Here is a 144,179-nt window from a genome sequence, read left to right as displayed (position 1 = left end):
GAATCAACAAGATTGATAGACCACTAGCTAGACTAATGAAGAAAAAAAGAAAATATCCAAATAAACAGAATCAGAATGACAAAGGGGACATTACCACCAACCCCACAGAAATACAAAAAACCCTCAGAGCCTACTATGAACACCTCTATGCACACAAACTAGAAAACCTAGGAGAAATGGTTGATAAATTCCTGGAAACACACAAACTAGAAAATCCAGAAGAAAGGTTGATAAATTCCTGGAAACATATAACCTCCCAAGATTTAACCAGGAAGAAGTTGAATCCCTGAACAGACCACTATTGAGTTCCAAAATTGAACCAGTAATAAAAAGCCTACCAACCAGAAAAGGCCCAGGACCAGATGGATAAAGAACTGGTAACATTCCTACTGAAACTACTCCAAAAACTTGAGGAGGACTCATTCCTAATTCACTATATAAAGACAGCATCATCCTGATACCAAAACTTGGCAGAGACACAACAAAAGAAGAAAACTTCATGCCAATATCCTTGATGATCACAGATGCAAAAATTCTCAACGAAATTCTAGCAAACTGAATCCAACAGCACATCAAAAAGCTAACCCACCATGATCAAGTAGGCTTTATCCCTGGGATGCAAGGTTGGTTCAACATACACAAATTAATAAATGTGATACACTACATAAACAACTAAAAACCACACGATCATTTCAATAGATGCAGAAAAGGCTATTGATAAAATTCAACATTCATTCATGTTAAAAATCCTCCACAAACTAGGCACTGAAGGAACATACCTCCAAATAATAAGAGCTATCCATGGTAAACCCATAGCCAAAATCATACTGAATAGGCAAAAGCTAGAAGCATTTCCCTTGAGAACCACAGCAAGCCAAGGATGCCCACTCTCACCACCTCTATTCACGTAGTACTGAAAGTCCTAGGCAGAGCAATCAGGCAAGAGAAAGAAATAAAAGGCATCCAAATAGGAAGAGAAGAAGTCAAACTATCTCTGCAGACAATATGATCTATACCTAAAAAACCCCATAGTCTCTGCCCAAAAGCTCCTAGATCTGATAACTTCAGCAAAGTTTCAGGATACAAAATCAATGTACAAAAATCAGTAGACTTTCTATGCACCAACAACATCCAAGAAGAGAACCAAATCAAGAACGTAACACCATTCACAATAGCCACAAAAAGAATAAAATACATAGGAATATAGCTAACCAGGGTGATGAAAGAACTTTGCAATGAGAATTACAGAACACTGCTCAAAGAAATCAGAGATGACAAAAATAAAAAACATTCCATGCTCATGGATAGGAAGAATCAATATTGTTAAGATGGTCATACTGCTCAAAGCAATTTACAGATTGAATGTTATGTGTATCAAACTAGCAATAACACTCATCACAGTGAGGAAAAAACATTTAAAAATTCATATGGAACCAAAAAGGAGCCTGAATAGCCAAGGCAATCCTAAGCAAAAAGAAGAAACCTGAGAACCAGGTGTTGTGGTTCATACCTGTAATTCCAGCACTTTGGGAGGCCAAGGTAGGCAGATCATGTGAGCTCAGAAGTTTGAAACCAGTCTGGGCAATCTGGTGAAACTCCATCTCTACAGAAAATACAAAAATCAGCTGGGCATGGTGGCACACACCTGTAGTCTCACCTACTCAAGAGGCTGAGGTGGGTGGATTACTTGAACCTGGGAGGTGGAGGTTGCAGTGAGCTGAGACTGCGCTATTGCACCTTTGCCTGGGCAACAGAGTGAAACCTTGTCTCAAAAAAAAAAAAAAAAAAAAAAAAAAGACAAAGCTGGAGGCATCATGTTACCTGACTTAAAACTATACTACAAGGTTGGCCAGGCGTGGTGGCTCACGCCTGTAATTCCAGCATTTTGGGAGGCTGAGGCGGGTGGATCACCTGAAGTTGGGAGTTCGAGACCAGCCTGACCAACATGGAGAAACCCCGTATCTACTAAAAATACAAAAATTAGCCGGGTGTGGTGGCATATGCCTGTAATCCCAGCTACTTGGGAGGCTGAGGCAGGAGAATCGCTTGAACCCAGGAGGCGGAGGTTGCAATGAGTTGAGATTGTGCCACTGCACTCCAGCCTGGGCAACAAGAACAAAACTCTGTCTTTAAAAAAAAACAACAAAAACGATACTGCAAGCCTACAGTAACCAAAACAGCATGGTACTGGTATAAAAACAGACACATAGACCAATGGAACAGAATAGAGAACCCAGAAATAATGTCACACACAACCATCTAATCTTTGACAAACTTGACAAAAACACAATGGGGAGAGGACTCCCTATTCAATAAATGGTGCTGAGATAACTGGACAGCCCTATGCAGAATACTGAAACTGTAGCATTTCTTACACTATATACAAAAATAGACTCAAGATGGATTAACGACTTAAATGTAAAACCAAAAACTATAAAAGCCCTGAAAGATAACATAGGAAATAACATTCTGGGCACAGGACCTGACAAAGATTTCATGATGAAGACATCAAAATCAATTGCAACAAAAACAAACATTAACAAATGGGACCTAATTAAACTGAACAGCTTCTACACAGCAAAATAAACTATCAACAGAGTAAACAGACAACCTACAGCATGAGAGAAAATATTTGCAAGCTATGCATCTGACAAAAGTCTAATATCCAGAGTCTACACAATACTTAAATCTATAAGCAAAAACAGCCCCATTAAAAAGTGGGCAAAGAAGGCTGGGCATGGCAGCTCACACCTGTAATCCCAGCATTTTGGGAGGCCAAGGCTGGCAGATCATGAGGTCAAGAGATCAAGACCATCCTGTCCAACATGGTGAAACCCCATCTCTACTAAAAATACAAAAAATTAGCCGGGCATGGTGGCACACACCTGTAGTCCCAGCCACTCGGGAGGCTGAGGCAGGAGAATTGCTTGAACCCAGGAGGCGGAGGTTGCAGTGAGTTGAGATTGTGCCACTGCACTCCAACCTGGGCAATGGAGCAAGACTCCATAAAAAAAAAAAAAAACTGGGCAAAGGACATGAACAGACACTTTTCAAAAGAAGACATACATGTAGCCAAGAAGTATGTGAAAAAATGTTAATGACCTGTCATTAAATAAATGCAAATCAAAACCACAATGAGATACTATCTCATACCAGTCAGAATGGCTGTTATTAAAAAAGAAAAAATAATAGATGCTGGTGAGATTGCAGAGAAAAGGATATACTTATACACAGCTGGTGGGAATGTAAATTAGTTCAGCTATTGTGGCAAGCACTGCCATAATTCCTCAAAGAACTCAAAACAAAATTATCCCTAGCAATGCAATTATTGGGTATATACCTGATGAGGTTTGGCTGTGTCCCCACCCAAATCTCATCTTGAATTGTAGCTCCCATAATCCCCACCTGTCATGGGAGGGACCAAGTGGGAGGCAATTGAATCATGGGGGCAGGTTTTTCCCATGCTATTTTCCTGATAGTGAATAAGTCCCATGACATCTGATGGTTTTATAAAGGACAGTTCCCCTGCACATGCTCTCTTGCCTGCCACCATGTAAGATGTGCCTTTGCTCCTCCTTTGCCTTCTGCCACGAATGTGAGGCCTGTCCAGCCATGTGGAACTGTGAGTCCGTTAAACCTGTTTCTTTATAAATAACCCAGTCTCAGGTATGTCTTTATTAGCAGCATAATGGACTAATATGGTAAATTGATACTGGGAGTGGGGCGCTGCTGTAAAGATACCCAAAAATGTGGAAGCAACTTTGGAACTGGGTAACAGGCACAGGTTGGAACACCAAAGGCAAAAGAAAGCAGTAAAGAAGAAATAGAAAAATAAAAAAAAGATATGAGACATAGAAAACAAAAAGCAAAATGGCATATGTAATTCAATTATATAAATAACAACACTAAATGTAAATGAATAAAAAAATTAATAATTCTTCACAAAGTCTTCCAAAGTACAGAGGACAAGGAAATAGTTCCCAACAGGTCTTATAAGGCCAATATTACCCTGATACCAAAACCAGACAAAGACATCACAAGAAAAGAAAGGTACAGACCAATAATTCTTACAAAGATGGATGCAACAGCCTTCAAAAAATACAAGCAAACTGAATGCAGCAACATATAAAAAGAATTATAGACCATGACCTGGTAGGATTCATCCCAGGAAGGCAAGATTGGTTTAACATTTGAATGTCAATCGATGTAATATAACACATCAATGGAATAAAAAGGAAAAATCACATAATTATCTGAACAGATGCAGTGAAAACATCTGAGAAAACATCCAGCCTCCTTTCATGATGAAAATACTCAACAAACTAGAAATTGAAGAGAACATCTTCAACCTGATAAATGATATCCATAAAAACCCACAGATAACATCATACTTAATGGTAAAAAACTAGATGCTAGTTTTTTAGAGAATCCTAGGGAATCCACTAAAACCTCTTATAAACTATTTTTTTTTTTTTTTTTTTTTTGAGACGGAGTCTCGCTGTGTCGCCCAGGCTAGAGTGCAGTGGCCGGATCTCAGCTCACTGCAAGCTCCGCCTCCCGGGTTTACGCCATTCTCCTGCCTCAGCCTCCGAGTAGCTGGGACTACAGGCGCCCGCCACCTCGCCCGGCTAAGTTTTTGTATTTTTTAGTAGAGACGGGGTTTCACCGTGTCAGCCAGGATGGTCTCGATCTCCTGACCTCGTGATCCGCCCGTCTCGGCCTCCCAAAGTGCTGGGATTACAGGCTTGAGCCACCGCGCCCGGCCTCTTATAAACTATTAAACAAGTACAGCAAGGTTGCAGAATACAATATCAATATATAACTTTCAATTCTATTTCTAGATACTTGCAATAAACAACTCAAAAGTGAATATAAGAAAACAATTCCTTTTACAATAGCATAAGAAAGAATAAAATCCTTAGGAATAAATGTAACAAAAACTGCAAAACTTATACTCCAAAAACTGTAAGCCATTGTTGAAAGAAGTTGAAGAAGATCTAAACAACTGTAAAAACATCACATGTTCATGGATCAAAAGACTTACCATTGTTAAGATAGCAACACTCTCCAAACTGATCTACAGAGTCAAATCTCCATCAGCATCCCAGCTAACTTCTTTGCAAAACTGACAAGCTGTTTTTAAAATTGATAAGGCATTGCAAGGTGCCCAGAATAGCAAAAACAAACTTAGAAAAGAACAAAGTAGGAAGACCCACATTCCCTGATTTCAAAATTTACATAAAGCAACAGTATTCAAGACTGTGTGGTACTGGCTAGGACGGCTAGAATTAAAAAGAAGATAAATAAGGAACACTGGCAAGGGTGTGGAAAAACTGGAACTCTCATACACACCTGGTAGGGATATAGAATGGTGCAGTTATTTTGAAAAATAGTCTGGCAGTTTCCCAAGAAGTTAAACATAGAGTTACCCTATGATCCAGAAATTCTACTCGTAGGTTTCAATTCAAGAGAGAAATGAAAACACACATCATGCAAAAACTCATATACAAATGTTCACAGCAGCATGATTCATAATAGCAAAAAAGAGAAATCAACTCAAATGTTCATTATCTGATGAATGCATTTAAACAATATTTCTTAAACGTTTTTAAAAAGTAAACTGGACACAGTGGTGTGTGCCCATAATCCTAGCTCCTCAGGAGGCTGAGGTTGGAGGATTGCCTAAGCCCAGGTGTTCAAAACCAGCCTGGGGAAAGTAGCAAGACTCCCCACCTCAGAAAAATGGTCTCACTTGTTCTTTCAAAATTATTTTCATTTCTGTGATGGTTTTCCTTCTTTCTTTTATTTCCTCCTTCAGTCTGTCATTTAGTATTTCATTTCCTTCGATTATCTGACCATCTATATTGTATTCTTGCACTGTGTTCTTTCACAAAAGCAACAATTGCTTCATTGTCTATCGATTTCAGTTCACGGTAAATTATTTGGCAGCCCCAAACATTTGCATGGCCTGGGGCAAGAGTAAAACTGAAACCCCCAGCCGCTTGTCTAAATTTAAAAGGTATAAGTCAAGTTTTGGAACTACTGAATAAAATACATTCTGCTCTCTTATTTTGACCAAAATACCCTTTAAAACAACATAAAAATATGCAGAGATGATCTTTATATGATTGAAATGCAGTCAATATAAAAGAGAACTAAATTTAATTATTACTGCACATGTCTAGGTGTTCTGTTCATGGATAAGCAATATAAGAAACAAATAAATAAAAGAAACAAATATATTTTATAAATTACATTTATTCCATGAATTTTATTTTTTGTCTTCATTTTAGCACAATCACAGTATCAACAAATGTCATACTGTTTTCACATAATTTCTGTTCCATTGAAGGTAACAATCTAAAGGATTACAAAAGAAACATTTTATTCAAAGTATCCCAAATTTCCACAAAGGGGTACAAAATGTGTACACTTTAAACACAAAAGGAAGCAATAAAATCAGGGGGGTACTTAGTGGAAAACAATACTTTATTATGCAAAAATTTTTTGTTTTTGTGTTGAGAGGAAAAATATGACAGGTTAATTAATTTGTCATTTCTGTTTCCTGAAACTTCTGACACTCCAATCCTCGCAGATCCATGCAGCAGTGTCAGTAGCAATCAATCCACAAATCTGAACAACAGTTGGGCACAATTATCTATTGTTTTAAATATATTGGGCAAAGGATTTGGAGAAGCATTTCCCTGGAGTTATTCACAAAAAGTTTAGATTAGTTGTGCTGCGCTGACACTGAGCATCAAATCCAAAAGTGACAGAACTGCCTTTAATAAGTGTTCTTTAATAAGAGTGTTTTGTTTTTTTTTTTGTTTGTTTGTTTTTTTGAGACGGAGTCTTGCTTTGTCGCCCAGGCTGGAGTGCAGTGGTGCAGCTCGGCTCACTGCAAGCTCCGCCTCCTGGGTTCACGCCATTCCCCTGCCTCAGCCTCTCAGTAGCTGGGACTACAGGCGCGCACCGTCACGCCCGGCTAATTTTTTGTATTTTTAGTAGAGACGGGGTTTCACCGTGTTAGCCAGGATGGTCTCCATCTCCTGACCTCGTGCCGCCCGCCTCGGCCTCCCAAAGTGCTGGGATTACAGGCGTGAGCCACCGCGCCCGGCAAGAGTGTTCTTTAATAAATGTGTGTGCTTGTGATATATGGGTCCCTCTGAAGTGTGGAACTCAGAGCAGAGGCCCCTTTTTTTCTGAGTCGATGAGTGATACTGGTATTTGGTACTTTTCATCTTCTCTATACTATGTTTTTCTGGTTAGTTTTCTTCGTCTGATGCCATGTTTGACTGCTCTTTCTCACATTTTTTTCCCTCTAGTATCCTTATCTACCAGTGCAACGGCAAATACTACAGATCATATATCCTCGTTGGCTCTTTCCAGCAGCCGCTACAATCCCTCCCCAGCCCACTGTGCCAACAGCCCATTCACACTACCTGTTAACACGACTTAACTATTTTTACATTGAGGATCTTCATCTGGTATCCAGTTTTGCTGGGTGTTATGGGTTAAATCGTGGTCCCACGTAAGTAAAAAACATGTTGAAGTCCTAACTCCTAGTACCTCAGAATGTGACTTCATCTGGCAGAGACTGGAGTTATGCAACTGCAAACCAAAGCACACCAAAAATTGCCAGTCAGCCACCAAAAGCTGGGAAGAGGCAAGGAAGGACATTTCTGCAGTTTCCAGAGGAAGTGTAGCCCTGCTTATACCTTGATTTTGAACTTCTAGGTCCCAGAACTGAAGAGACAATGAATATCTATTGTTTTGTGGTACTTTGTTATGACCACACTAGGAAACTAATACACAGTGTGTTTTACCCATTTCTTGTTGCTCTGGTTCATTTCTAAAAGAAGATGAAACTTTGGATCTAAGATGTCATCAAGTTCATAGTGTCAGCAGTTCTCCACATTTGCAGAATTGTGAGACTAGAATTGTCTACATGATTGCCCTAAAAGAAATGGGTTTCTATTCCATCTACTAACCCACAAAAGATCCTTAATAAATAAATATACATGAGAAGTATTTTCATATATGGAGGCAACTAAACTTCTCCATAGCATAAGTTTGACTGTAATTTGGAAAATGTTTGAATTATTATGAGATCATTTGTGTCCTTCCAAAGTTTTTGCATTCTTAGAAACAGAGGCTCCCTGTAAGTAAACATAACCAAGTCATGGTAAAAGTCTCGGATGTCCTCCCAGTCCCATATGGGGACATAGGCTTATGACGTCAGAAAAACATGAAATTCTGTTTTCCACTGAGGACTCTGGAGGCCTCAACATAGTCACTATTCCATATATTTCTACACTCCCACTACTCTCCACAAGGAGTAGCTCACTGGAGAGTGAATATTTTGTAAAAATGTGTAGTTCTTGGGGTTTCAACTTTCTTTTTTTTTTTTTTTTTTTTTGATTCGGAGTCTCACTCTGTGGCCCAGGCTGGAGTGCAGTGGTGCGATCTCTGCTCACTGCAAGCTCCCCGTCCTGGGTTCACGCCATTCTCCTGCCTCAGCCTCCCAAGTAGCTGGGACCACAGGTGCCCATCACCATGCCTGGCTAATTTTTTGTATTTTTTAGTAGAGACAGGGTTTCATCATGTCAGCCAGGATGCTCTCAATCTCCTGACCTCGTGATACACCTGCCTCAGCCTCCCAAAGTGCTGGGATTACAGGCGTGAGCCACCATGCCAGGCCCGGGTTTCAACTTTCTATCAGGAAAGGCGAGAAGTGGAAGGTGGCCTTTCAAATGTGGTTTGACCATTCTGAATCTATCATCATGATGCTTGGCTTGTGCAAATCCCAAACATCCATTGATTAATAAGAACATTCTCTGACAGCTACTTTCCCATTTCTCTCCTCCTCTTTACCTGTTTATTATTTTTTAAAAATTAGATAGAGTCTTGCTATATTGCCCAGGCAGGACTTGAACTCCTAGGCTCAAGCAATCCTTCTGCCTCAGCCTCCTGAGTAGCATGGATTACAGGTGCATGTCACCATGCCCAGCTTCTCTGCTCTTCCTTAGAACAATACTCTTATTACTATTATTATTGTGGTTAAAAAACACAGTGTTGTATTTATCATCTTTGTATTAGGCCATTCTTGCGTTGCTATAAAGAAATACCTGAGACTGGGTAATTTATAAAGGAAAGAGGTTTATTTGGCTCACAGTTTGCAGGCTGTATAAGCATGGTGCTGACATCAGCTGGCTTCTGGGGAGGCCTCAGGGAACTTTTACTCGTGATGGAAGGCAAAGTGGGAGCTTGCATGTCCCACGGTGAAAGCAGGGGCAAGATTGTGGGGAGAGGTGCCACACACTTTTAAACGACCAGATCTTGTATGAACTCAGATCAAGAGCTCACTTATCACCAAGGGGATGGCCTAAGTCATTCATGAGGGATCTGCCCCCATGACACAAACACCTCCCACCAAGGTCACCTCGAACATTGGGGATTATATTTCGACATGAGATTTGAGTGGGGACAAATGTCCAAACTATATCATTCCATCTCTGCATCCCCCTTCTCATGTCCTCCTAACATTGCAAAATAAGATTATGCTTTCCCAATAGTCTCTCACAGTCTTAACTTGTTCCAGCTTTAACTCAAAAGTCCAAAATCTCAAATAAGACAAGCCAAGTCTTGTCCACCTATGAGCCAGCCTGTAAAATCAAACAAGTTATTTAGTTTCAAGATACAATAGAAGTACCAGCATTGGGTAATCATTCCCATCTCAAAAGGGAGAAATCGGTCAAAAGAAAGGGGCTACAAGCCCCATGCAAGTTAGAAACCCTGCATTAATTCTTAAAGCTTCAAAACATTCTCCTTTGGGCCGGGCGCGGTGGCTCAAGCCTGTAATCCCAGCACTTTGGGAGGCCGAGACGGGCGGATCACAAGGTCAGGAGATCGAGACCATCCTGGCTAACACGGTGAAACCCCGTCTCTACTAAAAATACAAAAAACTAGCCGGGCGAGGTGGCGGGCGCCTGTAGTCCCAGCTACTCGGGAGGCTGAGACAGGAGAATGGCGTAAACCCAGGAGGCGGAGCTTGCAGTGAGCTGAGATCTGGCCACTGCACTCCAGCCCGGGCGACACAGTGAGACTCCATTTCAAAAAAAAAAAAAAAAAACAACATTCTCCTTTGACTTCATGTCCCACATCCAGGGCACACTGATATGAGGGTTGGGCTCCCAAAGCCTTGAGCAGCCCTGCCCCTGTGGCTTTATGGGTTCTGTCCCACAGCTGATCTCACAGGTTGTTGAGTGCATGCAGTTTTTCCAGGCACAGGGTGCAAGCTGCCAGTGGATCTACCACTCTGGGTTCTTGAGGACAGTGGTCCCATCCACTAGGCAGTGCCCCAGTGGGAACTCTGTGTAGGCTCCAACTCCACATTTCCCCTCAGTACTGCCCTAGCAGAGGTTCTTTTTGAGGGCTCTGCCCCTGTAGCAGGCTTCTGCCTGGGCACCCAGGCTTTTTCATATATCCTCTGAAATACAGATGAAGGCTGGCACACCTCATTCACTCTTTCACCCTACAGTCTTAACACCATGTGGAAGGCACCAAGGCTTACAGTGGCTTTCACTCTCCAGAGCAGTGGCATGAGCAGTATCTGGGGTCTTTTGAGCCAAGGCTTGAGCCAGAGTGGCCAGAATGTAGGGAACAGTGTCCTGAGGCTGTGCAGGGCAATGGGGCCCTGGGCCTGCCCACGAAACCATTCTTCCCTCCTAGCCCTCTGGGCCTGTGATGGGGGTGCTGCCATGAAGGTCTCTGAAATGACTTTGAGGTCTTTTTCCCACTCTCTTTGATATCAGCACTTGGCTCCCTTTTAGTTATGCAAATATCTCTGGCAAAATGTTGCTCCACAGCCTGCTTGAATTTCTCTCTCGAAAAACCTTTTATTCTCTTTGCCACATGGCTAGGCTGCAAAATTTCCAAGTATTCTCTCATCTTTCTATCTTCTTCTCTGCCTTCCAAACTCTTCCAACCTCTGCCTGTTACCCAGTTCCAAAGTCAGTTCCACATTTTCAGGCGTCTTTATAGCAATGCCCTACTCCTCAGTACCAATTTTCTGTATTAGGCCATTCTTGCATTGCTATAAAGAAATATCCAAGACTGGGTAATTTATAAAGTGTAGGAAAAGAAAGAGAGCTCAGACTGTTACTGTGTCTATGTAGAAAAGGAAGACAAAAGAAACCATTTTGACCTGTACCCTGAACAATTGCTTTGCCCTGAGATGCTGTTAATCTGTAACTTTGCCCCAACCTTGAGCTCACAGAAACATGTGATGCATGGAATCAAGGTTTAAGGGATCTAGGGCTGTGCAGGATATGCCTTGTTAACCAAATGGTTACAGGCAGTATGCTTGGGAAAAGTCATCACCATTCTCTATTCTCGGCAAACCAGGGGCACAATGCACTGCAGAAAGCTGCAGGGACCTCTGCCCTGGAAAGCCAGGTATTATCCAAGGTTTCTCCCTATGTGATAGTCTGAAATATGGCCTTGTGGGAGGGGAAAGACCTGACTGTCCCCTGGCCCAACACCCGTGAAGGGTCTGTGCTGAGGAGGATTAGTAAATGAGGAAGGCCTCTTGCAGTTGAGATAAAAGGAAGGGCTCTGTCTCCTGCCTGCCCCTGGGAACTGAATGTCTCGGTATAAAACCCGATTGTATATTTGTTCAATTCTGATATAGGAGAAAAACTGCCCTGTGGTGGGAGGCGAGACATGTTGGCAGCAATGCTGCTTTGTTACTTTTTACTCCACTGAGATGTTTGGGTGGAGACAAGCATAAATCTGGCCTACGTGCACATCCAGGCATAGTACCTTCCCTTGAACTCACTTGTGACACATATTCCTTTGCTCACATGTTTTCTTGCTGACCTTCTCCCCACTATCGCCCTGCTTTCCTGCCGCATTCCCCTTGCTGAGATAGTGAAAATAGTAATCAATAAATACTGAGGGAACTCAGAGATCAGTGCCGGTGCGGGTCCTCCGTATGCTGAGCGCCGGTCCCCTGGGCCCACTTTTCTTTCTCTATACTTTGTCTCTGTGTCTTATTTCTTTTCTCGGTCTCTCGTCCCGCCTGATGAGAAATACCCATAGGTGTGGAGGGGCTGGCCCCCTTCAATAAAGAAAGGAGGTTTCACTGGCTCATGGTTGTGCAGGCCGTTCAAGCATGGCACCAACATTGCTCAGCTTGTGGGGAGGCCTCAGGGAGCTTTCACTCGTGGTAGAAGGTGAAGTGGGAGCTTGCACATCACATGGTGAAAACAAAAGTGAGAGAGAGAGAGAGAGAGAGAGAGAGGTGGAAGAGGTGACACATACTTTTAAATGACCAGATCTCATGCAAACTCAGAGGAAGAGCTCACTTATCACCAGGGGATGGCCCAAGTCATTCATAGGGGATCCACCTCATGATCCAAACACCTCCCACCAGACCCCACCTCCAACACTGGGGATTACATTTCAACATGAGATTTGGTTAGAGACAAATAACCAGACTATAGGCCAGGTGCAGTGGGTTATGCCTGCAATCCCAGCACTTTGGGTCAAGAGATTTGTAATTTCCTTTTCTGGTCAATGTTAGTGCATAAAAACACAAATTATTTTTATGTGTTGACTTTGTATTCTGCAATTTTTTTCAAAGTGTTTATTGTAATGTTTGTGGAATCTTTAGAATTTTCTAAATATGAGATCATATTGTTAGCAAATAGAGATAATTTTACTTCTTTTCCAATTTGGATGTCTTATATTTCTTTTTCTTGCCAAGTAGCTCTTGCCAGACTTCCCATATTAAATATTAGTGGTGACAGTGCAAATCCTTGCATTAATCTTAGAGGAAAAGCTTTCAGTCCTTCTCCATTGAATGTGATGCTGATAGGAAAGAACTCACTATTGCCAGATTGTTAATTGTTTTCTGTTTGTTGTGTAGCTTTTTGCCCCTCTTTCTTCCCTTGCTGTCTCCTTTTGTGTTTTGTTGATTTTTTTGTAGTGACATAGTTTGATTTCCTTCTCATTTCCCTTTGTGTATATTCTGTAGATATTTTCTTTGTGGTTACCATTGCAATTACATAAAACATCTTAACATTGTAACATTCTGTTTTATGCTGCTAATAACTTACCTTCATTCATGTGTAAAAACTCTGCTCCTTTAGATCCTGCCCCTCTTCATGTTATTAATAACACAAATTTTCTCTTTTTATAATTAGTATCCAGTAATATACATACATAATTACTTCTAATTTTTTTAAATTCAATTTTATTTTATTTCAAGACAGGGTCTCATATCATTCAGGCTGGAGTGCAGTGATGTGATCATGGCTCACTGCAGCCTCAACCTCTTGGGCTCAAGCAATCCTTTTGCCTCACTTACCCAAGTAGCTAGGACTACAGGCATGCACCACCATGCCTGGCTCCTTTTTTTTTTTTTTTTTTTTGGAGAGAGATGAGGTCTTGCTATGTTGCCCATGAAGGAAGAGCAAATATAAATTGATAAGAAAAAAAACAAAAACAAAACAACCACCCTATGAAAAAATGAGTAACAAACAGACACATGACTCAAAAAAGGAAATGCATATGGATTTTAAGCATATAAAAAGTTGCTAGGCCTGCCCAGCACTGCGCGCCCCATGTCAGAGTCCCAGCCCCCTTCGCCTGTGTCCATCATTCCATGCACAAGCACCACCAGCATGTCTGACAAACTGCCCGACACAGTCACTGACATCAGCCTGGACGCCTGGGGACACAAGGCCCTGGACATTGTGGAGGCTGATGTGGTGGGCCTGATGTACATGAGGAAGTTGTTCCTGGCTCCAAGCCACTGAAAGGCACTCACATCACTAGCTGCCTGAAAATGACAATGGAGACCATTGTCCTCACTGAAACCCTCATTACCTCAAGTGCTGAGATGCAGTGGTCCAGCTGCAACATCTTCTCCACCTAGAACCATGTGGCAGCTGCCATAGCCAAGGCTGGCATTCCAGTGTGCACCTGGAAGGGTGAAAGAGATGACAGTACCTGTGGTGCATCGAGCAGGTACTGTATTTCAAAGATAGGCCCCTCAACATGATTCTGGATGATGCTGGTGGCCTCAACCAACCTCATTTACACCAGGTACCCACAGCTTCTGTCAGTCAGCTGAGGCATCTTTGAGGAGACCATGACTGGGTCCACAGGATGATGGCCAGCGGGATCATGAGGATGCCCACCATCAATGTCAGTGACTCCATCAAGAAGAGCAGGTTTGAAAACCTCTATGTCTGCCAGCAGTCCCACATGGATAATATCAAGTGGGCCACAGATGTGATGATTGCTGGCAAGGTAGCTGCGGTGGTGGTCTGTGGTGATGTGGGCAATGGTTGTGTCCAGGCCCTGAAAGGTTTTGGGGCTTGCATAATCATCACCAAAATCAACCCACTCAACACACTGCAGGCTGCTACTGAGGGCTATGAGGTGACTACCATGGAGGAGGCCTGCCAGGATGGCAACATCTTTGACACGACCAGACTTTTTCAATATCATCCTTGGCCAGCACATTGAGCAGATGAAGGATGTTGCCAGTGAATAACATTGGACCCTTTGACATGGAGATCAATGTCAAGTAGCTCAACGAGAATGCTGTGGAGAAGGTGAACATCCAGCCCCAGCTGGATGAGGCAGTGACTGAAGCCCGCCTGTGCAAGCTGAACATGAAGCTGACCAAGCTGACCACGAAGCAGGCCCAGTACCTGGGCATGACCCATGATGGCCCTTCAAGCCTGATCACTACTACTGCTTAAAGGCAGGCCTGCCCTTCACCTTCCAGTTGCTGTCCTTACCCAGGCCCCAGCTTTCCTCCCCAAGAGCAAATGACACCAACCTTGAGATGTGTTTGGCAGTGTCCCCCATTGACTCCCTAAGGTTGATTCCTCAGTTTTTGACCTCTACTGCATCCCTCATATGGTTCCAAGTGTGACAGGGGAAGCTGAGAGGCACCTCCTCAAACCCTGGTCATGATGGGGGTATGAAGGAGACATCCATTGGGAACCAGCTCAGTGGTCTTGGAACTGCTAAGTTAGTCCTTCCTTAGCCTGAAGTTGGCAGTGGGGTCACAAAGCCAATGTACTTTACCATCCAGTGCTTCACTTGGCCTACAGACTTATGCCCGTGGTGCTTGGTTTATAGGTTCACTGGTTCTTCAGCCCATGACAGGTGAGAGAGAGCTATATATATTGAAGGGCAAGGAAGAACTGTTCCTGAGAGCCTGGCTTAGTGCTGGGCCTTCCCTTAAACCTCCTTACAATGAGGTTGGTACTTTTAGTCCCCATTTTACAGGGGTTAGAATAGTTAAGTGACAACCAAGAAAGGACAGGGAAGTGACAGCTTGAGGTTGAGAGAGGCCAGAAAAACATAAAAGCAGGCATAGACCTGCCACCATTTTGTAACAAGAATGGTTCTTATCACAACTCTCAGTCAAAAAGAGAGTAATTTGGTTTATAATGTCTATATAGTGTTTGTAATATTAAAATAAAGCAGGAGTTTGGTAAATAAAAATTTGGGTGCCTAAAAGGAAAAAAAGGATGCTTAATGACATTCATAATACAAGAAATGTGAATTAAACTGTAATCTGATGCTACTTTTGGTCTATTACATTGGCAAAAATCAAAAGGCTTGACAAAATCCTATGTTAGCAAGGATATAGAGAAACAGACACTTTCATACATTGCTGGTGGAAGAATGTTCAGTCTCCTCAAGATCATGTTGGCTATGTTGTTATCTGTCAAAACTACACACTTCCTCAGCCAATTCATTTCTAGGATTTTGTCCACTACAGTTTCACATGTGTAAAATGACACGCATAAGTTTCCGCTTCAGCATCATTTATTACAGGAAAACACTGGAAAAAACCTACATGCACTGAAGAGCAAACTGATTACATAAATTATGTCACACATATATACAATGAGATAATATGTAGTCATACACAAAATTAAGGAATTATATACAGATATAGTATGTTTGCAATATATATTTAAACATTAAAAAGCAAGGTACAGGGCTGGGTGCAGTGATTCATGTGTGTAATCCTAGCACTTTGGGAGGTCAAGGTAGGCGAATCACTTGAGCCCAGGAGTTTGAGACCCTCCTGGGAAACATGGTGAAACCCCATCTGTACAAAAAAATACAAAAATGAGCTGGTCGTGGTGCCCCATGCCTGTGGTCCCAGTTACTTGAGGCTGAGGCTGGGAGATCACTTGAGATGGGAAGCGGAGGTTGCAGTGAACCAAGATCGTGCCACTACACTCCAGCCTGCATGACAGAGCGAGGCCCTGTGTCAAAAACAAAACAAAACAGACAAAAAAATCCCACCAAAATTACTCAATTCTGATATTTGTACTCATCAGTACAAGTACTGATACAGGCTACCACAAGCATAAACCTTGAAAAAAGTATGCTAAGTCAAAGAAGTCAGTCACAAGAGACCACATATTGTACGATTCCATTCTTGTAAAATGCGCAAAATAGGGAAATTATTATAGAGACAGAAGATAGATTAGTGGTTGTCTAGGTCTGTGTGGGAGGAGTGTTAGAGGATAGGTGGGTAATAGCTAAAGGGTACATGGTTTTTCTTTTTTTTATTGTGGTAAAATATACAAAACATAAAATTTACCATCTTAACATATTGTACAATACCGCGGCATTAAATGCATTCATAATGTTGTGCATCCATCACGACCATCCATCTCCAGAACTCTTTTTATTTTGTAAAACTGAAACTCTACCCATTAAACAATAATTTTCAATTCTTCCCTCCCCATCCCCAGCACCTGGCAACCACCATTCTACTTCCTATGATTTCGACTACTCTAATTGAAATGGAATCATACAGTTATTTGTCTTTTTGAGACTGCCATTTCACTAAGCAGAATGTCCTCAAGATTATTCCATGTTGTAACATGTGTCAGATTTTCCTTCCTTTTTAAGGTTGGATAGTATTCCATTTGATTGTAGATGCTTTACCACATTTTGTGAACCCTTCATCCCTGGATGGACGCTTGGGTTTCTTCCACGTTTTGGCTATTGTGCCTAATGCTCTGAATATGGATGTACAAATATAAACATTCTTATTCACTCTATTGACATACATAGATTTTTAAAAATGTGACAGATTCATCTATGATCAAATCCTTTTGAAAATCTGGGGCATGATAAGTACACCAATGGTTCACTATGTTGAATCTCGGTTTACCACTTCACTAATTTCTCCTGTTATCTCTACAATTTTCTTTAATTTTTTAAAAATTTGCTATTCTTTTGATATCTTATTGCAGGAAATGCTTAAATCAGGGAATCAACAAACTTTTTTTGTAAAGGGCCAGATGATAAATATTTTAGGCTTTGTGGTGGTAAATATTTTAGGTTACTTACTCTGCTGTCAGAGTGTAAAAACACTCATAGAGAATAAACCTTTATTTTCAAAAATTAGCAGGGGGCTGGATTTGGCTTATGGGCCACATTCTGCTGATCCCTGGCTTACATTATTAGATCCCTCATAGATCTGTTTCCATTGTTCATTGTTTCTCTTGGCTTTTATCCATGTTTTGTCTTCTGGTAAATCTAATAATTTTTTATTGAGTGTCAGAATAGCATTTGAAGAACTATAGATAGTTTGAAACTCTGTATGATGTTAATCTTCTCCAGATAACTTACTTCTGCTTTTGGTAGGCAAGTAGAACAATGTCACTAGCAGTTCCTCTTAATTCCCATAAACCAACAAGGATTGAGACAATCTGAAGCTAAATGAGTCTTTTGGGGTTCCAAATGAAAACCTGAGGTGTACACCTTCTCTTAGCAGCCTTCATCTTCAATTTTTGTTCCTTCAGCACCATGCATCTGTTGAAACCCCTATTGAGCTTCTAGACCTCTTGGCCTCCTTCAGAATTGGCAGGAAGAGGTGGCCTCAAATACCAGACTCTTTGGGGTTCTCTCCTTTCCTAGATACTAACCCCACAATTCCTCATGCATTACTTGCTTTCTGAGGCTTCAGGCAGATATATTTTCTCCAGCTTTTCTGGTTGTCTTCAGTGAGAGAGGAAGCCTAAACCATCAATTTTACCATAGCTTGAAACAGAGCTCTCTTTGTGGCAACCATTCTGGGTCAATATTTCCTATTATAGTGCACCTTTTCAATGTATACATTTGAGCCTTCAGTTTGCAAAATTACATTTGGATTTTCTACTAAGAATTTTAATTGTGACTGTTAAATTTCCTTTGCCTACCTTCTTATATTTCTGTAACTCAATGGTGCTCAGCTTACTTTTTAAAAAAGGTTTAAGAACTACTGCTTTTTAAAAAGGGATTTAGGACGCTGAGGTGCGAGGATTACCTGAGGCCAGGAAATGGAAACCAGCCTGGTGAATGTAGTAAGACCCTCCACCTCAAAAACAAAAAATTGACTCACTTTTCTTTCAATACCGTTTTTAGGCCAGGCACGGTGGTTCACACCTGTAATCTAAGCACTTTGGGAGGCTGAGATGGTCAGATCACTTGAGGCCAGGAGTTTGAGACCACCCAGGCTAACATGGCAAAACCCCATCTCTACTAAAAATAGAAAAAAAAATTAGCCAGGCATAGTGGCACACCTGTAGTGAGCCAAGATGGCTCCACTGCACTCCAGCCTGGGTGATAGAGCGAGACTCCATCTCAAAAAAAAAAAAAAAAAAATTATTTTCATTTCTATGTTGGTTTTCCTTTTTTCTTTTATTTCCTCCCTCCATCTGTCATTTCTTATTTCATCTCCTTCAATTATCTGACCATATATGTTGTACTTTTGCATTGTGTTCTTTTACAACAGCAGTAGGTGTCTCATTGTCTACTGATTTCAATTCATAGTAAAAATGTTTGGCGGCCCCACTCTTTACATTTGCAGGGCCTGGGGCAAGAGTAAAAACGGAACCCCCAGCCACATGTCTAAATGTAAAGGTTATAAATCAAGCTTTGGAGCTATTAAATAAACCACATCCTGCTCTCTTACTTGGGCCAATATACCTTTATGAGATTAAAATATGCAGAGAGATGGTTTTTATATGATTGAAATGCAGTCAATATAAAAGAGAACTAAATTTAATTATTACTGCACATGTCTAGGTGTTCTGTTCATGGATAAGCAATGTTTGCATAAAAAATAAACACATGCATTTCATAAATTATATTTGTTATTTTTTTGCCTTCATTTTAGCACAATCACAATATATCACAACAAATGTTATACTGTTTTCACATAATTTCTGTTGCATTGGCAGAAATGATCTAGATGATTACAAAAGAAACATTTTATTCAAAGTGTACCAAATTTCCACAAAGGGGTAAAAAATATGTACACTTTGAACACAAAGAGAAGCAATAAAATCAGTAGGGCACTTAGTGGAAAACAATACTGTATTATGCAAAAATCTTTTGCATTTATGTTGAGGCAAAATATGACAGGTTGTCATTTCTGCTTCCTGAAACTTCTGACACTCCAGTCCTCGCTGATCTATGCAGCAGTGCCAGTAGCAGTCAATCCATAAACCCGAATAATAGTTGGGCAGAGTTACCCATTGTTTTAAAGATACTGGGCAAAGGATTTGGAGAAGCATTTCTCTGAGGACCCAATGGCATTGTTCACAAAAATTTAGAACTATTATTCATGCTGTGCTGACACTGAGCATCAAATCCAAAAGTACAGAGCTGCCTACATGTTCTTTAATAAATACATGTGCTTGTGATATATGGGTCCCTCTGAAGTGTGGAACCCAGAGCAGGGGCTCCTTTTTTCTGGGTAGACGGGTGATACTGGTATTTGGTACTTTCCATCTTCTCTATACCGTGTTTTTCTGGTTAATTTTGTCTGATGCCATGTTTGACTGCTCTTTTCACATTTTTTTTCCTCTAGTATCCTTATGTACCAGTGCAATGGCAATATCTCAGATCATATATCCTCATTTGTTCTTTCTAGGAGCTGCTACGATCCCTCCCCAGCCCACTATGCCAACAGTCCATTCACACCACCTGTCAACACTACTTAACTATTTTTACATTTGAGGATCTTCATCTGGTATCCAGTTTTGCTTGGTGTTATGGGTTGAATCGGGTTCCCATGTAAGTAAAAGATATGTTGAAGTTCTAACTCTTAGTACCTCAGAATGTGACCTCATCTGGAATTAGGGTCATTGCAGATGTAATTGGTTAATATGAGGTCATACTGGAATAGAGTAGGCTCCTGATCCAATCTTAATGGTATCCTTATAAGAAGACAGTCAAGGGAGATCAGAGACACACATGGAAAATGCCATGTTATGACTAAGGCAAAGACTGGACTTACGCAACTGCAAACAAGGCACACCAAAAATTGCCAGTAAACCACCAAAAGCTGGGAAGAGGTAAGGAAGGACTTCTCTGGAGTTTCCAGAGGAAGTATAGACCTGTTTACACCTTGATTTTGAACTTCTAGGTCCCAGAACTGAAGAGACAATGAGTATCTATTGTTTTGTGGTACTTTGTTATGACCGCACTAAGAAACTTATACAGTGTGTTTTACCTGTCTCTTGTTGCTTTGGTTCATTTCTACAAGATCAAACTTTGGATCCAAGATGTCATCAAGTTACTAGTGTCAATGATTCGCCACATTTGCAGCATTATGAGATTAGAATTGTCTACATGATTGCCCTAAAAGGAATGGGTTTCTATTCCATCTATTAACCCACAAAAATCCTGAATAAATATATATGAGAAGAGTTTTCATATATGGAGGCAACTAAACTTCTCCATAGCATATGACTGCAATATGGAAGGTGTTTGCACTATTGTGAGATCATTTGTGTCCTTGCAAAGTTTTTGCATTCTTAGAAACAGAGGCTACCTGTAAGTAAACATAACCAAGTTGTGCTAAAAGTCCATGATGCCCTCCCAGTCCCATATGGAGACAATGTTTTCCACTGAAGACTCTGGAGGCCTCAACGTATTCACTGTTCCATACCTTTCTTACACTCCCACTACTCCCCACAAGGAGTAGCTCATTGGAGATGACTATTTTGTAAAAATATGTACTTCCTGAGGCTTCAACTTTATATAAAGAAAGGCAAGAAGTGGAAGGTGGCCTTCCAAATGTGGCTTGACTGTTCTGAATCTATCATCACGACACTTGGCTTGTGCAAATTCCAAACACCCATTGCTTAATAATAACATTCCCTTCTAGTTACTTTCCCATTTCTCTTTTCAATTTTTAAAAATTAGAGATGAGGTCTTGCTATGTTGCCCAGGCTGGACTTGAACTCCTGGGCTCAAGAAACCCTTCCTCCTCAGCGTCCTGTGTAGCATGGACTACAAGTGCATGACTCCACGGCCAGATTCACAGCTCTTCTTTACAATACACTTATTACTATTATTATTGTAGTAAAAAAGAAAACACGTTACCTTTACTATCTTAATCATTTTTTACCTAAAATGATTAATTCTGATAGTGTTAAATATATTCAAATTATTGTGCAACAGATCTCTAGAATGTTTCATCTTGCAAAACCGAAACTCTATATCCACAAAACACTAAGCCCTCTTCCCCCACCCACAGCCCTTAAAAACCACCTTTCTACACTGTTTCTGTGATTTCTGACCACTCTAACTACTCTATATGAGTGGAATCATATAGTATTTGTCCTGTTATGAATGCCTTACTTCACTTGACATCATGTCCTTGAGGATAACTCATGTTGTAGCATATGACATAATTTCTTTTTAAGGGTACATAGTATTACATTGTATAAATATACCACACTTTCCTTATCCATTCATCTGTTAATGGACATTAGGGTTGCTTCCACTTCTTGGCTATTGTGAATAATGCCATAATAAACATGGGTGTGCAAGTATAATTTAGAGACCTTGCTTTCAATTATTTTGCATGTATACCCAGAGGTGAAATTACTAGATAATATGGTTTTTCTAATTTTTTGAGGAACCTCCATACTGTTTCCCACAGTGGCTGTACATTACCACCATCAATGCATAAGGGTTACAACTTCTCCACATCCTCTCCAACATATATTACTCCTGTTCTTTTGATAGTGGCCATAATGATATGTATGAGGTAATACCTCGTTGTGGTTTTGATTTCCATTTCTTTAATGATTTGTGATATTGAGCATCATTCTGTGCATTTATTGGCTATTTGCATATCACCTCTGGAGAAATGTCTGTTCAGGTCCTTTATCCATTTTTAACTTTTTTTTTTTTTTGGTCGCTGAGTTGTAAGTTCCTTATATATTCTGGATACTAACCCCTTATCGGGTACATGATTTGCAATTATTTTCTCCCATTCTATAGGTTGCCTTTCACTGTTTCCTTTAATGTGCTAAAGCATTTAAGTTTGATGTAGTTCCATTTATCAATTACTGCTTTTGTTGCCTGTTTTTGGTGTTGTATTCAAGAAATCATTGCCAAATCCAATGTTCTGAAGACTTCCTCCCATAATTTTCTAGTTTTATAGTTTCTAGGAGTTTTATATTTGCAAGTCCTAAGAGTTCAGTCTTTGATCCATCCTTTTAAATTTTTGTATGTGGTACAGGGTAAGGATCCAACATCACGCTTTTGCATCCAGTTTCCCCAACGCCATTTAGTGGAGATACTCCTTCCCTATTGTGGAAAAGTGTCATAGATACACTGTCAAAGTTCATGTGGCCATATGTACAAATACTTATCTGTGGGCTCTCTAACTTGTTCCATTGGTTTATATATTTATTTTTATGCCATCATCACATCATCTTTTTTTTTTTGAGACGGAGTCTCGCTCTGTCGCCCAGGCTGGAGTGCAGTGGCCGGATCTCAGCTCACAGCAAGCTCTGCCTCCCGGGTTCACGCCATTCTCCTGCCTCAGCCTCCCAAGTAGCTGGGACTATAGGCGCCCGCCATCACGCCCGGCTAAGTTTTTGTATTTTTAGTAGAGACGGGGTTTCACCGTGTTAGCCAGGATGGTCTCGATCTCCTGACCTCGTGATCCGCCCATCTCGGCCTCCCAAAGTGCTGGGATTACAGGCTTGAGCCACCGCGCCTGGCCCACATCATCTTAATTGCAGTTTTTGTGGTATGTTTTGAAATCATTTAAGTGTAGGCCTTCTACTCAGTCCTTGTTTAAGATTGTTTTGCCTATTTGAGGTCCCTTGAGGATCCATATACAATTTAGAACTTTTTCTATTTTCTGTAAAAAATGAATTGGAATGTTGATAGATATTGCATTGAATCTGTAGATTGCTTTAGGTAGTATGGATATTTTAACAATATTAAGTCTTCCAAGCCATGAGCATGGGCTCTTAATCCACGTATCTGAATCTTCTTTGATTTCTTTACAATGTTTTGTAGTTTTCAGTATACAAGTCTTTCATGTCCTAAGTATTTTATCCTTTTTCATGTTACAGTATATGGTATGTATTTTTAATTTCCTTTTCTGATTGGTCACTGTTAGTGCATAAAAACTCAAATGACTTTTATGTGTTGACTTTGTGTCTTGCAATTTTGCTGAAATTAGTTGTAATTTTGTGGTATCTTTAGAATTTTCTAAATATGAGAGCATACTGTCAGCAAACAGAGGTAGTTTTACCTCTTTTCCAATTTGGATGTCTTATATTTCTTTTTCTTGCCTAATAGCTCTTGCCAGACTTCTCACATTAAATATTGTGGGGAAAAGAAAGATAGATCAGACTGTTACTGTGTCTATATAGAAAGAAGTAGACATAAGAGACTCCATTTTGTTCTTATTTGAGACGCTGTTAATCTGTGACCCTACCCCCAACCTTGTCCTTGCAAGAGACACGTGCTATGGTGACTCAAGGTTTAAAGGATTTTGGGCTGTGCAGGGTGTGCTTTGTTAAATAAGTGCCTGAAGGCAGCTTGCTGGTTAAAAGTCATCACCATTCTCTTAATTTCAAGTACCCAGGGATATGCACACTGCCAAAAGTCGCAGGGACCTCTGCCTAGGAAAGCTAGGTATTGTCCAAGGCTTCTCCCCATGTGATGGTCTGAAATATGGCCTCGTGGGAAGGGAAAGATCTGAACGTCCCCCAGCCTGACACCCGTGAAGGGTCTGTGCTGAGGAGGACTAGTACAAGAGGAAAGAAGGCCTCTTGGCGGTTGTTGGCAGCTGAGATAGAGAAAAGCATCTGTCTCCTGCCCGTCCCTGGGCAATGGAACATCTCGGTATAAAACCCGATTGTATGTTCTGTTTACTGAGAAAGGAGAAATCCGCCTTAGGGCGAAAGGCGGGACTTGCTAGTGCAATGCTGCTCTTTATGCAGTAAAAAGGTTTATGGAGATGTTTGCATATGCATATCAAGGCACAGCACTTTTCCTTAAACTTATTCATGTCACAGAGAACTTTATTCATATGTCTTACTGCTGACTTTCTCCCTACAATGATCCTATTATCCTGCCATTTCCTTTTCTTTAAGATGGTAAAGATAATTATCAATAAATACTAAGGGAACTCAGAGACCAGTGCTGGTGTGGGTCCTCGGTATGCCAAGCGCCAGTCCCCTGGGCCCACTTTTTCTTTCTCTATACTTTGTCTCTGTGTCTCATTTCTTTTCTCAAGTCTCTCATTCCACCTAATGAGAAACACCCACAGGTGTGGAGGGGCAGGCCACCCCTTCATCTGGTGCCCAACGTGGGTGCTTTTCTCTAAGGTGAAGGTACGCTCGAGCGTGGTCATTGAGGACAAGTCGACGAGAGACTCCCGAGTACGTCTACAGTCAGCCTTGTGGTAAGCTTGTGCTCTAGGAAGAACCTAGGCTAATAATGGGGCAAACTAAAAGTAAATATGCCTCTTTATCGCAGCTTTATTAAAATTCTCTTAAAAAGAGGGGGAGTTAAAGTCTCCACCAAAAATCTAATTACGTTATTTCAAACAATAGAACAGTTTTGCCCATGGTTTCCAGAACAGGGAACTTTAGATCTAAAAGACTGGGAAAAAATTGGCAAAGAATTAAAACAAGCAAGTAGGGAAGCTAAAATCATCCCACTCACAGTATGGAATGATTGGGTCATTATTAAAGTAGCTTTAGAACCGTTTCAAACAGAAGAAGATAGCGTTTCAGTTTCTGATGTCCCTGAAAGCTGTGTAGTAGATTGTGAAAAAGAGGCAGGGATAGAATCCCAGAAAGGAACGGAAAGTTCACACTGTAAATGTGTAGCAGAGCCGGTAATGGCTCGGTCAACGCAAAATGTTGACGATAATCAATTACAGGAAGTGATATATCCTGAAACATTAAAATTAGAAGAGAGAGGTCCAGAATTAGCAGAGCCATCAGAGTCTAAACCACGATGGCCAACTCCTCTTACAGCAGCTCAGATGCCTGTAACTTTATAACCTCAAATGCAGGTTAAACAAGTACAAACTCCAAAAGAAGATCAAATAGAAAAAGATAGAGTCTCTGTCATGGCAATGCCAATCCAAATACAGTGTCCACAATATCAGCCGGAAGAAAATAAGACCCAGCCGCCAGTAGCCTATCAATACTGGCCGCCAGCCGAACTTCAGTATCGGCTGCCCCCAGAAAATCCGTATGGACAGCCAGGAACATTTCCAGCGCCACAGCACAGGGTGCCATATCCTCAGCCGCTCACCATGAGACTTAATCCTACAGCACCGCCTAGTACACAGGGTAGTGTAAGGCAAGAAAACAAGGAGATATTGAAGCATGGCAATTCCCAGTAATATTAGACTCAAGACCACCTGGAGAAGGGGCCCATGAGGGAGAGCCTCCCATAGCTGAAGCCAGATATGAGTCCTTTTCTATAAAAAAGCTAAAAGAAATGAAAGAGGGAGTAAAACAGTATGGACCCAGCTCTCCTTACATGAGAACATTATTAGATTCCATCGCTCATGGACATAGACTCATTCCTTATGATTGGGAGATTCTGGCAAAATCATCACTCTCACCCTCTCAATCTTTACAATTTAAGACTTGGTGGATTGATGAGGCACAAGAACAGGTCCGAAGAAATAGGACTGCCAATCCTGCAATTAACATAGACGCAGATCAACTATTAGGAATAGGTCAAAATTGGAGCACTGCTAGCCAACAAGTAATAATGCCAAATGAGGCCATTGAGTAAATTAGGGCTATCTGCCTTAGGGCCTGGGAGAAAATCCAAGACCCAGGAACCGCCTGCCCCTCCTTGAATACAATAAGACAAGGCTCTAAAGAGCCCTACCCGGATTTTGTAGCAAGACTTCAAGATGCTGCTCAAAAGTCAATTACCGATGAGAATGCCCGTAATGTCATAGTGGAGTTGATGGCATATGAAAACGCCAATCCTGATTGTCAGTCAGCCATTAAGCCATTAATAGGAAGGGTTCCATCTCAGAGTACGTTAAAGCCTGCGATGGAATTGGAGGAGATATGTATAAAGCTATGCTTATGGCTCAAGCAATCACAGGAGTTGCTTTAGGAGGACAAGTTAGAATATTTGGGGGAAAATGTTACAATTGTGGTCAAATTGGTCATCTAAAAAAGAATTGCCTAGTCTCAGATAAACAAAATGTAACTACTGAAGCTACTACAACAACAGATAAAGAGCCACCTGGCCTATGTCCAAGATGTAAAAAGGGAAAACATTGGGGTCATCAATGTCGTTCTAAATTTGATAAAAATGGGCAACCACTGTCGGGAAACGAGAGGAGAGGCCAGCCTCAGGCCCTGCAACCAACTGGGGCATTCCCAATTCAGCCTTTTGTTCCTCAGGGTTTTCAGGAACAACAACCCCCACTGTCACAAGTGTCTCAGGGAATAAGCCAGTTATCACAATACAGCAGTTATCCCCCGCCACAAGCGGCAGTGCAGCAGTAGATTTATGCACCATACAAGCAGTCTCTCTGCTTCCAGGGGAGCCTCCATGAAAAATCCCCACAGGGGTATACGGCCCATTGCCTGAGGGGACTGTAGGAGGAATCTTAGGAAGATCAAGTTTAAATCTAAAGGGAGTTCAAATTCATACTGGTGTGGTTGATTCAGACTATAAAGGCGAAATTCAATTGGTTATTAGTTCCTCAATTCCTTGGAGTGCCAGTCCAGGAGACAGGATTGCTCAATTATTACTCCTACTTTATATTAAAGTTGGAAACAGTGAGATAAAAAGAACAGGAGGGTTTGGAAGCACTGATCCGGCAGGAAAGGCTGCATATTGGGCAAGTCAGGTCTCTGAGAGCAGACCTGTGTGTAAGGCCATTATTCAAGGAAAAGAGTTTGAAGGGTTGGTAGACACTGGAGCAGATGTCTCTGTCATTGCTTTAAATCAGTGGCCAAAAAATTGGCCTGAACAAAAGGCTGTTACAAGACTTGTCGGTGTAGGCACAGCTTCAGAAGTGTATCAAAGTACAATGATTTTACATTGTTTAGGGCCAGATGATCAAGAAAGTACTGTTCAGCCAATGATTACTTCAATTCCTGTTAGTCTATGGGGTCGAGATTTGTTATAACAATGGGGTGCAGAAATCATATGCCCGCTCCATTATACAGCCCCACGAGTCAAAAAATCATGACTAAGATGGGATATATACCAGGAAAGGGATTAGGAAAAAATGAAAATGGCATTAAAGTCCCAATTGAGACTGAGAAAAATCAAGAAAGAAAAGGAATAGGGTATCCTTTTTAGGGGCGACCACTGTAGAGCCGCCTAAACCCATTCCATTAACTTGGAAAACAGAAAAACCAGTATGGGTAAATCAGTGGCCGCTACCGAAACAAAAACTGGAGGCTTTACATTTATTAGCAAAGGAACAATTAGAAAAGGGACACATTGAGCCTTCATTCTCGCCCTGAAATTCTCCTGCATTTGTAATTCAGAAAAAATCAGGCAAATGGCATATGTTAATGGACTTAAGAGCCGTAAATGCCGTAATTCAACCCACGGGGCCTCTTCAACCCGGACTGCCCTCTCCGGCCATGATCCCAAAAGACTGGCCTTTAATTATAATTGATCTGAAGGATTGCTTTTTTACCATTCCTCTGGCAGAGCAGGATTGTGAAAAATTTGCCTTTACTATACCAGCCATAAAAAATAAAGAACCAGCCACCAGGTTTCAGTGGAAAGTATTACCTCAGGGAATGCTTAATAGTCCAACTATTTGTCAAACTTTTGTAGGTCAAGTCCTTCAACCAGTTAGAGACAAATTGTTCAGATTGTTCTATCGTTCACTATATTCATGCTATTTTATGTGCTGCAGAAACAAGAGACAAATTAATTGACTGTTACACATTTCTGCAAGCAGAGGTTGCCAACGCAGGACTAACAATAGCATCTGATAAGATCCAAACCTCTACTCCTTTTCATTATTTAGGGATGCAGATAGAAAATAGAAAAATTAAGCCACAAAAAATAGAAATAAGAAAAGACACATTAAAAACATTAAATGACTTTCAGAAATTGTTAGGCGATATTAATTGGATTCGGCCAACTCTAGGCATTCCTACTTACGCCATGTCAAATTTGTTCTCTATCCTTAGAGGAGACCCAGACTTAAATAGTAAAAGAATATTAACCCCAGAGGCAACAAAAGAAATTAAATTAGTGGAAGAAAAAATTCAGTCAGCGCAAATAAGTAAAATAGATCCCTTAGCCCCACTCCAACTTTTGATTTTTGCTACTGCACATTCTCCAACAGGCATCATTGTTCAAAATACTGATCTTGTGGAGTGGTCATTCCTTCCTCACAGTACAATTAAGACTTTTACATTGTACTTGGATGAAATAGCTACATTAATTGGTCAGGCAAGATTATAAATAATAAAATTGTGTGGTAATGACCCAGACAAAATAGTTGTTCCCTTAACCAAGGAACAAGTTAGACAAGCCTTTATCAATTCTGGTGCATAGCAGATTGGTCTTGCTGATTTTGTGGGAATTATTGATAATCATTACCCAAAAACAAAAATCTTCCAGTTTTTAAAATTGACTACTTGGATTTTACCTAAAATTATCAGACATGAACCTCTAGAAAATGCTCTGACAGTATTTACTGATGGTTCCAGCAATGGAAAAGCAGCTTACACAGGGCCAAAAGAGCGAGTAATCAAAACTCAATATCAATCGGCTCAAAGGGCAGAGTTGGTTGCAGTCATTACAGTGTTACAAGATTTTAAGCAACCTGTTAATATTATATCAGATTCTGCATATGTAGTACAGGCTACAAGGGATGTTGAGACAGCTCTAATTAAATATAGCACGGATGATCAGTTAAACCAGCTGTTCAATTTACTACAACAAACTGTAAGAAAAAGGAATTTCCCATTTTATATTACTCATATTCGAGCACACACTAATTTACCAGGACCTTTAACTAAAGCAAATGAACAAGCTGACTTACTGGTATCCTCTGCATTCATAAAAGCACAAGAACTTCATGCTTTGACTCATGTAAATGCAGCAGGGTTAAAAAACAAATTTAATGTCACATGGAAACAGGCAAAAGATATAGTACAACATTGTACCCAGTGTCAAGTACTACACCTGCCCACTCAAGAGGCAGGAGTTAATCCCAGAGGTCTGTGTCCTAATGCATTATGGCAAATGGATGCTACACATGTACCTTCATTTGGAAAATTATCATATGTTCATGTAACAGTTGATACTTATTCACATTTCATATGGGCAGCCTGCCAGACAGGAGAAAGTACTTCCCATGTTAAAAAACACTTATTATCTTGCTTTGCTGTAATGAGGTTCCAGAAAAAATTAAAACTGACAATGGACCAAGATATTGTAGTAAAGCTTTCCAAAAATTCTTAAATCAGGGGAAAATTACACATACAACAGGAATTCCTTATAATTCCCAAGGACAGGCCATAGTTGAAAGAACTAATAGAACACTCAAAACTCAGTTAAACAAAAAGAAGGGGGAGACAGTAAGGAGTGTACCACTCCTCAGATGCAGCTTAATCTAGCACTCTATACTTTAAATTTTTTAAACATTTATAGAAATCAGACTACAACTTCTGCAGAACAACATCTTACTGGTAAAAAGAACAGTCCACATGAAGGAAAACTGATCTAGTGGAAAGACAACAAAAATAAGACATGGGAAATAGGGAAGGTGATAACCTGGGGAAGAGGTTTTGCTTGTGTTTCACCAGGAGAAAATCAGCTTCCTGTTTGGATACCCACTAGACATTTGAAGTTCTACAAAGAACCCATCGGAGATGCAAAGAAAAGTGCCTACACGGAGATGGTAGTGTGCCAGACTAGTCAAAGAATCCTGCATCAAAATCGAGAGAACGAACAAGCCTTCGTCGCCATGGCACATTTATATAGATGGAAAGGGAGAGAGGATGTTACGGGAAGTCAGGGACCTTGAACGGAGGGACTGGCTGAAGCCATGGCAGAAAAACATAAAATGTAAAGATTTCATGGACATTTATTAGTTCTCCCAAATTAATACATTTATAACCTCCTATGTCTGTCTTTACTTTAATCTCTTAATCCCATCATCTTTGTAAGCTGAAGAGGATATATGTCACCTCAGGACCCTGTGATGATGGCATTAACTACACAAATTGTTTGTAGAGCATGTGTGTTTGAACAATATGAAATCTGGGCATCTTGAAAAAAGAACAGGATAACAGCAATGTTCAGGGAACAAGGGGGGTAACCTTGAACTGGCCGCCGGTGAGCTGGGACGGAACAGAGCCATATTTCTCCTCTTTTTAAAAGCAAATAGGAGAAATATCGCTGAATTCTTTTTCTCAGCAAGGAATATCCCTGAGAAAGAAAATGAGCTCTGAGGGTAGGCCTATAAACGACCTCCTTGGAAGCGTGCCGCCTTTTACGGTTGAAGCCGAAGGGATGAAATAAGCCCCGGTCTCCTATAGTGCTCCCAGGCTTATTAGGACGAGGAAATTCCCACCTAATAAATTTTGGTCAGACAGGTTGTCTGCTCTCAAACCCTGTTTCCTGATAAGATGTTATCAATGACAATGCTTGCCCGAAATTTCATTAGCAATTTTAATTTTAATGCCATCCTGTGATCTCATCCTGCCTCCACTTGCTTTGTGATATTTTATTACTTGTGAAGTATGTGATCTCTGTGTTGGTACCAGAAACTGAGGCAATTGCAGGAGTTGCTGATGGCCTCGCAAATCTTAACTCTGTCACTTTGGTTAAGACCATCTAAAGTACTACTATTGTAAATTTCATATTAATCCTTGTGTGCCTATTCTGTCTGCTGTTAGTCGGCAGGTATACCCAACAGTTCCAGAGACAGCGACCATTGAGAACGAGCATGATGACAATGGTGGTTTTGTTGAAAAGGGGAAAATGTGGGGAAAAGAAAGATCAGACTGTTACTGTGTCTATATAGAAAGAAGTAGACATAAGAGACTCCATTTTGTTCTTATTTGAGACGCTGTTAATCTGTGACCCTACCCCCAACCTTGTCCTTGCAAGAGACACGTGCTATGGTTGACCCTACCCCCAACCTTGTCCTTGCAAGAGACACGTGCTATGGTGACTCAAGGTTTAAAGGATTTTGGGCTGTGCAGGGTGTGCTTTGTTAAACAAGTGCCTGAAGGCAGCTTGCTGGTTAAATGTCATCACCATTCTCTTAATCTCAAGTACCCAGGGATACGCACACTGCCAAAGGTCGCAGGGACCTCTGCCTAGGAAAGCTAGGTATTGTCCAAGGTTTCTCCCCATGTGATGGTCTGAAATATGGCCTTGTGGGAAGGGAAAGACCTGATCGTCCCCCAGCCTGACACCCGTGAAGAGTCTGTGCTGAGGAGGACTAGTACAAGAGGAAAGAAGGCCTCTTGGCGGTTGTTGGCAGCTGAGATAGAGAAAAGCATCTGTCTCCTGCCCGTCCCTGGGCAATGGAACATCTCGGTATAAAACCCGATTGTATGTTCTGTTTACTGAGAAAGGAGAAAACCGCCTTAGGGCGAAAGGTGGGACTTGCTAGTGCAATGCTGCTCTTTATGCAGTAAAAAGGTTTATGGAGATGTTTGCATATGCATATCAAGGCACAGCACTTTTCCTTAAACTTATTCATGTCACAGAGAACTTTATTCATATGTCTTACTGCTGACTTTCTCCCTACAATGATCCTATTATCCTGCCACTTCCTTTTCTTTAAGATGGTGAAGATAACTATCAATAAATACTAAGGGAACTCAGGGCCCACTTTTTCTTTCTCTATACTTTGTCTCTGTGTCTCATTTCTTTTCTCAAGTCTCTCGTTCCACCTAACGAGAAACACCCACAGGTGTGGAGGGGCAGGCCACCCCTTCAAAATATTAGCGGTATTAGTGGTGACAGTGGACAATCTTGCTTTATTCCTAATCTTAGAGAAAAAGCTTTCAATCTTTCTCCACTGAGTGTCATATATGACCTATATATACATATATATAAAGAGACAGGGTCTCGCTATGTTGCCCAGGCTGGGGCACTGTGGCTATTCACAGGTGTGATTCCACTACTGATCAGCACAGGAGTTTTGACCTGCTCCTTCTCCGACCTGGGCCAGTTCACCCCTCCTTAGGCAACCTGGTTGTCCCCCACTGTGCAAGGTCACCATATTGATGCCCAACTTAATACAGACACCTGATCAGCATAGCGCACCACAGCCCAGAACTTCTGGGCTCAAGTGATCCTCTTGCCTCAGCCTCTGAGTAGCCAGGAATACAGGCATGTGCCATCATGCCCAGGTGACCTTTATTCGATTGAGGTGAATTCCTTATCTACCTATTTTGTTGCTACTGTATTAATCCAAAATGTTGGTCCATAGTTTTCTTGTTGTATTTTTGTTTTCAGTATCAGGGTACTGCTATAAACCTCTCTCTCACTTCTACTTTCACTGCATTCCATAAGTGTGATATGTTGCCTTTTTCTTTTCATTTATTTCCAGATAGTTTCTAAATTCACTGGTGTTTTCTTCTCTGACCATTCATCAAGAGGGCACTGCTTAGTTTCCACAAATTCATGAACTTTGTTTTCCTTCTGCTATTGATTTATTGTTTTATTTCATTGTGATTGGAGAAGATACTTCGTATGATTTCAATCTCCTTAAATTTGTCAAGATTTGTTTTATGGCCTAACATGTGGTCTATCTTGGAGAATGCTCCACGAGTACTTAAGAATGTGTATTCTGCTGTTATTGAGTGGACATCAGTTAGAGACAACTGATCTATACTGTTGTTCATGTCTTCTGTTTCCTTGTCGATCTTCTGTATGGTTGTTCTGGCCATAAATGGAAGAGGAGTATTATGTCTCCTGCTATTACTGTGTTGCTGTTAATTTCTTCTTTCAGTCCTGTCAGTGCTTCACCTATGTGGGAGTTCTAACATTAGATGTGTATATATTTATAGTTGTTATACGTTCCTGATGAATGGACCCTTTATCATTACATAACATCCTTTCTTGTCCTCCTGACAGTTTCTATTTAAAGACTATCTTGTTTAATATTATATATGGCTACCCCTGCTCTCTTTTAGCTTCCTATTTACATGGAACTGTTTTCCACCCCTTCACATTTAGATTTTGTGTGTCCCTAAGTCTAAGGTAAGTCTCTTGTAAAGAGCATATAGTTGGACCTTGTTTTTTTTTTTTTTTTTTTAAATCCATTCAGCCAATCTATGTCTTTAATTAGTGTTCATCACATCTACCTTTAAAGTAATTGCTGATAGGAAATAACTCACTATTGCCATTTTGTTGTTTTCTGTATGTCATGTAGCTTTTTTGTCCCTACTTTCTTCCCTTGCTGTCTTTTTTGTTTTGTTGTGTTTTTTGTTTCTTTTGTAGTGACACACTTTGATTCCCTTCTCATTTCCCTTTGTGTATATTTTGTAGGTATTTTCTTTGAAGTTACCATTGCAATTACATAAAACACCTAAACATTGTAACATTCTATTTGAAACAGCTAACAACTTCATTCATGTATAAAAACTCTACTCCTTTACATCTCTGCCCCCCTTCACTTTGTAATTAATAACACAATTTCCTTTTTTTTTTTTTTTTTTATAATGAGTATCCATTAACTCAAATATATAATTACTTTTTACACTTTTGTTTTTTGTATTCAAAACCGGTACCTGGGCATGGTGGTGCACACTTGTAGCCCCAACTACTCAGAGGGTAAGGCAGGAGGACTGCTTGAGCCCAAAAATTCAAGACCAGCTTGGGCAACAAAGCTAGACCCCACCTTTAAAAATAATAAATGATAAATTCTATGCTAGAATTAAATGTAATTTACACACCTACATTACAATATTATAGGTCTGTATATATTTCTATGCATTTACCTTATCAGGAAGTTCTGTGCTTTGAATATATCATCCCATTCCCTTCTAGTCTGCAAGGTTTCTGCTGGGAAATCTGCTAATAATTAAAAGCCCTCTTGTACATGATGAGTGCTTTTCTCTTGCTGCTTTCTTGATTCTCTGTTTTTGATAGTTTATTATGACGTGTCTTGGTGTGGTCTCTTGAGATTTATCTTTGCTGGCATTTTCTTAGTTTCTTTTATATGTCGGTTTCTCTCATATCTAGGAAATTTTTTTGCTGTTATTTCTTTAAATAGGTCTGTGCCTTTTTCTCTATTTTCCTTCTGAAACTCCCATAATGTGGTTCTATTTGATGGCATCCCATAAGCCCTTTAGGCTCTCTTCATATGTTTTCATTCTCCTATGCCTCAGCAATTTTGAAAGTCCTGTCTTTGGCCGGGCGCGGTGGCTCAAGCCTGTAATCCCAGCACTTTGGGAGGCCGAGACGGGCGGATCACGAGGTCAGGAGATCGAGACCATCCTGGCTAACACAGTGAAACCCCGTCTCTACTAAAAAATACAAAAAACTAGCCGGGCGAGGTGGCGGGCGCCTGTAGTCCCAGCTACTTGGGAGGCAGAGGCAGGAGAATGGCGTGAACCTGGGAGGCGGAGCTTGCAGTGAGCTGAGATCCGGCCACTGCACTCCAGGCTGGGCGGCAGAGCGAGACTCCGTCTCAAAAAAAAAAAAAAAAAAAAAAAAAAAAAAAAAAAAAAAAAAAAGAAAGTCCTGTCTTTGAGTTCACTGATTTTTTCTTCTGCCTTTCCAAGTCTGTTCATTTCCTATAGAGATTTTTTTTCCATTCAGTTATTCTTCAGTTGCAGAATTTGTTTGGTACTTCTTTACAGTTTCTGTCTCTTTGATGATACTCTCAATCTGTTTATCCATTATTTTCTTGGTTTTGTTTAGCTATCTATGCTCTATTTTAATTAAGCATTTTTATAATGGTATTTCTTAATTCTCTGGCACCTCATTTACCTCCATTTATTTCAAGTTGGTTTGTGGAAATTTAATTGGTTTCTTAAATGTGCCATGTTTCCATTTCTTTGTTATGTCTCATTTTTGTTGGGATTTTAGTATTGAAGAATCAGCCATCTCACCCAGATTTTCTCATCTCGTTTTCTATATCAAAGACTTTCTCCATTCAGCCTGGCTAGAGATTCTAGAGGCTTCTTAAGCCTTTTCTGGGAATGCATCCTCTTTAGGCTTGTGTGTGAATTCTGCTTGAAGAGGTTTGCAGTTCTAATCAGAAGTTCCCCTGCAATACCGTGGCATCTTGGGTGCTATAGCAAGTCATGGAACTGGAGCTTCGCCTAGTGTCTGTCTGTGGTACTGCAGACTCCAGAGCAGTTGGCTCCCAGAGATTACAGCTGGTGCCCCGTTGCTGTTAGTGCTCAGATTCAGGCAAAAATACAGAAAGCAGTCCCTCAGCCAGGCCCCCAAAACTTAGAATGTTGGATATGTATGTTCTATATATATCTGTTCTATATATGTATGTTCTATATATACCTTTCCCTCTGCAGATAGAAGTTTGAAGGTTTCCTCCCAATTGCTCCATGCTGTGTAGGGGTTGGGGGGCTGGGAGGCTCTGGCAAGCGACAAGTCGCTGAATTTACCTACCTGGATTTGATGCCGTTGATTTTAGTCTCACCTGTGGTAAAGCAACCTGTAACTGGTGTCTGGACTTCTCACAGAGGAATCTGGTCTATTATTGTTAAATGCATTTATCCATGACAGAAGAAGGGTCTTGGGCTTCCTGTTCCATCACCTTGCTGACATGCTACAGTACTCTTTTAAAGACCATTTCTGGGATGGGCACAGTGGCTCACGCCTGTAATACTCACACTTTGGGAGGCCAAGGCAGGAGGATAACTTGAGTCCAGGAGTTCAAGACCAGCCTGGGCAACATAGTAAGACCTCATCTCTACAAAATTTTTAAAAATTGCCAGGCTTGGTGGTGAATACTTGTAGTCCCAGTCACTTGGGAGGCTGAGGTGGGAGGACTGCTTGAGCCCAGGAGGTTGAGGCTGCAATGAGCCATAATCACATCACTGCACTCCAGCCTGGGTGAAAGGACAAGACCCAATCTCCACAAACAAGCAAGCAAACAATAAAACTGTTTTCACTATCTCCCCTCTTATTCCCTCCTCAGTTCACTCAAATCATCCTTTTGTCCTCACCACTCCACTCAAACCATACTACTCAGCCACTAATGAACTTGTCAAATCAAATGGTCAATTCAGTCTTCATCTTAGTCAATCCTTCAGTAGTATGCCAGACACTTAATGTTTCTCCCTCTTTTATGAAACTTTGCTTCAAGGCCACCCAACTCCCCAACTTTAAATTTTTTTCTCTTTCTCTCAGCTCTCATACCTCACAGGTTGTCCCCTCAGTCTTCTTTATTGAGTCACTCTAATTTTCTCTATCTTAAATATAGAACCCCAGGGTTCAGCCTGCTGACCTTTTAACTATCATTCTTTCAGTGAGCTCATCTGGTCCCACTACTTTAAATACTATTTATACACCCATAGTTGCCACAATTTTTTTTTTTTTTTTTTTTTTTTTTTGAGACGAGTCTCACTCTGTCACCCAGTGGCACGATCTCGGCTCACTGCAACCTCCACCTCCTGGGTTCAAGTATTTCTCCTGCTTCAGCCTCCCGAGTAGGTGGGACTACAGGTGCCCGCCACCACACCTGGCTAATTTTTTTTTGTATTTTTAGTAGAGACGGGGTTTCACCGTGTTAGCCAGGATGGTCTTGATCTCCTGACCTCATGATCTGCCTGCTTTGGCCTCCCAAAGTGCTGGGATTACAGGCTTGGGCCACCACGCCTGGCCTTATACTTCCCACAGTTCTCTCTCTAGCCCTGACACTGACCTTGAATTCCCAATATGTATATTCAAAGGACTACCTGATGTGTCCACTTGGTGGTCTGTTTTCTCAAACTCAACATACCCAGCATGAAATTTTTGATACCTACCCCCTCAAAAGTTTCCACCCCATTCCCCAGTCTTCTTTCAGTATTAGATGACTTATTTTTTCCTTCATTTTCCTAGTCAAAAACTTTGGAGATCTTTTTTTCCTCATATTCACCTATACAGCAACAGATGAAGTTAGTTTTACCTTAAAAATAAACTCGGAATCTTTGTTTCCGCTGCTATTACCCTAATCTAAGAAACTATACTTTTCTCTCTTACCCATATTAAAGCCTTTGCTTTAATTCCAATTGGTCCACCTGCTTCTGGAATTGTTCCCTAACAGCTTATTCTTCAAATAGTAACCAGTGATAAAATATAGGATTATACCTTATCTGCTCATATGCTTCCAAATTTTGTCATTCCCATATAAAGCCCTACAAAATCATGTCCCCAAATATCTTCTTGAAACCATTTCTGGTCATTCTTCTTTTCCCTCATTCTATCAGCCTTTTGCTGCCTCAATTACACTTTAGGGCACTTGCACTATTACTTCTGCGAGAATGTTTTCTCTGGCTGGCCACCGTGGCTCACACCTGTAATCCCAGCACTTTGGAAGGCCAAGGTTGGTGGGTCACCTGAGGTCAAGAGTTCGAGACAAGCCTGGCCAACATGGTGAAACTCCATCTCTACTAAAAATACAAAAAAAATTAGCCAGCATGGTGCCGGCCACCTGTAATCCCAGCTACTCAGAAGGCTGAGGCAGGAGAACTGCTCGAACCCGGGAGGCAGAGGTTGCAGTAAGCCAAGGTCGCGCCATTGCACTCCAGCCTGGGCAACAAGAGTGAAACTCCATCTTAAAAAAAAAAAAGTGGTTTTCTCCCTGATAGCCACATGACTATCACTCCCTCTCTCTTTTCAGTTCTGTTCAAATCACACCTTATAAGGATCTCCCATGACAAACATATAGTAATACCTTGCTTCATATTGCTTAATAATTTTTAACACAAATCGATATATTTGATCACTGTCTGCCTTTCCTGACTATAAATAATCTTCAAAAGATGAGGGATGTTATGTTGTATTCACGGCTATGTTCATTTTGGCACCTGGATATGCGACCAGAATATTTGTTAAATGAATCCTACCTGAAGAGATACTAACTATATCTTATCTGATTCAGATCCCATGACCTCACATAAACTCTTCTTCCAAGACATAAGACATCCTGAATACTGCAGCACCACCTCTTTTTGGCTAACCCTGAAAAGTGCATATATGTGAAAGCCCAAAAAATGAAATTCCTGAGCTACATCTTTTCTAAGTTATTTCTTTTTTTTTTTTTTTTTTTTTTTTTTTTTTGAGACGGAGTCTCGCTCTGTCGCCCAGGCTGGAGTGCAGTGGCCAGATCTCAGCTCACTGCAAGCTCCGCCTCCCGAGTTCCCGCCATTCTCCTGCCTCAGCCTCCCGAGTAGCTGGGACCACAGGCGCCGCCACCTCGCCCGGCTAATTTTTTGTGTTTTTAGTAGAGACGGGGTTTCGCAGTGTTAGCCAGGATGGTCTCGATCTCCTGACCTTGTGATCCGCCCGTCTCGGCCTCCCAAAGTGCTGGGATTACAGGCTTGAGCCACCGTGCCCGGCCTCTTTTCTAAGTTATTTCTATAAGATTCAACAAGATCTCAGACATAGCATATTGGAAGCCCTACAGATTGAGCAAAATAGCTGGGTTCAGTGGCACGCACCTGTGGTCCCAGCTACTCAGGAGTCTGAGGCAGGAGGATCACTTGATCCTAGGAGTTCAAGTCTAGCCTGGGCAACATAGTGAGACCCTGTCTCTAAGAAGATTAAAATATTCACTGCTTCATGCAAATATTAGCTAATCTTGAAGTGGAGTTTTTAGTTTGACCCTAGCACAGTGCCTGACATCTAATGGGCAACTCAGTAATTCTGAATGAATGAATACACAGAACCCAACAGTACTTAAGGTTTCTCAAATGTTGGAAGACACTATTCATCATCACCAAAATCCTGGCTTCCCCAACACATCTTGGCAAGCTATGTCATGTAATGGTAGTTGCTTTCAACAATGTTAAGGTTTAATCTGTCCTAGAAAGACTATGGTTCTGGTAATCTCTACCTTGGCCAATTTCTCCAGGAAGCAGGCTCCAATTGAGGTCATCATTCTGAGATTTGAGAGCTGTTAGGACTCTAAAAAGTATTTGGAAAAACGAGATACCACACCACCACAAGGGCAGAAATGGTTTGGCACAGGTAGATTACCACCAGGTGCAAACATGTCAGGAAGATATACAGGCTTAGCAGAGTGGCCCCAAGTTGCATGGAATTCTACAGCTGTCTGCTTCATAAGGGAGGATGACTGTTAGGTCCCCATTCAGGTACATTAATTGTACTGATCACTATGTCCCAATCAAGACTACAAATAGAGAAATTTTTGTGTGGCATCAACTGTAAATCAAAGTTTCAAACTGTTTACCTTGTTGTGGACCTAGAGATACCATAATTGGTAACTGAAGTCCTCCCAACCCCCAGTCCAGTACTTGGGATGCTGGTGATCAGGCCCTTGGCTTTGTCCACCTGATGCTGTATGAAGACTAATTTTATGGCTATCTGGAGAGAAGTGGTGTTATATGCTCACTTCTGATAAATATAAGCCTTATACTCTCCTTTGATATTATTTGAAAGAAAATATATCAAAGCAGTAAGTTTCAAAATATGCTTTTGCAAACTACATGTTCCTCTCTCTCATGTTGAGATTCTCTGATAGAGCAGAAGACTGTTTATAACATTAACTATTTGTTACTTCCATGCGCTCACTGGACTATTATCTCCTACTTCAAGTAAAATGTACTAAAACAAAATTTCAGATAATATAAATAGAAAATTATTTAAAAGTAGTATTTGTCATGTTTTTGGAAAAATACCTAAGCATTATTTTAAATATTACTACCACCTTCTAGGTATGATGGTCAAACTCTAGAATTCAGCTAGACATACAATAGTAAGCATATTTCTATCATTTTATTGATTATAAAATACATCATACTTGTGTATTAAAATACATACTGTCCAAAGAGTAAAAAGGCTTGGGTGCCAGCCATTCTGGTTGGTTACGGCACATTAGATGCCCTGTGAGACCTCCTCCTTGATTACATCCCTGTACCCTCCTGCTCCTAGAAAACTATGCTGAATTTTATTAATGGTTTCTTACGTTGCTTTTCTAATATGTCTCTAAATGTTAGAATCTCTAACATAAATGGAATACTGTGTGAATTCGTCTGTGACTTGCTTATTCCAGTAAAGAAGGTTTTTTTTTTCTTTTTTCTGAGAGTTTTGCTCTGTTTCCCATGTTGCAGTGCAGTGGCGTGACCTCGGCTCACTGCAGCCTCTGCCTCTTGGATTCAAGCAATTCTCTGCCTCAGCCTCCTGAGTAGCTGCGATTACAGGGTGCCTGCCACCACATCCGGCTAATTTTTGTAATTTTAGTAGAGACGGGGTTTCATCATCTTGGCCAGGCTGGTCTTGAACTCCTGACTTCGTGATCCACCGCACTTGGCCAATGTTAAGATCTTTTTATGTTCATGTGTATAACTAGTTCTTACATTTTCAGGTTCCACACTATTTTATTGTATGAATGTCCTACTATTTATTCTATTGGTGGATATTTGAGGTGTTTCCAGTTTTCTGCTATTACAAATGGTGTTGCTATAAACATTCTTGTAAATGTCTCCTAGTGTAAAGATATGAGTTTCTCCTGGGGATATATGCACATTTACTTTACCAAGTAATGTTAAACTAGATTCCAAAATCGTCATATGAATTTATACCCCTTCCAGCAGTATTTTCCCTTGCACCATATACTAGCCAATAGATTACATTTTGAACATTTTTTTCCCAATATTGTAGGTAAAAAATGGCACCTGTGATTTTAATATGCACTTTCCAGAATAAAATTAAATTTTATTTCATGTATTTATAAACTTTCTTCTGTGAAATGTCAGTTCATGTCTGTTGTCCATTTAAAAAAAATTTTCTTTGGGGCAGATCTGTTTATTACTAACATGGTGCAGTATAGTTTTAGCAAATTTAATTGTTTGTTTCTCAGTGACAATAATAATACAGATGGTCAAAAACAGGCAACAAAATCTCTTTTCTAGTTCCTTTACCTGGCCACCATTTTAAAAACACAAATTCTTCATATATATATAGATATATTTATGTATTACTGTATGAAAACACATTTTAACAGACTTCACAGGTCATTTAAAGCTTCAGTTTAGAGTCATTCATGTGAAAAATCTCTCCATGGAATGTTCACTTAGAATTCCTCACTGGGATTCCAGTGTTCTGTTAGAAATGCAGAAGTCCTTCTTCAGTGCCGTGCTAGACGTTTTACCTTTGTTCATCACAACTTCCATTCAAGGGTTTCCTAACCTCACTTTTGTATCTTCATTTTTGTTTGCTTGACTAATTTCCTTTAGTATATTTTCAGGTAAGGTAGGTTGATACCTGTATAAATAATTGTATACACGAAGATGATAAACAAGGTATCCTAACTCATGCATAGTTGTAGAATCAACATAGTGAAAAGAAACTGCAAGATCAGAACAGCAACCAGGACTCTCTCGAGGAGGGTAATAGTTGTAATTCCAGTGCCAAAAGGTTCTGGGTAGATAACCTTTAATTAAATGTTCCGGCACAAAGGGATGAAAAGTTTCTTTTCCAGTGGTATCTCTGGAATCTCCTGCTTCTACATTTATAATTTCCATGCATCTCCCTGTGCTGTCTTCAATGGAGGAACACTTGTCTTGTTTTAAATGCATCAACAAATCTCTTCAAGGCTTCTTTGCTTAGTACATATTCTGCACCTCCACTCAATGTAGTCCTGCTTTACATAGGGTTTTAATTTTCTCCCAAAGTAAATGGGTCCTTCAGGGTCATATTTTGAAAGAAGCCATCTCAAAATTGTCTAGTATGACATACGTGTCATCATCTGCTTTCAAACACCAATCAGCATCTTCTAAATAATGTTCATGAACATACTGAAAAGCTTTGTTTTCCAGTATGGCTGATCTCTGCCTTCTTTGTTTTTCAATCTCACAGTAGTGAAGTCTTTATTTTCTTCTGAACTCATAACAACACTTTGTGACAATGCTAGGCCCACGTAACTTTGAGGCCTTTTTCTCTAGGTTTTAAGGGCTTGTCAAAACCCAGCGAAGAATTTTAACTTTCTGATAGAGGTTTTCAGCGATGTCGGTGTTCTCATCTTTATGTTGGCTAGAATCTGCATTGAAGTTCATTTGTCCTTCTAGATGATTGTGTCATTATCATCTGAATGCCTCGCATGAGAATCATTATGAAGCGTATTAGGCTGAGTGCCACCCTATTCTCCCAACAAAATACTAAATAGCTGAGAACATTAAAAAAACACAAAAAATCCTATTGCCGATCCACAGAGGAAGGCTAACAAATTCAGCTAGGATTTAGAGGCCATTTCCCGAAAGTCTGTTTCTCATATCAGCCGTGGCTCCCTCTCGCTCCTCCTGGGGGGCGGAAAGGAAGACGACTTGGGATCGGCGACCTTTGGTTCTCTGGGCAGCCGCAGAAGTGGCTTGCGGCCACGAGCCGAAACCGCCCGCTGCAGCCCAAATAATTCAGCAGCAGCGGCGGCAGCCCGAATTGCCCATTTTTCTATTGGGCTTCTATTGTTCTCATGTATGTATAGTTTATTACCTATTCTTGATAAAAGTCCTTTGTCAATTATCTGCGTTCCAGTATCTTCTCCCAGTCTGGGACTTTTCGTTTCACTCTTTTAATAATCAGTTCTTAATTTTATTCAAATTTATCAATCTTTCCCTTTATAATTTGTACTTTTATGTCGTTATTGTACTTTTACGTCTTACTTTTACGTGAACCCAGCATGATCACAAGGTCAGGAAATCGAGATCATCCTGACTAACACGGTGAAACCCCGTCTCTACTAAAAATACAAAAAATTAGCTGGGCGTGGTGGCGGCACCTGTAGTCCCAGCTACTCCGGAGGCTGTGGCAGGAGAACGGCGTGAACCCGGGAAGCGGAGCTTGCAGTGAGCTGAGTCTTAAGAACTCCTCCAATCCAAGGTCATACAACTATTTCCTATATTTTATTCTTAAAAGAGTCTGGTTTTGCCTCTTACATTAAGTCCACATTTAATCCACCTAAAGTTGACATTTACATATGAGATTCCCATTCTATCATAAATCTAGTTTTCATAATATGTGGTTTCTAGTCTCTGTATATTGTTCCATGGTCTATTCCTGCATCAAGTCTGTATTATCTTACTTACAATACAGCTTAGTATCTGGTAAGGCAAGTCTCACTCCATCTCCCTCTCGGTTATCATTTGCTTTGGAGCTTCCGTATACAATTTAGAACCAGACAGTCATATTCAGTAACAAAAACAAACTTCTTGGGATATTATTCTGATTTGCATTGATGCTATAGATTTGGGAGGAGCTGTCACATTTAATGATACTGATTCCTCCTGCCCAACAACAGAAATACTGATGTCAACAATGCCAGTCTATAGAACACACTTTCAGGAGCAGATGTCCATTGATTTGGGTCTATCTTAATGTCTCTCAGTAAAGGTTTAAAACTTTCTACAAAGAGAACTTTGCACACCTCTTATTAAACACTAGTTACATTATATCTGGCTTCCAAATTGACTTTATATTAGTTGATCTTGCTAAATTTTTAAGTCTATTAACATTATATGTAGATTCTTTCACAATGTATGTATCACCTCATATCTTCAAATAATGACCTCTAAGAATCAGTTCTACTGTCATATTCTCTGGGTTGGCTTTTCTGACTCCTAACGTGGATCAATGCTCTGCTACTGAATCTTACAAGATATCTTACCTCACCTGTAAACGAGGAACACCAATAGTACTGTTTTTAACACTTACATGAAACAACATATGGGAAAGTGACCAGCATATATTAGTCTCTTTAGTTCCTTTCTTCCAGACAGTCAATTGTTTTTTCTTTGTATGCTCAAGGTATTTTGCACATTGCAATCACTTTGAGTTACTCACTGAATGAAAATTATTTCATTTCCTGGCTCCTAAAAAAACAGAAGTAATATTCATTGGCTTTATATCTCCTTCCTGAATACCACACACATAGACATTCAAATGCTATATATAGCATTTATATATATATATAAAAAATATATTATATATATATAATATATATACAGCCTATATGTTTTGAGCTAGGGCTAAAAACAAAAAGCAGCATTACACAGCTAAATAAAATTAAGACCACTTTCTTACACCTACCACAAGAATTCTATTCAGAATGTTAAGATACTATAAATTTCCTCAAAAAAAAAAAAAAAAAAAGTTAAATGTATTCTCAGGCCAGGTGCAGTAGCTCATGCCTGCAAACCCAGCACTTTTGGGAGGCTGAGGAGGGTGCATCACTTGAGCCCAGGAATTTGAGACCAGCCTGGGCAACATGGCAAAATCTGCCTCTACAAAAAATACAAAAATCAGCTGGGTGTGGTGGTGCACACCTGTAGTCCCAGCTATGCGGAAGGCTTGAGCCCAGGAGGTTGAGGCTACGATGAGCCATGATCATGCCACTCTACTCCAGCCTGGGTGACAGAGTGAGACCCTACAAAAAAAATAACTATTATCTAAGGATTCTCTAAGGTGACAATCTAAATGCAAAATAACTTCTTTTTAAATGACTCTCATTGTGTGCACTAAGTAAACTTAGAAACATTTTCAGTATAAGAATGGAAATAAAAAGGGTTTGATTTGATTAGCTGACTCCACCATAATAGTCAAAATATTATTAGGTTAATTCTGGTTTGATAGATTAGAAAAGGATCTTTCAAATCTTTCTTGGTTCCTATATCAGATCTTCAGTTCCTGGGTCTGCCCTTTACTGGTTGTATTACTGAACTATTTCTTCAATTATTAAAATGGAATTACCAAATCATTATTTACTGATTCATTTTATATATATGCCTATCTCTAGATGGAAGCACACAACATTTAAAAATATTTCAGCCGCTGTAACAATCAAGAAATAGTTAAAAATAAGATACCCAATTTCCACCACTAAAATAGATTTTTTTTAAAGCACTAGTTATTGAAAAGAATGTGGAGAAATACACATTTTCACATACATTGAGGGTAAAAGTAAATCGGGGCAATTTACTGTGTCAAAAAACTCAAATATTCATACTCTGAATCAAGCATTCCAAGAAATTCATTATTGGAAAACAGGTATTTGCACTAAGATTTACCTATAAGGAAATTCATTGTAGCATCCTTTATAATACTCAAAAACCTAGTGAAATAACCCGAACACCCAGTGGCAAGAACTGGTTAAAATTATGTTACAAGTTGAAACAGCAGGTAGCCATTAAAAGTAGTTTAAAGGCACAATCTGTCAATCTTTGATGTGCATACAAATCACTGGGGATCTTGCTCAAATATAGGTTTTGATTTCACATGGTACATTTTGCACTTGTAATCAGTTCCCAGACCAGGTGATGCCAATGTTGCTACCCTGCAGACCATACTTTCAGGAGCAAACTTAAGAGCATTTAAGAAAATGTCAATACTCTAAAAGCCCTCAGTTGGCCCCACATAACCTAACTACATTCTCTCTATAAAACTGACTTAGTCACACAAAATACATCATATCCAAGAACTCATGCTACTAGTAATGTTTAGAGCCAGCTGTGTTTATTTCTAAACAATGTCAATGTAATTTTGTCGTGATTTCATCACAATATTATGTAAACCAATGAAACACTGAGTGCAAAAGAGAATTGGTTCGATGAAAACTAAGTTTACTCTGGCTTTTCTTTTTTTTTTGAGACAGAGTCTGGCTCTGAGGCTGGAGTGCAGTGGCCGGATCTCAGCTCACTGCAAGCTCCGCCTCCTGGTTTTACGCCATTCTCCTGCCTCATCCTCCCGAGTAGCTGGAGTTTTTTGTATTTTTTAGTGGAGACGGGGTTTCACCGTGCTAGCCAGGATGGTCTCGATCTCCTGACCTCGTGATCCGCCCGTCTCGGCCTCCCAAAGTGCTGGGATTACAGGATTGAGCCACCGCGCCCGGCCTGGCTTTTCTTTTTGACAGGGTCTCACTGTCGCCCAACCTGGGGTGCAGTGGGACAATCTTCACTTGCTGCAGCCTCGACCTACCAGGCTCAGGCGATCAATCCTGACACATCAGTCTCCTGAGTAGCTGGGACCACAAGCCTGTGCCACCACACCCAGCTATTTTTTGTATTTCTGTAGAGATGGGGTTTCACCATGTTACCCAGGGTAGAACTCCTGAGCTCAAGCGATCCACCTGCCTTGGCCTCCCAAAGTGCTGGGATTACAGACATGAGCCACTGTGCCTGGCAAGTACTTTGTGAAGTCTCAATAAAAATGAGCTGCTTTAAAAACTGCCATTGACAATGAAATAACCACTTGTCCCCATTAGGATGACTACTATCAGATAAAAAGAAAAGCACAAGTATTGTTAAGGATGTACAGAATCTACAATCCTCATGCACTGCTGGTGAGAACGTAAAATGGCATAGTGGCTGTGGGAAAGTTTCACGATTCCCCAAAAAGTTAAACATAGAATTACCATTACCCAGCAATTTCACTCCTATATACCCAGAACTGAAAACAGGGACTTAAAAGATAGTTGTACACCTATGTTCATAGTAGCATTATTCACAATGTTCAAAAGGTAGAAACAGGCTGTCCACTGACAGATGGATAAACATGTGGCATATATGTACATAAAATGGGATGATATTCAGCCACATATTGACACATGCTACAACATGAATGAATCTTAAAAACGTAAGTGAAATAGCCGGGCGCGGTGGCTCACGCCTGTAATTCCAGCACTTTGGGAGGCCGAGGTGGGCGGATCACGAGGTCAGGAAATCGAGATCATCCTGGCTAACATGGTGAAACCCCGTCTCTACTACAAATATAAAAAATTAGCTGGGCGTGGTGGCAGGCACCTGTAGTCCCAGCTACTCTGGAGGCTGTGGCAGGAGAATGGCGTGAACCCGGGAAGCAGAGCTTGCAGTGAGCTGAGATTGCACCATTGCACTCCAGTCTGGGCAACAGAGCGAGAGTCCATCTCAAAAAACCAAAAACATACTAAGTGAAATAAACTAGACCCGAAACACAAATATTGTATGATTCTATTTATATGATGTACCCAGAACAGGCAAATTCAGACACAGATGTACAATAGAGATGATCGGGGGCTGGGGATAGGGTGGGAATGGGGAGTTACTGTTTAATGGGTAGAGTTTGTTTGGGATGATGGAAAAGTTCTGGAAATGGATAGTGGTGATGGTTGCAAAACACTGTGAATGTTTTTAATGTCACTGAATTGTATGCTTAAAAATGGTTAGAATGCCAACTTCCATATGCTTTACAATTTTAAACATGCTGACACAGCTCTTACAATAGTTGCTAACAAGACAGTGAGGCAGAACTATAATTCAAAATCACTCATTCAAATATTAACATTTGCTTGCCCCACACTGATGCAGACACTTGGGATTTAACAGATATTACAATAAGATCCTTGCTTTCATGGGACTTTATATTTGAATGAACAAGCAAAATATATAGTTAGGTTGTAAATGCTTGTGAAGAGTAAAGAATAAAACAGAGTTAAGGGAGGTAGCAGTTTCCATTCAATAGAATGGTAAAAACAAACCTCACTGAGATTCTTCTCAGGCAGCTATCTCCAGCATTCCAGTCAGGGAAAATGGCCCACACAAAGGCTCAGACACAAGATGATACCTCGCCTGTTTGAAAAACAAAGGCCAGAGTGGCTAGAATGGAGTGAGCATGGGGAAAGGTACTGGCAGATCTAGTCAGAGGTAAGAGGAGCCAAACTGGTGCGGCAGCTCACGCCAGTAATCCCAGCACTTTGGGGGGCTGAAGCAGGAGGAGCCTGAGTTCAGGAGTTTTGAGTCCAGCCTTGGCAAGATGGCAAAAAGCCTATCTCTACAAAACACAAAAATTAGCCAGGCGTGGTGGTGCGCACCTCTAGCTACTCAGGAGGCTGGGGTGGGAGAATTGCTTGTGATAAGGAGATGGAGGTTGCAGTGAGCCTGAGATTATGCTACTACACTCCAACCAAGGTGAGAGACTCTATCTCAAAAAAAAAAAAAGGCGGGGGGGGATGGAGAGCAAATCATGAACTTTTGTCAGGACTGCAGCTTTACTCTGATAGAAATGAAGAGCGGGCTGGGTGAGGTGGCTCAAACCTGTAATCCTAGTGCTTGGGAAGTTGAGGTGTGAGGATTGTTTGAACCCAAGAGTTCAAGGTTGCTGTGAGCTACGGTCACACCATTGCAATCCAACCTGGGTGACAAGAGATCTTGTCTCTTAAATGAATGGGGAGCCACTGCAGGATTTTTAAGAAACAATATAGATTGAAAGCTATACTGACAACAGACTGTGCAGTGGCAAAGACAGAGAGCAACCCCAGCATTAGTAAGAGGTCCCAGGTATCTTTTGGTGGTAGAGACAAAGTATTTCCCTGTAGATGTAGAGTGTGAGGAGTCAAGAGTGATCTGTTTTGGGTCTACACAAATGAAATGATAGTATTTATATTCGCTGTTGGGTAAGACTGTGGGTTGAGCAGGTAGGTGGTACGGGAGAGGAGGGGCTGAAATATTAGCCCATCTGAATTGGAAATATAAATTTGGAAACTGACAGCATATAAATCCTACAGCCATGAGACTGGATAAGAGAACCAAGTGTAGAGACAAGTCCCCTGGAAGTGCCCTCAAAATTAAAAGGTTAGGGGAAACAGCAAAGGAAACTAAAAAGAATATAAATTTGACTCCCTGCTTTTAACCTTTTCTATTAACCGATCAAATAACTAGTCTTGGCCAAATCTAATTAGAGGGCACGTTCTGTCCGTGTGTGTGCAAGCAGAAGAAACAACTATTAGAAGATAAATTACTGTAGATAACTTACTGCCCAGGTACGCATAATAGAGGTAAGAGAAGTTGGGCCATTTGTCTTTTAGTGTTCATTCATAGATGTAGTAAGTCAAGGAAAACATAAAATGGACTGCTAGAGAAGTTTATAGGTAGGCAGTCTCTCACTGTACACAGACAAACATAGCATGTGTTTACAATGTGAAATATAAAAGGCTCAAGTTTACATACTTGGAGTAGAATGGGCTTCCAGTATCCTTGGATCAATTTCTGAGTTGTATAAAAATGACTTCATCAGAAAAGTGTTTACAATAGATAATCTAAGATACACCATTGTGAAAAGGCAGCCATCACTAAAATCCTTTAATAACTTAGTAGCTCCAGTTTTCACATTCTGCAAATCACTTTTGACTGTATTCTTAGGTTAGATGCCTAGGAAGATTCTTGCATTTTGTGTTAAGGTAATTTTTCCCCCTCACTTGAGGAAAGTTGAAGAGGTCATGATGTAAAAACAATAATCTATTTCAGGGGGAATAAAGAGCTGAAGTGGTACACATGGCTGGTTCCTATACTGTACTGGGGAGGGGTCCAATTTCTAGATCAGTGCCAACATTTCCCACACGTTATACCCACCTACCTCATATCTAATATGACAGCCATAGTAATTGTGTAGGTAGAACCTGTAGAAGTATTTACAGGAGACTACAAGATACCACACTAAAATGCTATGGCCTATCTTACACAAAAGTATCTAACACTGTATCTTGTAGAGTAGGTACTCAACATTGGTGCAAATGAACATTTTAAAGTCATGTGTTCCTAAATGGTTAGTTTGGGTATCAGTAAAGCTTAAAATCTTATGGTGGTGGCAGCTTAGTATCATGACATTCAGTAAATAACTGAAAAATCATTCTAACCTCTACTCACTATATTCTGCTAGTCATAACCTTTCAGAGCCCACTGCCTCCCTTTTAAGAGTAGAACACTGGCCAGGTGTGGTGACTCACGCCTGTAATCTCAAAAATTTGGGAGGCCAACGCAGGAAGATAGCTTGAGCCCAAGAGTTTGAGACCAGCGTGGGCAACAAGGCAAAACCCCATGCCTATCAAAACTGTAAAAAAAGCCAGGCATGGTGGCATGCACCTGTGATCCCAGCCACTCAGGAGGCAGAGGTAGGACTGCTGGAGCGTGGGGAAGGCTGCAGTGAGCCATGATCACACCACTGCGCTGCAGCCTGAGTGACAGCAAGATCTTGTCTCAAAAAAAGAAAAACAAAAAAAGAATACTGTCTTACAGGATAATTAAGAAACTAATGAAGCAATAGGTACAAAAACTATTTTTAAAAAACACTGATGGGTGACCAGGCACAGTGGCTCATGCCTGTAATCCCAGCACTTTGGGAGGCGAAGGATCACTTGAGCCCAGGAATTCAAGACCAGCTTGGCCAACATGATGAAAAGCCATCTCTACTAAAACTACAAAAAAAAATTGGCCAGGCGTGATGGCTCACACCTATAATCTCAGCTCCTCAGGATGCTGAGTCTTGAGAATCACTTGAACCTGGGAGGCAGAGGTTGCAGTGAGCCAAGATCACACCACTGCATTCCAGCTTGGGTGAGAGAGCAAGACTGTCTCAAAAAATAGTGTTCATGGCAATCCCTTAAAAACAACAGGACAGCATCAGTGTGTTCTTCAGCTGGGTTGACAACCGTTAAACTGAAAACTGAGGAAGACAATTACTGCCGTCTCCGTCCCATAGCTTGATCCATCTACCCTCTCCCAGGGGACGAATGTGTTACTAGGTGGATTGCCACCATAAAAATGGGTGCTGAATCTTAGATAGCAAATCCTGACAATCTCACAGATCAACACCGTTACTTCTAAACTAAGCCATGCCCACACCACAATGCCCTCAATTTCCATTTCAAAGAAAACATAAGTCACTAAATATGACATCTTAAAATTTCTACCACGCACCTACAGCCCACAAACTTCTATTTTTATCTACCCTTATCTTCTCTCCTGACAGGAAGGGGTGTTTCTCTTTTATCTGTTCTTTTACCAATTTAATCTGCAGCCAAGAAGCTTTTTGAAATGCTGATTGTGACACTTCACACAATTCAGTGATTCCACATGACTCTTAGGACAATCTTTAATATGACCTACAAGCTCTGGAGAGCCTAGCCTTGCCAACTGCTCGAGCTCCACACATAAGGCTATGTTCCTCACTCCCTGCTTCAGCCAAACTGGCATTCTTTCAGTTCCTACTAGAATGCTCCTCTTGCCAAAAGCCCTTTTTGCAAGTCTGTGCTTAAAAGGTACTTCCCTCTCCCATTCACCAAGTAAAGTCATTTTTTTCCCTACAGATCTCAGCATTACATTAAAGCAGTAAATTTTTAAAAAGTTTTTCTATAAAATGAATACAGATTTTTGACAGGTAAAGTATATATCATTTATCTGAAACTGACAATAGCTTATCAGAACTGATATACCATACGAAAATCCAAGAACTATTAATGAACTATGAACGACCAAGAACAGCACTGGAAATCACTTCTAATAATTATTATTTCATGGTAATGACTCTGAAACAAAACTAGGAAGACTGGGAAAAATCTGTCCACAAATCTTTTGTAAAAAAAGCATCTCTCTTTCACTAAATCAGGTCTTGAACTGAGTCTTACGTACTGTGGCATCTGGCCAAAAAATATTCCTAATGATCTTCTCTTAAAGTTAAATGCCCTCACAGGGCAGAGACGAGAGTCTCAACTAATTCAACACAAATGGGGATTGATCAATGGAAAGATGTAACAAACAGTAATAGGAAATCTAACAAAAACCTGAACCATAATTTTAGTGGAGGCATGGAAAGGGATCCCAGTGATGGTAATATTATTTCTCATGTTCATATTCACTTGTTTATAAGTTACCTTTAACATACTCTGAAGCTTGCAGGTTGAAATCTGAGACCTGATATTAACAGCTGAAACAGAAATATCTATTGAAATCACAAGTCTGTTACTGTTTCAAAAGTACCCCATAATGTTTCCAAGCTAACTAGTAAAATATTTTTGCTGCAAACATTTCTACTTGATTAAACTCTAGTGAGGTTAATGATCCTCTAAAACTAGACAAATTCTTTCTGAATCTTTGATTTAAAAACAATATAACAGCCTGGAAATCTGTCAGGCCTCTTAATCCTAATTTTAGCCCAATTATCAGTTGCTTTAAAGAGCACCAAAATGTCAATACGCAAGAAAACAACCACTATCTAGGAGGCTGGCTTAAAGACAAAATACAGACAACAGTCCAATTTCTGTTATACTGCATACTGCCAATAAATATTAACTATTTAAACCATACACAATGGTTACCAAATCACAAATCAAACAAAAAGGACAAACTGCAAAGTCTTATCAAAAGTTTATTTTATTTTCAATACAAGATAACACCATGCTTGTTACCAGTGCAGTTTAAGGCCGACAATGGCCATATATCAAACTGCCGAACAGTCACCTAAATGCTAAAGAAAGGAAAGACAAAGTAAACATTAAACACAAAATTGCAATTACAAACATTTTAATAAAATGGAATGAGCTTTTTAATAGAAGCTAATATGAAGTCTAATTCTCATGGACAGCAAAAAAAAAAAAAAAAAAAAAAAAAAAAGAAAGTCTATTTGATCAATTATCACCTTACCTTTTTGCACAGAAATCTTATTGTGAAGTCACCATAGAGTCAATAGCTAAAATTTTAAGACTTTCTTTGGCCTTCTGATATTAAACAAATTATTTACAAACTGTAATCAGTAATTCACGGATATTGGTAATATGATACAATTTTTTTTTTGTTAAGGGCTTTCCATTAAAAATTGTAAAACAACTTTGTAAGGCTGTACAGGGCTGTAAACTACTTTGCTAATATACCATGGGATGCAGAGGAAGGAATAATAGACCTTTTTTTAAGGCTAAAGTTATCAATATTATAGATGCATTCCTTAAAATACATTATGATTTATACCCAAAGGATCCTTTCCCATTAAATACCACCTGAGTACAATTTTCAAAGTAAAAAAATAAACATGAATTCACCATAGTATTTTAAAATAATTTAAATTACAGAATGTTGAGAAGTGTTACGCAGTAACAGTGCGACAAAAAGAACACACTTTCAAAATAAAATGTTTTTGCTAAATGCAGGGTCTGTCCAATTATGAAATTACTGTAAAACATTTACACCCATGGCAGAATTTTAGGATACTCCCACATGAATAAAACTCTTGGTAGTATTTACTATGCACAGTTACCACTTCAAGGTGTGTGTGACTTCAATTAAATTCAACCTAGTATTTAAGACTCCCATTACAATATGTTAACTAATATAGCAGGAAGTCTTTAAAGACATTAAAATGTATATAATCAAGTATACGTCCCATACAAAAACCATAGTAGCTGCATACTCAGTGAATGCCAACAACCTGAAATTCTAAAAAAAGAACATTGGTTAAGACAAACCTAAATCAATCTGAACAGTGTTGCCTGAATATTTAGAATATTCACAAAAATTCCTATTGCTTCTTTCTAATGCCAAGAAAGAAGAGTGTAAGAACTTTCTCCCAGAAGCCTAGACATTTCAATACATTTTCTATTTCAACTTACAATGAAACTTTAATCCTGAATCTTGATTTCTCTAAATCAAAAATCTCACATTACGAACACAAGGAATGCCATATGTAAGGCCACATCTTAATAAATTTATAATTTTTGGTTGAATATTTATTGAAAAAAAATCAGTCTAAGGCTTCTAAGAGTCAAGTTGCTTAAAAAGAAAATAAATACACCAGTGTTTAAACTGAAGGTTAAGGTTAAAAAAAACACGTGCGAGCGCGCGCGCACACACACACACACACACACACTGTAAGAACAGAAAAATAGAATGCTTTGCTACAAAAATCCCACTTAATATATTTTAGCACAAAAATGTCTACTATACACAGTGGGTAAGCGTGCATTTACGTACATACAACATTTACAGAGGGCTATGGGATGCAAATGAACTTAATGAGTAAAATTTAAAAACCAGTTATCTGTAAAACAGCGAGAATCTCAATACTGTATTCTCAGTCAAGAATTAGAACATAAACTTCCTCTTAAGCTGAAGCTTAAAACACAAAATTGGAGCCATTGTAGAAAATACAGAAAATGCAATGATCATTCAGGTATGAAAACCAAAATGTCGAGAGCACTCCAACAGAAAAGTCTTGTAATGCATCTCATTGTATAAAACAGTATGTATTTAGATTGGCACAGTTAAATACAAAGGGAAAGAGAAAGTCTTTACCCTTTCAACAATTTTCCTTCACTATAAAATATTATACAACATTCATTAAAACCTCCACGTTTATTTTAATAACTGACCTGAACTAGTAAAAAATAAAGCAATATTCTCCACAGGAGAATTAAATGAAAATAGTATCTTAAGCTACAAGTTATCTGTATATTCCAAATTGTCATTAACTGCTTAAGAACATTCTAGGTAAAAGGACCATTAAACGGGCTAAACTATGATCAAAAGCCACTGCAACTTACTCCAAATCTTATGAAAATTGACAAAATAAAATGCACATCTGCAAATTTACACTGGAATATGCTTTCCACAACATAGTTCCTTTAACCAAAAGCAGCACTTTCAATCCAAAGTGCTGTCTGAGAAGCAGTACCATTCAGATACCGTATCACTCATCTGTTTACTACTGGCTGAAAGGAATGTGACTGTATAGCACTAATAAATGCTATGTTTTAAAATTCAACTCGTTTGTTTTCATATCCACTACAGTTATTAACTAAGGAAAAAATGAAAAGGTCTCTGAGACACTGTTTTTGGTGTCTATGCAAGGATTTATCTCTTTGGATTGTTTTTACACATAAAAAAACGGAAGAGTTTTCAAATAACATCAACCCATAAACAACTGAAGGGGGTATGAAGAATGAAACAAGGCTTGCAATTTTCACCTTTACTGCTATACATTCATGTGTTATCAGGTAGAGAAGGACTTTGCAAAATTACTTGGTCAAACCAAGAAGTTATTTCCTTCTGACAACACTTAAAATAACAGATTAGCAGCAAACAAATCTAGTACACTCACACTGTCTGCAACAAAGTCACGTAATGAGATCAGCCAAGCAGGGAGAAGAGTAATATAGAAGGAGCAATTAAAAGGTTCCACTGATAAAAAATGAAAAGGTAAAGGATTTAATTAGTATAAAATTTCCAGTTTCATTTCAAGTGCAGTTAGATTTTTGTGATTACATTTTCAAATTGTTCAAAGAAATTTTATTTTCATGGACATTTTACTTACCTTTTAACCTTACTATTAACTAATTTCTCTTGTAATATTTATATGTCCATACTTCTTCACATTAGGGTATTGTAGTCAAAATATTAAAAAGCCAAGAAATGACAAAAACTAACAATATACAGAAAACAGGAAAGTTTTGATACAACTGTAAAATAATGTTAAAAAAGCAACTGCATTTTCAACAAAGTGCTTAAAAAATCATTTCTGAAAGGGAACAGTTTTGATAAATATCAATGACCCCATGCAGATACTTCAAACACAAAATATTTTAAAATAAAACTGGCAGTGATATGGGTAATTCAAAACAGCTAATTTTGTCAGAAGTGGTTTGATAGCAGACAAGATGAAAGTGAAGAAAAGCAGTGGAAATTTCTGGAGGGTTTCTACAGTTGCACATAACATAGTATCTAGGGTATTTTAACACTTTAAGCATTGTCCTAGAATTTGGGTATACTTTAACAACCAATGTGTATCAACATAAGATCTCTCAAAGATAATCAGATCTTAAAAATATATTAACGTGCTCAAGAATTTTAACTCAAATTTCTCAAGTAGTGATTTCAAATTACATTCCCATAAAAACACCTAATCAAGTTGACACCCTGCCTCTGCCAATTTTGCAATCAAGAACACATGCTAGCCAGGTGCTTTTAAAGTGGGCCTGTATGTAAGGCAGGTTTGAGAAAAATCTTTGATTACATAACTATAGCATGAATCAATACACTGCATGAATACACATAGTATTCCTTAAACTATGCAGACACGGTTTATCTGTAATTTCCCATTACAAATACTGGGGAATACAACCGAATGTTAATGAACATCACATCCTTCAAAAATTTATACCAATTGGAAAATAAAACTAAGGCTCTCTTTACTCACATTTATCTGCTGCAGGGCTGTATTTACACTGCCTATGGCTTAAGAAATAAACCATAAGATCAATAAAAACAGCAAGTAATTGCAGCATCAAATCAGAATTGTCAAATTTTCTTCAATGTTAGCAGTTCACAATTAAGTGTTTCAGTACATCTGTATTGTAATTAACCTGCATTACACATCAAATATGTATGGGTTTTTACTTATGTATTAAAACCTCTGCTTTTTTGACCCCTTTACACATTGACTGGATTGCTATGTCTGTCAAATTTCAATTTTTACAAGTTTACATACCATTCAGCAAAGTCACAAGCTAACTAGGTAAAAACAGCTAGAAAAGCAGAATATAGAAATATTAAATATCCATGTAATCGCCTATTCTAATACCAAAATCAAGGGCAAAAGACACTTAATTACTATGTTTAATTCGCTGAACGCAAGATTAGATTGATGCATATCCAAAAACGCTATTGCAATGCTTTAAAGGACAGTAAAAATGTTGTCATAGTAACATTATCTTAAGATATTGCTGAACACAAGACTTTCCCTGAGGTGTAAACATCAAATAACTTGAACAGCTTTACACATCAGCCCCATTAAACAGTTTATTACAACACTACATCTATTGTAATCAAAGTGATGCTGTTTACAGACATTATCATATAAACATTTTTAACAAGAACAAACTACTACAAAAACAAGCATTTACTTGACTTTTTTTCCAATTGCTTGCACATTATAATGGCCAAATGTATATAACCAGTAATAAAGTTGCAAAAGCTATAACTTTTTAAATCACACAGGTTTCCTTCAAATAAAACAGTTAAGCAACATAAAAAATAAAAGTAGAGCTACTGGTTACCATTTATGCAGATTTGCTTTATTCAGATCTATTCCTGTTCATTTTATCCATGAATCCTTACAGGTTCAGTTCAATCACAAGAAGCAAACTGCTGGACAAGCGTCATTTTTCCCCCATGAAGACTGTTTTGTCTTGGAAGGTGATCCTCTTCCTTCAGCTGTAATGTGTCAAAATTTGTGATGTAGATTTTGCTATTCCCCAAAATACACAGAAAAACGCTGGCTTAACTATACATACACAAGTCGTGCATCTACTTCACTGTTACGTATTCTAACACAAAGTAAGAATTAACGGAAACAGTAGCTGCCTTTGTGGCGGTGAAATGTTCCAATTTACCTGATGATTAAACTGAGACATTCTGATTTCATTCTTCTTAGATATTATTGCCTTATAAATTTAATGACTGAAGCAGTAATGAAAACATAGCAGCTACTGTTTCTGTGATGATGGAAACATTCATAAGTCATTTTCTAAAATATGCAAGCTACAAAAATAAATGGAAAATGCTTGGATGATTTTAATGTAAATATTTTTCATTCACCCACATTATCAAGTCTATAAACTCATTTAACAATTAAATGCTGAACTAAATATAAAATTCAAAATTATTTTACAAATTAATTTATTTAACAGCATACAGGAACTTCTGCAAGTATTATAAATCAAATGGTGTTCCATGTTACAAAATTTATAAATAAGATTTATAAATAGAGTATGGACATTTAAATTAATGACATCCACGTACAAATCTTTAGACATAATACAAATTTAAAACATTTACTTTACTTTTACTCTATTCCACCTATATAGAAATATCTAATGTAGTATTATAAACTAACCAAAACAAGCTAAATGGGAATCTACAATGATAAAGTTCATTTAAAACTCACATAAAATTAAAAAAATAGAATAAAGTTGATAAATTAAAATTTCAAGAATACATATATATGCAAACTTCAGGTAGAGGTTCACAAGAAACATTCAATTAACTTGGATATAAGTAACCATTGAAACATTAGGTAATTAAAGTATAAATGACAAGAAACCACTTCAATAATAAAGTGATTTAAGAGTCAAGAGGGCAGAAGGTTTTTCAAAAAAACTTTTTTCAATTTGAACATGTTCATAGGGCACAGTTTAGTGATATTTTGCCATAAAAATAACTGAAAAATACTTTCTTCTCTACAATTAAGAGTTATTTCTGCCACTGTTATAAATTTTTCTTTTATGTCCTTTCCTCCCCAACTAGGTTGTAAGTATCTTAAGAACATCAGTACATAGATGAATGCATACTGCCTAGCAGTAATAACATAAAATTTTAAAACTGCAAAAGAAAAAAAATAGATGGTACAATCCAGGACTTTCTATTTTATATATAATAGTTTCTATATACCCATATTTTTCAGGTAACTTCAGCCATTGCTATTGTTATCTTTTATTGCATCTTCATCTTATATTGATGAAGCTATTTAGCAAAATTATTTAGTGGGAAAAAAATCTAAAATGGCAGCTTTCAAATGTTTTATTTTTATTATGTGCAATATGCTTTTAAAAAACTGGTTTATGTATTAAAGAAAGAAAAGGCATATGTTCTTTTTTTTTTTTTTTGAGACGGAGTCTTGCTCTGTCGCCCAGGCTGGAGTGCAGTGGCCGGATCTCAGCTCACTGCAAGCTCCGCCTCCCGGGTTCACGCCATTCTCCTGCCTCAGTCTCCCGAGTAGCTGGGACTACAGGCGCCCGCCACCTCGCCCGGCTAGTTTTTTGTATTTTTTAGTAGAGATGGGGTTTCACCGTGTTAGCCAGGATGGTCTCGATCTCCTGACCTCGTGATCCGCCCGTCTCGGCCTCCCAAAGTGCTGGGATTACAGGCTTGAGCCACCGCGCCCGGCCGACAAGGCATATGTTCTAATCTTAAATAATAATTACTGGGAAATTAATAAATTTAACTGCAAAAGAATGCTATCTCCCTAAATTTTCTGTTGCGCTGGAAGGGATAAAAAGAGATCAGGTCATTAAGAGGGAAAACTTATTTAAAGTCATAGCAAAACAAAAATATTCCATTCTTCCATAAAACATATCACATACACTGCATCTTTGTATCATTATCACTCCAGTGGAGAATACTATTTTTATATAGAGAATCCTGTTTGTAAAATTGCAACACACATCTTTTTCCAGGACTAATGCACTCATTTGTTTGATTATACTTTATAGATAGATCTTTTCTATTAATAAATCTAATTTTCACCATACAGACATAAAATATGGGGGAGAGTCTAGCCATTTTTATTTCTATTTCTAAACACTTTACATTTATGCACTTGGAAATACAAATTTTACAGTCTTAAATGAAAGTGACTTTGAAGGCAATACAACCCATTTCCAATAATCCAATTCCATATTATACTCTCAAATGTCTAAGTACTACATCAACAAAGATAGCAAAAACCAGCTTAAAAGTGACAAATACATTCAATGCCCATGTTTTCAACGTATCATTTGGTAAAATCTGTAATGTCAAAGCCACACAATTACTTGCTTTAGGTATTAATTATAAAATAAAGGCCTATGTAAACAGATGTTAAAACAACTAAAAGATAAATGGAATCTACACCTTTTTAATAAAGTCTGTAAACTAAAGTGAACACTAAGTAAAATTTCAACACACAGAGAAATACCTGTATTTTAATATATCAAGCCATTATTAACAACTCAAATTATAATTGTTTCTGTTAGAAATTTACGTACATTTACTAGAATTAGTATTTTAAATTAATGGTAAATTCATCTTCTAAGATTCAAATAAATACTTGATAGGGCACTTTTATAGATTTTCACATTAATATAGTGAATTAAAAGGATTCTCATATAATTTTAGAGATGCACTATTAACTCAATATAATTCACTTTTCTCTATCTGAAAACTTCTTAAGAGGAATGGAAATGAGGTGGGCAAGAGAAATAATTATCTACACACGAGTTAACTCTAAAATTAAAATTCCTTCTGGTGTTGACTAGAACATATTACATAAAAACAATTCTAGTTATTGTAGATATTTACAAGTTCTCGCTACCCAAACATTCATATTTTCATCTTTCTACCTCTGTACATAGTACTTACCTCATTTTAACTAAAGCATTTTATTACTCTATAAAACACATACATAATTGTTGCTCTTACAACCCAGTAAAATAGTAGAAATAAACTTAATCACATTCAAAGAAAAATGAGCTTTGTTCCCAAAATATTTACAAAATGAACATCCCAAAATAACCTGTTATTTATAATTCATGAAGAGTTAAAACATGCTACCACAAAAGAAAAATTCTTAAAATTTGGATAGCATAAATGGCACCCTTACCCCTTTTTGGTTATTAGGTTTCTTTAAACAACGTTAACTAAATATTCATTCAAGACAAAATTTATTCAAAACAATCTATTTTACAAACTAAAACAATGGTAGTAAATTTAACACTGAGATGAAGGTGAGAGAGCAAGATGACTCACACTGGCATTGAATTTTTTTTTCAACAGGGAACATTAATCATTTGTAAACAAAACTATATTCTTAAACCACAGTGAGCAAAACACACTATACATCCATTCAAGGGATCACTTCCTACTCCCTCTTGTAACTTCAATTAAGTCAGCTGTGCAGTGAGACAGGTTTTGTAATACTCAAAGCAAGAAAAATCAGAGCTAAAGCAATGAAAGCTAGCATACATATCCAGATGAAGCAGAGTAGTTAGGCTATATTAGAAAACATATGGAAACAGGGCTGGGAGCTATAAGGCAGACCTCACATAACCTAAGAGCTGCAGAAACAATTTTAACATCTTATTACAACCAGTATCATTCACCAGGTAATTAAGATAATTTAGTTTTCACATAAGCCTAAAAGCAACACTAAGAAGAAAATGGAACATCTTCAACATGTAAGAATTTTTTTATTCTTTTGACGTTTTTTGGTTGTTTTCAAATTAACACAAAGTTAAGCTGAACACACAATGCAAAGCATCCTAAATATTGGGCAATAACAAAATCTACGATCCTAAGATCATATTTAAGGTAGTAGAAAGATAATCAGACGAGGCTGGCCGTGGTGGCTCATGCCCGTAATCAATCCCAGCACTTTGGGAGGCCGAGGTGGGCGGATCACCCAAGGTCGGGAGTTCGAGACCAGCCTGACCAACATGGAGAAACCCTGTCTCTACTAAAATTACAAAATTTGCCAGGCATGGTGGCACATTCCTGTAATCCTAGCCACTCGGGAGGCTAAGGCAGGAGATTTGCTTGAACCCAGGAGGCGGATGTTGCGGTGAGCTGAGATCGCACCATTGCACTCCAGCCTGGGCAACGAGAGTGAGACTCCCTCTCAAAAAAAAAAAAAATGTAATCGGACAGCAAAGGCAAGTTATTTAATCCAGACCCCATACCCAATGCTTAAAAATTGTCATGGATAATAAAGATGTGAGAATTGTAAAACCTCATAAAGTAGGGAGAGGAAAAGCCTGAATAAAGAGTATTTAAAAAAAAAAATTTGGTTTCAGTAAACAAAGAAAAGCTGAATTGTTAACACAAATTTGCTGAGCAGAGATGTTCCAAAGAAGTAACAAGAGGAATGCAACCTTTTAAGTAACTCAACTATGAAACTATAATTATTTCAGTAAGAAATGTACAATCTTAAAGCACTGAACTACTTTTATTTTGCTCAGAGTGGTCTGAGAATAGAGGCAGAAATTACAGAATATGAAGCACAATGTATTTACATACTGAAATTTACAATATTGGTATTTTCTCATTAAAATATTATCTATTTGAACTTAGATATTGAATACTTTTAGAAAAACCAATACATTTTAAAATGAGAGAATGCAATTAACATTACCAACAGTTCAAACACAAAAAAAATTAAGATGGGACAGACATTAACAGCTTGCCAAGATCATTAAGTTTCCAGTTAAAAAATTAAGAACTTGCCCTTTTAGCCATTCATCATCACTTTAATAGATTACATTAGTATTTTATTTGTATACAGCCTTACTAGTGACATTCACTTTAGCTTTCAAATCACTCATTCCATTTAGTCCATTTAAGATTTACATGAAAGCTCAAAAGGACTCATATTTTAAAACTTCTAAAAAGGTCAACAGACCTTATTATGATGGTGATCAAATTTGCAGACAGCTTTTGTTTTTATTAAAAAGTTTTACTTGAATATATTTAATCGCAGTCCCCACCCCTTTATTCATGTCTACATCCACAATAAATACTGATTGATATAGCAAATGTACAATAATCCAGGATAACAGAATTTTTTGCACTAGAAATGCTTATGTAAAATTTTGCTTGGATGAAGGCACATACAGTATTACAACTCAATTCTGATTAATGTACAAACAAAACATGGAAATTCTGGTATGGTACATCAGTGATTAAGAAAAATGTCAACAATAGTTTGCACATTAGGAATTTGTAGCTAATGTCTGAATGTAATGAAACTCAAGTCATGATATAGTTAGGTGTACCCATTACTAGAAAGTAATGTTAGCTAACTCAAATACTTTTAAGATTAACAATGGATTTTGTTTACTTGGCTGACTATGCTAGTTTTACTAAAACCAGTAAGAAATTTAATTAGTTAACTTTGGGTTTAAATTGGTTTGGAGGTCCCTTGATGGGCACATCCAATTTTGCAGATGAATTCATTTCATTATCATGTCTTGACTAACTAGAAGCTTGCTGATAACTTATAAAGTCTAAAAAAAAAATAGGTAACTTACAGAACCTGTACCTTTCTATAATGGAAATGAGTAACATAGATAAGCATTTCAACTAATAACCCAGTCACAATCCACCTTAAGCAACTGATGGATATTGAGAATTTTTTTCATTAAGATGGGATCAGATGTATTTAACTCAGGGGAAAAAAGTGCTACATCTTTAAAATTTAGTGTTTAGATTTTCATAACACAATATTCAATTTTTACATTCAAAAACAATATCGATTTCAATAAGCTTAGTTTTAAAAGTATAAGATATGTTTTGCCTCATATTAAAAGAATGTTTTGAGTTTACATTAAATTTTGTAATACATGGAAAACTATATAAAAATCAAAGTTTTGATATTCAATCTGCATATTCAAAATGCAAAGTATCAAAACCAGCTTTTTAACTTAAAAAGTCCTTAAAATTGTAAATAGTGTTAAGAGCTTATTTGTGTTCCATAAAAATAGCATGCTTATTTTCTAGGCATTTAAGGACCTCATTTGCATATCTGTTATGGTTAAAGAAATTGCTATGCTGTCACAGAATTACATACACTTGATAAAGCCTTTAACTGTGCCCATAACAATTTAAATACTAACAATTACCATTACTGAATTTTCAGTAAGTTTCCCATGATTACTGAAAATAATCACATAAAGAGTATTTACCTATGAGGGGTTTGTTTGGCCTTAATTTAATTTGAATATGCCAACCAACATATAAAGAAAAAAATATTTTAATTTACAGAATAACCTTTGTGTCACATGCATAAGCCTTATAGTGCCCTCCCCCCAGCTCTTCACATGAATAAATGCTGTTAACAAATATAAAAAATAAAATTACATGTGAAAATGAAGCATAAACAGACAACTCTTCCCACTTTATGAAAAATGTACACAAGAAATAGTTTTAAAATACAGAAAAAAAGACAATGATTATGATTTATGAATGAAACATCAAAGAAAATTATTTCCAGTTATTCTAAACTTGGGTATATGGCTTGACACGATTTAAAATTTTTTAGATATGGTTGCACCCTGAACCCATTTTAATTGAATAACTTTTACATCTTCTTTGCAAATTAAAGGATACTGTTTCTTTTAAAAACAAAAACCAGATGTCAGGATAGTGTCTCTTCTAAAAAAAAAAAAAAATTTCTTTTTTTTTTTTTTTAAAAGGAAAAGTCTCTTTGAATGTTGAGAAAACATCCTCCTGTATCATAAACTATTATTGTGTCAGATTTTCTCATAAATTTTTAGGGACAAATAAAACTAGTTCAGGAATAGTAACTTTCCATTTATTTTTAAAAATCCAAACACATAATATATATGTGAAATAACTCTATTTTGTATTCAAAATTACACACAACCTAAGTATGTGATTACAAGAATCCCAATTTTTAGATTTTAGAAGTACACAATGAGTCCTCTTGATTATTTCCTTGCTTTGTTAAGACCATTAACTATTTGAAACCTAAAAGCAATAACTCAGCAATAAAATATTCAAAGATAAAAGGGTCAAAAATTTACCTGTCATTACTTACCCATAATTTGTTTCAGATGTTTCCAGAAGATTACATTCACAAGTAGTTGGACCATTTAAAATGTAGGTATATACTGTACGAACAGTAGCCTTGGAGTTATAGTTACTGTTAAGAATACACACACATTTAACAGGAACAAGGAATACCCACCTTCTAACGATGACGATACTCGCGCTCTCGGTCACGCTCTCGGTCACGGTCTCGGTCACGATCCCGGTGCCTCTCTCGTTCTCTGCTTCTCTCTCTATAATAATCATCATGACGGTCTCTACTACGGGATTTATGACGCCGACTCTTTTCTCGTGATCTACTATGGTCCCTCTCTCTTGATCGTTCACGTCTTCTAAAAGAAATTACTGGATTAATGCTCTCCATAATTAGATAGCTTAAAAATATTCAATTTTTTGATGTCTAAAAAAATCTAAGGGAGCAAAAAATTCTTCATAAATCTGGTTTAAACTTACTATCCTGAGCTGTCAATAATGATTTACCAACTCACCAGTAAGCATGAACCAGAAATTTCATTATTAAAAACACTACCAAAAAATCAGCAACCGAACACATCACAGAAATGCATCACATCATCTATTTAAGCTAGTAGCCTAAAACAGATGTGTAGTATTTACTGAATGAACAAATAGAAAGGTACAGGGAAAATTTCAAAGCACTCGTGTTTTAAGCTAAACAACATCTACAATACGACTTTTTTAGATATAAGAGTCATGAAGTCATAACATACAATGGGGCTTAAATATATGAAAATGACAACCTATTAACATACGGTTCATGAGGAGCAGCGTCCAACACAAAGAAACTTTCTAATACGCATGTTATATTTAGGGAAGGAGAAGAGGCACAGGAGAGGGCTAACAATTGTGACCAGTAAAAAGAATTGATACAGTATTCACACTGTATTTAATATGTAGAAATGTTTCATGAACTGCCATTTTTTAAAAACAAATAATTTAACCAATGCTTACTGCCTAAAAGACTTCTACAAATTCTAAATTTACAGTAATAATAACTGTCTATTAAATAATATTTATGTCTTATATTTCTACACCAGACAGCTAAGCTCCTTGATCAAGGCCTAAGTTATTACTTTTTTTTTCAAGATAGGGTCTCTCTCTGTCACCCAGGCTGGAGTGCAGGGACACGATTACAGCTCACTTCATCCTCGACCTCTGAGACTCAAGCAACCCTCCCACCACAGCCTCCCAAGTATCTGGGACTATAGGCATGCACCACCAGGCCCAGGTATTTAAAAAAATTTTTTGTAGAGATGAAGTCTCCCTATGTTGTCAAGGCTGGTCTCAAACTCCTTGGGCTCATGTGATCCTCCTGCCTTGGTCTCCCAAAGTGTTGGGATTTAAAAATTATTACTTTGGACTTTAAAACTTAAAAAAATGATACAAGATACCTATATCTATGACATATTTGTTCAGACACAAAGATTCTTACACTGGGTCAAAAAGGTAATAATTACAAAATTGGGGACCATGTCAAAGGCAGGCTCCTTTCTCTTAACTTAAAGAAGACTACTACCAGATACAGTACACTAAAGACACATCTAAGAATACCAAGTGAAGCTTAAAGGTCTGCCTTTCAAAAATATATAAAATTTAAAAGTTAGCAGCAATGCTTTTTTAAAAAAAAAAAGGGAACTACCTATAAGATCAGTAATTTATTCAGTCACTCCCTCATTCAAGACATTTTTATTTAGCACTCATTCTATACCAGACACTCTGTAGGCATTAGGAATATTATAACCAGCATGGCTGAGCACAGTGGCTTATGCCTATAATTCCAGCACTTTGGGAGGCCAAGCTGGGAGGATCACTTGAGTCCAGGAGTTCAGGACCAGCCTGGGTAACTTAACAAGACCGCATCTCTTAAAAGAAAAGAAATACAGTGAACAGGATAGATAAAGCCCCTGCTTTATCTCATTAGAGCACATGTTTATTCAACAGGTGTTTATTCAACATGTGCTCTAATGAGGAAAAAATATGCCTCGATAATGAGCATTGGTTACGGTAAGTACTATGGAAGAAATAAAAAGAACAATATAACAGACTAACTTGGGAGAAGCCCCCTCCTAAGAAGTTAGAATGAGACGTGAAGAATAAGGTGCCAGCTATGTGAAGAGACAGGGAAAACTGCTCCCAGGAGAAGGAATATAAAGTGAAGTGGTCAAACATTTGATGTATCTAGAGAAAAAGGAGAAATATGGCTGGAGAACAGTAAGGAAGAGGTACAAATGAAGCTAAAAAGATAGGAAGGGGCTTTATCACACAGTCCCTCAATCTTTAGTCTTGCTTTAAGATTGAGTAGAAGTCTTTGAAGGGTTTTAAGCAAGCAACTAACATTTAGAGTTAAAAAAGAAAAAACACTCCAGATGCTAAATAATAAGTAAAAGCAAAGTCCTCTTTTTAAAGTCTCAAACACAGTATTCTTTCCATTTGTAAACTAACAGTTTTTTTAAATGGAAATGAGACAGGAAAGTTTTACCTTGATCCAGAACCGTAAGACTTGGACTCAATTCCATGAAGGCAATCTTGCAAAGAACTAATAAGAACTTTGCAACGATCATCAGCGGACACTTTGGATTGTTTAATTAAAGAAATTGCAGTTACCAATGTCTCAATAGCACTCCCATAATCACCTGTGAGGGAAAGGAAAGAGTTTCAAGTCAAACAAATTTTGTTTTCAAAATACCATCAAACCACTTGAGATAAGAGTGATAAGGCATTTTACAAAAGTACTGTGCTTTAAAATAACTATGCAAGGCAATGTCTTCTTTTACTGTTTCACCATTTGCAAAAGACTTTCATGGTCATGATACTAACTCAACTTATTATTACAGGTGTGTAAAGCACATTATCATTTTGCAAATATAAGAATAAATAAGCTGTCATAAGGCCCCGGAACCTTTAAATGTCAAGGGTAAGACTTACATCTATATCAAATAAGTTAAAATTTGGATTTTCCCCACTACACAGTGACACAGAGCTTTTATCAATGCTTTTTAAATAAATCACAGGTAATGATTTCAGAATACAAAAAGAACATGTAAATGACCTATCTTCTAGATTGTACTTACATTTTTAGGTCATTCCTAATAACATAAATAAGAAATATTAATACAAGAAATATACAAACCAGCACTGGCATCAGATACAGCTCTCGAAATAGCACTGCTTGAGATTGCCCTATTTCTATTCATGATTTCTTCAAATTCAGCTTCACTCAATGGCGTTCTTGCAGTATCCATTTCCCTGTAAAATAAAAACACAAACCTTAACTCATACTCAACAGATTTCCTAAGTTAGTCACAATAGTGTATAGCAATTCACACTAGCTGCTTCTGACATGTGCTTTAGCAATAGTAGTTACTTTTCCATATTGAAGCATGCTACTTTTGCTACAAAGAGAATGTCTAAAAATTCTCCTATACCAGTATCTTTCAGCTAAAACAGGGTAGCAGCTTAAACACCTCATCTTCTTGGAAGGCAGAAATAACATATTTATATAGCTACAATCTAATTATTTACAGTCATTGTTCCTATCTTTTATCATCAAGTACTTGCACAGATACACACTAACCTACCTTCCAGGGGGGCCATAGTCACCCCTATCATATGGTGGAGGTCGACCATATGGGTCTGTTGGTGGTGGACCTCGGCTATCTGATGTAGGCATGCCGCTGTTAGTTGGTGGAGGAAAGAAAGCTGGGTTCACATGCGGAGCTGGTGGTGGGGCACCTGGAGGTGGTCCAGGAAGATGCGGAGGAGGAGCTAGTGTAAGGGGTGGCCCAAGTGGACCGGGTGGACGAGGTGGAAAGGGGCCTGGAGGTGGAGGTGGTCCCTGTTGTGGAGGTGGTGGGCCAGGAGGGGGGCCGTAGCCTGGAACTGGAGGTGGAGGACCAGGAGGAAGTGGACCCAATGGAGGCTGCCCAAAAGGTTGTCCAGGAAAAAGAACTGGTGGTGGAGGGCGATCTCCTCGATTAGGAGGCCCAGCTAGAGGAGGAGGCAGAACCTGACCAGGAGGTGGAGGACCTGGTGGACCAGGTGGGCCTGGAGGACCTAAGGGTGGACGTGGTGGAGTCTGTCCAGCTAAAAAACAAAGGAGAAAGAGAAAAAAAAACCACTTCACTAATAAGATATTTTCTTTCATATGCCAAGATTATACTTTAAAAGCATAAAGCATACACCAAGTCTTTGTCTTTAAATAAAACCCATATGGTAAATATTACACTACCAACTACAATGAAGTATATCCTTACAAACTTAACTAGCTCCATTTATGCTTAAGAAAAATTACTGAAACAAAAACTTTAATAAAAAAGATTACAATGCCTAGAGATATTTTCCATCTTTCAGTGTACACACACTTCTTACAGTGAAATCACCCACCTTATATTCTACTCTGATGCCAAGCTAGAAAGTGAAACAAGGAAAAATGATCTTGAAAGGATTTTTTAAAAGGTAAGAAAATAAGACGGATGTAAATATTCTATATATAAGTCAAGCAAGTTTGGAGAAAAATAAAGACCTTTTAGGCCAAAAATGGGTATTTCCTCTATGCTGTGCCCCATATGCCATGGAATCCTAGTTTCCAGGAACAAAGGCCGAGTTCCTTTAACAAGATGCTTGATCAAATTTCCTGGATTCCAAAAATAGCATAACAAGGAGAGTAAGTCACATTAATAATGCATTACTTGAAAAAGAGAGAAAAGGAAAAGAGGTATTAGGTAGACATGTTTTATACATGGTAATTTAAGAAAAGTTTTACCTGGAAAAGGTGGGGGTGGCCCTCCTGGTCCTGCTGGCCCAGGAAATCTGTCCCCACCAGGAACAGCCCCTGGAAAACGGCCCCGTCCTCTACCACCTTGTGGAAATGCTGCACGGGAACTGCCTCCTGGAGGACCAGCTTTACCTTCCCCAGACATTTGTCCTGATTGTGTAGCTGCAAATATCCAAATACTCATAAATAGCAACTATTAAAAATAGTATTCTGAAATGCAACCATTATTATTAAAAACAACTCTATTTCTAACATATTAACTTGCAAATGCCTTGTGCCTATGCAAACTACATAAGGAAGTATGGGTTAGAAAAACATTCACATCTATATGGGTACTTTTAAAGACTCAAATTTTTCAGGTTTAAATATATTTTCCATAAGTAATCATGAGTTACTTTCAAAATACCAGCACTCTGCAGCAGCCAAGACCGAAATTCTTCAATAGATATCTTAATTTCAGTATTACATCATTTAAATTTTGTAACATACTTCTTCTTAAGTCTTAAGTGCTAAAACATTAAAAGAAAAGGAACCACTTGAATTTCTGTTAATTACATAATCATCCATCTTATCTCTTTATATGATAACATCCTTAAATGTGTAATGACAAATCTTTTCTATATTCAGTTTACCAAGTGGTGAAAGGTCTTGTTGCCAAGCAGAAAAATCAATGAACACTTTCTGGTTATCAGTGATCTCTCCCCCACCATAATACATATCCACATAGTTTTCCTTTAATCTAAGAATTAGAATGTAGTTTCCTTCTGTATCTAAGATGGAAATAACAGGACAAGAATGGCAGGGCTACAGAACTTGCACATTGTTGTGTAGTATTGGGTCTGTTATATCTGGAGAAAAATGGAACAAGAGTAGGTTTCTAGTACACAGGCCCACAGTCATAACCAGTGATTAAATCTAATTCAAAGCATGGACTTTGTGAAATGGAGTTTCTAGTGAGCAAGTATTAAGATGACTTCTCTAGTATAAAACGCCTAACAAATGCACTGGTTAAAATGTACATATTTTAATAAAAGCCTCTGAGGACTGCTTACTTTTCCTGGACTGCATTTCAAATTGACTCAGGAACTGTTTATTGCATGGAGTTACAACAGGATTCTGACCATGAAGTTCTCTTTTAGGCAACAGATCCATTAACTTTTTTGAAGACGCTTCAGATCCAACACCAACAAGGGCAAACCTAAAAGGTGTTTAAGGGGCGAGGATACAAAGTAAAAAGAGATGAATATTATTACTGTTATCCTTCTGTAAAAAGGTCTTAATCTGCTTTTATTAAAAAAAAAAAAAAACAGCTGGGCACAGTGGCTCATGCCTGTAATCCCGGCTGCTTAGAAGGCTGAGGCAGGAGGATTGCTTGAGCCCAGCAGTTTGAGGCTACAGCACATTATAATCACACTACTGCACTCCAGCCTGGGCAACAGAGTAAGATCCTGTCTCTAAAAATAAATAAGTAATTTTAAAAACTGAAAATATTTCTTAAAACTATATGAGTACACATTTTTGTTCATATTCTATAACATACCATAGAATTCATTCAAAATATGTAATTTGGTGGTTTTTAGTATTTCACAGTGTTAAAACCACCACCACAATCAATTTTAAAACATGTTCATTACCCCAAAAAGAAACTCCATATCCATTAGCCAACGCTTCCATTTCTTCCCATCCCTGTACCCTATGGAACCACTAAACCTAATTTCTGTCTCTGGACTGGTCTATCCTGGACATTTCATCTAAATGGAATCATACAATAGGAGGTCCCTTATGACCAGCTTTCTTTAGCATGTTTTCAAGGTTCACCCATTGTTACAGCATGCATCACCACTTCATTTATTTTTATGGGTGAATAATTTTCCATCATAAATATACAACATTAAAAGAAATCTATCCATTAGTACACGGACATTTGGGTTGCTTCCAATTTTTGCTACAATAAAAAGATGTACAATACCATTAACCATTGGGGAAGTGCAAATCAAAACCAGATACCATCACATTCCCACTAAGATGGCAAAAATAAAAAAGACAACAAGTATTAAAGATGTGGAGAGGCTGGGTGTGGTGGCTGGCCTGTAATCCCAGCACTTTGGGACGCCAAGGCAGGCGGATCATGATGTCAGTTCAAGACCAGCCTGACCAACATGGTGAAACCCCATCTCTACTAAAAATACAAAAACTAGCCGGCCGTGGTGGCACACGCCTGTAGTCCCAGCTACTCAGGAGGCTGAGACATGAGAATCGCTTGAACTTGGGAGGCAGAGGTTGCAGTGAGCCGAGATCCTGCCACTGCACTTCCAGCCTGGGCGATGGAGTGAGACTCTGTCTCAAGAAAGAAAGAAAGAAAGAAAAGAAAGAAAGAAAGAAAGAAAAGAAAGAAAGAAAAAAAAGAAAAAGAAAGAAAGAAAGAAAGAAAGAAAGAAAGAAAGAAAGAAAGAAAGAAAGAAAGAAAGAAAGAAAGAAAGAAAGAAAGAAAGAAAGAAAGAAAGAAAGAAAGAAAGAAAGAAAGATATGGAGAAACTGAAACCTTTGCACATTGCTGATGAGCACGTATTAATAAAATGGCACAATGGCTCTGGCAAATAATCTGGTAATTCCTCAAAAGTTTAAACACAGAGTTACCATATAACCCAGTAATTCCATTCCTGGGTACACATCCAACAGAACTGAAAATAACACATTCACGCAAAATGGGTACACAAATATTCACAGGGGCATTTTCCTTAATAGCCAAACGTGGAATTAACCTAGACGTCCATCAACTGATAGATTAAAAGACGAAAGTGCTATATCCGTGTAGTGGAGTATTATTCAGCCATAAAAAGAAATACTGATGCATGCTTCAACATGGATGAACCTTAAAATCATTATGCTAAGGGAAAAAGCCAGTCACATAGGACTACATATTTTATGATTCCATTTAGATGAAATGTCCAGAACAGGCATATCCAGAGCACATTAGCGGTTACCAGCAGATAGGAAATGGGAGTGACTGCTAATCGGGTACAAGGTTTCTTCTTGGGGTGATGAAATTTTCTGGAATGAGACAGTGGTAATGTTTGCCAAACTTCATAAATATAATAAATATCCTGAATTGTACATTTTAAAAGGGTGCATTTTATGACATGTGAATTATACCTCAATAAGAAAAATAAATTTAAAATAATCAGAATGATTACCAATTTGTAAGTTACAGGATATTCTAAATTATTTGAGGGAGGGAGGGTCTTAGTAGCTTAAGAAGCTTAAGCTCTTTTTCCCCTAATGTTCAATATGATCTTGTAAACTATACCTCTTATTCCAGTCAACAAGTTCTGCTGTTTGCACCAGGATTATCTTGGGTCACAGCATTTAGAAACAACTAAATTAATTTAACAAATATTTATTAAGCACTTCTTATAAGCAACGTACCATTCTAGAGCTGGAGATGTAATAGCGAACAAAAAATCTCTGCTCTCATTAAGCTTAAAGTCTTGGAAGAGACAACAAACAAGTAAAATATATCAGAGTGGAAATAAAGGAAACAGGATAGGAAGGTGCTACTTTGCACAAGGTGGTCATGGAAGAAAACTCTTGAACATTTTGAGTTCTGAATGAAGTGAAAGAATAAGCCATGTAGATATTTGAGGGGGAAAAGTAAACCAAGAAGAGAAAACAGCTAAACGTTCTAGGTAGGAATTGGTCTGGCAAACAGCAAAGAGACTAATGTGGCTGCAAGACAGTGGTAGGATAGGGTTAGAAAGGTGGTGGGAAAACAGATCACAAAGTACTTTGTAGACAATGGTAAAGACTGAGACAGACAGGAAGCCATGAGAAGATTCTGAGCAGAAAGAATGTCATCTTTTTTTTAGAACTTCTATAATGTGGAGAATAGACTGTAGGGGGCAGTCTATACTTCCAGTTAGAAAGCTACTGCCAAGTTTAAGTGAGAGATGATAGTGGCTTTGACCAAGTGGTGTAAGTGAAGTTAGTGGGAAGTGTTCAGACTCCACATACATTTTGAAAATATTCTCAGTTTAGTATAACGTGGTATAACCTTCTAAGATAACTAAGCAATATACGAAATAAGCATATTCTTTATCATTTTGCATCTAACAATTTATCCTTAAAAGAAAATCCAAAATCTGTACCAAGACTTATATAAAATGATGTCTGCTGCAACATTATTTACAATAGGCAAAGGTGGAAACAACCATGATAACCAAAAATAAGAGGTAAATTATGGTAGCATACCAGCTATGACGCGAAAGAATTAGACATTAGAGATGTGTATTTATTTTTATTCCTTATATCAAACATATAAACACATGAATTATAATTCCATTAATTAATTAATTATTTTTTAGGAAAAAGCCCAAAAGAATCTTCACTAAAATGTTAAAAGTAAACATCAATGGATGGTAGGATAGTGGCATTTTATTTTCTTACTTTTGGATATCTATATTTTATAATGTTCTCATTCTGATCCTATCTCACTTGTATAGTTTACTAGTGAAATACAGCAAAACATTCATTTAACACACGGTATTCAGCTGCCCATCTTCTCCCATCTCTTAATCACAGGGAGAGTAATGGTTCCTAAACTGTGATTTCAACAACCATTTAAACCACAGATGGAGAAAACTTGGGAAAATTAGAAAACAGATCTGTCCACATCTCCATTCTATTGGTTTTAGTGTGCTAGGTAATAGGGTACATAAAGTGAACAGTATCAATCTCTGCTCAAGAACCTCCTTCCAATGTAAACAATCATGTGTTGTATGCACGCGTAATTAACATTAACTTAAAGGAAAGTTAACTTGTTAAAAACTGTATCACTAGCTACTAAATCAAAAAGAAAGAAAAAAATCTTACCCCTTTGACTGGCCGTTTGCCCGATTTTCAAAAAATTTTATCTCCAAAATATCATTTACTCCCAAAGAATGAACTGCTTCAGTTAAGTCTTCATCTGTTGTCCACTGCAAGATATTATTCCCCTTATTAACCATTAAAATATAACCAAGATTTTTATTATCCCAGTTTAGTTTTTAAGGGGAAATTTGGGACATACAAAATAAATGCTGAGTGCAAATCTAAGTCTAGTTACGGCCAGTCAGGCTCCAATTTTTAAACAGCACAAAAAACATCTGGGAACCTAACTTCATTCCCTGATACATATTTCAGAAACTAGACAGTACCCTTGGGGTTACAATAGGATTTGACTCTCCAGAGTTTCTGGTCCCTTACAGCTTTAAATTGCTATGATTTTAAATTGTGAATAAAACCAATTTCACTTCCTCCCATTAAAGGAAAATATTTTGAATTTCATCTTGTTTTTGAATTAAAACATAGACAAGAAAAAACTAACATGTATTTAATATTTACCATACACTTTATGTATTAACTATTTAACTCTTATAACAACCCTATAAACCCTATTATTATCCTCATTTTACACACAATACAATAGAAGTTAGAGTTTGCCCAAGGTGACAAAACTAATAATAGATGGTGGAGCTAAGATCCAAATACTTACTTAGCAACCATACTTACATAACTACACTGCTACTGTTTCCAATACTATAGAATACTCAGACTGGGTGGTGGGAGATGTGTTACAAATTAGTTTTAAAAGAAATGTGAATAGGCTGGACACCATAATGCCAGCACTTTAACAGGCTTGGTTAGGAGGATACCTTGAGGCCAGGAATTTGAGGCCAGCCTGAAGCAATATAGCAAGTTTTTGTTGTTTTTTTAATTAGCCAGGTGTAGTGACACATGCCTGTGTTCCTAGCTACTTAAGAGGCTGACACAGGAGGATCACTTGAGTCCAAGAATTTGAGGCTTCAGTGAGCTATGATTACACCACTGTCCTCCAGCCTGGGTGATAGTTTTGCAAATTGTCTCCCCCACCAAAAAAAGAAATGTAAATAAAAAGGTTAAAAATACAGTGTTATTAAGGAAATGCAACGGTGCCAAATTTTACTGATTTCTGGATATACAAGTTTTAAACTTTCAAGTATACATAATAACTAAGTAGAGATACAAAAATTCTATAGGACTATTTTAATGATATTTAAAATGTAATGTTAATAAAAATATAAATATACATATGTGCATTTAATGAAGCTCTAAATCAATAATCTTAGTCTCATGACAACCCAAATTAAAATATAATACATATAGCAGTGCTTCTATAAATCAGATTTCAAATTTAAGAGCAGAAATAAAACTCAAATTTGTAATACAAATTAAATGGACACTATTTTTAAACCAGGAGTGACACTATGTCTCTTGCCTTTTACACTTGAATCCTGGTTTGAGACCCCATGTGAGCATTATTTTTAGTGAAATTAGGCTATCTGAAGCAAGGTAAAGTGGTAGCATAAAAAAGGTAACTGAAGACAAAACTAATTTAACTATATTTAACTAGTATCTCCACCAAGAAAAGCTGAACGACCACAAAACTCAAAACTAGAATTGGAATTAATGATGTTGCAAAGATATCTGTATTTCTCTCCTCACTGGACAAGCAAACACGTATAGAAAAACAAACACAGTAACTTCAAACTTATAAAAATCTGGAGAAAAACATTAATTACTAGAACAGTTCAAAATCAATTACCAATAATTTAATTCATATATTAACTTCACTCACCCATGTTAGATTTCCAATATATAATGCAATCCTCTTTCCAGTATACGTATAGACAACATTTGGTGCCGCTCCTTTACCGACATCATCACCAACTGTTGGTGGGAGAGTATCCATGTAATCCCGGTCTTCTGGGGCATCTCCATTATTTGCAGATGGAGATATGACATCGTCATACAAATCTATCTGATCATGCCCACCATATTCAGCTTCCTGAGATACAGAAATAATGTTCTAGATTATACAAAAGTCAAAATACTACTAAAACAGATTTGAACACAAATTCAATTTTTTGTTTTAAAAATCTGATAGAAAAAGGTCAAGGATTTCAGTACCAATTTTTTTCCATTTTATGCAATAGATGTATTCTTGAACAGGCCTAAAAAGTAAATTTCTTGCCGGGCATGGTGGCTCATACCTGTAATCCCAACACTTGGGAGGCCAAGGCAGGTGGATCACTTGAGGTCAGGAGTTCGAGACCAGCCTAGCCAACATGGTGAAGCCATGTCTCTAGTAAAAATACAAAAATTAGCCAGGCATGATGGCTCACGCCTGTAATCCCAGGTACTCAGGAGGCTGAGGCAGGAGAATCGCTTGAACCTGGGAGGCAGAGGTTGTAGTGAGCCAAGACGGTGCCACTGCACTCCAGCCTGGGCGACAGAGAGAGACTTCATCTCAAAAATAAAAAAGTGAATCTCCTTTTGTATTTTTATTTTTTGTAGAGACCAGGTCTTGCTACAATGCCCAGGCTAGTCTCAAACTCTTGAGTTGAAACAATCCTCCTGCCTTGGCCTCCCAAAGTGCTGGGATTATAGGCTTGAGCCACAGCACCCAGCCTAAAGTTAATTTCCATATAATGAATCCTACTTTTCCACTGATACTTATAATATAAAAAATAAGTTCTTTTGGAAAAAGAAAGACATGGAGACAAACAACATGAAACTTTCCTTGGAAATACTCTTAAGTAATAACACATAAAAATGCAAATAGACAAGTTTTTTAAAAAACTGACATTAGAAAAATCACCCCAAAATCCAAAGCCATTATATCTTTAATATTTGATCACAGAAAAATAGTTATTACGTTCTATAGTATTCAGATCTTGTTTTCCAACCTTGAGGAATCTAATACTTTTTTAAAAAGCATAGTGAGCTGAGGCATCGGAAAGAATATGGGCACATAAATAATTCAAAACATCATAATGAACAAGGGAAAGAGAAATAACAAATGAAATACATGTAGAACTATCCAAATTAATTATCTTCCAAGTTGTATCATTCTCAGTGAACAAAGAGCTAATGCTTACCTGAATTCTTAGTTATCTAGTCAAGTAAATTAGCAAGAGAAAAGCAACAGACCACAAAACAAAGAGTAAAGCCCTGGCACTGTCACCAACCAATCAAAGCAATGCTACTGGGTGTCACATGCCTAAATGATAATTAGGGAAAAGGAAAACTAAAATGAAACAGACATAGGAGCAGGAAAAAAATAGAAAAGAGGGTTCAATTTGTGACTAAGTACATGAAAAACGAAATGTAGGTAAAAGCAGAATACTCAACACTATTTAATTGCCTTTGATAATCATTACTAGACCATAAGCTTGACTGAGCCTGTAGCACAGGAAAATTTCCATTTTTATCTTCTACTCTCCCTTTCCACAACTAAGTACCTGTATTGGTGTGAACCATTTTATTCTTATGACATAGAACATTTGACATAAGGAAAAAGACAATTACAAGACAACTTAAAAGTTCAGATATAACTTACAGATTCTCCCATTAATACAATTTACTACAGAAATATACAAATGGCACATATGAAGGAGCTAATGGTTTTAGGTATCATGAGCCAAAATAGTCCCTAAATGGATAGAGAATGACCCAGAGAAAAGCATTTGTTATATGATGGTAAACAGAGCAACAAGATATTATTATTATTTTTTTTTTTTTGAGACGGAGTCTCGCTCTGTCGCCCAGGCTGGAGTGCAGTGGCCGGATCTCAGCTCACTGCAAGCTCCGCCTCCCGGGTTTACGCCATTCTCCTGCCTCAGCCTCCCGAGTAGCTGGGACTACAGGCGCCCGCCACCTCGCCCGGCTAGTTTTTTTGTATTTTTAGTAGAGACGGGGTTTCACCATGTTAGCCAGGATGGTCTCGATCTCCTGACCTTGTGATCCGCCCATCTCGGCCTCCCAAAGTGCTGGGATTACAGGCTTGAGCCACCGCGCCCGGCCGCAACAAGATATTATTATGGGCCCGGGCTACTGTTTTGTTATTTAAAAGACAGCCAGAATAAGACCTTTTTAAAAGAAAAAGAAAAAAGCATAGAAGGGGAAATATCATTTATATACATAAAGGGACCTCAAGTAATCATCAGGTAATCTATGTAATTAAAGACTTATCCAATTTACTAGTTACAGGATCTTTACATACCAATTTTACTTGTTATGAGGTAGAATATCTAAAAGACTTATTTAACAAGGGGTCTGGGATCTCAATGTTAACTCAGAGAACAAAGCTAAATTTAACGAAGGGCAGAAACTAAGACCACAAGTCACCGAATAATGCCATAATTTTATTGTTTGTACAGCAATCTAAAATCATCTTTAAGAAATGAGTTTTTGTTAAAGTAACATGCTCAAATTTCAATGACCACAGAAACTAGGAAAAAAGAGGGTAAGTTTTGTTATGAAGTTTCAGTGTAGCTGAAGCTTCAGGCGATGTGGCTGCAGCAGTAGTTCCATGCACTTAAGATACTAAAAAGTTTCCCACAAGGGGTGTTGGGCACTTTAATCTCTCTTGAAATCCGATTCTGTACATCAAGTAGAATTATTAATATTATTCAAAGGGAGTTGAGTTTCCATCCTCCTCAGCAGAAACTATAATCACAATATATGGTCTGAGGGAAAGTAAAAAAGAATGGAAGGGTTATTAACAGCAGTACTAAATGTATTTTTAAATTTACACTTTCACTTACATAAATAGGTGAACAGATTATTTTTCTTCTATTAGCTACAAACCTGTGAAAATGTTTACATAAGTAGACAAAAAATTTATAAGCATAATTGCAGCTACACTAACCTGGTACACCACAATCACTATTTTTGTCCATCCATGAATTCTATGTTGACACAAACCAATTTTCCATATTGATATGATTCTACCAATATTTAGGATCAGCCATTTTGTCTAGCAGTTGTACTGCTTCCAAGTGGTTGTAATATGATCCTAATTAAGACCATGGTCCCGGGGTCCATGTGGACTAGTTAGCTTCTCTGTTCCAAGGCCACAGCCTGTACACTTAGCCCCAATGGTATACATTTAAACTTTGTGAAAAAAATATGAATCTGAATACATTTGCTGCCATTACTAAAAATGAAACTCAAAGTACACTCTTATGTAGTATCAGTAATCTTCCTTTTAATCAGCTTCATATCACGTCAATCCTCCAGAGTAAAAAAATACAGAACACACTGAACTTTGTTCTTACTTCAGAAAGTGAGAAAACATGCATGATGTTTGCATGAGAAATTATGAAAAATGTATATCACAGGTCATATAGAAATAGCGCTCTGCAAGCTACTAAACAAACTAAAAAAAAGGTTTCCAGTTTTAAAGAAATATTTAACAGTATCATTTTTTATTACATGAAGGGTCTTTTCAATTATTACTTTTAATTTTAATGACATTCAAAAACAAGAAAATATCATCATCCCTCTAGTTATCTCTGATTCCAAATGCTGCCCAATCTTATCTGCTGTTCATAGTAGCTAGCTAGCTACATTACATAAAGATGGGAATAAACAACAGCTCTTAGGGTTTGTTTAAAAAAAAAAAAAACTCACTAATCTTTTTCACTCCCTACCATTCTAAATCACTACAATCATTCTAAAGGCAAGGTATTTTCTCAACATTTTACGAAATAAGATTATGTTCTACATGACATACAAGTATCTGTTGCCAAGCCAGAGAAAATGGATGGTAAAATGACCAAAATCCTATTAGTTCCCTTAAAGTAAGGCTTCTCAACCTTTTCATTATCCCTGTCTACTTCCCTTCTACAAGTTACTTTTAGACATTTTTTTTTCCCTAATTACCCGTCTTACAATTTTAATATCACAGACACATGATACATATTGTATACCACTATTGGGATGAACTTGCTAGCTGTCAAAATATTCATCATTCTCCCTGACAGGCCTGACATTTTTTTGATGGTTCTAAAATTACAGTAACATCATTCGAGGCTAGGCATGGTGGTTCATGCCTGTTAATCCCACCACTTTGGGAGGCCAAGGCAAGAGGATCCCTTGAGTCCAGGAGTCTAAGACCAGCCTGGGCACCTTACGGAGATCCCATCTCTACCCGCCCCTCCCCAAATACACACACACACACACACACACACACACACACACACACACACACACATATATTCGTGCATTACATGATACTATCAGTAAATACACAGCAAAGGCCACTTGTTTCAAAGCCTATTTTAAATTATTTCCATTTAAAGAAATATATGAAGGGGGGAAAGTTACATTTTGCATTTACAAAATATATCCTGTACCTAGGAAAAGAAACACTAGTATGCAAAATCCAATAGCAAATAACCTAATGCATATATTTTTAAAGAAAATATATCATTTTCTGGTTTTATCTAATTATGTTCTGAGTAGGCATTAAAATTGGCTAGTAATCCCTATAAAAATCCCTTCCTTAACTAATGGTAAGGAAGCCAATTTGGTACTAAAAATATGCCACATAAACCACAGTGGACAATTCATAGGCAACTAAATTAACTGTACCCATAAATAACAAAACAGAGAAGAGTTCTAGCTTCCCTGAACATTCCTATCCATTTTTCTGAATCAATTCTAACTAGCTCATTCGCAACCTGACAGCTTTATTTCAGATGGTTTCCTAGTAAACATAAACAAATCATAAACGACGATTCTCTGATATTTGTCCAAGAAACTTATTTCATTAACTGGCTAAACAATTGGCTAGAATACATACATAATGACTGAATGTAAAGCAAAATGATTCATGACATAAAAACTGACTTATCGGATGTCCAGGTCCGTAACTCCTAAGTGAATTTTTTGTTTCAACTACCACCTCTATACACCTACATTTTTAAAAAAGTAATTATTTCTGTGTGTGACAAAGTCTTGCTCTGTTACTCAGGCTGGAGTACAATGGCCTGATCTCAGCTCACTGAAGACTCTGCCTCCCAGGTTCAAGCAATTCTCCTGCCTCAGCCTCTGAAGTAGCTGGAATTACAGGTGTGCACCACCACGTCCGGCTAAATTTTGTATTTTTAGTAGAGACAGGGGTTTTACCATGTTGGCCAGGCAGGTTTCAAACTCCTGACCTCAAGTGATCCACCTACTTCAGTCTCCCAAACTGCTGGAATTATAGGCATGAGCCACCACATCTGGCCTACACTTCCATTTTAAAGTTGGGTGGTCAGATTACTAAATTTGTGCTCAGCGACTAACTGCCTGACAGGCCAGAAACTAAATCCCACATTAAGAGTTTTTGACTCCCAAACAAGCAACAAAATACACTACTTCAATGAACGCAGTGTAAAGTTCACAGAATTTCTTTGACTTTCCTCTCCAGATCAACAAAACTCTACAGATTAAACATAAAGGAATGGCAACTACAATATAGGACCTGTCAGTGTGCTATAATTACAGTAGTCCCCTCTCATCTGAGGGGGATATGTTCCAAGACCCCCAGTGGATGCCTAAAGCCAAGGAAAGCAAGGAACCCCACATACTATGTTTTTCCTTATACATACCTATGATAAAGTTTAATTTATGAAGTAGGCACTGTAAAAAATAACTAATAAAAGAGAACAATTATAGTCATGCATGACGAGGTTTTTGGTCCAGGTGGTCAGATTAGAATGGAACTGAAAAATTACTATTGTTTAGTGATCTTAGCCCAATGCATTACTCACACGTTTGGGCTGGTAATGCTGGTGTAAACAAACCTACTATGCTCCCAGTCATATAAAAGAATAGCACATGCAATTATGTACAGTACATGATACCTGACAACAAGCGACTGTGTTACTGGTTTATATATAGTATACTTTTTTGTTTTTACTTTTTTTTTTTTTAAATAGAGATGGGGTTTCGACATGTTGGCCGGGCTGGTCTCGACCTCCTGGCCTCAAGTGATCTGCCACCTCAGCCTCCCAAAGCACTGGGATTACAGGTGTGAACCACCACACCAAGGCCAATTATACCATACTTTTTATCATTATGTTAGAGTGTACCCTTTCTACTGTAAAAAGTTAACTGTAAAACACCCTCAGGCAGGTCCTTCAAGAGGTATTACAGAAGGCATTGTTTTCCTGGGAGGAGAGCCCATGCTTCTTACTGCCCCTGAAGACCTTTCCAGTGGGACAAGATGCAAAGGTGGAAGACAGTGATATTGATAATCCTGACCCTGGGCAGGCCTAGGCTAATGTGTGTGTGTGTCTTCAGTTTTTAACAAAAGTTAAAAAATAAAAATAAAAAAGGCCAGGTGTGGTCATTCATGACTGTAATTCCAGCCTCCTTTGGGAGGCTGAGGCAAGAGGATCACTTGAGGCCAAGAGTTTGAGACCTGTGCAACACACTAAGACCTTGTCTCTTCTAAAATAAAATTAATTTTAAAAGTTTTTTTTAAAAAATGTAATAGAAAAAAGTTTAGGCCAGGTGTGGTGGCTCACGCCTGTAATCTCAGCAGTTTGGGAAGCCAAGGCGAGAGCATCACTTGAGGTCAGGAGTTCGAGACCAGCCTGGCCAACACGGTGAAACCTCATCTCTACTAAAAATACAGTAGTTAGGCAGGTATGGTGGTGAGTGCCTGTTATCCCAGCTACTCAGGAGGCTGAGGCAGGAGAAGTGCCTGAACCCAGGAGGCAGAGGTTGCAGTGAGCCAAGATTGCACTACCGCACTTCAGCCTGGGTGACAGAGCGAGACTCCATCTCAAAACAAAACAAAAAAGAAAAAAGTTTATAGAATAAGGCTATAAAGAAAATATTTTATATAGTTATACAATGTGTTTGTGTTTTAAACTGTTATTATTGAAGAGTCCAAGAAGTATATAAAGTAAAAATGGGCCAGTCACAGTGGCTCACGCCTGTAATCCCAACACTTTTGTAGTTCAAAGCAGGAAGACAGCTTGCACCCAGGAGTTGCAGACTAGCTGGGACCACATGGTGAGACTTCATCCCTATAAAAAAATAAAAATTAGCCAGGCATGGTGGCACACCCCTGCAGTCTCAGCTGCTCTGGAGGCTGAGACAGGAGGACTGCTTGAGCCTGGGAGATAAGGGCTGCAGCAAGCCACAATTGCACCACTGCACTCCAGCCTAGATGACAGTGAGAAAATACTCAATCAACCAATCAATCAATCAATCAAGTGAAAACACTACAGTAAGCTAAGGTTAATGTATCATTGAAGAAAAAAGTTTAAATAAATTTAGTGTAGCCTGAGTGTACTGTACAGTGTTTATGAAGTCTACAGCAGCGTACAGTAACGTCCCAGATCTTCACATTCACCCACCACTCACCTGCTGCCCCTCCCAGGGCAACTTCCAGTCATGCAGGTTCATGATGAGTGCCCTATACAAGTGTGCCACTTTTTATCTTTTATACCAAGATTTTCACTTACCTTTTCTATGTTTAGATATATTAGATACACAAATACCACTGTGTTACAACTGCCTACAGTGTTCAGTACAGTAATATGTTGTACAAGTTTGTAGCCTAGGAGCAACAGGCTACACCATATAGCCTACATATGTAGCAGGCTGTACCTTCTAGGTTTGAAATGCAAAAGCACTCTATGATCACATATGATGAAAGCACCTAAGATGGACTTCTCAGAACATATCGCCATCATGAAGCGACACGATTGTATAAGTTTACTGTAATAAAAGTTACCTAAATATAGTATCTCTCAAAGTACCTTACTGTATGTAATATTTTCAGCCCTCAGAACCACGAGTAACTGAAACCACAGAAAGTGGAACTGTGGATACGTGTGGACTACTGTATGTAGGTATCTCTCAGCTCCCCTCCAGTGTACTCTAAGGGTAGAGACTACCTAAACTTTGTATCCCTCGTTGCTGGCACATAACAGACACTTAAGAAATGTATTTTCAACATTTTTTTTTTGAGACAGGGTCTCGCTCTGTCATCTAGGCTGGAGTGCAGTGGCCTGATCTCAGCTCACTGCAACCTCTGCCTCCCAGGTTCAAGCGATTCTCCTGCTCAGCTTCCTGATTAGCTGGGATTACAGGCAGGCACCACCATGCCCGGCCAATTTTTGTATTTTTAATAGAGATGGGGCTTCACCATGTTGGTCAGGCTGGTCTGGAACTCCCCACCTCAAGTGATCTGCCCACCTCGGCCTCCCAAAGTGCTGGGATTACAGGCATGAGCCACCACACTCGTCCTAAACAATTCAACTTTTAAATTATTTAGTTTTGGCCAGAATTTTAAAATCTACAATTACTAAATATTGGGCTAGTAATTACTACACTTGAGTATAAATCCCAGTTTAAACTGAATTGACACACTATTGAGTGTGAGACAGAATCACTTTCTTCTCAATTTCAAGTAATATGGAGGTTTGGAAGACGTTCAAATTGCCCTTCCAACTGTTCTCAACTTGGTGACATCCAAAGACCTCTAAGAATTAAAGAGAACCCATAAGGATTAGTCAGTCCCTTGTGCCTCCTCCCCCTTCATTCTCCATTCTTAAGTTCACCTGGTGAAGAAAAGAACTCTATTAGAGCTTCACTAAATTATTATTCTCAATCTATCCCCAAACAAATTAGTTTCTGCTAAGACTGTTGAATGCCTCACTTTTTTCTACTTCAATAGATGCAAATCACGTTTTGAAACAATACTGTACCTTACCAAAATACAAACAAGCTTCATAAAAGTATGACATTTAAAATATGAGACTCAGCAGGATACAGACAAAAAAATAGTAGAAAATGGAAATAAAGACTATGCCGAATTTCAAAGTACACAAATCCAATTAGAACTGCAGTTTACACTGGAAAACAAAGTTTTTTTTAAATGTTTACAACAGTTTTGAAGCCAAAATAAGTCAAAACTGGCTAATACTTAGGAAAAGTATTTTACTCAACAATAAAACAAGAGGTCAAGTCTACTATAGCAACTAGTAGAAATAAGGTCACCAGCTAGTAAAGATCAGTTGTAAATTATTTTGTGGTTGCCTCTAATGGTGGCAAAATTTTGGATAAACATTTCAATGACAGTAACTTTTTAAAAGCAGGATAAGCTCTGAAAATAACCAACTATCCTTTTGTGACTTTTTTTTTTTTGGTACAGGAACTACCACAGCAAGCAGTGGTACTGCAAAAAGATATACAAATCAATCAATCATTGATTGGCCAACGATATGCAAAGTAGCAAAAACAATGCCTCTATGTATCCTCGCCATCAATCTATTCAAACATATAAAGATCTTACTGGCAAAATTATACAACTGTGTTAGATATGTGGTACGTACCTTATAAAAATCGTTGAAAAGTTGCATTTAAAAGGAGTCCCTCATTGGGTCCACAAAACTAATCTCTTCTTACCTCCCGCCCAGTCAGCACTTGCTACTGCACAGGGATAACAATCCACCCAGCTATCCGGAAAAGGGAGATGTCCCTCTCAAATTAAGAATGCAAAAGCCCAAACATATTTCATTAAGAGGTACTGAAAAAAGTTTAACTTCTAAAATTGTGTCCCAATTCTTCTTTTATTGTGCATAGAAAGGTGAAGCAAAGTATTCTCTTGTAAGAAAAGCTAACAAGGGCAGCCTTGAACACTTAATCGTTGTTCCTTGCAGTTACGGCCCTCTTCTAAACGCACTGTTACATTCACTTGATAAATAAAAGGAAAAAAATTTCCTAGAGGTCTTATAAGCGTTAGAATCTGTGTTGCAGTCGAGGAATGTATCTGATTTGTAACTGACACAATTCAAGCATTATTATTTAAAACAAGCACAATTTTAAAAATACAAAAATTTAAAAACTTAACCTTTCATTACAATGTATTACATTTAAACAAATCCAGTCTTCAACGGAGTAGCAAACATTTAAAGCCAACTAGTAGTTTTCTGTTTTCTAATATTTAAACCAGAACAAAGTCATTCCTGAAAAACAGTAAAGAGCTCTTGAGTTTCCTTGTTTTTAAAAAGCCTGAGCAACTAGTCACGAATATGACAGTTAATGGAGGGGGAAAAAAACACATTAAGCCAGTATTATTTTATTAAGCTTCTCATAAGGACCTGGGAAATACAAAAAAATAAAGCTTTTAGGAACACGGCAGTTAGGCACAATTTGTTTTAAATGTGTTACTACATAAAATGCAGTAAAGATACGACCAGCAGGTTCAAACCTTAAACGTCACTACTCTAGCAACAAACGACATCTTTTGCAAGGATGCCCATTATCAGACATCACAGCTCCGCGTTACCTCTAAGCAACGTCGTTCAGGAAAACCTTGCATTCTCACTTTCGCTCAACCTTTCAAAAGGTAATGCAGGGCCGGGGGATTTAACACTTTGTTTTCGAAAACAGGGTCTTATCTACAACTCTATTTTTAAACCACATCATAGGATTTGGGGTGAACGTTCTTTCATTTTAATCACTATGAGACCTGTGGGTGAGCTAACATCTTTTTGTTCCATCCAAACATCGCGCTTCCAATCTTCCTTTAGGTCCCCGGCCACCCATCTTCACAGGTATTTTCATAACAAAGGCCAAAAACGACTGGGCTTCAAAGGCACTGCAAGCCCTGGATTAACAAGGCAGGACCAGCGCACCGACTTTTATCTGTGGCTCCAAAAGTCAAATGACTTGTTGCAAACAAGCCTGCACCTCAGCCGCCTTCAGAAAGTGTGAAGGGAGGAGGAAGGCGCCACGCCGAAACCTGTCGCAAACCCGAGGAGAGCCCCAGGGACTGGGCGCGCGGGATACAAAGGGCCGTGAATGCGGCCTTCCATGAGGCGATAGTGCGCGGGTAGGGAGACAAAATGGAGCAATGGGAGGAATCTGAGCCCGAGCGGCAGCGGCGGGGAAGGGGCGGCGGCGGCGGGCGCGCGCCCTGCCGGGGCTTCCTCCTCCGGCCGGCGACGGGGGAGGGGGCGCGGCGGCGGCCAGTTCTCTCCGCCGCTTACACGCGGCCCCACCGCCCGGGCCTAGCGCGGCGGGAAGCGCCAGCCGGGTGCCGCCAACAATAGGGAGCGAGGCAGCGCCGGCGAGGGAGGAGCCGGCGGCAGCTGCACAGCGGCCCGCATCCGCGCTCCGGGCCCCGCGACGGGTCGCCGCGCCCGCGGCCCGTGAAACGACGCGGTAGAACGAAGGGCGGGGGGGGGCCGCCACGCCGGGGGTCGGCGGCGCGGCCCAGAGGCGGCAAGGGCGCATAGTCTGCAGTCGCTTCGGCTCGCGGCCGCAGCGGGCCCCGGGTCAGCGTCCCAGCCGCAGCGCCGCCCGCGTCGGCGACGGGGACCCGGGCTCTCACGTACCTGGTTGAACTCTTCGCCCACATCCGCGTAAATGTCTATGTGGTCCACGCCGTCCGCCATCTTCCCTCAGCCTCGGCCGCCACCGCCGCCGCCGCCGCCGCCGCCTCCTCCTGCAGGTCCGCCCGCCGCGGCAGCAGCAGCGGATCTAGCGGCGGTGGGGGGCGCTTGCGTCACTTCCGAGGCCCGAGGGATGGAGGCGGGAGCGACAGGGGCCGGCCGGGGGCGGGGACTGTGCAACCCAGCCGCTCGGCTGGCTGAGGAAAGGCTGCTCCTCTAAGGGCAGAGGGCGTTTCTTTTGTGTCTGGGTGAGGCCCGGGAGTGGGGGGCAATTTCTTTGTCCTACTCGCGCATCCAGTTTACCAGTGGGTCCCACCTGTTTCCACACATCGTCTTTTCACGTGGCCTCTGCCATACTCAAACGTTTTGTTAGTATTTTCATTTATCCGTTTTTCTTACCTTTCACACATGCAGGACTTCTAAAGGTGGAAGTTATATGTTCATGGTTAAATACAAAGTGTAACCCCCGGGCATTCTGTGAGCGGCTTAAGGCCAAAAACAATGTGTTGTTTCTGCATCCTCAGAGACAAGCAGAGTTTTATTTGCATGTAAACGCTAGATACCCGTCAGTGGTTATATTTGCACGCTGTTTATGTTGCCATTTCCATCTCTAATCTTCATGGGCTTCTTTCCTCTCCCCTTCCTCTCGCATTCATTGCCCTTCATTTTTTCTTCCTTAGATCTACAGTAGGTTGTCTCTGGCATAGTTCAGATGCTTCTAAAATGAATGCAGTCATCTTAGAGCACACCCAAGAGAGTGGAGGTCTCTTGAGGCCAGGGGCTTCTTTCTCAGAATCCTAGAATGTCCCAGCGGGAAGGGAACTGGAAAGGTGTCCTTAGGTCCAAACATCTCATTTTACAGAGGAGAAGACTGAAGCCTAATAGAACCTAAGTGATTTAACCAGGTCACATGGTCAATAAAGGTAGGAACATTCAGCCACGATACTTTACTCAAGGATGTCTCTCCAGTTTGAAACTTTCCCCTCCGTTCTTTATTTCTTTTTCACGCATTAAGAAATATACTATAGTAGAGCGTGTTTCCTGAGAAACTGGCGAGAAATCATCCATAGAATAACCCAAACAACATCTGTAAGGTTGGGCATCTCTAATCCAACAATTTGAAACGCTCCAAAATCTGAAACTTTTTGTGCACTGACATGATGCCGCAAGTGAAAAATTCCACACCTGATCTTATGTGCCAGGTTGCAGTCAAAATGCAATCAAAACTTTGTTTCATGCACAAAATAACTAAAAATATTGTATGACATAATCTTCAGGCTATGTGTATAAGGTATATGTGAAACATAAATGAATTTCGTTTAGACTTGGGTCCCATCCCCTAGATATGTTATGTATACACAAATATTCCAAAATCCACCAAAATCCAAAATCCAAACACTTCTAGTCCCAAGCATTTTGCATAAAAAAGACTCAATCTGCACTTGGTATGGTGGAAAAAGCTTGGTTGCAGTCATGGAGACCAGATCTGGGTACCCATTTCTAATCAGACATTGTATCAGCTAAATGAGCTCAGTCAAGTTTTCAACTCTCATAATCAATCTCAGAATCTTTAAAATCCAGGCAATAATATCTACCTCACCAAGGCTGAAGGTTGGTGATACTTTAAATGAGGTAATATGAGTTAATATGCAAAGTGCCCTGTCCTGTTCCAAGAATCAGTACTTAAATACTGATTCACTTTCTTTCATAGGGCGTTATAGAAGAAAAGAGACACTGAAGTTTAAAGATGAGAGCATTTTCTATATTGGTGGTGTGGTAGAATGATGGCCCACCATAGATGTTCATATTCTTATCCCTGAAATCTGTGAATATGTTACCTTTGCAGATATGATGAAGTTAAGGATCTTGAGATAGAGATAGGGATACCTTGATTGCCCAGTAGGCTCAAAGTAATTGCAAGGGTCTTTAGAAGTGAGAGAGGGAGGCAGTAGAATCAGAGAAGATGCAAAGATTTCTATTGCAGTTTATTTTCTTTCAATACAATTAAAAACCATTCCAGCCAGCATGGAGGCTCATGCCTGTAATCTCAGAACTTTGGGACGCCATGGAGGGAAAATTGCTTGAGCCCATGAGTTTGGGACGAGCCTGGGCAACATAGGGATACCTTGTCTCTACAAAAAAATAAAAAAATTAGCCAGGCATAATGGTGTGCACATGTAGTCCCAGCTACTCGGGAGGCTGAGTTGGAAGGATCACTTGAGCCTGGGAGGTTGAGGCTGCAGTGAGCCATAATTGTACCACTGCATTCCAGCCTGCGTGACAGAGTGAGACCCTGTCTCAAAAAAAAAAAAAAAAAAAAAAAAAAAAAAAAATTATTTCAAGGCTCTGACTTCTATTGTTGTCTGTAAAAAGTCAGCTGTCAATTGACTATTGCCTCTTTGGAGTTAATTGGTCCTATTTTTTCTGGTTGTTAAGATTTTTCTCTTAGACTTTAGTTTTCTGTTCTCTTACCATGTGTGCTTGGAAGTGTATTTCTTGTTATTTGTGATGCTCAGGATTCACTGAACCTCTTGAATATATATAGATGTATTTCATGAGTTCTGGAAAATTCTCAACCATTATCTCTTCAAATTTTGTTTCTGCCCCCACTCTCTTCTCTCCTTTCCTGACTCCAGTTAAATATATGTGGCCGGGCACAGTGGCTCATGCCTGTAATCTCAGCACTTTGGGAGGTCAAGGCAGGTGGATTGCCTGAGGTCACGAGTTCAAGACCAGTCTGACCAACATGGCGAAACCCCATCTCTACTAAAAATACAAAATTAGCCAGGCATCGTGGTGCATGCTTGTAATCCCAGCTACTCAGGAGGCTGAGGCAGGAGAATCACTTGAACCTGGGAGGCAGAGGTTGCAGTGAGCCGAGATAGCACCATTGCACTCCAACCTGGGAAATAAGAGCGAAACTCCATCTCAAAAATATATATATACACATATATATGCTATGTATATTAATATATATTATATATGCTATATATATTTTAGTATAAAATGTACATATACATACATATGTGTGTGTATGTTAGATCTTTTTATTCTATGCACTATTTCTCTTACCCTCTTTTTAAAAGTTTTCCATCCATTTGTCTCTCCATGCTTCATTGTAGGTCTCCATGCTTCACTCATTTTTGTGATATATTTTCCAGTTTACTAATTCTTCCTCCTATGGTGTTAATCTCATCTACTGAGACATTAATTTTGTGTTTTTTATAATTTTCGATTCTAGAATTTCTACTTGATTCTTCTAAAAATCTCTTAGGTTCGTTTTTATGGCATCTAATTATTTGCCAAAATTGTCAGTCTTGGCTTTCATCTCTTTGAATATAGTAGGCATCATTGGTTTACAATCTGGGGTCTCTGATAATTCCCATATCTGGAATTCCATTGGGATTGCTATGTGTTATATATTCTGACTGTGGCTCACTTCCAGCAATCAAAATAATGTAAACTCAAATATTTAAGAAGAGCAGGAAAGAGGTTGGAAGGCAGGTAATGTTCTAAGGTTCTCCATATGTCTGCTTTTTCTCTGTGCAGAACTTTCTCTTCTTTTTCGTGTGCATGGCAATGCAACAATGAAACCTCAATGCAAGTTCCAGGGTTCAAACAACCACTATTTAAGCAAATATTCAGCAGTCTTAGTTTCAATTACAAAATCTAAGGAATGTCAAAATAAGATTCTCTGTGCTGGAAAAAAAAATTTAGGGAAAAAGGAACTGATTAACCCAATTTTTATGAGATTCTACTCCCATGCCAATCGAGGTTTTTAAAGGGAATGGAGTCCAGAGTAAAAACATGGCTGACAAATCCTACCCTGTAAGTCAGGAAATGGTGGAGAATTCTCCATAAAAGATGGTAGCTTTGAGCCAGACAGACATCTCAAAGAATGTCTAACACATTCTACTTATTAGACAACAATATATAAAGTCATCATGGTTAGGGAAGACAAATGCAAATCCATAAATATTTTACACTTGCTATCATTCCAATTTACACCAAACAAGTCAATGCCATAGTATCCATAGGAACAAGATTTGCGTTCCCATATACTACGGGCCATATTTTAGCCCAGTGGTCCCCAAACTTTAAAAAATACTTACCTGTAGTCAGGCGCAGTGGTTTGCACCTGTCATCTCAGCTGCTCAGGAGGCTGAGACAGGAGGATCTCTTGAACCCAGGAGTTTGAGGCTGTAGTGAGCTGTGATCACACAATTGCACTCCAGCCTGGGTGACAAAGTGAGACCTCTTCTCTAAAAACAGAAAAAAAAAATTAAAAAAAAAATCAATTGGCCAGGTACGGTGGCTCATGCCTGTAATCCCAGCACTTTGGGAGGCTGAGGCAGGCGGATCACGAGGTCAGGAGTTCGAGACAAGCCTGATCAACATGGTAAAACCCCATCTCTACTAAAAATACAAAAATTAACCAGGCGTGGTGGCACATGTCTGTAATCCCAGCTACTCATGAGGCTGAGGCAGGAGAATCTCTTAAACCTGGGAGGCAGAGGTTGCAGTGAGCCGAGATCATACCACACTGCACTCCAGCCTGGGTGACAGAGCAAGACTCCATCTCAAAAAACAAAAAAAAGAAAAAAATTTAATTAAAATACCTGTATTAGTATAACATTTGAAAACATGCAGCCATAATATATGTAAATGTAAACATTATTTTATTAAAACTTTTTATGCTAACACCATGAACACAATACAAATATAAAATTTTAAATCATGAAATGAGATTTTTTAGTATCTTGCCATTCATAAAGGCCTTAGATTATTATTAGTGGATTTAATCCATATTTCAAATAGTTTTCATTTTGATTTTTTAACATTTTAACATTTTTAATTTTTGTGTGTACATAGTAGGCGTATATATTTATGGGGTACATGAGATGTTTGATATAGGCATGCAATGTGAAATAATCACATCCTGGAGAGAATGGTCAAGCATTTATGCTGTGTGTTAAAAACAATCTGATTACATTCTTTCAGCCATTTATATATATACAATTAAGTTATTATTGACTATATACTCACCCTAGTCAAATAGTAAGTCTTATTCATTCTTTGTATGTTTTTGTACCTATTAACTATACCCACTTTTGACCCCCAAACCCTCATTACCCTCCCCAGCCTCTGATTACCACCCTTCTATTCTGTATATCCATGAGTTCGATTGTTTTGATTTTTAGATCCCATAAATAAATGAGAACATGCAATGTTTGTCTTTCTGTACCTGGCTTATTTCACTTAACATAATGATCTCCAGTTCCATTCATACTGTTGCAAATGACAGGATCTCATTTTTTTTTTGTAGCTGAATAGTACTTCATTGTATATACGTATCACATTTTCTTTATCCATTCATCTAGTGATGGACACTTAGGTTGCTTTTAAATTTTAGCTATTATAAATAGTGCTGTAACAAACATAGGAGTGCAGATATCTCTTTGATAAACTAATTTCCTTTCTTTTGGGTATATACCCAGCAATGGGATTGTTGGATCATATGATAGCTCAATTTTTAGTTTTCTGAGGAACTTCCAAACTGTTGACCATAGTGGTTGTACTAATTTATATTCCTACCAACAGTGTACAAGTGTCTCCTTTTCTCTACATCCTTGCCAACATTTGTTATCTCCTGTCTTTGAGATAAAAGCCATTTTAACAGGGTTGAGATGATGTCTTATTGTAGTTTTGATTTGCATTTTTCTGATGATCAGTGATGTTGAGCAATTTTTCATATACCTGTTTGCTATTTGTATCTCTTCTTTTGAGAAATGTCTAGTCAGGCTTTTTGCCCATTTTTAAATCAGATTATTAGATATTTTCTATGGAGTTATTTGAGCTCCTTATATATTCTGTTTATTAATCCTTGGATAATAGAGATGGGTAGTTTGCAACTATTTTCTCCCATTCTGTGGGTTGTTATATTAGTCCATTCTCACACTGCTATAAAGAACTACCTGAGACTGAGTAATTTGTGAAAAAAAGAGGTTTAACTGACTCACAGTTCCACAGGCTGTACAGGAGGCATTGCTGGGGAGGCCTCAGGAAACTTACAGTCATGGCAGAAAGGTGAAGGGAAAGCAAGCAGGTCTTCACATGGTGGCAGGAGAGAGCAAGTGAAGGGGGAAGTGCCACATTTTTAAACAACCAGATCTTATGAGAACTCACTCACTATTATGAGAACACCAGGGGGGAAATCTGACCCCACCAGTGATTCAGTCACCTCCCAGGTCCCTCCCCCAACATTGGGGATTACGATTCAGCAAGAGATTTGGGTAAGGACACAGACACAAACCATATTATTCCACCCCTGGCCCCTCCCAAATCTCATGTCTTTCTCATATTTCGAAACCAAACATGCCTTCCCAATAGTCCCCCAGAGTCTTAACTCATTCAAGCATTAACTCAAAATTCAAGTCCAAAGTCTCGTCTGACACAAGGCAACTCCCTTCCACCTATGAGTCTGTAAAATAAAAATAAGTTAATTACTTACTTCCAAGATACAAAGGCAGTACAGGCATTGGGTAAATGCTCCCATTCCAAAAGGGAGAGATTGGCCAAAACGAAGGAGCCCCATGCAAGTCCAAAACCCAGCAGGTCAGTCATTACATCTTAAAGCTCAAAAATAATCTTGTCTGATTTCATGTTTCACATCCAGGTCACACTGATGCAAGGGGTGGGCTCCCAAGGTCTTGGGCAGCTCCACCCCTGTGGCTGCTTTCATGGGCTGGTGTTGAGTGCCTACAGCTTTTCCAGGTGTACAGTGCAAGCTTTCTGGGGACTGGAGAACAGTAGCCCTTTTCTCACAGCTCCACCAGGCAGTGCCCAGTGGGGACTTTGTGTAGGGGGGCTCCAACCCCACATTTCTCCTCTGCACTGCCCTAGTAGAGGTTCTCCATGAGGGCTCTGCCCCTCCAGCAGACTTCTGCCTGGACATCCAAGCATTTCCATACATCCTTTGAAATCTAGGCAGAGGCTCCCAAACCTCAGCTCTTGGCATCTGCATACCCAAAAGCCTGACAACACATGGAAGCTGCCAAGGCTTGGGGCTTGCACCTTCTGAAGCAATGACCTGAGTTGTATCTTGACCCCTGTTAGCCATGGCTGGAGCTAGAGCAGCTGGCACGCAGGGTGCCACATCCTGAGGCTGCACAGAGCAGCGGGGCCCTGAGCCTGGCCTGCAAAACCATTTTTCCCTCCTAGGCCTTCAGACCTGTGAAGGGAGGGGCTGCTGCGAAGGTCTCTGAAATGCCCTGGAAGCATGTCCCCCATTGTCTTGACTATTAAAATTTGGCTTCTCTTTACTTATGCAAATTTCTGCAACCTTGAATTCCTCTCCAGAAATTTTTTTTTCCTACTGCATGGTCAGGCTGCTGCAAGTTTTTCAAACTTTTATGCTCTAAGCCTTTTAAATATAAGTTCTAATTTCAGACTGTCTCTTTGTGAACACATATGAGCATATGCTGTTAGAAGCAGCCAGGTGGCACCTTGAATGCTTCGTTGCTTAGAAATTTCTTCCACCAGATACCCTAAATTATCTCTCTCAAGCTAAGTTCAACAGATCCCAAGGGCAGGGGCACAATGCCATCCGTCTCTTTGCTCAAGCATAGCAAAAGCAGCTTTTACTCCCGTTCCTAATAAGTTATTCATCTCCATCTGAGACATCCTCAGACTGAACTTCACTGTCCATATCACTATCAGTATTTTGGTCGCAGCCATTCAGCAAGTCTCTAAGAAGTTCAAAACTTTCCCTCATCTTGCTGTCTTCTTCTGAGCCCTACAAACTGTTCCAACCTCTGCCCATTACCCAGTTCCAAAGTTGTTCCCACATTTTCAGGTATCTTTATAGCAATGCCCTGCTTCTCTGGTACTGATTTTCCATATATTAGTCTGTTCTCACACTTGTTATAAAGAACTACCTGGTACTGGGTAATTTATGAGGAAAAGAGGTTTAATTGACTCACAGTTCTGCAGGCTGTACAGGAGGCATGGCTGGGAAAGCCTCAGGAAACTTACTATCATGGCAGAAAGGCAAAGGGGAAGTGAGTATGTCTTTATATGGTGGCAAGAGACAAAGAGAGTAAAGCGGGAAGTGTTACACACTTTTAAACAGCCAGATCTTGTGAGAACTCACAAGTACAAGAACAGCAAGGGGAAATCTTCCCCCATGATCCAATCACCTCTGATATGGTTTGGCTCTGTGTCTCCACCCAAATCTCATTCAACTTGTAATCCCCATGTGTCAAGGGAGGGGCCTGGTGGGAGGTGATTGAATCATGGGTGGCATGATTCCTGAAACAGGAGGCATGTCTGGGAAGGCCTCAGGAAACTTATCATTCATGGTGGAAAGATAAAGAGGAAGCAAGAGACATATTACATCGCAGCAGGAGAGAGAAAGAGTGTAAAGGGGGAAGTGCCATATGCTTTCATCCAGATCTCATGAGAATTCATTCGCTTGATCGTATGGACATTTTAACAATATTAATTCTGCCAATCCATGAACATAAAATATTTTTCCATATTTTTGGTGTCCTCTTTAATTTTTTTCATCAGTGTTTTATAGTTTTTATAGTTTTATTTAATTAAATACCCAGGAATTAACTTAACCAAAGAAGTGAAAGATCTATGGAGATCTTTCTATATTTTATGTGTGGCTATTGTAAATAGAATTACTTTTTTATTTCTTTTTCAGATTGTTCACTGTTAGCATGAAAAAATGCTACCAATTTTTACATGTTGATTTTGTGTCCTGCAAATTACTGAACTTGTTTATCAATTCTAATACTTTTTTGGTGGAGTCTTTAGATTTTTCCAAATATAAGATCACACCATCTGCAAAGAAGGATTTTTTTACTTCTTCCTTGCCAATTTGGATGCCCTTTATTTGGCTGATTGCTCTAGCCAGGACTTCCAGTACTATGTTGAATAACAGTGGTGAAAGTGGGCATCCTTGTTGTGTCCCAGATCTTAGAGAAAAAGCTTTCAGATTTTCTCCATTCTATATAATAGTAGCTGTAAGCCTGTTATATATGGCCTTTATTATGTTGAGGTATGTTCCTTCTACACACAGTTTTTTTAGGGTTTTTATTGTGAAGGGATGTTTAATTTTAACAAACACTTTTCCTGCAACTATTGAAATGATTATGTTTTTTTGTCCTTCATTCTGTTGATATATCACATTGATTGATTTGTGTATGTTGAACCATCTTTGCATCACAGGGATAAATCCCACTTGGTCATGATGAATGATCTTTTTAATGTATTATTGAATTTGGTTTGCTAGTATTCTGTTGAGGGTTTTTGAATCAATGTTCATCAGAGGTTGGGCAAAGTGGCTCATGCCAGTAATCCCAGCATTTTGTGAGGCTGAGGTGGGCAGATCAACTTGAGGTCAGGAGTTTGAGACCAGCTTGGCCAACCTGGTGAAAATCCATATCTACTAAAAATACAAAAATTAGCTGGGTGTAGTGGTGGATGCCTGTAATCCCAGCCACTTGGGAGGCTGAGGAAGGAGAATTGCTTGAACTCAGGAGGTGGAGTTTGCAGTAAGCTGAGATTGCACCATTGCACTCCAGCCTAGGCAACAGAGTGAGACTGTGTCTCAAAATAAAATATATATATGTGTGTGTGTATATATATTTATAAAATATCTATGTATATATGTTTATCTCATATATATTCATCAGAGACATTGGCCTATAGTTTTCTTTTTCTTTTTTTTGATGTTTACCTGGTTTTGGTATCAAGGTAATACTGGCTTCATAGAATGAGTTTGGAAGCATTCTCTCCTCCTCTATTTTTTGGAATAATTTGAGTAAGATTGTTGTTATTCCTCAAATGTTTGGTGGAATTCAGCAATGAAGCCATCAGGTCTTGGGCTTTTCATTACTGGGAGTCTTTTTACTGTAGCTTCAATCTTGTTATTTGTTATTAATATGTTCTGGTTTTACATTTCTTCTTGGTTCAATCTTGCTAGGTTTTATGTATCTAGGAATTTGTCTATTTCTTCTAGATTTTCCAATTTATTGGCATAGAGTTGCTCATAGTAGCCACTGATAATCCTTTGAGTTTCTGCCATATCAGCTCTAATATCTCCTTTATCATTTCTGATTTTATTTATTTGTATCTTCTTTCTTTCTTAGTCTAAAGGTTTGTCAATTTTGTTTAACTTTTCAAAATACCAATTTTTTGTTTCATTGATCTTTTGTATTGTTTTCATTTATTTCTGTTCTGATCTTTATTTCTTTTTTTCTACTAATTTTGGGTTTAGCTTGCTCTTGCTTTTCTAGTTCTTCAAGATGCATTGTTAGATTGTTTATTTGAAGGTTTTCCTCTTTCTTGATGTAGGCACTTATAGCTGTAAACTTACTTCTTAGTACTGTTTTGCTGTATCCCATATGTTTTGGTATGTTGTTTGTGTTGTCATTTGTTTCAAGAAATTTTTCAATTTCCCTTTTAATTTTTTCATTGATCCACTGGTCATTCAGGAGGATATAGTTTAATTTTTTTGTATTTGAATAATTTCCAAATTCCTCTTATAAATTTCTAGTTTTATTCCATTATGGTCAGAGAAGGTGCTTGATATTATTTGAATTTTTTGAATGTTTTAATACTTGTTTTGTGACCTAACATATGGCCTATCCTTGAGAATGATCCATATGGTGAGGAAAGGAATATGCATTCTACAGCTATTGGATGAAATGTTCTGGAAGTATCTATTAGATCCATTTGGTCTCTAGTGTAGATTAAGTCCAATGTTTCTTTGGTGATTTTCTGTCTTGAATATCTGTCCAATGCTGAAAGTGGGGTGTTGAAGTCTCCAACTATTATTGTATTGGGGTCTGTCTCTCTTTTTAGCTCTAATAATATTTACATATCTTGGTGCTCCAGTGTTGGATGCATATCCATTTAAAATGAGTATATCCTCTTGCTGAATTTACCCCTTTATATGCCCCATTATATAGTGATATGGTTTGGATTTGTGTCCCCACCCAAATCTCATGTCAATTTATAATCCCCAATGTTGGAGGTAGGGCCTGCTGTGAGGTGATTGGATCATGGGGGTGGATTTCCCCCTTGCTGTTATCATAATGAGTGAGTTCTCATGAGATCTGGTTGCTTAAAAGTGTGTGACACCTCCCCACTTGCTCTCTTCCTCCTGCTCTGGCCATGTAAGACATGCCTGCTTCCCCTTTGCCTTCTGCCATGATTGTAAGTTTCCTGAGGCCTCCCCAGAAGCAGAAGCCTGTACAGCCTGCAGAACCATAAGCCAATTAAACCTCTTTTCTTATAAATTATCCATTTTCAGGCATTTCTTTATAGCAGTGCAAGAACAGACTAATACATATAGTGACCTTGTCTCTTATAGTTTTTGTCGTAAAATCTATTCTGTCTGATATAAGTATAGCTACGCCTGCTCTTTTTTGGTTTCCATTTGCATGGAATATCTTTTTCCATCTCTTTATTTTCAGTCTATGTCTGTCTTTACAGATGAAGTGTGTCTCTTTTAGGCAACAGATCAATGGGTCTTGTTTTTTATACATTCAGCCACTCTATCAAATATTCTTAAATTTTTGATGTTTTGGGACCAAATCTTGTTAAATCTGATTACATTATCATTTTCGTCTCATTATGTACATCATAAAAATTCTTACCAGAAATAACACAGGCATTGGCCCTGCCATTTTTTTGTCTTTCACTTGTACTTTCATTATTGGTATTAGCTTTGAAACATGGTTTTTTAGGAATCTTCATAAGACACTTGGGCATGGGTACTTTGTGATGGTTAATTTAGGTAATCTAGAAAATATGGTCTGTAAGTCTAAGTATGTGAGCTCTCATAAACTGCCATGTATCATACTACACTGCAAACGAGGTGTATTATGTGCCTGGGTGAGGGAATCACCTGAGAATCCTCTGCATTGTAGAACTTCTCCTCTTCCCTTGTAATTGCGCAAATACCAGAGGAGGGATTACTGGGCAGCTAAAGTAGTTAATGATTCAAAACTCCTCACTTTCATGAGTACCTTCCACAATTTGTTTAAGATGACTGTTTCCTTTCACTCCACTTTCCTCTTTCATAAATCCTCTCATGTAGGGTAGAGTTGGAGGGGCAGCAGCATCTTTTTGTATTTAAGTGGAATTTGAATAAGGGATACATTTACTTGGGTTTAATAGGAAATATCTGTGTTATTGTTAGCCATCTTGGTATAGTGATAATTCCCAGAAATATTTTTACTGCCACTGTGCTGACTCACACAGCTTCTGTGATACAAAGATACAAGGCCAGGGATCGTATTGTGATCTGAGTATGTCCAACATGGTAGACTCTAGAAGTATGTGTGCAGTGGAGGAGAAACAGTTGAAAATGTCTAGAGCCAGATATTACTAGGTGAAAAAGTAGTTTAATCACGAGACATAAAATTGTAAGTGGAAGATATGGTTTTCATTAATGCCCACTCAAAATGGAAATCTCTAGTGGAGGGAGTACACTAAATAATGGGGCACATAAAATAATCGCTTTTTTTCCTCTTTGTGATAAAATCACATGAAATTTCTGTTTTTCCTTGTAAAATAACTATATTCATACCTTATTTTGTATTCATTTAAAAAATTATTTTTCTTTAAGAAAGCCCCCAAAGGATAGAAATATTAGGCCCCATAAAACCTAGATTCATGTCTGCCTCATCCCTTAGCAATGTGAAACCATTTGACATCAGTGAGTGAGGACATCAGTGTCAATTCATATATTAAATATTAATTATTTAATTTTTTTTTTGAGGTGGAGTCTCGGTCTGTCACCCAGGCTGGAGTGCAGTGGCGCGATCTCAGCTCACTGCAAGCTCCGCCTCCTGAGTTCACACCATTGTCCTGCCTCAGCCTCCCGAGTAGCTGGGACTACAGGTGCCCGCCACCACGTCCGGCTAATTTTTTTGTATTTTTAGTAGAGACGGGGTTTCGCCATGTTAGGGTGGTCTTGATCTCCTGACCTTGCGATACGCCCGTCTCGGCCTCCCAAAGTGCTGGGATTACAGGCGTGAGCCACCGTGCCCGGCCTAATTATTTAATTTTTAAAATAAAAATATAAAAGTATATAATCAAGTAACTTTCATTATTCCAATGAATAGATGTGTATACCTCACTTCGAGACAATTGATTAAACCAATTATTTTACTATGGCTAAATTTGAAAAACATTCTAAGCTCAGAGAAGTGTATCATATGTTCTACTAACCCTCCTTGATTCAGTCAATCCCACATTTCAAGCACTACAATTCCTGTTACCAAATTCTGTTAGGTTGAACCATATGAGAGAGCAGCTTTTTGGTTGGTTGTTTTGAGACAGAGTCTCGCGCTGTCGCCCAGTCTGGGGTGCAATGGCGCGATCTCGGCTCACTGCGAGCTCCACCTCCCAGGTTCACGCCATTCTCCTGCCTCAGCCTCCCAAGAAGCTGGGATTGCAGGCACCCGCCACAACGCCCAGCTAATTTGGTTTTTGTATTTTTAGTAGAGACAGGGTTTCACCGTGTTAGACAGGATGGTCTCAATCTCCTGACCTCGTGATCCACCTGCCTCAGCTGCCCAAAGTCCTGGGATTATAGGCATAAGCCACCATGCTTGGCCAAGAGAGCAGTTTTTATATATATAATTACATATAATATGTATAATATATAATATATTATATATTATATATAATTATTACTATAATTTATAATTTGTAATTATAATTTATAATATATAATTATATGTTATATATATTATAATTTATAATATACAATTATATGTTATATATATTATAATTTATAATATACAATTATATGTTATATATAATATAATTTATACTATATAATATAATATAATTTATAATATATAGTATAATTTATAATATATAATATAAAATAATATATTATATATAATTATATATAATTATACATACTACTTTTATTATTAACATATTAAATATACATATTATATATTATATTATTATATATTAAATATAATATAATATGTATTATAAATATATATAATATATAATATAATACATAAATATATATTATATATAATATAATATATGTAAATATATATTATATATAATATAATATATAATGTATTATAAATATATATATTGATAAAAAATATATATGATATATTATATATGATAAATATATATTAATTATGTATAATATACTATATATTATATCACATATATTTATTATATATAACATATTTTATATAATATATATACTATAATATATTATATATAATATATATATAATAATAGTATATATATTATATTCTATAGTATATGTTATATATTATAAATAAATTATATATTTATATATAATTATATAAATATTATAAATATAAAAATTTATAAATTATATAAATAAATTATAAATTTATATAGTATATAATATATAATATATACTATATATACTATATATTATAATATATAATATAAATTATAAATTTACATAAAATAAATTTATAATTTATATAGTATATAATATATAATATATACTATATAATACATATTATATTATAAATGATATATTCTATAGAATATAATATATGTTATATCTAATAGATATTATATTTATATATCTTACATATATCTAATATATAATATATCTAATATATATTATAATCTAATATAATATATCTAAGTATTATACTATATATTTATATATGTTATATATACTATAATACTATATATTATATATTATAAATGTTATATATTACATATTTTTATATATAATATATATTAGATATATTATATATTATAATATTTATAATATGTAATTATACATAATATAAAATATTAAATATTATATAAAATTATATATATATATATATATATATATATATATTATATTATATACTATATACGATATACTATATAATATATAATATATATTTATATGTAATATTATATTATATATACATTATAATATGTAATATGCAATTATATATTTTATATAATATATATTTATATAAATTTATATATAATTTATATATAAATATATAATATAAATTTATATAAATATATATTATATATTTTATATAATATAATTATATATAAATATATTTTATATAATACATAATAAAGCATATATTATTATATATTATATATTTTTATATATCATTCAGCTGCAAGTAAAAGAAACAAGACTCAAATTGATATAAACAGTAAGGCGATTTATTGTGAGACTATCAGTGAACTCACAAAATTAACTAAGCAGCTTGAGAACCAAGCTTGGAAAACAGGCAGAAACTAAATGAGGCATAATAGAGTCAAGATCATGCCACAGAGATAAACTGCTTAGAAAGCTACTACTTGTATCACGTCACTGGACTCTTGATGTCACTTTTTTGTACTCCACTACTTGTGGTCACTCACTGCCAGACTGCTGCAACTTTGACAGCTGTAGGCACTTCATATAACTCTGAATTTGGTTCCTTCACACATTCTCTCCAGATTCTAAGTTGGAGGCTGCACATTAAGCCCATATCACATGCTCTTATACATACTACCAGGGTGATCAGATACTGGCCAAAAGAAAAGTTTTTTTTTTTTTTTTTTTTTGAGACGGAGTCTCGCTCTGTCGCCCAGGCTGGAGTGCAGTGGCCGGATCTCAGCTCACTGCAAGCTCCGCCTCCCGGGTTTACGCCATTCTCCTGCCTCAGCCTCCCGAGTAGCTGGGACTACAGGCGCCCGCCACCTCGCCCGGCTATTTTTTTTGTATTTTTTAGTAGAGACGGGGTTTCACCATGTTAGCCAGGATGGTCTCGATCTCCTGACCTTGCGATCCGCCCGTCTCGGCCTCCCAAAGTGCTGGGATTACAGGCTTGAGCCACTGTGCTCGGCCAAGAAAAGTTTTTCTTATAAAGAAAATATTGAATAAAAATACATCCAAATGTTAGTATTAGTTTTGGGCAGTGTGATTATAGGTATTTTATTTTCTTATTATTTTTATTTTTTTAAAAATTCTTTTTAGAGATAAGATCTTGCTCTGTCACCCAGGCTGGATTGCAGTGGTGTGATCATAACTCAGGGCAGCCTCAAACTCCTGGGCTCAAGGGATCCTCCCACCTCAGCCTCCCGAGTAGCTGGAACTATAGGCTCTCGCCACCACACTCAGCTAATTTTTCGTAGAGACAGGGTCTCACTGTATTGCCCAGGCTGGTCTCCAACTTCTGGCCTCAAGGCATCTCCTGACTCAGCCTCCCAAAGTGCTGGGATTACAGGCATGAGCCAACATATCTGGCCTTATTTTTGTATTTATTTACACATTTCTATGCTTTCAGTATTGTTACAATATATATTTATTGACTTTATAATTTAAACATTTTGTAACTTTATTTAAGTATGTTATTATGCATTATAACCATACATTTGGACTCAAGATGGAGCTTGGCATTTAAAACTTGTAATCATAAGTCACACACCCGATTTAAAAAATAAAATAATCTGAAAGCTACTCTGTACTGTACCATACTTTTTCAGCACTTGTATGAACATGTGTTTGAAAAATAAACAGTTCTTAACATAACTTTAAAGCATATTGCTTGTTACAAATGGTCATTTTGTGCTTTGTAAAATTATACTTGTCTTTGTGGTTTTTAATGATTTATTTCTGGAAATTACTGAAGGTGAAATTGGAATGTAAAGTCCAAGTGAAGGGCTGGACATCAGCAAACACAGTAACATTAATAGGAGTGGGACTATTTTTCAACATCACCAATTGACCTTTATTTGCTAATGAGATTCAAAACTAGTAATCATACTGTTTATTTTTTCCCTCAACATATATAGTAACTAAATAAATGTGTAAGTGATGACAGAATGTATTCATTCCACTATTCAACAAATATTTTTAATGTGCTACTCTGTGGGGGCCACTGTAGGAGGCAGTGCAGAGGGAAAGAAATGTAAATAAGATTCCATCATGATGTGGTGAGAAGTGGTGTGATAAGGGTCCACGTGATAGATCTTGGTTTCAGATCCAACTCTGTCACTCTGTTCCTGGGCATTTTGGGCAAGCGTTACTTAACCTCAATGGGACCTGTTTAAAAAATATATATAGGGATAATAATACCTACCTCAGCTGGGTGCGGTGGATCCCACCTGTAATCTCAGCACTTTGGGAGACTCAGGCAGGAGGATCGCTTGAGCCAAGGAGTTGGAGACCAGTCTGGGCAACATGGCGAGACCCCATCTCTACAAAAAATTTAAAAATACAAATAAATACCCTAAATCGTGTATTAGGTTGGGGATGACAGGAATGGAAAGGAGGTAACAATTATCAAGTATATAGTAATATCTACCAGCTCCTAAGATAAGTGCCTCACAAGCACCTACTCAAGTTACAAACTCTATGTAGTGTGGGAGATGAGGGAGCTGGTGATCCTTGGAAGCACAGATGCTACTTTGAAATTCCCTGGGAAAATGTATCAGTCAGAGCCTGGCAGGAGCCAGATGGCACACAGAAGAGGGAAAATGGAGAATTTGAAGGAGTAACCATTTATGAGGATGAGGGCAGGATTAAGAGAAAATAATAAGGGAGGATAAGGCTCTGTAGGGTAAGTAAGGGCCAGGAGCCTGAAGAGACAAAGGGAACAATCAGTTACCAAAACCCAGCAGGAGAACTGTAACTGTAGGAGAAGGATGCCTGACTCAACCTCAGCCTTCAGTAGAGCCCCACAGTTGGGAGAACCTGGGAGGTAAATACCTGACGTTACTTCCTCTTGACCTTAGATCTCCTGATAGGCATGCCCCTTGGTTGAACCCAAGTCAGAAAGGACGAGGTAACCATTGATAGAGTTTATAACGATCACCCCCTGGGGCAGAGAGCAGGCTGGAGAACTGGGGAAATGAATCTGGAGAGGCAGAGCAGAATATCTGGCACAGAAAATAGAAATGAGAAAATGTTACCTCCCATGTATGTTCACTTGTGGCATCAAGGAGCTTTAATCCGCTTTTGGAGACTAAGAACTTCAGAGAAGGGATCATTCCAGGCTGGGCTTTACCTCAGTACCTGCCCTATTCTAAATTCTAACTCAGGAGTGATGTGATTAAAGTGGTTTATTCAACTTTGGTGAAACCTTCAACATGGCCTATTTAGTTATTATATTGTTCAATAAACAGGGAGCACTTAGGCAAGTTTAAACAAAAAGTCTCTTCCTCACTCAGAACCAAGAAATGTTTCTTCTCAAGAGCTTGCTTGGTAAGCCATTGTGAAGCATGAGTTCTAACTAACAGGCTATTGCATCCCCTATTCCACTGCATTTTCATGGGCTCTATCAAAATGAAGCAATCTTGCCACTCCTTTTTTGTATACTGTCTCTCTTCTTCCAAAAAACTCTTAACCTCAATTACATGGAGGCAGAAATGGAAATAGCTAGGGTCAAATTACAAAATGTCTGTGCTCTAGGCGCTAACAATGTTCACATAGGCTTTGGAAGTGAGCAGGCCTGAACATAGTTGATGATTATGTGGATAAATCTTTAAGTCATACTTATTTTTTTTGTTTTTGTTTTTGTTTTTTTTTGAGACAGAGTCTGGCTCTGCCGCCCAGGCTGGAGTGCAGTGGCCGGATCTCAGCTCACTGCAAGCTCCGCCTCCCGGGTTCACGCCATTCTCCTGCCTCAGCCTCCCGAGTAGCTGGGACTACAGGCGCCCGCCACCGCGCCCGGCTAGTTTTTTGTATTTTTTAGCAGAGACGGGGTTTCACCGTGTTAGCCAGGATGGTCTCGATCTCCTGACCTCGTGATCCGCCCGTCTCGGCCTCCCAAAGTGCTGGGATTACAGGCTTGAGCCACCGCGCCCGGCCTAAGTCATACTTATTATACTGTAAACTCCTTGAGGTCAGAGTACATGTCCTATCCATCTTTATACACCCATAGCATCTGGAAGAATGTCTTAGGTGTATAAAGTATTTCATAAATGTTGGCTGAATTGAATTGTTAAAAAGAATCAACCAACTTCAGATCTAAAAAGGACATATAATCCCAGCCCCCCCTTTTTTTTTCACAGAAGAGGAAACTGAATCCTAAAAAGGTTGATAGTAAAGCACTGCTGGTACAAATTATTGAAAAGCCTGGGTTCACTCAGTTTATGTTGAATTTTCCTTTCAGTATTTCTCAAATACGTTGTATTCTGCTATTATTATTCTGATCCAGGCCCTCATTACCATGTATCACCAGCAAAGATAATCTAATCCAATGTGTTAATTTTACAAGGGAGGGAGGTGACTTACTGTAAGACATTAGAAGGGATGTATTTTGTTCTGTCTTTATGCACCATTTTCAAGTTTTACTCAGTGGGAGTGGAATTCTAATCTACTGACAAACACTTTCATTGCCTTTCCTTTCCTAGGCTTCTTTGCAGTTAGGGTAGCCATTTGATTCGGTTCTGACCAATGCAACCTAGTTGGAATTCTACTTGTAGCATATAAGGACATTTTTGCTTTCATAATCAATGGGATGGATATGACTTTTATCCTTTCTTCTCCTTTTTTCTGCCTTGCATGTAAACTTGATACCTAAAGGAGTTATAGCCTCCGTATTGTAACTGTGAGGCAATAAACATCTAGGCAAAAGCGACCATGGTAAAGAAAGTGCAATAGAAATAGTCTGTGCTAAGGTTCTGTTCTGGAGTATGACAGAACTATTGAATAATGTCAGACATCGTTTAAAAATATAAAGTTAAATATGTTCTTTAAAAATTAAAGGTAACGTGCAAAACCAGAGATATAATTTAGAGCTTTTGACATCAGTGAGGATAAAAAAATGTGGGCTAATGGAAACCTTTTGTTAACCTAACAGGAACCACAAAAGGAGAAAAAAAAGAAAAACAAAAATGTAAATAGAAAACACAAAATAAGATGGTAGTGTGTCCGAAAACATCGGGACATAGCAAATGCATATCAAGCTAAACTCACCAATTAAAAGACAGAGATGATCAGAATCAATATGATCTTGAAATTACATGACACATGCCCAAACAAAGGCTCACAGGGGGTTAAAAATAAAGGGTGTAGGAAGCAAATATCAGCCAAAATGAAGGTGACGTAGGCATAGTAATATCATATAAATGAAAATTTAAGGAGTAATTATTAATAAAAATATATTTAAGATAACATTTTTATTAATATTTCTTTTCTCTTTTTTTTAACCATATTTACATTGAAGAACTAAATGTATCTTCTTTAAAGAAATGTTGGACAGGCACAGTAGCTCACACCTGTAATCTCAGCATTTTGGGAGGCCTAGGTGGGAAGACCATTCGAGTCCAAGAGTTTGAGATCAGCCTGGGCATTATGCAAAATCCCATCTCTACAAAATATACAAAAATTAGCCCCGCATGGTGGTGTCCACCTGTAGTCCCAGCTACTTGATAGGCTGAGGTGGGAGAATCACTTGAGCCCAGGAGATCGAGCCATGATTGTACCACTGCACTCCAGCCTAGGAAACAGAGCAAGACCATTCCTCAAAAAGAAAAAAGAAGGAAAGAAATGTTGGCATGAATAATATAAAAGTATAAGGTAAAAGAAAATAAATTACTGTATAGAGACAACTACTGTTAACATGTTGGGTATTTTGTTTCAATATTTTCTTTTGCTTTTTTTCCCCTGACTGGAAATAACTATATATTTTTAAAATTCTGTAGAAAACTAATCTATTAATATATGACAATCATAAAGAAGTTTAGACAATGTTGAAAGCAGAAAGAAATAAAAATTAGCCTTATGCCTGGAAATAATCCTATAAATGTTTCATGTATATCCTTTCAGATATTTCTATGCACATGTATACATATACTTTCTTTTTTAAAAATAGCATTATAGGTAGGGTGCCCCACTGCACTCCTGTAATCCCAACAGGTACATTGGTTGAGCCCAGGAGTTTGAGACCAGCCTGGGCAACATGGCTAAACCCTGTCTCTACTAAAAATACAAAAAATTAGCCATGTGTGGTGGTGTGCATCTGTAGTCCCAGCTACTCAGGAGGCTGAAGTGGGACTCACCTGAGCCCTGTAAGTCAAGGCCACAGTGAGCCATGATTGTGCCACTGCATTCCAGCCTGGGTGACAGGAGTGAGACACTGTATCAAGAAAAAAAAAAAGCATCTTAATATATGTCCCTTTTTCACCCAATGATGCAATGTAGACATCTTCCTATATCAATATTATATAAATATTAATACATACATTAATGTATATATATTATCCATTCTATGATTTACCCTAATATTTCTCAAGGTATTTTTTTTTAGACACAAGGTCTCAGTTCATCCTGCAAACTGTAGTGCAGTGACGTCATCATAGCTCACTGCAGTCTTGAAATTTTGGCATCAAGTGATGCTCTTGCTGGGATTTCAGGCACGAACCACCATGTAGGCTAATTTTAAAATTTTTAATAGAAACAGGGTCTCTCTATGTTGCTCAGACTAGTCTTGAGCTCCTGGCCTCAAGTAAACCTCCCACCTCAGCCTCCTGAGTAGTTGGAATTAACAGGCACAAGCTACAGCGTCTAACTCTCCATGCATAATTTTTCAAAGTTGAAATAATGCTGTGTATCATTTTCCATCTTGCTTTCTTCATTTACTATAAAACACTTTTTAAGATTTTTTAAAAGATATATTTGAATGATCAAATACTTTATTTTATATGTATGCAAATTTACTTAGCCATTGTTCTATTGTTGGATATTTAGGTTGTTCACAATTTTTCACTTATAGGTGCTGTCTTTGCATTTTGCTGCTAAAGCAGAATATCACAGCCTGGGTCCAAAGCACGATGCTGGCATCTGGCAAGGATCATCCCATGGTTTAACCCATTATTTTATCAGAAGCCCAATTGCAAAATAACCTACTCCTATGGACACTGGCATTAATTTCTTCATGGGGTCAGAGCCTCTCAAAGGCCCCACCTCCAAATACCTTTACATTGACAAATTTCAACATGAGTTTTGGTGGGGACATTAATCCATAACAGATACTGCAACAATAATTACTTTTGAGAATAACTTTTAATAAAACTTGGGTCCCCTAGATTTTCCTCAAAATTACTTTAAATACAAGAAAGCCACCAGCAAAGCATTAATTGAATGTCTAACTAGTAATTAATATTTATGTACTTAGCATATTTGCTTAAGTTAAATTTATGACTTAGTAATGTTAATTATATCCAGTAATGGGCTGATTATATCCATCTTTTTTTTTTTTTTTTTTTTTTTTTTTTTTGAGACAGGGTCTTGCTCTGTTGCCTAAGCTGCAGTATAATGGCGTGATCATGGCTCATTGCAGCTTCAATCTCCTGGGTTTAAGTGATCCTCCCACCTCAAAGTATGTGACACCATACTACAGGTGGGACTACAGGTATGTGACACCATGTGCAGCTAATTTTTTAATGTATTTGTAGAGATGGAGTCTCATTACATTGCCCAGTTTGGTCTTGAACTCCTGGTCTCAAGCAATCCTCCTGCCTCAGCCTCCCAATGACTGCATTCTTTTTTTTTTTTTTTTTTTTTTTTTTTTGAGACAGGATCTCACGCTGTCACTCAGGCTTGAGTGCAGTGGTGTGATCATGGCTCACTGTAGCCTCAACTTCTTGGGCTCAAGTGATCCTCCTGCCTCGACCTCCCAAGTAACTGGAACTATAGGCTCAACACCACACCCAGCTAATTTTTGTAGAAACGGGGTTTTGCCATGCTGCCCAGGCTGGGCTTGAATTCCTGTGCCCAAGCAATCCTCCCATCTCAGCCCCCCAAAATGCTGGGATTATAGGCATGAGCCACTGTGCCCGGCCTGACTATAATCTTTATAGTACAGTCAGTCTTAGGAAATCTATGCAGATAGGCATTTTTTTGTGTTTTATAAGGCTTGAGCAGCATATTACAATTTTTAGTTGTCATAGACTTTTACAGTTGTTTATGTGCTTTTTGGATATTTCATGGATCAAATCTGTGTGTGTTTTCCTGCTAAATCCTTGGTAACACAGTCCCCCAATCAGTGCATCATTTTCCCCTGAATTTCTGCTTCCTTTAGTCCTAAGGACGAGTCAGGCTGGTGGGAGTTCTGTAGCACCAAGGATGGTGAGGCAGAAGGTTTGTTGCCTGAAGCTGTAAATGTCACAGAAATCAAGGGAACATGCCAAACACAGCTATATGGAGAGCTAAGCTGAGTGAGCAGAAGAGAAATCTGGATCTTTGCAACCTGAGGGCAAGTGGCATCGGCAGATATTATGGTGGCTCACACCTATAATCCCAGTGCTTTGGGAGGCCGAGGTGGGAGGATAGATTGAGGCCAGGAGTTCCAAATCAGCCTGGGCAACATAACAAGACCCTGTCTCCAAAAAAAAAAAGCCAGGTGCAGTGGTACACCTGTAGTCCCAGCTACTTCGGAGGCTGAGGTAGGAGTATCAACTGAGCCCAGGAGTTTGAGGCTACAGTGAGCTGTGGTAGTGGCACTGCGCTCCAGCCTGTGCAACAACATGACACTCATCTCTTTAAAAAAAAAAAAGTTAGAAATTAGAGAGTTGTTTCAGGAATTTAAAAGCCAGGAATCAGGCTGGGCACAGTGGGTCATACCTGTAATCCCAGCTCCCTGGGAGGCCAAGGCAGGAGGATTGCTTGAGCCCAGGAGTTTAAGACCAGCCCTGGCAACATAATGAGACATTGTCTTTAAAAAAAAAATTTAGTTGGGCATGGTAGCACACACATGTAGTCTCAGCTACTCGGGAAGCTGAGATAGGAGAATCACTTGAGCCTGGGAGATACAGGATTTGGTAAACTATGGTCATGCTACTGCACTCCAGCCTGGGTGACAGAGCGAGACCCTGTCTCAAAACACACACACACACACACACACACACACACACACACACACACGCCAGAGATCTAAAAGTGGAGAAAAATAAATAGATGCAGTGAGGAGTCCAGAGTCTGGGCCTGTCCAAATTGTACCTGGTAGGAGGTTGTTACTGCTGGACTTACTGTGCTTGTCTCTACATGGCAAAAGAAGGTATGCTTAAAGAGCCATGGTGGCTCATACCTATAATCCCAACACTTTGGGAGGCTGAGGAGGAAGATCGTTTGAGCCTAGGAGTTCTAGACCAGCCTGAGCAACATAGTGAGATCCCATCTCTACAAATATAATTAAAAAATTAGCTGGGCATGGTGGTGCACACATGCGGTCCTTGCTACTCAGGAGGCTGAGGTGGGAGAATTGCTTGAACACAGGAAGTTGAGGCTGCAGTGAGCTGTGATCGCACCACTGCACTCAGCCTGGGAGACAGTGCAAGACCCAGCCTCAAAAAAAAAAAAGAGCCAGGGCAGAGCTGTCACAAACATGCCTCTTCTCATCTCTGCAACTCACCTCCTTCTAAGGGTTTGGTAGTATCACAGCTCCATGTGTTAACTAATAGAAAGCTCTTGTATCAGTTTCCTATAACTGCTGTAACAAATTACTAAGCCAAATGGCTTTTTTTTTTTTTTTTTTGAGATGGGGTCTGTGTTGCTCAGGCTGGAGTGTAGTGGTGCAATCTTGGCTCACTGCAACCTCTGCCTCCCAGGCTCAAGTGACACTCCTGCCTCAGCCTCCCTAGTAGCTGGGACTACAAGTGCATGCTACTATGCCCAGCTTATTTTTTGTATTTTTGGTAGAGACGGGCTTCTACCATGTTGCTAAGGCTGATTTCCAACTCCTGAGCTCAAGCTATCCACCTGCCTTGGCCTCCCAAAGTATTGGAATTACAGGCATGAGCCACTGCGCCCAGCCACCTAATAGCTTAACACAAACGTATTACAGTTCTGCAGGTCAGAAGTCTGAAATGGATCTCACTGGCCTAAAATCGAGGCATTGGCAGGACTGTATTCCTTCAGAGAATCTGTTTCCATGTCTCTTCCATAAAAGATCAGTCTTCTGACTTAAGAAACGTGTAGTATACCTATGTACCCACAAAAATAAAAAATTTTAAAAAGTTTTTTAAATGTTTAGGGGAAACCTTTGGCTGTGCGATTAGTTGCATGAAGGCCCCCAAACCTGTACCACAGAAGCCTCTTTTGAAAACTGGGCAGCCCCAAGTACGGTATATTCTACAAAGCATACTTCAGATGCAGCCATAGAGAGGAATGGAGAAAAGGAACTTCCCATAGGACAAACCTGGGGCCATGAAAAGGAAAGGACAAAGATTCATGAGAGAAGTCTCAGCTTCCCCCATTTACCACTGCCCAGGGAGCAGGAAGAACAAATGCCAGGTGGGATTATCTAGGGGCTTCCTCCGCTACCAGGGCAGGAAATCTTTGTGATTACTGCTCTGTGGGGTTTGATGATTGCTATGAACCTGAGGCTGCTGTGTGTTTCCCATTCTTCTCTTTTTCAAAGAATTTTTTTAAACAAATACTAGCGATCCCATTCCTACTCCACAATTTATAAAAGTAAGGTGTGAGGCAGGTAACTCATGTTTTAGTTTACAGGCTACCAGTTACTTGAGGAATTGCATACAGACATTAGAAAGAGGACAGAATTAACCAGAGGCTGAACTTTGAGCTCGATGCAAACACTGGATGGTTTGGCAGTTTCTGACCCAAGAGAGGAAATAAATGTGTGGAAAGAAGGTACACATGGATATTTGGGTGACTAAAAGGGCAGAATAGGCCGGGGACTGTTAGTTGCCTCTCAATATCCCTTCTCTTCCTGTATTAGAAGTCTTTAGCTTGGCATGTGTCTACCTAGAAAAACTGTATTTCCAGCCTTCCTTGCAGCTAGATTACTCACATGATTAAGTTCTAGGCAATAGGATCTGAGTGGAAGTGATGTTTGCAACTTCTGGGTTGTGCTCTAAAAACAGTGGCAGGCTGGGCGCATTGGGAGGCTGAGGTGGGCAGATCACGAGGTCAAGAGATCGAGACCATTCTGGCCAACATGGTGAAACCCCGTTTCTACTAAAAATACAAAAATTAGCTGGGCATGATGGTGTGCACTTGTAGTCCCAACTATTCGGGAGGCTGAGGCAGGAGAATTGCTTGAACCCGGCAGGCAGAGATTGTGGTGAGCCGAGATTGCACCATTGCACTCCAGCCTGGGCAGCAAGAGTGAAACTCCATCTCAAAAAAAACCAAAAAAACAAAAAAACAAAACAAAACAAGGCATGCCTGCTTTGTCTTTTCCTTCTTGCTGGTCAAAATGTGATATTGAGTGATGTGGGACCATGAAGACCAAAGGAATAGTGGAGCAACAAGATAGAAGGAACTTGGGCCCCTGACCCTGGGAGTGCTATACTAGACTTTTACATGAGAGAAAAAGATCTTTTCTCCTCTAAAACTGTGTAGTATTATTTTAGGTCTCTTTTCATGTGGCTGAATCTGTATCTTTTTTTTGTTTTTTGTTTTTTTTTTGAGATGGAATTTTGCTTTTGTTGCCCAGGCTGGAGTACAGTGGCATGATCTTGGCTCACTGCAGCCTCCCCTTCCTGGGTTCAGGCAATTCTCCTGCCTCAGCCTCCCAAGTTGCTAGAATTACAGGCACCTGCCAACACGCCCAGCTAATTTGTGTTATTTTTAGTAGAGATGAGGTTTTGCCACATTGGCCAGGCTGGTCTCCGACTCCTGACCTCAGGTAATCCACCTGCCTCGGCCTCCCAAACTGCTGGGATTACAGGTGTGAGCCACTGTGTCAGGCTGAATCTATACCTTAACTTTCACAAACATGTTGAGTTCAAAGTGCCTTTAAAAAGGTTTCTTATGAAAAGTGTCAAATATACACAAAAGTGCAAAGAAGAGCATAATAACATCATATGTACTCACCTTCAGCTTCAACAATTTATCTAATGGTTCAGCCATACTGACACTACTCCCTCTCCTTCCACTGAAATATTCTGAAGCAAATCCCAACTGTCATTATCATTTCTTCTGTAAAAATTTTACCATCTACCTTTAAAAGATAAGGCTTCTTTTTTAAAAACAATAGTTTGGTGGCTGGATGTGGTGGCTGACACCTGTAATCCCAACACTTGGGGAGGCCAAGGCAGGCAGATTTTTTGAGCCCAGGAGTTCAAGGCCAGCCTAGAAAACATGGTGAAACCCTGTCTCAACCAAAAAAATACAAAAATTAAGCTGGCATGGTGGCACACACCTGTAGTCCCAGCTACTCGGGAGGCTGAGGTGGGAGGATCACTTGAGCCCAGGAGGCTGAGGCTGCAGTGAGCCAAGGTCATGCCATTGCACTCCAGCAAGAGTGAGACTCTATCGCAAAAAGAAAACAAAACCCCACAATAGTTTGAAATGCTTTTGAGAAAAACAAATGTTGGTATCTAGCCGACGGTTGAGAACATCTTGTTTTACATTCAGGAGAAAGGTCTGGACTGAAAGGACTTCTTTAAGAGGCCTCGTCACATGGATGGTATTTAAGGCCTTGGCAGTCGATGAGATGACCTAGTGAAAGTGGCCCCCTGAGTTAAAAACAGCAAAATTACATCAGTTTAGATGAGCAAGGGTTCTCAGGTAGAGCAGGAAATTATGGAAAACAGGGTTAATGTACACAGTGTAGGAAGATTTGATAGACATTGTTTCCACTGCCCCAAATTCATTCCTTATCTTGATTTTCTTTGGGGACAACTACCCTCAGCTCCAACCTCATTTCCTAGGTACCAGTTATTAGTTTAGGGATGGTCATATTCAATACAGCTGATGAAGCTCAACGAAATGTCTGCTTGAGCTTCTAGAAAAGCCTCTCAGTTCTTCAGAAACTACGTTCATCTGGCTGGATGGTGTGCTGTGATGGAATGTGCTGGAACTGCTGCAGCCATTTTGTTATCAAGAAAATTCTAGAACCAGGCGGGGCGCGGTGGCTCAAGCCTGTAATCCCAGCACTTTGGGAGGCCGAGGCGGGTGGATCACGAGGTCAGGAGATCGAGACCATCCTGGCGAACACGGTGAAACCCCGTCTCCACTAAAAAATACAAAAAACTAGCCGGGTGAGTTGGCGGGCGCCTGTAATCCCAGTTACTCGGGAGGCTGAGGCAGGAGAATGGCGTAAACCCGGGAGGCGGAGCTTGCAGTGAGCTGAGATCCGGCCACTGCACTCCAGCCTGGGCAACAGCACGAGACTCCGTCTCAAAAAAAAAAAAAAGAAAATTCTAGAACCACCCGAGGGCTGTGGTGTGGAAATGGAGGATGAAGCCCACACCGAGTGGAGAGAGAGAGAAATCTGGCCCTTGGTGACATGGTTTGTACTGTAGGCTCAAGCCTCTTTTTAGAACTAGTTCTCGCTCTTAGCCTGTGAGTTTCATGAGCCAAAAATTTGCCTTTGTTATTTAAATCATTTAAAGATGGATTTTCTGACTGGGTATGGTAGCTCATGTCTGTAATCCCATTACTTTGGGAGGCTGAGGTGGGCGGATCACTTGAGGTCAGGAGTTCGGGACCAGCCTGGCCAACATAGTGAAACCCCGTCTCTATTAAAAACACAAAAATTAGCCAGGCATGATGGCAGGTGCCTGTAATCCCAGCTACTCAAGAGGCTGAGGCATAAGAATTGCTTGAACCCAGGAGATGGAGGTTGCAGTGAGCCGAGATTGTGCCACTGTACACCAGCCTGGGTGACAAAGTGAGACCCTGTCTCAAAAAAAAAGATGGATTTTCTGTCACTTACAATACAAAGTGTTCTGGCTGATAGAATAGGCCATGAAGTCAATATTTTTTTTAAGACCTTGAGGAACCCCAGTGCCGGTCATGTCAGTTTTATCATGGGTAATTATGTTTGCTTAAGAAAAATAACTAGATGTTTCCCACTTGAATATATTTTCTTAGTGCTCAGTAGCAATTAACACGTATTGCTCTTTGCCCGGAGATTTCCTGCAGGCTTTCTCTAATGACTTATGGCTTCTACGGGTAATGGCCTGTTGCTGAGGTAATAGGGGTGCTTAAAGATACAGGGGGAAAAGCAGATGTGGAAACAGTTTCTATGAAAAAGAGTGTTCCGATTAAAGAAATGCTGTGAGTTGTATATAAAATTTGCTTTGGTTATGGGATAGACCTAATTATTCTCTGTAGAAGCACAGCGTGGAGGTTTTGGTCTAAGATTTTCTTAATACAACCAACTGGGAGGACAAGAAGATGCAAATTATGTTTTTGAACTGTATCCTTCAGAACAGCAGTGAAAGTCATTTAGATAGTTCTTAACGGTGGATATTAATTTGACAAAATGTTAGGGGAAGGGAGGGTAGATGGTATTATTGAAAGGCTAGAGCAGATGAAAGATACCATATTAGAGAGGGGTATCCTCAACCTTTGGGGTATGTTGAAGTCATGGGGCCATCATCACCTGAATGTGGTTTTATTCTGCAATTCGAGCAATCACTTCGAGCAATCACTGAGCACAGAATGCTCAGTGGCAGATGATGTGGGTGTGTCAAAGAACAGTTGCTAAAGTCACCTCTAAATGATTTTCCTATATATGAGAAGGGGAAATGCTTTCTCTTTTTATGTTACATTTAGAAAAATGACAACCATGAAGATTATTTGCCAGGAAGAATATTCACACTTTTTGACAAATGATTTGCCAGGGAAATTAGCTGAGGTCACATATCTCTTATTAGGTCGATGGAAGGCAGCATATTAATATTTTAAAAAAGTAATGTAGACCTATGTAAATTTAGCTGAGAGTACTATAGTTTATTAAAACTCCATAGACAACGGCCTACAGAAGGGCAGGCTTATTTGCATTTTTGTTACGAGTGCCTGGAACCCAGTGTTTAGAGAAGCCAATAGGGATTTTTTTGTTTAATTACAAAGCATTTATGAATATTTACATTAGCAAATCAAGCATCTGCTTTGGAATCTAGATTCTAGAATAATGGAATTAATAAATACATTTTCTAGGAATGTTGCAGAGTGGGTAAGGAAAAGCTCTCTTAGAAAAAGGGCAAAATATCTTAAGTAATAGGAAGAACTTTAAAAGACAAGAGAACAGAGCCTGAAGGATAGTAGAAACTTTCACAGAAACACTGTTAGCAATAACGACATGGGCCAGAACTCTAAGGCTTAAGGTTAACAAGGAAGATTAGATTTATTGTCACCATTGGCAAGAGGAGAAGCTGAGAGTTCCCAAGTTTGGAGGACACCTTGGTGCGTCCTAAAAGACAGGCGTAAAAGTTTACCTAATTGATACAAATGAAGACTATAGAAGACCTGTGTAGGAATCAAAGAATCAGTATGCAAGTAGAACCTAGCAGCCAGGTCACAAACCAGGGAGTTACAAGTGTTGGCCTCACAGAGGATAAACAAATTGGTCAGCATAGAAGTGGTGATCCAGGTCAAAGGGACAACTTAAACAATTTCTCTGAAACTGGGAGGAATTTTTGAGATGGTAGCCTCTGGAAGTTTCTGGCCAGGAACCTAAAGATCATATTCATCTAATATCTGCTCCCCACTTACTTCCTTCAGCTTATTTATGAGACAGATTAAGAGATCTGGTTTTATGATGTCTATGGGACCTCGAAGATGTCACTGTTTGAAATCATTACCTGCTGCTACTGAGCGCTAAATTTCTGGACCACCCTCAGACATTCTGTTTCCCTGAGAGCAAAAATTGTGCATTAAAAAAAATCTTTTCAGCTGTGACTCTCCCTAATATAATGCCTGGTTCAAAGTAGATGCTTAGTCCACATTTTTTTTTTTTCTTTGAGATGGAGTTTTGCTCTTGTTGCTGCCCAGGCTAGAGTGCAGTGGCACAATCTTGGCTCACTGCACGCTCCGCCTCCTGGGTTCAAGTGATTTTCCTGCCTTAGCCTCCTGAGTAGTTGGGATTACAGGCCCCTGCCATGATGCCCAGCTAATTTTTTGTATTTTTAGTAGAGATGGGATTTCGTCATATTGGCCAGGCTGGTCTTGAACTCCTGACCTCAGGTGATCCACCCGCCTTGGCCTCCCAAAGTGCTGGGATTATAGGCGTGAGCCATGGCACCCTGTCTTAATCCACATTTAAATCATTAAACCAGACTATGGGAGGCCTATAATTTGCTGAGGTCTCACGAGGGTAATTTACTTATTCATATCTTCATCCATCTCTCTTTATAATTATTATGGGCCAGGCATGATGGCTCATGATGGGAAGATCACATGAGCCCAGGAGTTCAAGAACAGCCTGGGCAACATAGGGAGACCCCATCTGTACAGAAAATCAAAAGATTAGCTGGGCATGGTGGCACTTGCCTGTGGTCCCAGCTACGTGGGAGGCTGAGGTGGGAGGATTGCTTGAGCTCAAGACGTCGAGACTGTGGTGAGCTGTGATTGCACCACTGCAGTCCAGCCTGGATCTCAGTGAGATTCTGTCCTTTAAAAAAAATTAGTATTATGTTCTCTTCTACAAGGGATTTGAAAAAGCTGAAAATAATACATTTGATCAAACATAAAATATAAATAATAAAGCCAGGATTATGAGAAACATACATTAGAAAAAAAAAAAAAAACGAGTGAATGGAATAAAATGAGATATACAAGCAATGGGGCTCCACGTAATTTTCAAAGCTGAGCCACAGAGTTGGATGTGAGTTTTTTGCTGAAAAAGCAGAAAATGAAGGCTAATCGTGATTCTCTTGACTACAAAGGCAAAAGGCAAAACATTCTAGTTCTCAAGGTTTTTTTTTTTTTTTTTTTTTTTTTTTTTTTGAGACAGAATCTTACTCTCTTGCCCAGGATATAGTACAGTGGCGTGATCTTGGCTTATTGCAACTTCTGCCTCTTGGGTTCAAGTGATCCTCCTGCCTCAGCCTCTCGAGTAGGGATTACAGGCACTCACCACCATGCCTGACTAATTTTCATATTTTTAGTAGAGATGGGGTTTTGCCCATGTTGGCCAGGCTGGTCTCAAACTCCTGACCTCAGGGGATCCACCTGCCTTGGCCTCCCAACATGCTGGGATTACAGGCGTGAGCACCACTCCCTACCTTAGTTTCTCAAGCTTTTATTGGAACTTAACTCTAAAAGAAATTTCTAGTATGGAATTTTATATCTGGGACATTGACGGATGTGGTAAACAGTGTCCTCAATGATATTTGTAAGAAAATCCCGTTCCAAATGTAACAGAGCTTTCCTAAAGCTGTCTTGTAGCACGAAACCTGCAGCATAACCTACAGCCCAACTCACTGAGAGCAGTTCTATCACAGACCAAGGAAATATGGCTCAAAACGGAAACTTTCTAAAATTGTCATTAAATCAAAGAATACTTGTAGAAAATCCAGAGGAGTACAAGTCATTCAAACACTTCTCCAGAGAGATCACCTCACTTAATAAGACCTTTGTGTTAGTCCCTTCCCACACTGCTATGAAGAAATACCGGAGACTGGGTAATTTATAAAGGAAAGAGGTTTAATTGACTCAGAGTTCAGCATGGCTGGGAAACTTACAATCATGGCAGAAGGGGGAGCAAACATGTCCTTCTTTACATGGCAGCAGCAAGAAGAATGAGTGTCCAGTGAAGGGGGAAGCCCCTTATAAAACCATCAGGTTTTGTGAGAACTCACTATTACGAGAACAGGATGTGGGAAATCAACCCTATGATTCAATTATCTCCACTTGGTCCCTCCTACATGTGGGGATTATGGGAACTACAATTCAAGATGAGATTTGGGTGGGGTCACAGCCAATTCATATCAGCCTTTGATTGGGGTTGGGAGCACATCATTGGAGTTTATACTCTTGAAGGGTGGTGGTTCTCTGTTGTTGCTTTAAGGTGGTAGTGTATATCTTAGTTAACAAATGGGATTTTTTACAAGTGATATGGATTGGCTGTGTCCCCACCCAAATCTCATCTCATAGCTCCCATAATTCCCATGTGTTGCGGGGGGTGGGGGGTGGGCAGGGGGGACCCAGTGGGAGATATTTGAATCATGGGGGCAGTTTCCCCCATACTGTTCTTGTGGTAATGAATAAATCTCATGAGATCTGATGGTTTTATAAGGGGAAACCCCTTTTGCTTGAGCCTCATTATCTTTTTGCCTGCTGCCATGTAAGATGTGCCTTTTTGCCTTCCTGCCATGATTGTGAGGACTCCCCAGCCACGTGGAACTGTGGGCCTATTAAACCTCTTTGTAAATTACCCAACCTTGGGTATGTCTTTATCAGCAGTGGGAAGACAGACTAATACAACAAGATTTTATGAAACATAAGTCATCTAACCTTCTTTAGAATAAGTGGATGACTAGTGCTCTGTTTTCATTATCTATTGCTGCCTAGGAAGCCACCCTAAAACCTAGTGGCTTAAACAACAGTGGTCATTATTATCTCTCATGGTTGTGGGGGTTGACAGGGCTCAGCTAGGTAGTTCTTGCTCAGCTTTTTTTCATGCAGTTACAGTCAGACAGTGGTTGGGGCTGGCATCATCTGAAGGCTTGCTTACTCACATGTCTGCTGCCAGGTTAGGAATACTCAATCAGCTGGGGGCTGGAACAACTGGCTCCTTGGACAACTCCACTTCTATGTAGTCTTTGCATGTGATCTCTCCAGCAGTCTGACTTTGGGATAGCGGACTTCCTACAAGGTGGCTCAGGACTCTAAAGGTGCATGTCCGAGAGAGATAGAGAGGGAATCAGATAGAAGTTATATTATCTTTTATGACCCATCCTTGGAAGTAATGCATTCATACTACATTCTGTTCATTGAGGCATGCACAAATGCCTGCCCAGGTTCAAGGAAAGGGGATGTAATTCCAAGTGTTGATGGGGAAGTGGCAGGGTTAAGAAGAGCATGTAGGGCTAGAAATACTGTTGCAGCCATTTTTGTAAAATACAATCTACCTCATTTCAAAGGTACACTGAGAGAGTTCCTATAATCAAGGGATGATCATTCTTAAAGGCCTATTCTGGGCCTTCCATAACTGAACAAATTCAAGTCCCCCTAGTTTTTCATTTTAGAGCATGAATGAGGTGACTTAGCATGGAAGATTTTCAAAGAAATTTTTACCAATCACTCATGACAGATAGAAAAAGCCACAAAATGCTTCCAATTGTGAACAGTTCAACTTTGAGCAACATTAAAACCATTCCTAGTTCATGCCTCCAGCAGAGGGAAATGAACCCAGGTTATTCAACAGTTTTCTACCACTCAAAGAGTGGTGAAAAAGAAAGTGTGGGGACATGGACAAAGCCGGAGGACATAGGCTAAGCAAAATAAACTAGTCATAAAAAGACAAATATTATATGATTCCACTCATGAAGTATCCAAAGTAGTCAAAATCAAGGCCAGGCACAGTGGGTCATGCCTCTAATCCCAGCTACTTGGGAGGCTGAGGCAGGAGAATCACTTGAACCCGGGAGTTGGAGGTTGCAGTGAGCCAAGATCACACCACTGCACTCCAGCCTGGGTGACAGAGTGAGACTGTCTCAAAACAAAACAAAGTAGTCAAAATAATAGAAACAGAAAGTAGAAAGGTGATTACCAATGGCTGGAGGCGGGGAGGGGGAATTTGTGTCTAATGGGTATAGAGTTTCCGTGTTGCAAGATGAAAACATTCCAGAGATCTGTTGCATAACAATGTGAATATAGTTAACACTACTGAACTGTACACTTAAAAATGGTTAAGATAGTCAATTTAATGTTATGTGTTTTTACCATTAAAAAAAAAATCAGCGGCCGGGCGCGGTGGCTCAAGCCTGTAATCCCAGCACTTTGGGAGGCCGAGACGGGCGGATCATGAGGTCAGGAGATCGAGACCATCCTGGCTAACCCGGTGAAACCCCGTCTCTACTAAAAAATACAAAAAACTAGCCGGGCGAGGTAGCGGGTGCCTGTAGTCCCAGCTACTTGGGAGGCTGAGGCAGGAGAATGGCGTGAACCCAGGAGGCAGAGCTTGCAGTGAGCCGAGATCTGGCCACTGCACTCCAGCCTGGGTGACAGAGCGAGACTCCGTCTCAAAAAAAAAAAAAAAAAAAAAAATCAGAAAAAATGTGGGAGTCAGACTCACAGTTCTGCTTCAGGGCCTTCAATCTAGCTACCTGGTTTACCAGAAGGCAGATTATTAAGAATGCAGATATTGACTCTTGCTAAAATGTTAAAATGCAGATTTTGTACAAGAACCAGGTCAGGCGCGGTGGCTCACGCCTGTAATCTCAGCACTTTGGGAGGCACTTTGGGAGGCGGAGGCAAGCAAAAATCACTTAAGGTCAGGAGTTCAAGACCAGTCTGGCCAACAAGGTGAAACCCCGCCTCTACTAAAAATACAAAAATTTGCTGGGCACAGTGGTAGGCACCTGTAATCCCAGTGACTCTGGAGGCTGAGGCAGGAAAATTGCTCAGAATTGGTTAAACTCGGGAGGTTGCAGGGGGGTTGCAGTGAGCCAAGATCGCACCACAGCACTTCAGCTTGGGTGACAGAGCAAGACTCTGTCTCAAAATAAAAAATGAAGAACCAACTGGAAGTTAATACTGCGCTCAATCAGCTTACCCTAGAGTCATTCTTGTCCAGAGTTAAAGGCAGAAGAGAAGTAAGTTAAAAACAAACGGGAAAAACCAACTCTAATTCTCTTAGTTAAGTTTTTAAAAGTTATGCCCATTTAATTTCAAGAAAAAAGTGAAGCAACTAACTATTTTTCCTGATACATTTTTCCATTAGGGAATAATGAAGTATCAGGACTTGCGACTCTATTGAGTCTTGTGTAAAATACTGACCCAGAAATCCTCAATCTGACATTTTTAGGGAGAAATAGGCATTAAGTTTAAATGAAGTGTTTAACAAACAGATGGGTCTGTATTTTGGAGGAAGTCATTTAGAAGAGGCTTTGAATACGTTTCATAGGAGGAAGTCTTCACCTGCTGCTTTAAATTAAGCCTGCTAACCAAATAAAATGCATGAGAAGATATTTCTCGGTTCCAACCAGTGAAGACCTTAGGAACCACATACTTCAATGTAGACTTAGGATGACGATAGCAGGAAGGAAAGGAGGCCTCCCAGTTGTCAACCAAAATTCTGATTGTTTGTGCTTACCATAGATAATTACATTTCCAGATCTATCTTCACTATTGGCTCCAGCAGTTAAAAACTCAGGTCTCCCACGGTGCTCATGAAATTGAATTTTAAGTCATAGGCTTAAATTTGAAGAGATCTGTCTGGTCCTTCTGCATTCCTTTTACATGTGGCCATTCCAATTATTCCAATTCAAGTAGCAATCACAAGAGTCCCACCAGCCTCATGGGTAGATGTCCTGAGAACATGCTCTGTAGATCCTTCTCCTTCAGAGGGTCAGTGGGACAGGCACCAAAGGTAGATAGTATAGGAAGACTAAGATCCTGAGTTCTCAGGTCCCCCTGAAGTGGGTATCACAAATACCGTTCCTTGCTTACCTAATAAGTTTCATGTGTAATTTTTTTTTGTTTCTAGATGGATAATACATACACCCAAAGCACCAATCCTAATAACTTCATGAATTATTGCATGTGTATACACTTATGTCATCACCACACAAATCAAGTTATTGAAAATTCCCATCACCTAAAAAGGTTTCCTCTTGCTGCTTCTTGGTCTGTATCCCAACCCCATGGGGAAGTAATCATTATTCCAACTTCTATCATCAAGTAGTTTAACCTATTTTTGAACTATGTATGAGTGAAGTCATACAGTACGTATTCTTTTAAATTTGGCTTCTTTCACTCACTTAATACCTCTGAGAGTCATTCACATTGTTGCTTATGTCAGTAGTTTGTTCTATTGATTGCCATGTAGTATTTCATTTTATGAATATACCATGATGAATGTATCTATTCTGCTGATGGGCATTGAGTTGTTTCCACTTTGGCTAATATGAATAAAACTGTGATGAACCTGTGTGGCCAACTCCCACAGTTACTACTGTTACTGCTTGAGACCATCATTACAGGACTGAACGAAGGGACGAAAGTAGAAATGATAAAAAAACAAAAGTAACTATTTTAAGGAAAGGCTAGCATGGAGAAGAAGAGAGCTCCCTGCTTCTAGTGAGCAAAGGCAGCCCCTGAGCGTCTATAGCCCTTTGTATTTATTGGGTAACAAGAGCAAGGAGGAGGCAACGATTGGTCAGCTGCATAATTGATCACAGGTTCATATTGTTACAGACAGGCTTCAATTATGCCTAATCATAAGAAACATTTGTGCAGCCTCCAACATCTCCTTTTTGTTTTTGAATTAATTGAGCAAGGCAATTGCAGGCTGTGTAGCCCTTAATTGCCAGTTGGTGATCCAGCTTCATTTTTCTTAGGCCTTATTCAAAATGGAGTTGCTCTGGTTTGAATGCGTCTTACATATTTCCCCCTTCCCTTTCACAAGAGGACCTTTAATCCTAAGGGTTGCAGAAGGATGAAGGTCCGTCTTCTGCAACTTCTTCATGCTGAATAGGAGCGATGATATTCCTGCCTAACTATTAGGGTCTCCTGTATTCAGGGTAGAGAGGAGCTCAGTCACAAAGCATTGGTCCGTTAAGCATCGACTGTACCTCTGAGTTCCAGCAAAAGGTGAAACCCTGGTGCTCCAGCAGTTTTTCAGCTTCCTGTGTGGTTTTCTTGATCTGTCCCCATGTTATGGGGGTTCATGTCAGCATGACTCTGGTTGGTCCTCATTACGTCTTCGCATTCAGATTCAACTGGCTCGTGGCTCATACTAGGGGAACCAGGTCCATGGTTGGGATCCATGGATCCCTCCAGCCTCCTGTTCCATAGTCATACACATCTTGAGGGCACCCACACAGTTTGTTCATCTCCTGCAAAATCACAAGCATACCTTGGAACCCACATTAGTAAATCTAGTGAAACAGAAGCAAAAGTCTTTTGTGGCTGTAGCCGGCAGCATGCTATTGCTGAAGGATTTGTTCTACAAGCTGCAACTCAGCCTCTGCCTCTTTGGTTAATTGCCATGGGGTAAAACTTTCCATTGATAACAAGAAACAGGCTGTTTCTGATTAACAGAAGACACAGAAAAAGCAAATCAAGGCTTATCCTTCTTGTAAACAATCCTCAAGATCTATTACCATGAGACGCCAGTCTCTTACTCCCGTATCCATAAACCCACAAAACTTTTCTTCAATCTACACTGCACAAGTGGGTCTATGAGATGCTATGGGTTGTGATAGATAAATCTCCCGTGTAGTTGTACTTCCAAATCCCTGACCTCCTCGCTTCTTCTTGCATAGAGAAGGGTATAATTTATAGGGAATAAGCAACAACTGAACAATACACTCTCCTGGTTCAAAAACCCAAAGATCTTATGACATTGCTACTACCTGAATTCTCCTTCACAATCAAAATCAACAACTTCTGGGCCTGTAAGTTAAGACAGCTTTTACCGAAATCGGTACCATGTATCTTGTTGGCAAAGATTCCCAAATACCAGTGTGAATCTTAGTGAGTTTCTTTCAATTAACGTAATTTGTTCTCTAGGAGAGCTAATCCTGCGTTTCCAGGGGTTGCGGAGAGGGAATCAATGTGCCTTTGGAAACCTACCCCTGAGACGGAGTTGTGGCCTGGACATGTCCAGGGAATGTCCTCTTAGTTTGAGGTTCCCAGGTCCAGGCCCCCTTCTCACTTCCCAACGAGGGGGGTGCCATTTTGATGAAATTTTGAGTGGCATCGATTAGCCAATGGTTTCCTTTATTGCAATGAGGGCAAAGTCCTGACACCACTTCTTGTAAGAGGGGAACTGTTGTTACAAGATCTCTTTTTGCCAGAGGTCTGATGGCATTCTCTTTTGAAACATCCAATTTTTCTACACTTATAACACTTTCCCACTTTAGGGCTTGACCCTTGGCTTCTTTTAGATCTGTCAGTTACCAAGTTAGCCATTGCCTGAGTCAATACTGCAGAGCAATGAAGCTCAGTTCCCATATCCTGACAAGCTCCAAGAAAATCTCTCAAGTCCTCTGCACATCTCACAGGTGCCAGTACATGTTTACAATCCACGAAAGCCAAAGCTAAAGTTAGCCTTTCTGTAGCCACAAAAGATGGTACAAGCCAATTTTCATCCTCCCTCTCCTGTTCACCACTTTTGATAGGTGCTATAGGTGGGGCAAAATTTTTTCTTAAACCCTGAAATAAAAAGATGGTCCATGCCAAACTCCAAACAAAAGAGAAGAAATAACCAAGTTCTTCCTCATGTTACCCTGATTCAAAAACTTCATGTTCTTCATACCCCTAGGGCACTGACCAGTACCTTTTTAGAGCACTGACCTTATGTTGCTGCTGGCAGACTTTTAATAGGGTTTCTAGTTCATCTGGTTGGTTTAGTTTTTTTCTGGGCTTTAATTTTTTCTGTTCCAGCAGTCCTTCCTCGTTCAAGTCCCTATGGGACCCTGTCTGTCCCTGCAAATCTCTGCTAGTCTCTACTTTTGTACCTCTTGAGGGCACTGACCTTATATTGCTAATCTTTGCTAGTCTTTATCCCTGTCTGTCTCTATGGCACCTGTTAGTTTCCTGCAAGTCCCTACCTATCCCTTACCTATCTCTTCCGTATCCCCTACCTATCTCTTCCCTATCCCCTATCTCTTTCTTACTTATCTCTACTTGTCCTTGCAGGCCTCTTCAGGTCCCTTCAGGTCTACTGTCCCTGATAGTTCCCGTTAGTCCCTCTTTGGGCGCCACTTGTGGCTGACTGCCACTACTACTACTTGAGACTATCATTACAGCAGTTACTGCTGTTACTGCTTGAGATCATCGTTACGGGACTGAACGAAGGGACGAACATAAAAACGATAACAAAAAACAAAAGTAACTATTTTAAGGAAAGGCTTGCATGGGGAAGAAGAAGAGAGCTCCCTGCTTCTAGTGAGCAAAGGCAGCCCCTAAGCGTTTACAGCCCTTTGTATTTATTGGGTAACAAGAGCAAGGAGGAGGAGTAACGATTGGTCAGCTGCTTAATTGATCACAGGTTCATATTGTTACTGACAGGCTTCAATTATGCCTAATCATAAGAAACATTTGTGTGGCTTCCAACAAACTGGCTCTTACCTGCCTTATGCAGTACATCTTTGGTTGAGGTTTGTCCCTATGGTGTTAATTCTCCCTGTACTTTTGGGCTGTCCAGCATATGGGCTGAAGGAGCTCCTGTGGCTTTAGGAAAAAAAGCACAGAGCAGAATAACTGAGAGTTACAAGGCCACTAAGTGTGGGTCACTGGACACTGAGCTTGGGAACTGTTCAATTTAAGCTGAAATTAGAGGTGGACTGAGGGGCTGTGCCAAAAAGAGTCTTTTACACCCTGTCTTTAGAGTGGGAGTTTTGTCCTAGCATTATGAGGCTTGACTATGGGTCCTCCAAAGTAGGGATCATAAAAGGATATACTGTAATTCTGTGTAACAGAACTGCTAGCTGCTAACCAAAATTCATGTTCTTTTCTTCCTGGGTATTCAGCTAGCTCATATTTCTCAGCCTCTCTTGTAAAATTAGGTGTGGCCAATGGACTGAGTTCCAATCAATGCAGTACGAGCAGAAGCAATGTGCAGCACTACCAGGCCTGATCCACAACAATTCTCCTAGGCATACTTCTTCATTTTCCTCCCCCTTGTGCTGGCTGGATGTTAATTCTCAGGTGACCTTAACCACATGCTGAAGATGGCAGAGCCTCTTCCAGCCTGGGACCCCGAATGATTATGTGGAACAGACAATCCTCCCTCTTCTTCCTCCCACTTCTCCAGCCCCATCTCACTCATTTGGAGCTGCCTTGTTCTGAGACCAAGAAATAGACTTCTGTGGTGTTTGAGACAAAATATATTTTGAGGTTAATTTCTTATAGCAATAGCCTACCTTAACAAATATACCTGCATAACACCTTACCATTCCTCAGGAACAGACATTAAGCCTTAAGTATCTCTGCACTGTACTATTTAGGAAAGATTGGAAAGTTTAAAAAGATAATTATAAAAAATATATACAATGGCCGGGCGCGGTGGCTCAAGCCTGTAATCCCAGCACTTTGAGAGGCTGAGACGGGCGGATCACGAGGTCAGGAGATCGAGACCATCCTGGCGAACACTGTGAAACCCCGTCTCCACTAAAAAAAAAAAAAAAAAAAAAAAAAAAAAAAACTAGCCGGGCGAGGTGGCGGGTGCCTGTAGTCCCAGCTACTCGGGAGGCTGAGGCAGGAGAATGGCGTAAACCCGGGAGGCGGAGCTTGCAGTGAGCTGAGATCCGGCCACTGCACTCCAGCCTGGGTGACAGAGCCAGACTCCATCTCAAAAAAAAAAATATATATATATATATACACACATATATATATATATATACACACACACACACACACACATAAAAAAAATTAATACCAAAAAGTCTAAAATCAAAGTAAAAGTCCCCCGTCTTCCTCTTTACCCATTTCAAGTACCACTCCCATTGGGTAACCATTTTTGACTATTTCTGTCTTCATATTTTATTTCCCTAATTGTTACCGCTACATGATCTCCATTTCTTTATTTTTCTTTTTATTTATTTTTTTAGACTGAGTCTCACTTTGTTGCCCAGGCTGGAGTTCAGTGGCGCACTCTCAGCTCACTGCAACCTCTGCCTCCCGGGTTCAAGCATTTCTTCTGCCTCAGCCTCCTGAGTAGCTGGAACTACAGCTGCCTGCCACCACACCTGGCTAATTTTTGTATTTTTACTAGAGATGGGGTTTCACCATATTGGCCAGGCTGGTCTCGAACTCCTGACCTCATGATCCACCCGCCTTGGCCTCCCAAAGTGCTGGGATTACAGGCGTGAGTCACCGCACCCAGCCAATCTCCTCTATTTCTAATTTTATCCATGTTAAACAATATTTAATGGCATCCAACTATGAAAAATGAGCAGTTAACAAAGATTTTTTTTTTTTTAATTCTACTGTCTTAGTCCATTTGGCCCACCACAATAGAATACTGCGAACTGGGTGGTTTGAACAACCCAGTTTCTCACTGCTTTGGAAACTGAGAAGTTCAAGATCAAGGTGCCAGAAGACTTTCTTTGTGTTTGGTGAGGGCCTGCTTCCTGGTTCCTAGATGGTCACCTTCTCTTTGTGTCTTCACATGGCAGAAAGAAGATGAGAGAGCTCTCTTGGGTCCATTTTAGAAGATTACTAATCCCATTCATGAGGGCTTCATTCTAAATGCTTCCCAAGGGCCCCATCATCTCATACCATCCCATCAAAAGTGAGAATTTCAACATACGATTTTGGGTTAATTCAACGGACTGCAACACATTCAGTTCTTTGCACCTAGGAAAATGAAAAAGAGTGTTAGGTGGAAGAAATAATGGTGGTGGTAGAAGGAGATCACCGTTTATAATTCTATGAAGGAGAACTAGTGTGATGTGAGCAAACAAAATTTTGAATCAATGTTGTGTGGAGTGTGCCTTCTACTACTCATTTGCCAGAATGGGAGATTGTCATGAGATGAAATAATGCATCTGCAGGTGTTTTGCTATGGACTCATCCCTAGTGGCATAGTTTGGATATTTGTCCCCTTCAAGTCTCATGTTGAAATGTGATCCCCAGTGTTGGGGGTGAGGCCTACTGGGAGGTGTTTGGGTCATAGGGGTGGATCCCTCATGAATGGCTTGGTACCCTTTCCCTGGCAATGAGCAAGTTCTTACTCTATTAGTTCATGCGAGATCTGGTTGTTGAGAAGAATCTGGTACCATTTCTCTTGCTCTTGCTCCTTCTCTTTCCATGTGACACACTGGTTCCCCCTGCCTTCTGCTGCGAGTGAAAGCTTCATGAAGCTTCATCAGAAGCCTGCCAGATGCTGGTGGCATGCTTGTACAGCCTGCAGAACCATGAGCCCAATAAACCACTTTTCCTTATGAATTACCCAGCCTCAAGGTATTCCTTTATAGCAATGCAAAATGGGTTAATACACCTAGAAATATTTGTGTGGGTACATGAGGGAGCATGAGTGAGGGTAGAAAGAAAGATCAAAATTATTAAGCACTACATCTCTCCTAGAAACTATGTGAGGTGCTTTGCAAACACTGTTTCATTCCTTTCTGCAATGACCTAGGTAAGCTGAGTAAGGGAAGAGTTAGGGATGCTTTATCACTTGCCCAAGATCGTACAGTAACAGAATGTCTGTCTGCAAAGTCCATAGTCTTCACACACCACCATACCATTATATATAATGGATGCCAATTATTCTTATATCTGCTAAAATGTAGATTAAATTTAAGATACTTAAGGTCAAACTATTCTGGAGGGTAACCTCTGATGAGCGAAGTGTCTTGCACATTTACCACTAGAAACAGATCTTAAGTTACCGATAAAGCAATTCCACCCGAGCCAGCACCTTTTGTTCCAGCCAACAGAGGGCAGTGAGAGACGTAGAGTGCATTTAGAGTTAGAGTGAGGAAAGTCTTGCTTAGAAACTAATGCCAAAGTCAAGTTGGAATTGTTGTCAGCTTGTCAAAATGTTGGCCAGAAGCCCAGAAGTGTTTAAAATTGTCCTTCTCAAATGATAGATCAATCAAAAACAACTTGAAAAAAAATCCATCACAGTCCTTGAAACATAAAATAATATAAATTACATATTAATTTAGAAATAATCAGGCTATGCCTTTAGACACTTTGCTCAACCATCGGGTATCAGCCATGAAAAGATTGTGGTCCTGTTGGCATGATGTTCCTATATGGGGAAAACAGCTCATTTTCTTATTCTCTGTACAATGTCCAGACTGATTCTTGTGCTGATTCATGTTACTAAACAAATGACATCATCTAAAATCTAAATCTAAATCATCTAAAACTGAGTGTTATTCTTTAGTGAAAATCTCTTCCTGATAAATACTCCACCATAGAATTTTTTAGATAGAAAAAAATAACAGAAACTCCTAACTTCTCAGTAATGGCAATTCCCAGGAATCCTTAAATTATATGGATAAATCACGGAGGGAGCTTGCCTTAGATTGGATGTGCTACCACAGGCCAGAAGGTCGGTATCAGATTTTCAGACCTGGAAACTGCACTTTTTTCCATTGCTACTAGGACTGAGCTCTGATTTTTCAAATCTTGCCCAAATTCCTCTCTAAGGGGTCTGGGGGCATCATGCCCTACAAACCATCAATTCTCATGAGATGGGCTTTATTTAACCATGTATATTGTGACTTACTTTCCAATCTGACTTGGGCATAACAAGGAAGAAAATCAAAATATTTTACGCCAAAACATGTTTCTCTGCCATATCTTGAAATGGCCCTGCAAAGCCATCCTTTGTGGGGGAAAATCTGCATCTGTAAAGAATCTCTATTAACATAGCTAGATCTTTTTCTTCCAAACCCTACCAATCCTCAAGAGATTAACTAAAAGTCTTGCACCTTTTAAAGATCTGAATACTAAACATTTGTCATCTATTGTCTCTAAGGGCAGCCACTACAAGACTTCAAAAGAACGTTGGTCTCTACAATCTTTTATCTTAACCTGAACATTTCCCTTCTATCATCCCAGGTCTTTGACAAACTTAACCAATCGTCAACAAGAAAATGTTTAAATTTACCTATAGACTGGAAGCACTGCCCTCCCAGCTTTGAGTTGTCCTGCCTTTATGAACCAAATCAATGTATTTCATAAATGTATTTGATTAATGTCTCATGCCTCCCTAAAATATATAAAACCAAACTGTACCCCAACCACCTTGGGCACATGTTCTCAGGAGCTCTTGAGGGCTGTGTTACAGGCCATGGTCACTCATATTTGGCTCAGAATAAATCCCAAAAAACATTTTGCAAAGTTTGACTCTTTTCGTCAATAGCTACTTCATCATAGAATTTAGATAAATTTTGATTAATTTTGAAATTACTCTCAAATGAGGGGGTAATGCGAGGGACTGAATGAACAGAAAAATAGAAAATAGGAATATACCAGAACTTCATTCTGACCTTCTTCCTCAAAAGTAAGCCTACCAGGATAGCAATTAGAAACCTCAGTTTAAACAGATGTTAATTGCCAGAAAAATAAAATATCTATAAATCAAAAATAAATTTCTAAGCCCGCTAACCAACTGAATGGACCCCTTCTCTTGGCCAAGGGCATAAAGCAAACCTGAGGCCAGGTGCAGTGGGGCACGCGTGTCATCCCAGCACTTGGAGAAACCGAGGTGGATGGATCTCTTGAGCTCAAACCATCTCACTAAGATGTATAAAAACCATACTGCAACCTGACCACTTTAGGCACATGTTGTCAGGATCTCCTGGGGCCATGTCACGGGCCGTTGGTCACTCACATTTTACTCAGAATAAATATCTTCAAATATTTTATAGAGTTTGACACTTTTTGTTGACATATCTGACATACAAATAAATTTAATATTTAAAATAAATAATTGATTATTAATATGAATTTATTACTAAATAATAGTAAAAGAAATAGTGCTTATCAGAAATTTTCTTAGTTAAATACATACTTCTGTTTCACTTTTTCTGTATACGTTACCGGAAAGGGGTCCCGATCCAGACCCCAAGAGAGGGTTCTTGGATCTCACACAAGAAAGAATTCGAGGCAAATCCATATGATAAAGCGAAAGCAAGTTTATTAAGAAAATAAAGGATTAAAGAATGGCTGCTCCACAAACAGAGCAGCCCCGAGGGCTACTGGTTGCCCATTTTTATGGGTATTTCTTGATTATATGCTAAACAAGGGGTGGATTATTCATGCCTCCCCTTTTAGACCATATAGGGCAACTTCCTGATGTTGCCATGACATTTGTAAACTGTCATGGCACTGGTGGGAGTGTAGCAGTGAGGACAATCAGAGGTCACGTTTGTCACCATCTTGGTTTTGGTGGGTTTTGGTCAGCTTCTTTACCATGATCTATTTCATCAGCAAGGTCTTTATGATCTGTATCTTGTGATGATCTCCTATTTCATTCTGTGACTTAGAATGCCTAACCGTCTGGGAATGCAGTCCAGTAGGTCTCAGCCTTATTTAACCCAGCCTGTATTCAAGATTAAGTTGCTCTGGTTCAAATGCCTCTGACATATGTATTGCTGTGTATATTTTTATATGTATTGACTTTTTCCTGATTGAGAATCCTTACTGACCCTAGGGGTTTGCATACTTATGAAGCAAAAGATAATGTCGGTTTTCAAATATTCAGAATTTATTTGGCATAAGTGTTCAAAAAAAAAAAGTTGTTTTTTAAGGCAAAACCCAACAGGGGGCAGTGAGGCAATTACTGAATTGCAGGGTGGTTAACAGACAAGGCCTAGTGTCAGGCAGACCTAGTCCTACTTCCGCGCTACTACCAATTCGCTAGCTGTGTGACCATGAGCAAGATACTTAGACTCTCTGTGCCTTAGTTACCTCATCTGAAAAATGAATATTACAATTAAATGCCCAGTTTATAGTGTGGTTTTGCTTGGAATATGGTAAGCACTTAGTAAATACTAAGATTTGGTTTAAGTGTTAAAAATTATTTTTGAGTAAATGCCTAATAAATGTTAGCTGCCATCATCATTATCTTTGGCCATAACTTCAGCAGATATTATTTATTTATTTATTTATTGAGATGGATTTTTGTTCTTGTTGCCCAGGCTGGAGTGCAATGGTGCAATCTTGGCTCACCACAACCTCCGCCTCCCAGGTTCTAGCAATTCTCCTGTCTTAGCCTCCTGAGTAACTGGATTACAGGCATGCGCCACCACGCCCAGATGATTTTGTACTTTTAGTAGAGATGGGGTTTCTCCATGTTGATCAGGCTGGTCTTAAACTCCTGACTTCAGGTGATCTGCCCACCTCAGCCTCCCAAAGTGCTGGGATTACAGGCGTGGGCCAATGTACCTGGCCTATATTGTTTTTTAACCAGCTGTAGCTCCTCTAGTACCTGCATGTGCAAATCTGGGACTATCCACATTCTGATTTTTTATTTTTAATTAATTAATTACGATGGATACATGCTCTGTCGCCCAGGCTGGAGTGCAGTGGCATGATCTTGGCTCACTGAAATCTCCACCTCCTGGGTTCAAGGGATTCTCTGCCTCAGCCTCCCGAGTAGCTGGGATTATAGGCACCTGCCACCACACCTGGCTAATTTTTGTGTTTTTAGTAGAGATGGGGTTTCACCATCTTGGCCAGGCTGGCTTGAACTCCTGACCTCATGATCCTCCTGCCTTGGCCTCCCAAAGTGCTGCAGTTACAGGTGTGGGCCACTGTGCCTGGCCCACATCCTGATGTTTTCTCCTGCTCTAGTAAGTTTTATAGCATCTATCATTAATTAGTGGTTTTTGATGGGGACAATCATTGAAAACTGGAGAAGATTATAAAAACATAAGCAGATTCACAGTTAAGACTACAAGTCAGAACATGGAAACAAGGAAGGAGGATAGGTACTTAAGACTGAATTTGGGACATGGGTGTACATGGGAGAAAGAAGGTGAGTAAGTGGGAAGGGAAAAAAGAGTATGGAAATATCCCCAGCCAAATATTTTACTGAATCCAGGATCCTTGATTACTAGAACTCCAGACAGGCAACCAGTAGGACTTAAATCACTTAAATGGAAGGGTCCTTGTATGCAGCTGCCATTCAAAATATTCATCATTCCTAGACAAGATGGCATGGGGGCGGGGGAAAAGAAAAAAAAAGATATTCATGAACTGAGATTAGCATCTCAATCATTAGGATAATGGGATTTAGAAGCCAGAAAGTCAGACTCTACAGAGAGTGATGAAGGTGTGAACACTGAATATCTGAGACAGGTCTCAGTTATTCTAGAAAGTTTATTTTGCCAAGGTTGAGGAAACAAGCCTGTGACACAGCCTCAGGAAGTCCTGACAACATGTGCCCAAAGTGGTTGGGGCACAGCTTGGTTTTACACATTTTAGGGAGACATCAGACCTCAACCAATATATACATAAGATATACATTGGTTCTGTCCAGTAAGGTGGGACAATTCAAGCAGGAAGGGAGCTTCCAGGTCATAGGTAGGTGAGAGACAAATGGTTTCATTCTTTTGAGTTTCTGATTATCCTTTCCAAAGGAGGCAATTAGATATGCATTTATCTCAATGAGCAGAGGGATGACTTTGAATAGAATGGGAGGCACGTTTTCCCTAAGCAGTTCCCAGCTTGACTTTTCCTTTTTAGCTTAGTGATTTGGGGATCTCAAGATTTATTTTCATTTTACACTTCCCCCTTTTTCTTTCTTTCTTTCTTTTCTTTCTTTCTTTCTTTCTTTCTTTCTTTCTTTCTTTCTTTCTTTCTTTCTTTCTTTCTTTCTTTCTTTCTTTCTTTCTTTCTTTCTTTCTTTCTTTCTTTCTTTTTTTTCTCTCTCTCTTTCTCTCTTTCTCTCTTTCTTTCTTTTTTTGAGATGGCGTCTCGCTCTGTTGCCAGGCTGGATTTCAGTGGCACAATCTCAGCTCACTGCAACCTCTGCCTCCTGGGTTCAAGTGATTCTCCTGCCTCAGCCTCCCGAGTAGCTGGGACTACAGGCACCAGCCACCACACCCAACTAATTTTTGTATTTTTAGTAGAGCTGGGGTTTTACTATGTTGGCCAGGATGGTCTCAATCTCTTGACCTCATGATCCACCCGCCTCGGTCTCCCAAAGTGCTAGGATTACAGGTGTGAGCCATTGCTCCTGGGCACTTCCCCACTTTTCTTTTTAAAAATCTTTTGGAGAAAGCATTTTAGAAGAAAATGAGTCTCTGGTCTCAGGGTTTGTCTGAACTCTCATGGCTAGTATGGCTTATTCCTAGATAGGTAGGTCCTGAGTTATTAGGAAAGCTCATTTCTAGCAGGTTAAGAAGTCTTATAACCTATGAAAAGAAAATAGACGGAGGAAGGGAGAAAAACAAGAACAAACAAAGGAACAATCATGGAAAATTTGATATAGGTCACATTACTCTGAAGTCCATACATCAGGCAGCAGGTGTGAAAGTGGCTTATGTATGTAAATAGCTTGCTGTTATTTTCTTCTGAAGTTTAAGTTACCTAGATTCAGTTCGCAGGACTTTAGGAAATCACAGCTTAGTTTGCAGTGATTTCAAATTAAAAAAAAAAAAAAAAAAAAAAAAAAAAAAAAAAAACCCAGGGGAAAAAAGGGAAGTGAAGAAGAAAAAAATGAAAATATTATTTTGGAGACTCATGGCTAGGAAAAATTGGAATTCAGTCCAAACTGTAGAAAATAATACAAACTGAAAAACATTAGGCAAGACTGGAATCTAACAACAAGTGTACTATAGTTTTGGAAACCTAATTTTTCTCTCTCCAGTTTCCCATTTTTACTTAAGACAAATCATGGTAGGACCAATTTGCTTTATTACACTTGGCCAGATTATTTCTATAAAGTGCAGCAAGAATAATTATTTTTCACATAGGCTTTTTAAATTGGCTTTGATGGAACTTTGTTTCATAGAAGGAATCTCAGGCAAGACTTTTTTAAAGCTGAGCCTAGCCATGGATTTGTAACATCAAATACCTATGAGATATGTGAATACTTCTCCTCTTGAGGTCCCAAGATAACTTGGGACTCCTGGGTCTGTCAGAAAGTGACATTCTTTACTTACTACAGGTCAGGAACCCTGTACCGGGACTGTGTAGACAAGGTATGAGTCCAGTTTTCCCAAGGGGCTTTTATTGGCTCTATAAGTCAAGTTAGTTTCTTTAAAGGAAAGCACACCTGTTTAGTCAAAGCCCTTGTAAAATAACCAGTTTCTCCAACTGTGTCCTGTTACAAATGAAAACAGATTCTTATTGCACTTATGCAAAAAACTATATTGCCATAAGTTAAGAATACTTACAAATAGTTTCCAAATTCTGAAGAAATTGGGTAGAGAAACAAATGTGCTCCAAATTTTGTTCACAGAAGTATACCTAATTATTAAAAGCTGTCAGCATATCAAAAGAAAAGTTTCCTTGACTCTGAAAAACAAAACAAAGGATCAGCAATGTTTTAAGCAGAAAGTCAAAAAGATTACTTCAGTCTTCTATTAGTTCAGTATTATGTAGTTAATTCCTCTTCTCCTTGATATTCATGAACATTTCAGCTCTCCATGGGTCCTGAAAGTTTTCCTCTATTCTGATGTCACAATCTACAAAGTTATCAGAAACCTGCATTCAAGAGCACCTGTCAGAGTTTTATAGCTGATTATAAAACTACCTTCTAAAGAGGACCAAAACAAGACAATTGTTCATGGATGACAAAAAGTTTTAAGGTAGCCATAGTCAAAGATGCAATTGACAAGGAAATGTGTTACCTCTGTGGCACAAATAATTTAACATAACAATTATAATTATTACAGATAATGTACACAAAGTCATATCAGAATTATAGGAGTTTCCCATAATTTTGGAACACATAACAATAACATATTTATACAAATACAGCCCAAAGAAAACCAAACACCATTTCATATTTAACAATGCTTTCTATATAATTTTTATACCAAATAAGCCAAATATGTCATTTTTGGTCTTTGAGGAAGTGAATATCTTAAAGTATTAATTAGGTAGGAAAAAGACATAATTTATAATTTGATTTTGGAAAGCTTGTCAAGTATCAGAGGTTTAAAACACTTGGTATCACAACATAGGTTTTTGTGATACTTATTTTACAAAAAAATAAAGCAAGTCATTCATTTAACCAAAGTGATAACTCAAGGATTTCAAGAAAGGTTTCATTCTTGAAGAAAAAATCTTCATTCTTTGAAAGAGGAGACTTAATTTTCCAAGCAATAAGTCCTAATAAAAACACCATGAAGCCAATTCGTTTTCCAATCTATAAAATTTTAATCTTGACCATAAGATGTAACTTCCATAAGCCTTTTATAACCTTTATAACCTTTATTAAGGAGTAGGTTAATACTTCAAGAAAACCTTGTTAATCTGCCACAGGGGGCCTACATGCTGGTCTTGCATCAGTGTGCCTTTGGCATTAAGGTTTAATTTATGGAGAAACATAACTTATTTTATCTCTAAAAATCTGCCCTTACAATCTCACACACCTACCTCTTCTGCAATAGTCCCTGGGCCTTGAGGAGTTAAATAGCTTTAATGTCTGGCATTGTGCCTCAGGAATGCAGTTTATTTTGATTGGCATCTTCTACTGGGCCTGAAAATGGGGCTTAAATTGCCATCAGTGTTTAAGATTTAGCAGGACTTGACATCCTTTTTAGACCCAGGAGTGAAAGCCCTGTGACTCAATGTCACAAGGACTTTAAAAGCACATATAGAAAGATACATGAATGTAACAACCTTAAGAAAATGTTTTTAATCTCAGTTTTTTTCTAAGCAAACCAAAACTTAATAATAATGGCATAGGAATTATTTTGATAAAAATAAAATCTGTTAGGTCAGTTACCAAAAGACAAAAGAAAAGACCATCTGCAGTGCACAGAAATTACGTTGGAGGAAAACATTTCCTTTAGACCTTTAAGAAAACATTGTTAGCATCAGGCCACAACAAATGGAACTTGAGGGAAAAAAAGCTTATATGGGCTTAAAATGAGTTGAAGGAGAGTGTTACTACTTCATGCCTTTTGAAAGGGGAGAGCAAACCAAAAATGGTTTTGATGAAATAAAATTGAACTTTGGGTTAGAAAAATTAATATCTCCTATAATGTATTAAGAATAAATCTGTCCCTTAAGAAAATTTTATTGTTCTAATCAAATCCTTAGTATATACTTTTTTAAATGTCCAACCAAATCTCTAGAAAGACCATTATAATTTCCCTTTAATTATAGACAACTCGATCATATAAAAGTTTTTTAAAAAATAAATCCTCTTATGGTGACTTAAACAGACCATTCATGACATGCTTGGACATTCTGGTTTGTCCTGAACATCCCTCTTTTTAAAATAACTGGTCATTTTTTTCTGGGACTAAATTTACCATATGAGATTCTTTCTCATATAAAATTATTTTTCTTTAAGCTTTCTTACTAGAAAATACCTCTGTATTTTTATAACTTTTTTTTCTTATTTCCTGGTTCCTTTTACCTTCTTTCAATATAACTTTTAAATAAGCTTTGAATTAGAGAAAAATTGTTCAACTTTTTTAAAAGAACACTTTTTTTCTCAGAAAGAATGTTTTCACTGGCCGGGCGTGGTGGCTCAAGCCTGTAATCCCAGCATTTTGGTAGGCCGAGGCAGGTGGATCATGAGGTCAGGAGATTGAGACCATCCTGGCTTACATGGTGAAACCCCATCTCTACTAAAAATACAAAAAATTAGCCGGGTGTTGGGGTGGGCACCTGTTGTCCCAGGTATTCAGGAGGCTGAGGCAGGAGAATGGCGTGAACCCAAGAGGCAGAGCTTTCAGTGAGCCGAGATTGTGCCACTGCACTCCAGCCTGGGCAAAAGGGCTAGACTCCCTCTCAAAAGCAAAAAAAAAAAAAGAAAGAAAGAATGTTTTCCTATGATGTATTTTTATTGGAAAATACTCAAATAATAAAATATCTATTATTTAATTGAATATAACTTTATATTCTAAATTATGACAAGTTTGTCTATAAGTATTTATCCCATTACATTTAGCTAATTATTTTAATCATTTATCTAGATTATTTATGAAAACTGTGATGGTCAACATTTAAAGTTATGAAATTCACCACTGCAAAATTATAACTGAGACAATGAAAAAGGTATAACCTAACTGACTCCATCTTGCTTCTAACCTCCAAGCTGTTCTTGTTCCTTCCTAGGTGTAGGCCAAACTAACTTTAGAAGTAACTTTGTTTATAGTTCAGCTTTGAAACAAAGACAATAACAGTCCTTTCCCAAAACAACCTCTTTACTGCCTGTGGACTAGACTGCCTAAAACCACAAAATTAGAAGTTATGGTAATTTTACTAGATAATTCAAGATATAGCTATTTTCATGAAACCAATATCAATGTCTTATTTATTAAAAGTTATACAAGCAGGCCGGGCGTGGTGGCTCAAGCCTGTAATCCCAGCATTTTGGGAGGCCGAGGCGGGTGGATCACGAGGTCAGGAGATCGAGACTATCCTGGCTAACATGGTGAAACCCCGTCTCTACTAAAAATACAAAAAACTAGCCGGGCGTGGTGGCAGGCTCCTGTAGTCCCAGCTACTTGGGAGGCTGAGGCGGGAGAATGGTGTGAACCCGGGAGGCGGAGCTTGCAGTGAGCCGAGATCAGGCCACTGCACTCCAGCCTGGGAGACACAGCGAGACTCCGTCTCAAAAAAAAAAAAAAAAGTTATACAAGCAAAGATCATTCTGTTTTGGGTCGGGTTTATAGATTTGTAACCTTTATGCCAAATTTTGATACCTTATAGTATTTGGCAGGGATAAGTATGAAATTCCTTGACCAATAAATGCAAACAAAAATGTATGCTGGCAATTCTTAAGACATTTTAAAATGTTACTTTACCAATAATTGTAAAGCTAGCTTATTTATTAAAGATTTTACTTAACTCACATAAACTTGAAAAAGCAGTTGACTAGTCTTTTTTCTGATAAAGTATTTAAGTGCTTTTATTTTTCTTTAAGCCAATTAATTAGGGCTATTTTATATATTTTCAGTAGTGAAGCATTGTGTACACAACATAAACACACATTGATAGAAGTACCTCTTATAGTTTCCTAAGACCTCCTTTTTTATTTTCCTATCTTAGACTTGCAAACTCTTGATAACCTGTTTCATTACCCTGGCAGTTGTCAGCTAAATAGCCTTAAATCTGCATATTGAAGAAATAACCCTTAGATGAAAAATCAGATAGCAAAATGTACATCTCAAGGTACAGAGAGAAAAAGTCTAGTGGTGCTAGAGGGAGATTAAAGATGGATGTGAAATCAAACATAAAATTATAGAAATCTGTCATAGGATTATACGAGGAGAGCAATTTTATTTAGATAGGGGCCACCTATCTTTTTTTTCTTTTTAAAGGAAGTCTCGCACTGTTATCCAGGCTGGAGTACAGTGGTGCTATCTTAGCTCACTGCAACCTTCTTCTCCTGGGTTCAAGTGATTCTCCTGCCTCAGTCTCCTGAGTAGCGAGACTCCATCTCAAAAAAAAAAAAAAAAAAAAAAAAAAAAAGAACCGAAGAGTAGCTTCTGTTGCAATAATTATTAGCCAATAAATCAGGTAACACAATACAAAAGCAAGCAGTTTAATAGCTGAGACGATCTTTTCTGTTTATACTCTTGGGGTTCCATTAAGAAAAACAGAGGTTTCTCCCCAAAAAGGAAACTGACACCTTCTCCAGCTTCTTTAAGTCACCCTTTGCTGACTCTTTTTTCGGACTCAGCCCGCTTGCACCCAGGTGATTAAAAAGCTTTATTGCTCACACAAAGCCCGTTTGGTGGTCTCTTCACACGGACGTGCGTGATACCTTCCATCATCATGGAAGCAGAAAAATCTTGCCTTCCTCATGTTGGAAGCAAGAAAAATTTCAAAACAAGGAGTCATACAGCAAAATAAACTTTAGATCTCAGTCAAATTTTGGGGGATCAGGAATTCTCTGGAGTGGCTGCTTCCAGGCCTCAGCAAATTGTCTGATTGGTTTGAGCCATAAAGATAGCTCAAGCTGGCACCAAGCACCAATAGGAGATTTGTCAAAGGTCAGGGGCACCTTCACTCATAATCGCTTTGTGGTTACCAAAATGTGAACCCTGAATATCTGAGACAAGTCTCAGTTACTCTAGAAAGTTTATTTTGGCAAGGTTAAGGATACACCCTGTGACACAGCCTCAGGATGTCCTGAAAAGGTGCCCAAGGTGGTTAGGGCACAGCTTGGTTTTATACATTTTAGGGAGATATGAGACATCAATCAATATATGTAAGATGTACATCTCACATAAGGTGGGACACCTGAAGCACGGAGGGGGCTTCCAGGTCTTAGGTAGGTGAGAGACAAATGATCGCATTCTTTTGAGTTTCTGATTATCCTTTCCAAAGGAGGCAATCAGATATGCATTTATCTTAGTGAGCAGAGGGATGACTTTGAATAGAATGGGAGGCAGGTTTGCCCTAAGCAGTTCCCAGCTTGACTTTTCCCTTTAGCCTAGTGATTTGGAGACCCCAATATTTATTTTCCTTTCACAAAAGAAATGAAAATATTTTACCCAAAATATATTTGTTTGACATATTTTGAAATGGTCCTGCAAACCTATTTTTTCATGAGGGAAATTTGCAACTATAGAGAGTCTCCATTAATGTAGCTGGCCTTCCCTTTCTAGGCCTTTCCAGGACCTAGGAGAGATCAACTGAGAGACCGACACCTTTAAAATCTGAAAAGAAACATTGATCATTTATTCTGTCTAAAGGCTACTACTTATGAGGTTTCATCTACATAAGGAGACCCCCTATGCTAGCCAAGCCTCTTCCTTTCTCCCACTCATAACCTGTCTTGCCACTAAAACTTCATTTACCAACATGACCTGTTTGGGCCATGCTCTGAGCCTGCATTCTTTCTACAATCTCAAGGTGATACATTAGATTCTGTATCTCACTGGGGTGTCGGGTCTTCATTCTGAAGGCTTCTGTGTGTACACATGAAATAAACTTGTATGCCTTTTCTCCTATGAATCAATCTGTTTCATGTCAGAGATTTTTCAGTGAACTTCCATGGGGCCAAAAGCCCGGGGAGGTATGAAAAAGCATTTTATTTGGGAGTAATTGGGAGAAGGAGAAACTATAGGAAACTTGGGCAGATACAAGAATTTAGGCGAATGAGTTAAGATTCTCTCGAGCAGGACACACTTGGGTGTGCAGTCCCTGTCTATATAAACAATTTGAGTTACCCCAAATCAGTGTCACCACCATTTTGAAGGCTCTATCTCACAGGGTCCCTTGATGGAAAAAAATGCCTGCTGACCAGTGAAGCTAATTGCTCACCAGTCTTCCTTCCTAGAACTGGGGCCATCTATGAGGATGACTCCAGTGATACAGGGCCCAGAGTGCTTTAGGACATCTGGCTGACCCCAACTAGTTTGATGGGGAGTGTTTGCTGGAGGGCGTGATATAGTGTTGAAAATTACCCCCAAAGAGGAAAAACAGGGACAAGTCCATGGTCCAGACTTCGGTCCCAAGCACCAAATGGGGACTAGAAAAATTTAAAGATGGTTCTCCAAAGGGAAAGGAAATGTGGGGCCCACCTTTAGGGCCCTATTTCCCCATGTCTAAGGGTGGTCCTTACCATAGGTCAGAGTAAAATCAGCGTCACTTGTATGTCGATTTATTTAGCTAAATTCACTACCTGGAAATGGGACTGGACTAGAGAAGGAATTGAAACCGAGGGCTAACCTGATTAAGCCTGCCAAACTTAACCTGCTTTGCTTGTGTTAAAAGAAAAACTTCAGTCAAATTAAATTTAAAGGAGTTTAGTTGAGCAACGAACAATTTGCAAATCAGCAAGATCCCAGAATTATAGCATATTCAGAGAGACTCTGCAGCCACATGATGGAAGAAGATTTATAGACAAAAAACGGGAACTGACATACAGAAATTGGAAGCGAGGTACAGAAACAGCTGGATTGGTTACAGGTTGGCATTTGCCTAATTTGAACATGGTTTGAACAGTTGACTAC

The 144,179-nt window shown here is 39.0% G+C and overlaps 1 protein-coding gene and 2 pseudogenes across 8 annotated transcripts; 1 reads left to right on the top strand and 2 right to left on the bottom strand.

The window, feature by feature from the left end:
* The first annotated feature begins 13,688 nt into the window (after positions 1–13,688).
* On the top strand, positions 13,689–14,953 carry LOC126931631 (adenosylhomocysteinase-like; annotated as a pseudogene).
* Positions 14,954–38,552: 23,599 nt separating this feature from the next.
* LOC126931553 (glycoprotein-N-acetylgalactosamine 3-beta-galactosyltransferase 1-like) lies at positions 38,553–43,997 on the bottom strand (annotated as a pseudogene).
* Positions 38,553–87,831, bottom strand: CPSF6 (cleavage and polyadenylation specific factor 6). 8 transcript variants are annotated; one of them, XR_007717888.1, is made up of 12 exons: positions 87,651–87,780; positions 76,097–76,306; positions 74,314–74,417; positions 70,497–70,642; positions 69,433–69,606; positions 69,193–69,303; positions 68,249–68,753; positions 67,801–67,916; positions 67,150–67,303; positions 64,792–64,984; positions 44,197–44,354; positions 38,553–41,754 (listed from the first exon to the last, which is right to left on the bottom strand). XR_007717888.1 is itself a non-coding variant. In XM_050749968.1 (11 exons), the coding sequence occupies exons 1-10, from the start codon at positions 87,708–87,710 to the stop codon at positions 64,795–64,797; spliced, it is 1,770 nt and encodes a 589-aa protein (XP_050605925.1). In that variant the 5' UTR covers positions 87,711–87,780; the 3' UTR covers positions 44,092–44,354; positions 64,792–64,794. The 8 variants fall into 8 exon arrangements, 7 of the variants coding, with proteins under 7 accessions (XP_050605925.1, XP_050605923.1, XP_050605926.1 ...); XM_050749968.1 differs by lacking the exon at positions 38,553–41,754 and having other exon boundaries at positions 44,092–44,354; XM_050749966.1 differs by lacking the exons at positions 38,553–41,754; positions 44,197–44,354 and adding an exon at positions 52,641–57,485 and having other exon boundaries at positions 87,651–87,831.
* Between the last annotated feature and the right edge of the window lie 56,348 nt (positions 87,832–144,179).

This window comes from Macaca thibetana, chromosome 11 (genome assembly GCF_024542745.1).
Source record: "Macaca thibetana thibetana isolate TM-01 chromosome 11, ASM2454274v1, whole genome shotgun sequence".
Lineage (NCBI taxonomy): Eukaryota > Metazoa > Chordata > Mammalia > Primates > Cercopithecidae > Macaca > Macaca thibetana.
This window is presented reverse-complemented; position numbering and strand designations above follow the sequence as displayed.

Excerpts from the sequence above, each read along its gene's own strand:
- CPSF6 (XM_050749966.1), bottom strand. The coding sequence starts at position 87,710 with ATGGCGGACGGCGTGGACCACATAGACATTTACGCGGATGTGGGCGAA. Across the intron at positions 67,917-68,248 it reads GACTATGGCCCCCCTGGAAG|GGAAATGGATACTGCAAGAA; the intron begins GTAGGTTAGTGT and ends TTTATTTTACAG. Across the intron at positions 67,304-67,800 it reads TGTATCTGATGCCAGTGCTG|GTGATTATGGGAGTGCTATT; the intron begins GTTTGTATATTT and ends TTTCCCTCACAG.